General features: G+C 42.7%; 3 protein-coding genes, 1 long non-coding RNA gene and 1 pseudogene across 5 annotated transcripts; 2 read left to right on the top strand and 3 right to left on the bottom strand.

Moving 5' to 3' along the window:
- Window positions 1-7,436: 7,436 nt before the first annotated feature.
- Window positions 7,437-35,049, bottom strand: LOC129861124 (fatty acid desaturase 6-like). The gene is made up of 6 exons (XM_055932276.1): window positions 34,406-35,049; window positions 24,625-24,791; window positions 23,775-23,955; window positions 15,301-15,488; window positions 14,569-14,748; window positions 7,437-9,278 (listed from the first exon to the last, which is right to left on the bottom strand). Exons 1-6 carry the CDS (start codon window positions 34,734-34,736, stop codon window positions 9,129-9,131), a joined length of 1,197 nt encoding a protein of 398 aa, XP_055788251.1. The 5' UTR covers window positions 34,737-35,049; the 3' UTR covers window positions 7,437-9,128.
- A 3,275-nt stretch (window positions 35,050-38,324) lies between these two features.
- LOC129861137 (pre-mRNA splicing regulator USH1G-like) lies at window positions 38,325-73,762 on the bottom strand. The gene is made up of 6 exons (XM_055932301.1): window positions 73,411-73,762; window positions 60,531-60,756; window positions 41,688-41,918; window positions 41,291-41,452; window positions 40,376-41,100; window positions 38,325-38,957 (listed from the first exon to the last, which is right to left on the bottom strand). Exons 1-5 carry the CDS (start codon window positions 73,572-73,574, stop codon window positions 40,378-40,380), a joined length of 1,506 nt encoding a protein of 501 aa, XP_055788276.1. The 5' UTR covers window positions 73,575-73,762; the 3' UTR covers window positions 38,325-38,957; window positions 40,376-40,377.
- Window positions 73,763-82,882: 9,120 nt separating this feature from the next.
- On the top strand, window positions 82,883-84,823 carry LOC129855119 (uncharacterized). The gene is made up of 2 exons (XR_008759426.1): window positions 82,883-83,401; window positions 84,630-84,823. It is a non-coding gene; the product is annotated as an uncharacterized LOC129855119 (long non-coding RNA).
- Window positions 84,824-89,240: 4,417 nt separating this feature from the next.
- Window positions 89,241-93,835, top strand: LOC129859634 (proton channel OTOP3-like; annotated as a pseudogene).
- A 1,670-nt stretch (window positions 93,836-95,505) lies between these two features.
- LOC129861146 (protein HID1-like) lies at window positions 95,506-116,623 on the bottom strand. Of its 2 annotated transcripts, none has more exons than XM_055932318.1 (20): window positions 116,346-116,623; window positions 113,516-113,665; window positions 112,626-112,787; window positions 106,427-106,540; window positions 103,404-103,510; window positions 102,770-102,886; window positions 102,445-102,682; window positions 102,041-102,097; window positions 101,762-101,902; window positions 99,837-99,927; window positions 99,418-99,569; window positions 99,113-99,191; window positions 98,833-98,997; window positions 98,393-98,484; window positions 98,091-98,217; window positions 97,543-97,769; window positions 97,263-97,349; window positions 97,020-97,111; window positions 96,542-96,700; window positions 95,506-95,977 (listed from the first exon to the last, which is right to left on the bottom strand). In XM_055932318.1, exons 1-20 carry the CDS (start codon window positions 116,409-116,411, stop codon window positions 95,914-95,916), a joined length of 2,487 nt encoding a protein of 828 aa, XP_055788293.1. In that variant the 5' UTR covers window positions 116,412-116,623; the 3' UTR covers window positions 95,506-95,913. The 2 variants fall into 2 exon arrangements, with proteins under 2 accessions (XP_055788293.1, XP_055788284.1); XM_055932309.1 differs by having other exon boundaries at window positions 106,427-106,543; window positions 116,346-116,622.
- Window positions 116,624-134,395: the final 17,772 nt, after the last annotated feature.

A 134,395-nucleotide genomic window follows, 5' to 3' on the forward strand; every position in this document is an offset into this window, starting at 1 on the left:
AAAACGTTGTACTTTTTTAAAGACATTAAACATAGGCCAGGCCCTGTTGTTACCTCATATCCCAGCGATAATGCCTTGCATTGTACTTGGGAAGAAAACAATTTGCTCAACTTGCCATTGGCTCAACCATTGGCTCAACTTACCCCAAGGCAAACTCTTTTTTTCTGCAACAAGGATGTACTTTCATGCTAGGTCTAGGACCTCATACTGCAGCCAACTGATGTATAGAGAAATCTTTAAAATAATTTACTTTGGTTTTGATTAAAGCATCATGAAACAATAAATGATTTTGACATTGTCAAAATCCTTTTTTTCTGAGAACAGAAGTGAACATTTCAACCTGTTCTTGGAATAGTACTTTTTTGTTTTACTGTGTTTCCCTGAAATTTTTCCTGGGAGATTTTATTAACGCTCTGAGAATGGAAATTATAGGTTATTTGAAGGTAATTAAATAACATTCTAAGAACAATATCTAAATGTGAACATTTGATAGTTATTATTGAATGTTTTCTTAACACTCTAAGAACAAAATGTAAAGGTTATTTAGAGGTTTTTGAATAACTTCTTGAAAAAGTTTCAAAAAGAATGTTGAAAACACTGCTAGCTTACCTTTATCTTTTGTGAAGGGGTCTTTTTCGAACATTTGCTAAAAACCTGTATGCTACCCAGCCAGCATAGATGTTATCTGCATATGAGAGGTTAACTTTTTGAACGACAAGCACAGATTTAAAAAATATATATATTTCACCAGATACAGCAGGACACATGGAAATTAAAATTCATTTGCTTAGGCATTAATCATGCAAACATTTATTTCTATATTATTATGATACAGCATCAGTGAGATTTAAACCTATGATGCTCTGTTCCCCAGAATGAATCCACTGCACCACCAGGATGGAGCAAAAATGTCATGTTTTTTGTTACGCATACAAAACTGTTCAATTTAATCTATTTAAACAGACCCCATTTTACATGTCGCATCACTACGTCAAGAGAAATGTAGTATCCTTTCTAACAAAGATATCTACATACAGTTGAAGTCGGAAGTTTACATACACCTTAGCCAAATACATTTAAATTCAGTTTTTCACAATTCTTGACATTTAATCCTTGTAATAATTCCCTGTCTTAGGTCAGTTAGGATCACCACTTTATTTTAAGAATGTGAAATATCAGAATAATAGTAGAGAGAATGATTTATCTTTTGATTTTATTTCTTTCATCACATTCTCAGTGGGTCATAAGTTTACATAAACTAAATTAGTATTTGGCAGCATTGCCTTTAAATTGTTTAACTTGGGTCATATGTTTCTGGTAGCCTTCCACAAGCTTCCCACAATAAATTGGGTGAATTTTGGCACATTCCTCCTGACAAACCTGGTGTAACTGAGTCAGGTTTGTAGTTCTGCCCACAAATGTTCTATAGGATTGAGGTCAGGGCTTTGTGATGGCCACTCCAATACCTTGACTTTGTTATCCTTAAGCCATTTTGCCACAATTTTGGAAGTATGATTGGGGTCATTGTTCATTTGGAAGACCCATTTGCGACCAAGCTTTAACTTCCTGACTGATGTCTTGATATGTTGCTTCAATATAGCCACATAATTGTCTTTCCTCATGATGCCATCTATTTTGTGAAGTGCACCAGTCCCTTCTGCAGCAAAGCACCCCCACAACATGATGCTGCCACCCCCGTGCTTCATGGTTGGGATGGTGTTCTTCGGCTTGCAAGCCTCCCCCTTTTTTCTCCAAACATAACGATGGTCATTATGGCCAAACAGTTCTATTTTTGCTTCATCAGACCAGAGGACATTTCTCCAAAAAGTACGATCTTTGTCCCCATGTGCAGTTGCAAACCGTAGTCAGGCTTTTTTTATGGCGGTTTTGGAGCAGTGGCTTTTTCCTTGCTGAGCGGCCTAACAGGTTATGTTAGCATCTTCACAAGGTCCTTCACAAGGTTGTTCTGGGATTGATTTGCACTTTTCGCACCAAAGTACATTCATCACAGAACGCGTCTCCTTCCTGAGCGGTATGACGGCTGTGTGGTCCCATGGTGTTTATACTTGCATTCTATTGTTTGTACAGATAAACGTGGTACCTTCAGGCATTTGGAAATTGCTCCCAAGGATGAACCTGAATTGTGGAGGTCTACATTTATCTTTCTGAGGTATTGGCTGATTTCTTTTGATTTTCCCATGACGTCAAGCCAAGATGCAATGAGTTTGAAGGTAGGCCTTGGAATACATCCACAGGTACACCTCCAATTGACTCAAATGATATCAATTAGCCTATCAGAAGCTTCTAAAGCCATGACATAATTTTCTGGAATTTTCCAAGCTGTTTAAAGGCAAAGTCAACTTAGTGTATGTAAACTTCTGACCCACTGGAATTGTGATACAGTGAATTATAAGTGAAATAATCTGTCTGTAAACAATTGTTGGAAAAATGACTTGTGTCATGCACAAAGTAGATGTCCTAACCGACTTGCCAAAACTATAGTTTGTTAACAAGAAATTTGTGGAGTGATTGAAAAACGAGTTTTAATGACTCCAACCTAAGTGTATGTAAACTTCTGACTTCAACTGTATACTGTATTTCCAGATGTTGTGAATCCCTGGAACTAATCAGAATTCATGTACAGTACATTCAGAAAGTTTTCAGAGATCTTGACTTTTTCCACATTTTGTAACTTTACAGCCTTATTCTAAAATATTAAAGTGTTATTTTCTTCATCAATCTACCCCATACCCCAAAAAAACAAAGCAAAAACATTTATTTTATTTTATTGCCAATGTATAATTTTAAAAAACCTGGAAATATTACATTTACATAAGTATTCAGACCTTTTACTCAGTACTTTGTTGAAGCATCTTTGGCAGCGATTACAGCCTTGTCCTCTTGGGTATGACACTACAAGCTTGACACACCTGTATTTGGGGAGTTTCTCCTATTCTTCTCTGCAGATCTTCTCAAGCTCTGTGAGGTTGGATGGAGAGCATCACTGTACAGCTATTTTCAGGTCTCTCCAGAGATGTTTGGTCGGGTTCAAGTCCGGGCTCTAGCTGGACCACTCAAGGACATTCAGAGACTTAACCCGAAGCCATTCCTGCGTTGTCTTGGTTGTGTGCTTGTCCTGTTGGAAGATGAACCTTCGCCCCAGTCTGAGGTCCTGAGCGCTTTGGAGCAGGTTTTCATCAAGGACCTCTCCGTACTTTGCTCTGTTCATCTTTCCTTCGATCCTGACTAGTCTCCCAGTCCCTGCCGCTGAAAAACATATCCACAGCATTTTTTTTTTTTGTACCTTAATTTAACTAGGCAAGTCAGTTAAGAACAAATTCTTATTTTCAATGACGGCCTAGGAACAGTGGGTTAACTGCCTGTTCAGGGGCAGAACGACAGATTTGTACCTTGTCAGCTCGGGGATTTGAACTTGCAACCTTCCGGTTACTAGTCCAACGCTCTAACCACTAGGCTACCCTGCCGCCTGCATGATGCTGCCACCACCGTGCTTCACCATAGGGATGGTGCCAGGTTTCCTCCAGACGTGACATTTGGCATTCATCCCAAAGTGTTCAATCTTGATTTTATCAGACCAGAGAATCTTGTTTCTCGTGATCAGAGACTTTAGGTGCCTTTTGGCAAACTCCAAGAGGGCTGTCATGTGCCTTTTACTGAGGAGTGGCTTCCGTCTGCCCACTTTACCGTAAAGGCCTGATTGGTGGAGTGCTGCAGAGATGGTTGCCCTTCTGGAAGGTTCTCCCATTTCCACAGAAGAACTCTGGAGCTCTGTCACCTCCTTGACCAAGGCCCTTTTCCCTCAATTAATCAGTTTGGCCAGGCAGCCAGCACTAGGAAGAGTCTTGGTGGTTCCAAACTTCTTCCATTTAAGAATGATGGAGGCTACTGTATTCCTCAGAACCTTCAATGCTGCAGACATTTTTTGGTACCCTTCCCCAAATCTGTGGCTCGACACAATGTCTCAGAGCCCTACGGACAATTCCTTCGACCTCATGGCTCTGACATGCACTGCCAACTGTGGGACCTTATATAGACAGGTGTGTACCTTTCCAAATCATGTCCAATTAATTGAATGTACCACAGGTGGACTCTAATCAAGTTGTAGAAACATCTCAAGGATGAGCAATGGCATCATGATGCACCTGAGCTCAATTTCGAGTCTCATAGCAAAGGGTCTGAATACTTATGTAAATAAGGGATTTCTGTTTTTTACTTTTAATACATTTGCAAACATTTCTAAAAACCTGTTTTACTTTGTCATTATGGGGTATTGTGTGTAGATTATGAGGGATATTCCTATTTCATCCATTTTAGAATAAAAAAAATGGAAAAGGTCAAGGGGTATGAATGCTTCCGAATGCACTGTTAACATGGCAGTTTTGAAAACATAGCTTGTCCATAGAAAGTGGTCCCTTGGAATAATTTACACTGGGTGTGGGGTAAGTTGCGCATAGGGACAGGGTAAGTTGAGCAGACTTGGGGTAAGTGGGGGATGGTGCTGGTAGGTCAAAGTTTAATTCATGGAATGTGGGTGAGGTATATTGTATCTCTTAAAGTTATGCCTACATTCAGATCGCTCTCTTCAAATCATTTACCCTTCCATTTCTTGACTACCTGTCTGGGACAGGGATGATGTTTTGATGTGCCAATTCGTAGCCAAGTTCCCTGCATTCAAGGCTATTAAGCCTATGAAACTGGTCTTGATATAGATTCTTGATATATTTAACAAGCTCAGACTATGACTCCAGCCACCCTAGTTATAGACTGTTCTCTCTGCTACCGCATGGCAAGCGGTACTGGAGCACCAAGTCTAGGTCAAAAAGGATTCTTCACAGCTTCTACCCATAAGCCATAAGACTCCTGAACAGCTAATCAAATGGCTATGGATTATTTGCATTTCCCCGTCCCACCCCCATTTTTACGCTGCTGCTACTCTCTGTTTATTATCCATGTATAGTCACTTTACCTCTACCTGCACATATTACCTCAATTACCTCGACTAACCTGTGCCCCCGCACATTGACTCTGTACCGGTACCCCCTGTATGTAGCCTCGGTACTGTTATTTTATTGTTGCTTCTTAATTATTATTTTTTTAAATTTCATTTATTATTTTTTACTTCAGTTTATTTTAGTAAATACTTTCTTAACACTTGTTTTTCTTGGGCTTGTAAGTAAGCATTTCACTGTAAGGTCTACACCTGTTGTATTCGGCATTTGATGTCATCAGATAAGAACTTGTGTGCCTCTGCTACTCTATCATTTCCTCTCTTTAGCACAGGTACCCCAGCTAGCATGTGTTTCTTAGAGCTTGGTGAGAGCATGGTTGTCCTATGGTTATTTTGCATACAACCTTCCCACAACATTCTGGGAATGGTACAAGATACCCAGCTAGCACATAACATTCTGAGAACCATATGTTTCTTAGGTGGGAATTTCAGTATGTAAGTATAATGTTTTCTACAGGATTTCTCATGGTTCTATATAAAGTCATGTTCTCAGAACATTAAGACAACTTTCCATGAAAACCACAAGAAAACATTACTAATGTTCTAAGAATGTGATTTAAAAACATATACATTCCATTCTCAGTGTCAACAAAACTCTGTCAATCCTCTATCTTGTGTGTTCAGGTATTTTTATTTATTTTATCAGGTAAGTTGACTGAGAACACGTTCTCATTTGTAGCAACGACCTGGGGAATAGTTACAGGGGAGAGGAGGGGGATGAATGAGCCAATTGTAAACTGGGGATTATTAGGTGACCATGATGGTTTGAGGGCCAGATTGGGAATTTAGCCAGGACACCGGGGTTAACACCCCTACTCTTACGATAAGTGCCATGGGATCTTTAATGACCTCAGAGAGTCAGGACACCCGTTTAATGTCCCATCCGAAAGACGGCACCCTATACAGGCCAGTGTCCCTAATCACTGCCCTGGGGTATTGGGATATGTTTTAGACCAGAGGAAAGAGTGCCTCCTACTGGGCCTCCAACACCACTTCCAGCAGCATCTGGTCTCCCATCCAGGGACTGACCAGGACCAACCCTGCTTAGCTTCAGAAGCAAGCCAGCATTGGTATGCAGGGTGGTATGTTGGCCATGCCTACTAATTGGCCACACCTGATCTTAATGAGTGCTTGTTTCCTTTGAAATGGGGTCTGTTTGAAGAGACTGAAAGTAACTGCTTTGTATGATGGCGCAGTGGACTAATTCCATGGATAGAAAACAGAAGATCATACGTAGGATCAAATCTCACCGATGCTGTGCCACAATAAAATAAAGAAATGTATTTGCATGATTAATGTCTAAGCAAATTCATTTCCATGTGTCCTATCTGTGCTTGAATTTTTAACCTACGCTAGCAGTGTTTTTTAAAGTCTTATTGAAACATGTACTAGGAAACGCTATTTAATTTCCTTCAAACAACCTATCATTTTCAGGGAACCATAGTAAAACATTCTCAGAACCTACCTGCAACCTACAAAGGAACGTTCCCAGAACAGGCTACATTTTCACTTCTGATCTCAGAACGTTTAAAAAACATTTTAGTTTTACTGGTCAGGAAACTTATGGCTTCATTATCAGATCAATGGGAAACCAAAAATGTATTCTTCCCACTACTTCCAATGAACCAAATATGCTACATTGACAAAAAAGAAAAAAGAAAAAAGAAAACAAGAAAAAAGAAAAAAGAAAACAAACCTCTTCAGTGTCATTCAGCCATTTTTTTTATCCCTTACTGCTTCTCGAATGTACTTCTACATTTGTATACACGCTGCATGATGATGTCTGCTCTGTAACAAGAAAAATGCATTATTTTTAGTTCATATGCATGACACATTGCAGAAATACTATGCATATTATGCATTAAACTGACAAAATAACATCATTTGTATGGTGGCCATTGGCTCAACTTACCCCATGGCCATTGGCTCAACTTACTCCAAGGCGAACATTTTGACTATATTAGCCCACACAGCTACAAGGATGCACTTTCATACTAGGTTTAGGACCTCATATTGTAGCTTATAGAGACCCCAACGGATATATAAAACAATCTACTTTGGTTTAGATACACGCATAATAAAACCTATAACACAATACATTAATCTGACTTTGTGAAAATCTGTTTTTTGGACTTAATTTGCATACCAGACTGACTCCATGAAATGATGACCTCTTCCTAAATATTTGGTCACATTATTAATTTTGTGTTTCCTAGAAACAACTAACCATTGTGTCAATATACCCCACTATTCCCTACCGGTATTTAGCATTTCTAATCTAAACCCCATGTGGTATTTACTTGCAATAAAAACTGGTCTTTTATGTAGCAACTACAATGTCTCAGCTGGTAGGCTAGATCTTGTTTTGCCATGTAATTTCTTTAAAAGTAAACATGGCACACTTGAATGGACATTATCACATGATTTATTTCATATAGAATCTAATTAGTGCAAACAATACAGTGCATACAATTTATTACATACTGAGACAAGGATATCCCTACCAGCCAAACCCTCCCGAACTCAGACTACGCTATGCCAATTGTGCATCGCCCCACAGACCTCCCAGTTGCGGCCGGCTGCGACAGAGCCTGGGCGCGAACCCAGAGACTCTGGTTGCGCAGCTAGCACTGTGATGCAGTGCCCTAGACCACTGCGCCACCCGGGAGGACTCCATCGGTAGAGTTGAAATTGCGATGGAAACTCATTTGACTTGTGTTTTTTATTTGGTACATGGGAACTTAACCACAAAAGTAATTTTCATGTGCACTATGTAATCACGCACATACTTTTTTATCCGCAACTAGTCTGTTTGACGGAAACACACATCTGGTGGTAAACCTAGTTTATGTTATGTTTTATTGCTATGTTAGATCATGAACTGGCCTGTATTATAGTATGAAGAGCTGGTCCCGTGAAGGTAGAGTTGGTAGAGCATGGCGCTTGCAACGGGTTCAATTCCCACGGGGCACCAGTATGAAACTGTATGCACTCACTACTGTAAGTCGCTCTGTGCGTTGAGACTGGTGCTTTGCGGGTAATATTAATGAAGCTGCCAGTTGAGGACTTGTGAGGCTTCTGTTTCTCAAACTAGACACTCTAATGTACTTGTCCTCTTGCTTAGTTGTGCACCAGGGCCTCCCACACCTCTTTTTATTCTGGTTAGAGACAGTTTGTGCTGTTCTGGGAAGGGAGTAGTACACACATTGTACGAGATCTTCAGTTTCTTGGCAATTCCTCGCATGGAATAGCCTTCATTTCTCAGAACAAGAATAGACTGACGAGTTTCAGAAGGAAGGTCTTTGTTTCTGGCCATTTTGAGCCTGTAATAAAACCCACAAATTGGATTAGCTAACACAACGTGCCATTGGAACACAGGACTGATGGTTCCTGATAATGGGCCTCTGTATGCCTACGTAGATATTCCATAAAAAAAATCTGCCATTTCCAGCTTCAATAGTCATTTACAACATTAACAATGTCTACACTGTATTTCTGATCAATTTGATGTTATTTTAATGGACATAAATGTGCTTTTCTTTCAAAAACAAGAACATTTCTAAGTAACCCCAAACTTTTGAATGGTAGTGTATGTATCCCATAAAGTGCCTTATTATTGTTCCCAACGGGCACAGACATCAATTAGTCTATTCCACTTTGGTTCAACAGAATTTCATTAAAATTACGTGTAAACAACATTGATTCAACCGGTATGTGCCCAGTGGGTTGAATCTAAAACAAAAATCCAGAAAATCACATTGTATGATTTTTAAGTAATAAAATTGCATTTATTTTTGTTTTAGATTCCGTCTCTCACAGTTGAAGTGTACCTATGATAAAAATTACAGACCTCTACATGCTTTGTAAGTAGGAAAACCTGCAAAATCGGCAGTGTATCAAATACTTGTTCTCCCCACTGTATATTTCTATGTTAATGTCAGTTAGTTGGAGTTTGTGCACTTAAAGAATGATCCTCCTAGATACAGTAGGACAGTGGTAGCAGTCTCTTAATTCAGTGACTACACACAGCAGCATGGGTTAGTAGATGGTATATTCCCTGTTTCCTGTCCTCTGCCTCATCCTCCACCTCTCTGCTCCATTACTGCACCCCCACCAGCTCTGTGATGGGTGGGGCGAAAACCATGAGCTCCTGGTACTTGTGAAAGAAGAGCTGCAGACGGGAGAGGTAGCTATCCTCCTGGTATGGGAGCTCCTTCTCCTTCAGATACTGGGACACGATGGGCTTTACCTGAGAGGAGAGGAGGTAGGAAAGGAAAAGGGTTCATATTAATCAACAACATTTATTTTATAAAGCCATTTTCTACATCAACAGTTCTCACAAAGATCCACATAATTTAGAGGTGAAAGTGAATGTAATTTTCTTGAAAGAAGCTTCTGTAACCAGGTTTCCATCCAACCTTTTAATGCAAGTAAAGTATATGCCAGATAAACTTTACGAATGTTGACAAAACAAAATACTTTAGACAAGGTGGGATCTTTTTGTTTCGGTAAAATGAATTGTGCGAGAAATGTCAGTGGAAATGCTTTTATGCTCAAATATTGATGTAATAACCATAATATTGAAGTAAACTTGGAGTCACGCAATGACATGTTGTGTGGTCCTCACACTACAACTCATAGGGAAAGCATACAGTTTATTAGGCTACAGATTAAATAAGTTATGATGAACTTCACAGGGTGGTGAAAGTGCAAAGTGACGTGCTTGATGCTCCATTCCAATAAATATCAAAGGTCTTATTCTGGTGACGTGATCATGGATTTGATTTATTAGGATCCCCATTAGCCGACGCTAATTGCGACAGCTAGTCTTACTGGGGTCCGATACATAACGATAAAGACAATATAGACAAAGAAACTTTACATTTTACTTACATTTACATGTAGTGCGTGTGTGTGTGAGAGAGTGTGTGTGGATCTATCAGTTACACGTACATCCAGTTGAAGTCAGAAGTTTACATACAACTTAGCCAAATACATTTAAACTCAGTTTTTCACAAATCCTGACATTTAATCCAAGTAAAAAATCCCTGTCTTAGGTCAGTTAGGATCACTACTTTATTTTAAGAATGTGAAATGTCAGAATAATAGTAGAGAGAATGATTTATTTCAGATTGTATTTCTTTCATCACATTCCCAGTGGGTCAGAAGTTTACATACACTTAATAGTATTTGATAGCATTGCCTTTAATTTGTTAACTTGGGTCAAACATTTTTATGTTTGACCCAAGTGAAACGATTTAAAGATAATGCTACCAAGTACTAATTGAGTACTTTTGATATCGCGGATGTTCAGTCCTTGGATCCAGAGTGGTTACATTTCTCCAGGCCCCTCCCTCAGCTTTTTACCAAAACAGAGTCATTGTGACCATTTGGTTGTTGTTTCATCTGTGGATTTGCCCTTTAAACAGCCGCATATTATCAAGATATCAAAGTGTCACCAACAAAAAGGTAAACAATAGGCCTATAGCAAATGCAGCGTATGGCATTCATTTTTCATATGTAAATAGCACTTTTCAGTAGTACTCAAATCATGCCATTCCATGAGCGCAGCATTTATTTTTCAACCTAAATCAATGAGCCCAATCAGGCCTCCATGACAACAAAATCATAAACATCAGAGTAGGGCTGGCTAATAAGCCCTTAGGCCATGCTCAGGTAAAACAATTAGGCTAACCTATACTTCCATATGTCCAAGTTCTACTCTTGAAGATCAATGAGTATAATATTTATTGGAATGATTGGAATTCTGATAGACTTTGGTTTTTAATGTAAAGATATCATTTAATCGTATTATTATATCAGTAGAAACCGATTGGTTAGAAGAAGCCTACATAACCAACCCATAAAGTAAAATATAACATCCATATATTACCAGCTTTGTAAACATTTATTTATCCTGCAATAGATGTCATTCAATTGGTAACATAAATTTTTGTCTTCATCTAATGCCTCTTATTAAGGTGAAAGTAATCTAAAAGTCACGGAATAATGTCTGTCCTAGCTCGCTCATTAATAATGTCTTAATCGAAATTACGGATTGCCTCTTATCCGCTCGTCGTCTACTTATGCCATAGTTTGTACATCTCAATTGTCAGTAGAAACCACATTTGTTTAAGCAAGTCAACCATATCATCTGTGTTTTTTTAAGGCAGTAAATGAGGATGAATGAACTGTTTCGCTGCCAGACAAGGCTCTGCTGATAGCCAGGTGTAAGAGTGGTAAGGTGTTGGGACTCTGCTGTTGGGATAGCTTTATGTAGGCCCTAACAGTTTGCGGGCACCGTTTGTCACCGTTAAAGTCCAATTCATGTATTTTTTCGTGTTGTGTTGTGTAGGGGCTTTGCTGGCATGCATCAAAATAAAAATAAATGAGTTTGCCCCACCAAGATTTACATGCCAAAATTGCCACTGTGCAGCACCCCCTGAAAAAGAAATATGTATATTTTTAATAATATATATTTTTTCACAAAAGTAGTGCACTGGGCCTTTAATAGTCCAATATTAGTAGACCTATATAGCCGTCTGCAACGGGGGAAAAAACATTTTCCAGCACCCCCACCCCAAACTACTTAACGCGGCTATGTCGCTGTCAGCTGGCTACTGTAGTAAAGTTCCAATCTAATGAAACATTTGTTACATAAAATAGACTTTTGGCCCATATACTGTGTTATCCTATGAAGTGGACGTTATGTTGCACACACACTCGTCTTTCACTCTCATTTTAGTAGATATATTTTGCCATAATTATCTGATCCCACGATGCAACGAGAATACAGTCAGAGGGAAGATGGACAATGTTGATTGGCAGGTGAAATTATGTCCAATGGGGTTGCAGTGGCAGGCGGGATTAGGTTAGCTCCTTTCCTCCTTGCTTGGCAGAGGTTTCATAGAAGGTACAATTGTGAACCCGCGACCCAAATGTTTCATATAAAATGTATATGCCATATCTCACAATCGATTGGACTTCCGGAATTTATTTAAAACAAAAATATAAATGCAACATGCAAAGTGTTAGTCCCATGTTTCATATGCTGAAATAAAAGATCCCCGACATTTTCCATACGTACAAAATGCTTATTTCTCTAAAAATTTGTTTACATCCCTGTTAGTGAGCATTTCATTTGTCAAGATAATCGATCCATCCACCTGACAGGTGCGGCATATCAAGAAGATGATTAAACAGCATGATCATTACACAGGTGCATCTTGTGCTGGGGACAATAAAAGGCCACTCTAAAATGTGCAGTTTTGTCACACAACACAATGCCACAGATGTCTCAAGTTTTGAGGGAGAGTGCAATTGGCATGCTGACTGCAGGAATGTGGGCAAGTGGTTTGCTGATGTCACTGTTGTGAACAGAGTGCCCCATTGTGGCGGTGGGGTTATGGTATGGCCAGGCATAAGTTACAGACAACAAACACAATTGAATTTTATCTATGGAAACTTAAATGCACAGAAATAACGTGACGAGATCCTGAGGCCCATTGTCATACCATTCATCCGCTGCCACCCCCTCATGTTTAAGCATGAAAATGCACGGCACCATGTCGCAAGGATCTGTACACAAATCCTGGAAGCTGACATGTCTGGTGAGCATGCCCTGCATACTCACCAGACATGTCACCCATTGAGCTTGTTTGGGATGCTCTGGATTGACATGTTTGACAGCGTGTTCCAGTTCCCACCAATATCCAGCAACTTCTTACAGCCATTGAAGAGGAGTGGGACAACATTCCACAGGCCACAACCAACACCCTGATAAACTGTATGTGAAGGAGATGTGTCGCACTGCATGAGGCAAATGCTGGTCACACCAGATACTGACTGTTTTTTTCTGATCCAGGTCCCTACTTTTTTTAAGGTATCTGTGACCAACAGATGCATATCTGTATTCCCAGCCATGTGAAATCCATAGACTAAGGCCTAATTAATTAATTTCAATTGGCTGATTTCCTTATGAACTGTAACTCAGTAAAATCTTAGAAAATCTTTGCATGTTGCATTTATGTTTTTTTGTTCAGTATAGTATTTCCGCTGTGACAGAACGTTTATATTTATGTCATATATTTGTGTTATTCCACAAAGTTCTATCTAGCACTGCAGTGAGTGGGGGATCGTATAACCCTGTGACGTAGCGCTCACTCTCGCTCTACCTCACTCTCCCTGTGAGAGAGGTGCGCACTTTGACAGACAGTCCAACAATGAGTCAGAGAAGTTTAGGAACACAGACACATTTTCAATAGTGTGCATCTGCAGCCCGCAATTCGGGGCGTTCCTGCATGTGGGCCTTCCTTCATCTGCAAGAACGCCCCCCCCTCTCGCATCCCATTGGGTCCTTCATGAACAACCCCCCCCTCAAGCATCCCATTGGTTCCTGCATAAACAGTGCCCGACAGGCAGGGACGAAGGACACTGTCTACCGATGTACGGTTAGCTAGCTACCATTGTCTATCGGCGGCTAGCTACCGCTAGCTATCGGTGGCTGGCATCCACAATATTATACATTAACGTCACCTACTGTACTGGAGCGCCCCTCCCGCCTGTCCTAGCTTCCATACTGACCAATGGAAGTATAAAGTGGGGTTCTACATGCAGGAATGCCCCAAATTGCAGGCCGCAATTGCTCCCTTCTCCACATTTTTGAAATGTTCCATTATTCACCTTTAAGCTCACCCAAATTACAAAATTACAATGTAATAGTTCATAGACTACTTAAGTGTAAGGAAACCAATATGTTATTAGGGTGAACTATCTCTTTAAATGGATCAAAATAACCTAACCAGAATTTTTTTGCATGTCAACTCCTCATTGGTAAACATAAAGAAATTGTATATAATTATATAGATATTATGTATATATTAGTAATGTGCGTATCCAATTATAATTACTTGATCGATTGAAAACAAAATTTGCATTCAATTTTAATGCTAAATGCATCACCTCCAGTAACTGGAATTTGAACAATTACAACACAATTCCAGTTTTAAAATTCTAAAATAAAATTCCATTCCATTCCATGTTTTTATTTTCCCAAAAAATTCAGTCTAAATTCCAATTCAATTTCAATTCCATTCCAAGGATGGTTTCTTCTTCAATTCCAATTCAATAAATATTCAGACAGTCTAAATTCCATTTCCATTCCAAGGATGGTTCTTGTTCAATTCAAATGTACAATTTCAATCAAATGAAGACAGTCTAAATTCCAATTCCAAGGACGGTTCTTGTTCAATTCAAATGTACAATTTTAAATCAAATTAAGACAGTCTAAATTCTAATTAAATTCCAATAAAAAAAAAATGTAGATTGCTGCAATTTCAATTAAATTACAATAAAATGTTCCACTTCCTGCTTGAATTCTAGAATTAAATTTGGAATTAGAAATATAATTGGAATTAACCCCAACCCTGGTTGTCTGTATTGTACCTTAAGACACGTTGTATGTTGAGATACACATTGTCTGCATTGTACCTTGAGATACATGTTGTATTGTATTGAGGTGCACGTTGTCTGCATTGTACCTTGAGACACATGCTGTCGGAGAGGAAGGGGAACAGGTGGTGTTCCACGTGACAGTTGATGAGGGAGTGTCCGAAGATCCAGTCCAGCAGGGGGTTCCGAGGAAGGTTCAGAACCCCGTGGGTCATCTGGTAAATCCTCTTGGGCCGACAGGTCGGGGAGAACATAGGCAGGCCGATGTGCTGTACAGAACAGGAGAGAACGGTTTAATGGAAAGGTGTGTGGGTGTGTGTGTGAGCACCCACTGATTCAATGAACGGAAAGATACCCAGAGAGAAACTGTCGGGCATGATTTTGCTGCCCTGGACACATTTGCAATGTAGTAGAAGATGCAGAGTCTGGCATAATCTGTTTGCGGGAGGTCTACCCAAAGACAGATGTTATTCTATCTCTATGGACCCACCATTCAGTTAAATGCCTCTACAAGGGTCTTAACAGTACAGGGTCAAATTCACATGTGCATTAATACACACTTGTACATATGTGAAATAGGACAAAATACAAGCAGGCACCCACAGTGGGAGTACCGGGGAGGATGGAGACAAGACTGCTGCCATCAATAGTAACACAAATGGAGAAACAACATATTGGAGGAGATGTTTTTTCCTTCATAACTGGTGCTCCCTACTAGTCAACTAATACTAGCCAAAACATCAGTTACCCATTGATTATATACTTTGCTGAGGGTGCGTGTGTGTGCTTGCCTAAATCAATGTGTGCACATGCTTTCTCACTTGGAAGATGTTAACGTGTATGTAGGGCAGGGAGAACATAGCCCTGCAGAGCAGCATACAGAGGAGGGTGCTGTAAAGACACTGGAACCCAGAGACATGGATCAACAGCCAGTACTGAGCATATAACCCCAGGAACACCATCAGGACTGTCCTCAGGGCCTGGCCCATTGAGTGCTCTTTCAGCTGACCTATAACAGAGGGACACAGACAACTCAGTTAGATACAGTCACTGTCGGGGACAGACACAGTCAGTAACAACACACCACAGGAGGTTGGTGGCACCTTAATTGGGGAGGTCGAGCTTGTGGTAAAGACTGGAGCGGTATTGTGGAATGGTATCAAATACATTAAACCCATGGTCTCCAAATGTTTGATGCCATTCCATGTATTTAATTGTTTGTAATCCAATTGAAGACATTTGGGATAGGTAATTCCGAAGTGAAAAAAAATCTACTTGGTACAACATGAAAAAAAGGGTTGCATATACACTGTGTACAAAACATTAAGAACACCTGCTCTTTCCATGCCATAGACTGACCAGGTGAAATATATGATCCCTTATTAATGTCACCTGTTAAATACACTTCAATCAGTGTAGATTTTTGTATTTGTATTTTGTATTTATTATGGATCCCCATTAGCTACTGCCAAAGCAGCAGCTACTCTACCTGGGGTCAAGCAAAATTAAGTTTCTACAATTTTTAAAACATTACAATACATTCACAGATTTCACAACACACTGTGTGCCCTCAGGCCCCTCCTCCACCACATATCTACAGTGTGTGTGTGTGTGTGTGTGTGTGTGTGTGTGTGTGTGTGTGTGTGCGTGCGTGTGTGCGTGCGTGCGTGCGTGCGGGCGTGTGTGTCTGTGCCAATGTTTGTGTTGCTTCACAGTCCCCGCTGTTCCATAAGGTGTTTTTTAAATCTAATTTTACTGCTTGCGTCAGTTACTTGATGTGGAATAGAGCTCCATGTAGTCATGGCTCTATGCAGTACTGTGTGCCTCCCATAGTCTGTTCTGGACTTGGGGACTGCGAAGAGACCTCTTGTGGCATGTCTTGTGGGGTTTGCATGGGTGTCCAAGCTGTGTGCCAGTAGTTCAGACAGACAGCTCGGTGCATTCAACATGTCAATACCTCTCATAAATAAAAGTAGAAGAGGTCTCTTCTAAAATGGCGCCAAAAGAAATGGCAGCAGTTTTACGGGCGCCCAACCAAATGTGGGAGTTTTTTGCCTTATTTGTAACTTATTTTGTACATAATGTTTCATCAACCATATCTTACGGCAAAAAAAGAGCTTCTGGATACAGGACAGCAATCACTCACCTCGGATTAGACTAAGATTTTTTCTTCAACAAGCAGGACATTCTCCGAACACCCGACAAGGCCAACATCCCAGTTATTTGCAAGAGACACGGATACAGAGGACACAGAGCGGGAAGCCTCATCAGGACCCGCAGAAGGTGAATGGGAAAGCTGCTGTTACCGTCAATATTACTCGCCAACGTGCAATCATTGGACAATAAATTAGACAAGGTACGATCACGAATATCCAACCAACGGGACATCAAACTGTAATATCTTATGTTTCACAGAATAGTGGCTGAATGATGACATGGATATTCAGCTAGCGGGATATACCCTACACCGGCAAGATAGAACAGCACACTCCGGTAAGACGAGGGGGGGCGGTCTGTGCATATTTGTAAACAACAGCTGGTGCACGAAATCTAAGGAAGTCTCTAGATTTTGCTTGCCTGAGGTAGAGTATCTTGTGATAAATTGCAGACCACACTACTTGCCTAGAGAGTGTTCAGCTATACTTTTAGTGGCTGTTTATTTACCACCACAGACGGATGCTGGCCCTAAGACCGCAGTTAGTCAGCTGTATAAGGAAATGAAGGGCGAGGGAGAGCTTTGTACGGGTCTCTGTGTGGAGTACAGGTGATCTAGAATGTTTTTCCTTCTGGTTGCACATTTAACATGTTGATGGAAATTAGGTAGAACTGATTTAAGCAAACAGGAAACCACTCAGCCAGAGGCGGCGCTCCTAGTGGCCGGAGACTTTAATACAGGGAAACTTAAATCAGTTCTACCTAATTTCCATCAACATGTTAAATGTGCAACCAGAAGAAAAAAAATTCTAGATCACCTGTACTCCACACAGAGACCCGTACAAAGCTCTCCCTCGCCCTCCATTTAATAAATCCGACCACAATTCTATCCTCCTGATTCCTGCTTACAAACAAACATTAAAGCAGGAAGCACCAGTGACTATAAAAAAAATGGTCAGATGAAGCAGATGCTAAACTACAGGACTGTTTTGCTATCACAGACTGGAACATGTTCCGGGATTCTTCCGATGACACTGAGGAGTACACCACATCAGTCACCGGCTTTATCAATAAGTGCATCGAGGACGTCGTCCCCACATTGACATACCCGAACCAGAAGCCATGGATTAAAGGCAACATTCGCACTGAGCTAAAGGGTAGAGCTGCCGCTTTCAAGGTGCGGGATTCTAACCCGGAAGCTTATAAAATATCCTGCTATGCCCTGCGACGAACCATCAAACAGGCAAAGGGTCAATTCAGGGCTAAGATTGAATCGTACTACACCGGCTCCGACGCTCGTCTTATGTGGCAGGGCTTGCAAACTATCACAGACTACAAAGGGAAGCACAGCCGCGAGCTGCCCAGTGACACGAGCCTACCAGACGAGCTAAATCACTTCTATGCTCACTTCGAGGCAAGCAAAACTGAGGCATTCATGAGAGTATCAGCTGTTCCGGACGACTGTGTGATCACGCTCTCCGTAGCCGAAGTGAGTAAGACCTTTAAACAGGTCAACATTCACAAGGCTGCGGGGCCAGACGGATTACCAGGGCATGTGCTCTGGGCATGTGCTGACTAACTGGCAGGTGTCTTCACTGACATTTTCAACATGTCCCTGATTGAGTCTGTAATACCAACATGTTTCAAGCAGACCACCATAGTCCCTGTGCCCAAGAACACGAAGGCAACCTGTCTAAATGAATACAAACCCGTAGCACTCACATCTGTAGCCATGAAGTGCTTTGAAAGGCTGGTAATGGCTCACATCAACACCATTATTCCAGAAACCCTAGACCCACTCCAATTTGCATACCGCCCAAACAGATCCACAGATGATGCAATCTGCAATTGCACTCCACACTGCCTTTTCCCACCTGGACAAAATAAACACCTATGTGAGAATGCTATTCATTGACTACAGCTCAGCGTTCAACACCATAGTACCCTCAAAGCTCAAATCAAATCAAATTTTATTGGTCACATTCACATGGTTAGCAGATGTTAATGCGAGTGTAGTGAAATGCTTGTGCTTCTTGTTCCGACCATGCAATAATATCTAACAAGTAATCTAACAATTTCACAACAACTACCTTATACACACAAGTGTAAAGGAATGAATAAGAATATGTACATATAAATATATGGATGAGCGATGGCCGGACGGCATAGGCAAGATGCAGTAGATGGTATAGAGTACAGTATATACATATGAGATGAGTAATGTAGGGTATGGAAACATTATATAAAGTGGCATTGTTTAAAGTGACTAGTGATACATTTATTAAATCCAATTTTTTATTATTAAAGTGGTTAGAGATTTGAGTCAGTATGTTGGCAGAAGCCACTCAATGTTAGTGATAGCTGTTAACAGTCTGATGGCCTTGAGATAGAAGCTGTTTTTCAGTCTCTCGGTCCCAGCTTTGATGTACCTGTACTGACCTCGCCTTCTGGATGATATGCTCAGTCCCCTCCTGTACTCCCTGTTCACCCACGACTGCATGGCCAGGCACGACTCCAACACAATCATTAAGTTTGCAGACGACACAACAGTGGTAGGCCTGATCACCGACAACGACGAGTCAGCCTATAGGGAGGAGGTCAGAGACCTGGCCGGGTTGGGCCAGAATAACAACCTATCCCTCAACATAACCAAGACTAAGGAGATGATTGTGCACTTCAGGAAAAGGATGACCGAGCATGCCCCCATTCTCATCAACGGGGCTGTAATGGAGCAGGTTGAGAGCTTCAAGTTCCTTGGTGTCCACATCACCAACAAACTAGAATGGTCCCAACACACCAAGACAGTCATGAAGAGGGAACGACAAAGCCTATTCTCCCTCAGGAAACTAAAAAGATTTGGCATGGATCCTTAGATCCTCAAAAGGTTCTACAGCTGCAACATTGAGAGCATCCTGAATGGTTGCATCACTGCCTGGTGCGGCAATTGCTCGGACTCCGACCATAAGGCACTACAGAGGGTAGTGCGTACAGCCCAGTACATCACTGGGGCTAAGCTGCCTGCCATCCAGGACCTCTACACCAGACGGTGTCAGAGGAAGGCCCTAAAAATTGTCAAAGACCCCACCCCAGTCATAGACTCTTCTCTCTACTACCGCATGGCAAATGGTACCGGAGTGCCAAGTCTAGGACAAAAAGGCTTCTCAACAGTTTTTTACCCCCAAGCCATAAGACTCTTGAACAGGTAATCAAATGGCTCCCCGGACAATTTGCATTGCAATTTGCAAATTTTACCAAGAAAAAAGCATACAATTATTTATTTAATCTCTGAATGTATCACATCGGAGAAAGCAAAACAGCACCCCTTTGTCTCTGAATGTGTAGGCCATCTATCTGATGCAGTCTGGTCATAAAGAGTATGACATTTTTGCCTCATAGGTAATGAATGCAAGGAAAGCCAGCGAGCATTTGGCCTCCCTTGAAATACATTTTTTAAATAAAATAATAGCCAATCTGCATTGAGCTAAACTGAGTGAGCTAGCTAGCTACCAGAGGACTTCCAGGGAAGCTTTCAGGGAAGCTTCAGAGAAATATGTCATCGATAGAAACATCTTGTTGCTTTGTTGTCCTCTGGTAGCTAGCTAGCTAAAATTGGCCCTATCCTAAATTAACCACAGATGGAGGTAGGGATTTGGACTTGTGGTTTTACTTACATTTGAAGTCAGAAGTTTACATACACTTTGGTTGGAGTCAATAAAACTCGTTTTTCAACCACTCCACACATTTCTTGTTAACAAACTATAGTTTTGGCAAGTCGGTTAGGACATCTACTTTGTGCATGACACAAGTCATTTTTCCAACAATTGTTTACAGACAAATTATTTCACTTATAATTCACTGTATCACAATTCCAGTGAGTCAGAAGTTTACATATACTAAGTTGACTGTGCCTTTAAACAGCTTGGAAAATTCCAGAAAATGATGTCATGGCTTTGGAAGCTTCTGGTAGGCTAATTGACATCATTTGAGTCAATTGGAGGTGTACCTGTGGATGTATTTCAAGGCCTACCTTCAAACTCAGTGCCTCTTTGCTTGACGTCATGTGAAAATCAAAAGAAATCAGCCAAGACCTCAGAAAAAAATTATAGACCTCCACAAGTCTGATTCATCCTTGGGAGCAATTTCCAAATGCCTGAAGGTACCAAGTTCATCTGTACAAACAATAGTACGCAAGTATAAACACCATGGGACCATGCAGCCGTCATACCGCTCAGGAAGGAGACGTGTTCTGTTACCTAGAGATAAACGTACTTTGGTGCGAAAAGTGCAAATCAATCCCAGAACAACAGCAAAGGACCTTGTGAAGATGCTGGAGGAAACAGGTACAAAAGTATCTATATCCACAGTAAAAGGAGTCCTATGTCGACATAACCTGTTAGGCCGCTCAGCCAGTAAGAAGCCACTGCTCCAAAACCGCCATAAAAAGCCTGACTACGGTTTGCACATGGGGACAAAGATCATCGTTTTTGGAGAAATGTCCTCTGGTCTGATGAAATAAAAAATAGACCTGTTTGGCCATAATGACCATCGTTATGTTTGGAGGAAAAAGGGGGAGGCTTGCAAGCCGAAGAACACCATCCCAACCATGAAGCACGGGGGTGGCAGCATCATGTTGTGGGGGTGCTTTGCTGCAGGAGGGACTGGTGCACTTTACAAAATAGATGGCATCATGAGGGAGGAAGATTATGTGGATATATTGAAGCAACATCTCAAGACATCAGTCAGGAAGAGCTTGGTCGCAAATGGGTCTTCCAAATGGACAATGACCCCAATCATACTTCCAAAGTTGTGGCAAAATGGCTTAAGGACAACAAAGTCAAGTTATTGGAGTGGCCATCACAAAGCCCTGACCTCAATCCTATAGAAAATTGGTGGGCAAACTGAAAAAGCGTGTTCGAGCAAGGAGGCCTACAAACCTGTGTCACGTTCCTGACCTTATTTCCTTTGTTTAGTCTTGTTTAGTTGGTCAGGATGTGAGCTGGGTGGGCATTCTATGTTATGTGTTTCTATGTTTGGTTTAGGGTTGTCAACTAGCCTGATATGGTTCTCAATCAGGGGCAGGTGTTTTACGTTTCCTCTGATTAGGAACCATATTTAGGTAGGCTGTTCTCACTGTTTGTTTGTGGGTGATTGTTCCTGTTCGTTGCGTTCGATGTCTCTATGTTCACATGTTCAGGCCTGTAGCGTCGTTAGTTTCATTTTCTGTTTATTGTTTTGTTCGTCTTGTTAAGTATTCCAATAAATATGGAAATGTACCACGCTGCAATTTGGTCCTCCTCTCTTCCACCTAACGACGAGCGTTACAACCTGACTCAGGTACACCAGCTCTGTCAGGAGGAATGGGCCAAAATTCACCCAACTTATTGTGGGAAGGTTGTGGAAGGCTACCAGAAACATTTCACCCAAGTTAAACAATGTAAAGGCAATGCTACCAAATACTAATTGAGTGTATGTAAACCTCCGACCCACTGGGAATGTGATGAAAGAAATAAAATCTGAAAGAAATCATTTTCTCTACTATTATTCTGACATTTCACATTCTTAAAATAAAGTGGTGATCCTAACTGACCTAAGACAGGGAATTTTTACAGGGATTAAATGTCAGGAATTGTGAAAAACTGAGTTTAAATGTCTTTGGCTAAGGTGTATGTAAACTTCCGACTTCAACTGTAATTCTCCGTACTGGCCAATGATTATAATGGCGATTCTGATCCAACCATAAAATACATTGTGCCCCTGGACTGAGAGGATGGAAGTTCAATATGTAGCAAGATGTAGAAGGCTAATGTTAATAACTAGCTAACATTTCCCATGAAAGGAAATTAGGCTAGTGACCAAGCATTTTAGCAAGGTAGCCTAGGACAACAAAAAATAAAAGTCATAGTCTGTTTTTTCAACATGAAATAGAGGAGGATGGCATTGGCGTTTCTCTACAAGTAGGGTGAGTCAAAATGTTTTTTCTACTTGCACAAATGCACACACACACAAATCTGAACCATGGACAGCATATTTACTGTAGCTTACGTTGATTTGACTAAATCATTTTGGTATCATTTAGTTGTCGCTGTATCAGAGCATAGGTAATTTGATGATTTTGGAATGTGGAAGTTGAAATGGTGCTGGAATAGTGGAGGCAGATCCTGCTTTCTTTGCAACTTGCAGTAACTCTCCATGGTTGTTTATTAGTCTGAAAATGTTGGAAACATGAACTTTCTTGACCATGCTGTAGGTCATGTAACTGTTTCTTACATGCAATATGCTTTGTGGACTTCACCGAACAGAGGTTGCTCTCCGGTTTTGTGATGAAACAAATGTGTAGTTAAATGTGTTCTGCCACTGTGTCTTCTTATTGTCTGGGCCTTAGGCATATGCTACGGTTGCAATTCATATGAACTAACAGGTTGTAGAGCAAACAACGCAATTATCACAACACATGTTTTTTTCTGCCTTGGCTTCCCCAGTGATTTTACCCACACACCGCTACTGGTTCTGTGTGGTGCATATTTTGGATTTATCAAACAAATTGTATGTGTAGACAGCTTGACAGAAATGGCAGCAGATGGTGAATGTTTAGCTTTTGTTGCACACATATGCAGATAAGGCTGCATACCATTTTGCACAATGATCTTGTAGGTGTGATCGAGGCGTTAGCGATTTCGATGTAGGCCTCGGAACTCCAGTATAAAACGTAACATCACTACTTATGGAAGATTCTGGAGCGGCGCCTGAGACAGCGTTTTCCAACACCATCAACAAAACACCAAATTATGGAATTTCTATGTGGAAGAATAGTGCTGCATCCCTCCAATAAAGTTTCAGACTCTTGTAGAATCTACAGTATGCTAAGGCATATAGGGTATTGTTTGTAGATTTGTCATTATAGGGTATTGTTTGTAGATTGATGAGATAAAAAAAAACAATGTAATCAATTTTAGAACAAGGCTGTAACCTGAAAAGAAATTGGAAAACGTCAAGAGGTCTGAATACTTTCTGAAAGCACTGTATCAACATGTTCATGTTTCAAAACAACAGCAACATAACAGAGACAGAGCATTATATGTCTTAGATAGTGAACAGGTAGACACCTGGAAAAACATACACTCAGACCCTGGCTGTGCCTCACCTAGTGCCACCAGAGGAGTGATAACAGGTACAGCCAGGGGGGCAATGAACAGGTATACACCCCGGGGCAGGTAGGGTATCTTCCAGGTGCTGGAGTCACCCAGGCCGATCACGTTGGTGTGGGCATGGTGCATCTTAATGTGGCCTGTTACACCTGCCCTCGCTGTGAACGACCCACACACCTGTACACAGGCAGACAGGCAGACAGGCAGACAGGCAGACAGACAGACAGACAGACAGACAGACAGACAGACAGACAGACAGACTTGTGATCAAGATGTGTGATGAAACAACACTAGAAAATGTTTATATTTTCATAGGGCACTATGGAAGAGAATGACACAGACATGAGGATCGATATCCAGACAAGCGTGTCATGAACATACATACTTGACACGTGAGTGACTGATAGCTGAATGACTAGCTTGAAAAAACAGGCCAAATTAAGGACAAAGTCCAGCAGTTATGTTATTACATTTTAGTAGACACTCTTATCCAGAGCGATTTACAGGGGCAATTAGAGTTAAGTGCCTAGCTCAAGGGCATATTGACAGATTTTTCACATGGTTGTCAAGGGGAATCAATCCAGCGACCATTTTGTTTCTGGCCCAGCGCTCCTAAACACTAGGCTACCTGCCGTCCTCATCTGTAATATAATGTCTGGTGAGAGGATAAAATGTAGGGTCAATGAACAAAAGTAACCCAAATTCAAGAGACATTAACAATCCAGCTTGATTTAGCCACTGTGGCTGAATTCATTGATGTAACACTTTGGCTAACAGGAAGTTCACTCTCTCTCCGTCCCTCCCTCCCTTAACAATCCCCTCTCTCTCTCTCCCTCTCTCTCGTACCTCTATGAAAAACACAGCCCAGACATCGGCCCAGGTAGGGGACTCGCTCAGCGATCCGTGACTTGCCAGATGGGTCCCCTTGATGGTGATGACAGCATGGGACATGCCCATCAGCACCATGCCCAGGACAAACACCAGGGCCTGGGATGAACCAAGCAGCAGGAATGCTGGAGGAGAGAGGGAGAGCAGAGATAGCGTTAAGGAGAGAGGGAGATGGGGTTGAGGAGACAAGGAGATGAGGATAGGGGGAGATGGGGATGAGGAGAGAGGGGGAGATGGGGTTGAGGAGACAAGGAGATGAGGAGAGAGGGATGAGGGCAAGGCGAGGGAATAGGAGTCAAACAAAGGATAACAAGTTTACACGTTGTTCTAAATATCATAGAATGGGGCCACAGTGTCTCCTGACACATCCTGTCTCAGCCTCCAGTATTTATGCTGCAGTAGTTTATGTGTCGGGGGGCTAGGGTCAGTTTGTTATATCTGGAGTACTTCTCCTGTCTTATCCGGTGTCCTGTGTGAATTTAAGTATGCTCTCTCTAATTCTCTCTTTCTCTCTTTCTTTCTCTCTCTCGGAGGACCTGAGCCCTAGGACCATGCCTCAGGACTACCTGGTGTTGTGTCTTTACGATCATTAAATTGAAGACTTATAGTTTTTATCAAAGATTCTCTGTAATTAGTTATTACGCGATTAACTAAATAATAACGTAACTAATTAACTAGGAAGTTAGGGCACCAGGGAAAGTATTCAGATTACAAAGTTATAATTTCCCAATATAACCTTTCAGATATTTTCATATCTGATCGATAGTCTTCTGATTAATGATTTATTTATTTTACCTCACGTTAGTCTCATTCCAAACGTCGTAAATTGTTGGTTATCTGCACGAACCCAGTCTTCACTATGAGTCATCCATACATCAATTGTCTTAAATCATTTATTTATTACTAACTAAATAATTCACAGAAATGCATAAACAAACAAACAACCTTAAAATGGTTACATGAAATGATAGGAGGATATGCCCTAGTGGGCTAAACCGGCATGGCGGCTTGTTAGACAAAAGGGAATTGGGGGGGTCGACCAAGAAGTCACTACAGAGTTCATAATTATAAGAATTGACATGCTAATCCTTTACACATGAACGCTCACTCATTCGGGAACAATTGCAATCAATATATATATATATTTACGCTCAGTGTGTCGTCTTGATCGCTGGTGAAAAGTTAGTTTCTGTTGGAGAGTTTCGTCCGCTCTCTCCCTCTCTCTGTTGTGGTTATTGTGGATAGTTCAGAGTGACATTCGTTATAGAATGGATGTTTCGGCGGTTGTCGTTCTTCGAGTTCAATGATACCGAATTCCTAGCTGCAGACTAGTAATCAATATCAAAGACTTGTTCTTATTCTGTCGGTATAGTCTAAGAGTTTAACCTGTCTAGGATCAGCGTGGCGCTAGCGGCACCCCCCCCCCCCACTGAAAAACCAGTGCCGCGAAATTCAAAAAAAATATATTTTTAAAATATTTAACTTTCACACATTAAAGTCCAATACAGCTAATGAAAGACACAGATCTTGTGAATCCAGTCAACATTTCCGATTTTTAAAATGTTTTACAGGGAAGACACAATATGTAAAGATGTACATCTATTACCTAAAAACACATTAGCATAATCCACCATCTTTTATTTGTCCACCAACACCAGTAGCCATCACCAATTCGGCTAAACTAAGATATTTATAGCCCCTAACCAACAAAAAAACTCATTAGATGACAGTCTGATAACATATTTATGGTATGGGATAGGTTTTGTTAGAAAAAAGTGCATATTTCAGGTAGACTTCATAGTTTACAATTGCACCCACCATCACAAATGGACTAGAATAATTACAATGAGCAACGTGTTTACCTAACTACTAATCATCAAACATTTCGTAAAAATACACAGCATACACGAATCGAAAGACACAGATCCTGTGAATACAGACAATATTTCAGATTTTCTAAGTGTCTTACAGCGAAAACACAATAAATCGTTATATTAGCTTAGCACATAGCAATTAGCAGCCCAGCATTGATTCTAGCCAAAGTGAGCGATAAAAGTCAACATCGCCAAAAGATATTAATTTTTTCACTAACCTTCTCAGAATTCTTCCGATGACACTCCTGTAACATCACATTACAACATGCATATACAGTTTGATCGAAAATGTTTATATTTAGCCACCAAAATCATGGTTAGACAATGTGAAATGTAACTCAGCTGGTCAGAATTTGTCCTTGCGCCACTTAGACAGTGATCTACTCTTATACATAAATACTCATAAACGTGACTAAAAAATATAGGGTGGACAGGGATTGATAGACAATTTAATTCTTAATACAATTGCGTTATTACATTTTTTAATTTATCCTTACTTTTCAATACAGTTTGCGCCAAGCGAAGCTACGTCAAAAAACATGGCGTCCTAAGCCACTAAAATGTTTCGACAGAAACACGATTTATCATAATAAAAATGTCCTACCTTGAGCTGTTCTTCCATCAGTATCTTGGGCAAAGGATCCTTTCTTGGGAGAAATCGTCTTTTGGTGGAAAGCTGTCCTCTTGCCATGTGGAAATGTCAACTGCGTTCGGGATGAACTGAAAAGCGTGCCCAACTTTTCACATCGTTGCAAAAATAAATGTCCCAAAATCGCACTAAACGGATATAAATTGCTATAAAACGCTTTAAATTAACTACTTCATGATGTTTGTAACTCCTATAACGAGTGAAAAGATGACCGGAGAAATATAACAGGCTAAACTAACGCTTGGAACAGGAGAGGGTCGGTGTCTTCCACGCGCGTTACGCAGCAAGAAAAGACTTGCTAGCTAAAGGTTTTTTTCATTTGTAGGGCCTGTGAACGAGCAATCGACCCCGTTGGAATCGTCATCACGTAAAGGCATCCAGGGGAAGACGTAAGAAGTGTCCGTATAGTCATAGCAACGACAGTGCCCTTTTAACTGACTTCAGAAAAGTGGCCAACATTTCTCAAATCTGACTCCATGTCAGGGAAATTGCTGTAGAATGGGCTCTGTTCCACTTAGAGACAAAATTTCAACTCCTATAGAAACTATAGACTGTTTTCTATCCAATAATAATAATAATATGCATATTGTACGATCAAGGATTTTGTGGGAAGCCGTTTAAAAAATTAGCCACATTAGCATAAATAGTCTAAACAGCGCCCCCATCCCCAACAGGTTAACCACGTGGTATGGTTAAAAGATTCAGCAATGGTACACAACCTTCGTTCCCCTCCTAATGGAGAAAAACATGGTCTAGTGATAATTTCTCAGAGTTGGGTTTTTATTCGTAATTGCAGAAAGGGGCTGTCCCAGGATGTCTGACCCTAACTGGGCTCAGGGGCGGTCCTCGGATTTAGTTCAAATCAAAAGGGAATTGTATTTTTCTTCATTAAACAGTCCAAAATCATATTACACAATTATACAAACAGTATCATACTCACTCATTCATCTTATACAACAATTAGATGTAAACCTCATATCTGAGGCTATTATATAAACAGCGGTATGGTAATGTAGCCACACAGTCTCCCATGAGTTTCCCAAGTTGTGACAAACGGACCAGTTCCTAGCTGGAATCTTCACCAATCTTTTATACTTTTTCCGGAACATGAAATCTGTTCGTACCTCAAGTTCTGTGAGGTGGAAGAAATCCCTTTGTTCTCTATGAAAGTGTACCCTCTGCTATACTGCATGGCCAGGGTCTTCTACTCAGGAATTTACGACCTCTCTTTGACCACAGCAGCCTAGTTGTAGGAGGAAAGGGGGAGGCAGGGAGTGGCAGGGAGAGGGGGATGGGGCTTGCTATACCCAAACAGGCAACGTCATGACACTGGCATGATGACTCCTTGCTGTCCCCAGTCCACCTGGCCGTGCTGCTGCTCCAGTTTCAACTGTTCTGCCTGCGGCTATGGAACCCTGACCTGTTCACCGGACGTGCTACCTGTCCCAGACCTGCTGTTTTCAACTCTCTAGAGACCGCAGGAGCGGTAGAGATACTCTTAATGATCGGCTATGAAAAGCCAACTGACATCTACTCCTGAGGTGCTGACTTGCTGCACCCTCGACAACTACTGTGATTATTATTATTTGACCATGCTGGTCATTTATGAACATTTGAACATCTTGGCCATGTTCTGTTATAATCTCCACCCGGCACAGCCGGAAGAGGACTGGCCACCCCTCATAGCCTGGTTCCTCTCTAGGTTTCTTCCTAGGTTTTGGCCTTGCTAGGGAGTTTTTCCTAGCCACCGTGCTTCTAAACCTGCATTGCTTGCTGTTTGGGGTTTTAGACTGGGTTTCTGTACAGCACTTTGAGATATCAGCTGATGTAAGAAGGGCTATATAAATACATTTGATTTGATTCTAAATGCAAATATTCCACAATATGGAGAGTAGCTTAGATCTGTAGAATACATATGGTAAGCATATATATGTTAGCATTAGCCTGGTCCCAGATCTGTTTGTGCGGTCTAGCCAACTCCTATGGTCATTGTCTTGCCAAACAATAGACAATGTTCCACTCTACTCTACACCTGCCATTTGAAACACATTCTAGAACAGGTTCCTTGAACATTCTGTTCTGCAGTCAAGCATGTGGTTGTTCCTGATCTTTCTCCTGTGGTGGACCTTGCTTGGCCAGATGACTGACATCTGCAACTTTTCAGGGAAGTTAGGAAGCAATACACACAGGTAGTTAGGAAAGCAAAGGCTAGCTTTTTCACAGAGAAATTTGCATCCTGTAGCACAAACTCCCAAAAGTTCTGGGACACTGTAAAGTCCATGGAGAATAAGAACACCTCCTCCCAGCTGCCCACTGACTGAGGCTAGGAAACACTGTCACCACCGATAAATCCATGATAATTGAGCATTTTTCTACGGCTGGCCTTGCTTTCCACCTGGCTACCCCTACCCCGGTCAACAGCCCTGCACCCCCCTCAGAAACTTGCCCAAGCCTCCCCCATTTCTCCTTCACCCAAATCCAGATAGCTGATGTTCTGAAAGAACTGCAAAATCTGGACCCCTACAAATCAGCTGGGCTAGACAATCTGGACCCTCTCTTTCTAAAATTATCCTCTGAAATTGTTGCAACCCCATATTACTACTCTTACTAGCCTGTTCAAACTCTCTTTCGTATCGTCTGAGATCCCCAAAGATTGGAAAGCTGCCCCGGTCATCCTCCTCTTAAAGGGGGAGACACTCTAGACCCAAACTGCTACAGTCCTATATCTATCCTACCCTGCCTTTCTAAGGTCTTCGAAAGCCAAGTTAACAAACAGATCACCGACCATTTCGAATCCCACCGTACCTTCTCCGCTATGCAATCTGGTTTCAGAGCTGGTCATGGGTGCACCTCAGCCCCGCTCAAGGTCCTAAACGATATCATAACCGCCATCGACAAGAGACAATACTGTGAAGCTGTATTCATCGACCTAGTCAAGGCTTTCGACTCTGTCTATCACCACATTCTTATCGGCAGACTCAACAGCCTTGGTTTCTCAAATGACTGCCTCGCCTGGTTCACCAACTACTTCTCAGACAGAGTTCAGTGTGTCAAATCGGAGGGCCTGTTGTCCGGACCTCTGGCATTCTCTATGAGGGTGCCACAGGGTTCAATTCTCGGGCCGACTCTCTTCTCTGTATACATCAATGATGTCGCTCTTGCTGCTAGTGATTCTCTGATCCACCTCTATGCTGACGTCACCATTTTGTATACTTCTGGCCCTTCTTTGGACACTGTGTTAACTAATCTCCAGACGAGCTTCAATGCAATACAACTCTCCTTCTGTGGCCTCCAACTGCTCTTCAATGTGAGTAAAACTAAATGCATGCTCTTCAACCGGTCGCTGCCCACACCTGCCCGTCCGTCCAGTAAACTCTCCTTCCAGACTCACATTAAGCATCTCCAATCCAAAATTAAATCTAGAATCGGCTTCCTATTTCGCAACAAAGCATCCTTCACTCATGCTGAAAAACATACCCTCGTAAAACTGACTATCCTACTGATCCTCGACTTCGGCGATGTCATTTACAAAATAGCCTCCAACACTCTACTCAGCAAATTTGATGTAGTCTATCACAGTGCCATCCGTTTTGTCACCAAAGCCCCATACACCACCCACCACTGCAACCTGTATGCTCTCGTTGGCTGGCCCTCACTTCATATTCGTCGCCAAACCCATTGGCTCCAGGTCATCTATAAATCTTTGCTAGGTAAAGCACCGCCTTATCTCAGCTCACTGGTCACCATAGCAGCACCCACCTGTAGCACTCGCTCCAGCAGGTATATCTCACTGGTCACCCCCAAAGCCAAATTCTCCTTTGGCCACCTTCAGTTCTCTGCTGCCAATGATTGGAATGAACTGCAAAAATCACTGAAGCTGGAGACTCATATCTCCCTCTCTAACTTTAAGCACCAGCTGTCAGAGCAGCTCACAGACCACTGCACCAGTACATAGCCCACCTGTAAATAGCCCATCCAACTACCTCATCCCACATACTGTTATTTTTTTTATTTTTTTTGCTCCTTTGCATCCCAGTATCTTTACTTGCACACTCATCTTCTGCACATCTATCACTCCATTGTTTAATTGTTTATTTCGCCATTATGGCCTATTTATTGCCTTACCTCCCTTATCCTAACTCCTTTGCACACACTGTATATAGACCTTTCTATTGTATTATTGACTGCATGTTTGTTTATTCCATGTGTAACTCTGTGTTGTTGTTTGTGTCGCACTGTTTTGCTTTATCTTGGCCAGGTCGCAGTTGTAAATGAGAACTTGTTCTCAACTAGCCTACCTGGTTAAATAAAGGTGAAAAAAAATAAAAGTAAAAAAAAAGCAGCATACCACCCTGCATACCACTACTGGCTTGCTTCTGAAGCTAAGCAGGGTTGGTCCTGGTCAGGCCCTGGATGGGAGACCAGATGCTGCTGGAAGTGGTGTTGGAGGGCCAGTAGGAGGCACTCTTTCCTCTGGTCTAAAAAATATCCCAATGCCCCAGGGCAGTGATTGGGGACACTGCCCTGTGTAGGGTGCCGTCCTTCGGATGGGACGTTAAACAGGTGTCCTGACTCTCTGAGGTCATTAAAGATCCCATGGCACTTATCGTAAGAGTAGGGGTGTTAACCCCGGTGTCCTGGCTAAATTCCCAATCTGGCCCTCAAACCATCATGGTCACCTAATAATCCCCACTTTACAATTGGCTCATTCATCCCCCTCCTCTCCCCTGTAACTATTCCCCAGGTCGTTGCTGCAAATGAGAATGTGTTCTCAGTCAACTTACCTGGTAAAATAACGGTAAAAAATAAATAAATAATAAATAATGTTTTAGTACAGTGGTTTTCTCACTCCCCTTCCTGTGTTTGTATGTTAACACACGCCGGTCTAGGGAGGGGATGTTTTATGCAGCCAGGTCACCCGTGATATAAATCACTATTTGACGTCCATCCATGTCTGAGGACATAAGGAGAACATGGAAACTGGCCACTAGGGGCAACAGTGAGCACTGTCATCTTCAAGTAGGTTTCGGTTTCGCTAAGGAGTTGTGGACGATCTGCCAATCATTCCAAAGGTTGCAAGTTCAAATCCAGTGATATAAGGTTTCTATCCCAAATCTTTACTTACCTTAACCATTTTGGAGTTAATGTCTAACCTTAAGAATGTGTAGTTAATGCCAGAACCCAACCCTAACATAAAAAATGTGGAGTTAATGCCTAAACTTAACCTTAAACACTTTGAAATTTGACGTTTGGAACAAATTTGAAATTTGACCTTTGAGGAACATGGATGAACATCTAATACTGACGTGAGACTGTGAGAGCTGGTAGGTTTTATGGCTTTGTTCACAGTGTTGGATGACTTCCCTCCCTCCCCGGAACACAGTCAGGAAACAGTCTGTTATCTGGGAGCTCGCCCATGCCAGGCCGCCTCCCTACTGCGGTACCAAGGTGTGGGTTACAGCACTGAAAGGAGATGCTCAGATGAAAGAGGGTAATTTGATCGCTACTTGGGAGGTGTTGGGATGGGAGGGGGTACATGTTGTGAGGGAGGGGTGCAGGTTATCATCACAGTATAGGTTGCTCCTGCAAAGTTGGCATGCCAACATGAGAAAGAACTAGGACCAATATCTAAATAATGGACCTAGAAGACTCCAAAGTGACTTACACTAAAATGATACAACTATGTATTTGCAGGAGCGTCATGCATGCACTCTGGAATACATGACAAATGCATGCAACCTCAATGGGCTTCACCTGGACTATGCCTCTCTTGGAGCGGGGGATCTTTGGTTAGGTGATATTGCCAATCTATTCTGAAAACGGCAAAATCTGTCTGGCGCTAATGTTGCACCTTCCCCACCTCTTATTTCAAAGAGCATCATTGGGAGGCGATGAGTCACAAGGTCAGTAATACACCATGTTGACAGTAATAGACCCCCAGGGCAGTATTGGACTGTCCAGTGTTGACAGAGAATTAGTAGCACAGAGAAGAGTGCTACTAAAATGCTATGTGCCATTGTAAATAGCAGAAACAGAAATGTGGCCCTTTACTGGCTGATCTTTGTGTTTTGAGCTATGTATTTTCCTGGATGAATAAAGGTTCAATAAAAAATCTGAAATAGGTATTGGAGAGCATGTAAAGCAATTTTCTAATCATAAATATAACAGCATTTAGAATCTAAAGACTTTGATTTCCAAAGATAATCAAACAATGAACCTAGATGGGTGTGTTATCAAGCTGTAAAATTAAGCACAGCCTCTGGTGACATACCAGTCACACTGACCTAGAAAGAGGTCACAGACCCAGATAGGACAAGGGAGTATCAGACATCAAGCATGTGTGTGGTGTGTGTGCAGCCTTGTTGAAATCAGTATTTAATTGAGGCCATGTACTGGTCTACTTATACATTAGAACATGTTTATTTCTGCTCTGTCCCTGTCTCAACATCAAGTTCCAGGTTAGTGCTCAAGATCTAATATTGGCACAATGTATTAATAACATAATGTCCTGTGTATTTAGAACAAATCTGCATGTTACACAGTATGTGGTAAAACTATACAAACATATTCTTACCTTTTATAAAGACTTTAGCCTGACTAAATCAGACTGAATCCTGCTCTCATTATTGATCCCATCGTTCAATCTGGTTTAACCAGGCTAATACCCAGTGAGAAAAACTGGTTTAACCAGTGCGTCCTCTGAGCTACAGAGGACCACTATAAAGTGTGAGACAGGTGTATGTATTGTGGTGTGCAGGTAGATGTAGGTAGATGTAGGGAGGATGAACTGAATGTGGTAAACCTACAATATATAAACATGTAATAGCATACCATATGTTGGCCTTGATAAGGACTATAAGGTGTGTGAAACGTGTGTATGAAGTGTGTGAGACGGGTGTATGAAGTGTGTGAGACGGGTGTATGAAGTGTGTGAGACGGGTGTATGAAGTGTGTGAGATGAGTGTATGAAGTGTGTGAGATGAGTGTATGAAGTGTGTGAGATGGGTTTATGAAGTGTGTGAGATGGGTGTATGAAGTGTGTGAGATGAGTGTATGAAGTGTGTGAGATGGGTGTATGAAGTGTGTGAGATGAGTGTATGAAGTGTGTGCGGCGGGTTTATGAAGTGTATGATATGGGTGTATGAAGTGTGTGAGGCGGGTTTATGAAGTGTGTGATATGGGTGTATGAAGTGTGTAAGACGGGTGTATAGATTACCTGGGGGTAGCAGGAGAAAGGCGAGGGCCAGGATAGTGATGTCGATGCCTCTCCGCTCCCACCAGCTACTCTCCTTCACTGTCTTCTGAACCAGACGTGTCAGCTCCATCATCAGCGACTCTTTATCCGTCCCCTCCGTCCCCTCCGTCCCCTTTCCCCCTCCGTTCATCATTTCTCCATTTTTCTTCTCTTTCCCTGTGGACATGTCCTGTTTGGAGTTACCGGTGTTCCTTTGGAACAAGGCCTCTCTACCCTCCCACGGTTTAACATCTTTGTCTCTTCCTCCTCTCATGCTCTGTTCTTCCCTCCACTCCTCTGGTACATTCTGCATATCAGCTCCTTTTGTGCTTCCCTCCTGACCGACAACAAACTAAAGTAAAAGCGACTGCTCGGTGTGTCCAGCGGCTGTACGGACAGACTCATAGGCAGCGTCCAGACTCTGAGAAAATCAGCCTGCACATTGTACCCTGAACACAAAGGGTCCGGACTGATGTTAGCATGGCAGGGTGCAAAGTTTTATTGGCAGTTTTATCCAGTTGCTCAGCTGGAGAAGCAATTCTGCTGATCTGTCTCTCTCTCCTCAACGGAGCCTCTCATGCATACTGCATGTCCCTCCCCTGCTGTCCTTGTTTCGCCTCCCTTCTCCCATCGCTGTTGTAACCTTGGCAGAGGTCCTGGGAAAGGAGGAGTGGGGGAAAGGAGGATTGCGGGGAAAGGGGGGCTAAGGCAGGAGAGGATTAGCAGCCCCGGCTTAGTACTCACTGTGTCAGTTATTTCTTGTTGCTAGGGGAGTGATACACACTAAAGAAAGGGGGTAAGTTCAATAAGAAAGAAAGAAAGAAAGAAAGAAAGAAAGAAAGAAAGAAAGAAAGAAAGAAAGAAAGAAAGAAAGAAAAAAAGAAAGAAAGAAAGAAAGAAAAAGAGTAGACAAGTGTTTTAATGGGCTGTTGGCCAGAGTTTTGGGCGGGCCAGGTGCCATGTTGGCTGCAGTGCTCTTAATGAGGTAGGCAAAATAGGAGGACTGGAAGTATCCTGAGTGGACTGGACTACCACTCCAACTGTTCAGCAGTGTTGCAGGGTAGTGTTCAGTTGGGCCCACCAGCAAAACTTTTTGTAACGGAAAACTAAAATATCAGTTTTCTAATTGGACAGGTATTTCCTCCCCATTTCAAAATGTTTTCACTCTAATAAAACCTGACCCAGGGGACATAGGAGCACTAAGCTATCAGACAGACCTTAATTTGTCTCTCTAATCTACATACACAACCCAGGGGACATTTTTATTTATTTAACTAGGCAAGTCAGTTAAGAACAAATTCTTATTTACAATGACAGCCGACACCAGCCAAACCCAGATGACGCTAGGCCAATTGTGCGCTGCCCTATGGGACTCCCAATCACAGCCAGTTGTGAAACAGCTTGGAATCGAACCAGGGTGTCTGTAGTGACCCCTCAAGCACTGAGATGCAGTGTCTTAGACGACCACTCGGGAGCACTAGGCTATCAGACAGACCTTAATTCGTCCCTCTAGACTACAGTCGTGGCCAAAGGTTTTGAGAATGACACAAATATTAACTTCAGTGACTTTAGATATTTTTGTCAGATGTTACTATGTAATACTGAAGCATAATTACAATGATTTCATAAGTGTCAAAGGCTTTTATTGACAATTTCATGAAGTAGATGCAGAGTCAAATTTTGCAGTGTTGACCCTTCTTTTTCAAGTCCTCTGCAATCCGCCCTGGCATGCTGTCAATTAACTTCTGGGCCACATCCTGACTGATGGCAGTCCATTCTTGCATAATCAATGCTTGGAGTTTGTCAGAATTTGTGGGTTTTTATTTGTCCACCCACCTCTTGAGGATTAACCACAAGTTTTCAATGGGATTAAGGTCTGGGGAGTTTCCTGGCAATGGACCCAAAATATTGATGTTTTGTTCCCCGAGCCACGTAGTTATCACTTTTGCCTAATGGCAAGGTGCTCCATCATGCTGGAAAAGGCATTGTTCGTCACCAAACTGTACCTGGATGGTTGGGAGAAGTTGCTCTCGGAGGATGGGTTGGTACCATTCTTAATTCATGGCTGTGTTCTTAGGCAAAACTGTGAGAGAGCCCACTCCCTTGGCTGAGAAGCAACCCCACACATGAATGGTCTCAGGATGCTTTACTGTTAGCATGACACAGGACTGATGGTAGCGCTCACCTTGTCTTCTCCGGACAAGCTTTTTTCCGGATGCCACAAACAATCGGAAAGGGGATTCATCAGAGAAAATTACTTCACCCCAGTCCTCAGCAGTCCAATCACTGTACCTTTTGCAGAATATCAGTCTGTCCCTGATGTTTTTCCTGGAGAGAAGTGGCTTCTTTACTGCCCTTCTTGACACCAGGCAATCCTCCAAAAGTCTTCCCCTCACTGTGCATGCAGATGAACTCACACCTGCCTGATGCCATTCCTGAGCAAGCTCTGTACTGGTGGTGCCCCGATCCCGCAGCTGAATCAACTTTCGGAGACGGTCCTGGCGCTTGCTGGACTTTCTTGGGTGCCCTGAAGCATTCTTCACAACAATTGAACCACTCTCCTTGAAGTTCTTGATGATCTGATAAATGGTTGATTTAGGTGCAATCTTACTGGCAGCAATATCTTTGCCTGTGAAGCCGTTTTGTGCAAAGCAATGATGACGGCACGTGTTTCCTTGCAGGTAACCATGGTTGACAGATGAAGAACAGTGATTCCAAGCACCACCCTCATTTTGAAGCTTCCAGTCTGTTATTCGAACTCAATCAGCATGACAGAGTGATCTCCAGCCTTGTCCTCGTCAACACTCACAGCTGTGTGAACGAGAGAATCACTGACATGTCAGCTGGTCCTTTTGTGGCAGGGCTGAAATCCAGTGGAAATGTTTTGGGGGATTCAGTTCATTTGCATTGCAAATAGGGACTTTGCAATTAATTGCAATTCATCTGATCACTCTTCATAACATTCTAGAGTATATGCAAATTGCCATCATACAAACTGAGGCAGCAGACTTTGTGAACATTAATATTTGTGTCATTCTCAAAACTTTTAGCCACGACTGTAAATACAGGACCATAGGGACATAGGAGAAATAGGCTATCAGACAGACTTTCATTCATCCCTCTAGACTACACACACTGCCCAGGGGACATAAGGGCACTAGGCTATCAGACAGATCTTAATTCGTCCCTCTAGTCTTCATCAACTCTGTGTTGTTCTATTCCTAACAGGAGCTGTCAGTCATGTTATCACAATGTAACACTAGTGACAGAAACAGCAGGGAAGACCTATCCAGCTGAACCATCGTTGCAGTTGTAGTTGCAATTACCAAGATAACAATCAGTGTCAAAAAAGTAACTTTCATTAATTGTAATAAAGATTTTATTCTTTTATTATGAGAGTACATCCAAACATGACGTATTTTGTTTCCCAAAGTTTGTATTCATACATAATCTTTGAAGTTACATTCAAACACATTCATGCACAGTCATACACACCAGTCCACAGGCATACCTCTTGTGAAACACTATACCCCGGGGCTGGAGGCCCTCAGCAAACCCCAGATAACAGTTACCTTAGCACAGACAGAATGCATTCCAAATAGCACCCTGTTCCCTATATAGTGCATAGGGAACCCTAAGGGCACTGGCCAAAATAAGTGCACTACATAAGGGATAGGGTGCCTTTTGGGATGAATACACAGACAGACTGACTGACGGATAACCTCACAGAACCATGTTCCAGCATCTCCATTAAAAACACAAGCTGTCCTTAAAAACAGAAATGTGGATATGTCCCAAATGGCACCCTATTCCCTACATAGTGCACTACTTTTGACCAGATCCCTATGGACCTTGGTCAAAAGTAGTGCACTATGTAGGGAATAGGGTGCCATTTGGGACATGTACACGTTTCTGTTTTTAAAGACACTGTATTGGGAATAGAGTGCCTTTTAAGACATTGTAGTCTGGGCATGGGCAGCCTAGCCTTTTAGCTAACTGTAGTACCACTATTATACACAGTAAAGTAACAAAACTATACAATAAAGTCTGTAATAAACAATAAATGAAACATTTTCTATAAATAATAAATAACATTACACGTTTGCACAAATATACAGACAAAAACATGATGAAATGTTCACTTGCAAATGGAATACAGCATTACATATGGGCAACATGTGAGTACATCGGTGAGTAGAGAGAATAATTCCTAATCACAAGATTGTGTGCCAGTGATAGAATGTGCGTGGATACAGTCCCATGGCCCTACCAGACCATATGGCCGTGTGACTACAGATGTCCTCTCATGCACGGCACCAGTACACTGGGGACTCTACCAGACCCAGTGTAATCTTCTCTGTGTCCCCAGGCAGGGAGCAACGTCCCTGGGTATAGATACATCAGAGCAAGGCTCTGTGGATCATGACACCATCTCATAACTAGAACTGATCCAGACAGAGCAGGACCACATTCACTGCCAAGTCTAGGCCTCCTGTGTCATCTTGAATGACAGTAAAGGATCTTTGCTCTGTGACTGAAACAAAAGAAAACATGTACAGTATTATATAATCAATGTAGAAATCGTAGTATAAATCATAGAAGAAATCTACTATAATAGCTTATGCCTATTTCAATAGTAAGTAAGCATTTCACGGTAAGGTCTACCTGTTTTATTCGGCGCATGTGACAAATAAAATTTGATTTGAGCTGAAGTCATAAATTATGTAATTTTGCCATGCTGTGGTGTAGTTATACTGCTCTCCACTAGATAGCCCCATTCATCTACATCATCTACATCTACACACATAGGTAGGAAGTCTGCTAGTACTGACTCAGAGTCAAAAATTGATACAAATAAATAAATTTACTCTACTGTCAGTCTGTAGTGTCTGCTAAGTGGCCTATATTATATTATTAGAATGTGTTGTATATATATATAGCGATATATATATATTTCCACACTATGAGGTTGGAATAATACTGTGAAATTGTGAAAATGTCCTTTTAGTGTAAACGTGTCCGCATACTAGGTTTGGTTTGCTACTCACAGAACTCGGCTAGGCGAAGTTAAAATAGCATTTCTTGAAAAACGAGAAAATTGCAGTAATAGTACTATTTGTCCATCTTGACATGCCATAACCAGTATACACTTCCTCAAAATAGTCTGAATTAATCTAAGATAACTCAAGAAATCTGTCATTAATTTTTCCTTTTTTTCAGAGGAGATCTTTTAAATTTTACATCTAACTAAGATGTTTGAGTATACTTCAAGTGACAAAATGTGCAGGAAAACGAGTCGTATCTCATTGAATGACGACAAACACTTAATTGAAGAATCCCTACTGTTGACCAATCCCGATGAAGGGGTGTAGACTTCGGCTACAAAACTTCAGCTTGCCTTGAGAAAATGTTTTGTGTGCACGAACAGCCCTAAAAAACCTTGCTAAAGACCAAAACCAACAAAAACGTCAGAACATGTTGTCATAATATATGCATGCACGGTTTCGGCTGGGAAGCATGCGGACGCCTTAAAAGCTGTTTGAAATGTCAGCCTGTTTTGGTGGGATGTAGTTTAGGCCTGCCTGGTGGCATCGCTAATAGACCAATAAGAAAGAGAGTTCTAAACCTCTCTGCCAATTAGCTAGTTTTCAGACTTCCTCTCCCCACTCCCAGAAAGTCCCAACAAAATTCTTGCTTGAGAAATTGCTCTTGCTAAGAAGCTATTTGTTTTATTTTTGACCATTTTGATTGAAAACAATCACAGGAAGGTACTTAATTTTTAACCAGAAATGATTTTATATTGAGATAGAAAAAAGGCATTAGGCCTTTAAAGAATCTACTGTACAGACCCTCAAAGCTCAGTGTTCTTGATTCCCTCTATTGCTTGAGGCATGTGTAGACTATCAAAGTAAGGTGCTTTGCCTGTCATAGAATTCATGAAGTAATACTGACCTTCAGAGATCAGTGTCCTTGATGCCCTCTGGTTCCTCCAGGGTGTCCAACCGTCTCTTACAGGCCTCTAGTAGCTTCTTCCTGGGTCCCAGGGGGATGTGTATGGAGGTCAGGTCCTGGTCCGAGCAGAGCAGTAGGGCCTCCAGGTCGATTTTCTCCTTCCTGAAGATGGGCATGAACTCCCCCAGGCTCTGGGAGGCCAGGAAGGTCTCCAGTGGTCCGTTTTCAGGCTCCAGCTCCTCGTCCAGGCCCACATCAGCCTCCTCCCAGGGCAGCTCCTGTAGGTGCCTCTCCTGGAGGCTCAGAGCACTGCCGATGCTGTCTATCTCTATTGCATCGTCCAGGCTGGGCTGGCGACGTGGGAGGTGACCACGGAGACGAACGTTAGGGGCCCGGCCTACAGGTTCACTGCCAGCCACAGAACCCTTGTCCGGGGCTCCAATGCCGAAGAGACCGCCAGATACGTAGTTCCGTCGGAACACCATGGTTCCGAGACCTGGCCGGGTGAACAAAGAGTCACGGCCTGAGTCGGCACTGATCTCAGAATAGGCTGCCTCGTGAAGGCCCGGGTCGCTTATGGCACGGGAAATGTGGGAGATGGTGTCCGCATGGTCGTCGTCATAATCATCATGGTCATCGTCATGGTGATCGTGGTTGTTGCCGTGGTGAGGGAACATGTCCCGGATGTTAAGACGCGAGCGGTCCTTAGAGTTGGCATAGGTGCCCTGTTGAAGGAACATCAATGAATCGGAACCCATTTTAATGGAGCGAACCCAGGTTTCCGCACTAATCCTGTGGGAAATGTAATGGGTTCTCCATTTAATGTTTGGGAGCATAGTGTGTTTATTTTTCTAAATTGTATTTTCCGTTAGTCAGAACCTCACCAACTGTTTTGGGTGTTGCGTCTCTTTTTACCTGCTTGAGGAACATGACGTCCTGGCCAAGCTGAAGGCCAGACAGTGAACGTACACTCTTCCTCCCATCCTCGTAGATCTTGAAGGTGCCGTCCACCTGTTTCTTCTTCTCTAGCTTCTTCTGAATCTTGGTCCTACCCTTGGCTGTGGAGTGAAAAGTGGCCTATAGAGAGAGAGGATTGCACAGATCGAAACGTGGACTCAGAAGAAGACATTAACACAGATAATTTACAAAATGTAAAGCAAGACATTTGAATAATGCTGACATTTCCTGAGCTTACTCAGGAACGAAAAACAATATCAAATGATTTACTCAAACTGCCGTTGACTATCAAAATAATAGGAAATGCATTAATGAGAAATTGACAGTGAAGTAGCAGGGAAGAAATGCTTTTGACCTGTGAGTATGGCATATTGGAAGTGAGAGTGTTGAACTGAGGAAGTTTGCGGTTTAGCGTGCTGCTGCTGTTATAACTAGTGAAGCTCATGGCATCTGAGTTATCCGACGCTACACTCTCCTTCAGGAACTTCCTCTCCATCCGCTGGTGGTGTTTCTGCTGCATCTTCACACAGTCCTTTATCCTCCTCTCCGCCATGCGGAATGCTCTGTCTTTCAGCTTGCTCACCAGCTTATAGGAAAGGTAGATTTATTTATTCACAATTTAAAACTTCACAAATACCACCATAGCAGTTTGCATACAGGCAGTGGAATTGACTACAATTTAAAAAACAATTTAAATTAAATATATTTTTTAACAACCTACTGATTCAAAATGTGCATTTAGTAGTCTCAATAAAGATGGAATAGGACTCTTCCTGTATATGTTCCTTCACAGCTAATTCGCCAGTGTTAAAAATAAACAAAAAATTTTTTTTTTTTAAATCAACACTAAAAGTGTTGAAAGTGAAATTGCCTTTCAAGTAAATTGTAAAGTTACCACCCATGACTGTATTTGTTAGTGACAGAGACATGACTGTTGCATTCATCTACCTTCAGTCCTTTGGACTTCACCAAGTGAGTTCCTAAGCTAATATGTTAATGTCATTTAAAAGAATTCTATAACACAATACCATAAATGTTTCATAAGGCCTTATTTTGAGGACCTAGTTTTTCCCTAAAACAGGAGAATGAAACTCATACGGCATCACTTTCTACAAAAACCACACCCTTCACTATCATATTACCCAGCATTCTCTCTTGCAGGTATATTTTTAGAATTGTTTTTTGAATGTCTATGTTTGTGCATGTACATTGATTGATTGGTTAATTAATTGATCGTATGCTACTCAAATATAAATTACCCCAAAAAGATTCTAAACTAATCCAATATGTTATGTGGACTTATTTTACCCGTTACTGAAACAGTTGTTCCAGTTTATATGGTTTAGGTAGTCTCACAACTTTTACAAATAAAACAGAGTGTGTGACAAGAAGAGAATAACATTCTGTTGAAGTCGGAAGTTTACATACACTTTAGCCAAATACGTTTAAACTCAGTTTTTCACAATTCCTGATATTTAATCTGAGTACAAATTCCCTGTTTTAGGTCAAATAGGATCACCCCTTTATTTTAAGAATGTGAAATGTCAGAATAATAGTAGAGAGAATTATTTATTTCTGCATTTATTTCATTCATCACATTCCCAGTGGGTCAGAAGTTTACATACACTCAATTAGTATTTGGTAGCATTGCCTTTAAATTGTTTAACTTGGGTCAAATATTTTGTGTAGCCTTCACAAGCTTCCCACAATAAATTGGGTGAATTCTGGCCCATTCCTCCTGACAAAGCTGGTGTAACTGAGTCAGGTTTGTAGGCCTCCTTGCTCGCACACGCTTTTTCAGTTCTGCCCACAAATTTTCTATAGGATTGAGGACAGGGCTTTGTGATGGCCACTCCATTACCTTGACTTTGTTGTCCTTAAGCCATTTTGCCACAACTTTGGAAGTGTGCTTCGGGTCATTCTCCATTTGGAAGACCAAGCTTTGACTTCCTGACTGATGTCTTGAGATGTTGCTCCAATATATCCACATAATTTCCCTCCCTCATGATGCCATCTATTTTGTGAAGTGCACCAGTCCCTCCTACAGCAAAGCACCCACACAACATGATGCTGCCACCCCCGTGCTTCACGGTTGGGATGATGTTCTTCGGCTTGCAAGCCTCCTCCCTTTTCCTCCAAACATAACAATGGTCATTATGGCAGTTCTATTTTTGTTTCATCAGACCAGAGGACATTTCTCCAAAAAGTATGATCTTTGTCCCCATGTGCAGGTGCAAACCATAGTCTGGCTTTTTTATGGCGGTTTTGGAGCAGTGGCTTCTTCCTTGCTGAACGGCCTTTCAGGTTATGTCGTTATAGGACTCATTTTACTGTGGATATAGATACTTTTGTACCTGTTTCCTCCAGCATCTTCACAAGGTCCCTTGCTGTTGTTCTGGGATTGATTTGCACTTTCTGCACCAACAAGAAATTAACAAGAAATGTGTGGAGTGGTTGAAAAACGAGTTTTAATGACTCCAACCTAAGTGTATGTAAACCTCCGACTTCAACTGTATTATGTGTATATAAGGTAATCAAAGATGGCGTAGCAGTGCACACGTGTTTGTCATTGTCCCGTGTAAATGTAGTTTTTTTCCGTCTGTTTTTTATATATTTCAAATCTCTTTTTCCATTTTTAAATGAAATATACCTTCCGGCAACCCGCCTCACCCAATGTGATACGGATCTGCTATTTTTAGACCTTATAGCTATAACCTCCATCGGAAGCTAGCCATCAGAGGCTAACCAGCGAATTAGCTACTAGCTATTTAGTCATTGTTAGCCACTTCTAGCGGCCTTTACCTTTAGCGCAGACACCAGCCGCATTTAGTCTGGATAATACCCGCCAGTCTGCACATGTCAACCCTGGACCATTACTCCATATCATCGCAGCTAGCTGGCTGCTACCGAATGGCCCAGCCCCAAAGCTAGCCTTGAGCCATTCCCATCTCCCGGCCTGCTCAGTGGACCCTATGATCACTCGGATACAGAGCTGATGCCTCCCGGAATCATCACTATCACGACTGGAAGCCACTACATCAACAGATTCCTGCCGTAAGCTCTGGACCTTTGCATCGGATCATAGCTAGCTAGCTGCTACCGAGTGTCTATAGTGGCTAACACCCTTGTCCCAAAGCAAGCACCAGTTAGCCTCGAGCCAGGCGCATTCCTCGGCTAGCAAACAAAATTACTCCAGCTACAATATCTCTTTTGCCAATTGGCCTGGACCCTTTGTCGACACAGAGTCCCGCCGATCCATCACGACTGGTCTGCCGACCTAATTCCGTCCGTTGTGCCCTCAATCGGCCTTTGCCGGACATCGGTGAAGGCGCTTCTGCTAGCCCCGGCCTGCTATCTTTATGTACGCCGTGTCTCCCGCTTGCTAGCGTAGTAACGACTACCTAACGGCTTCCCTGTTTAATCTATTGCTGTTCACTGCACCCTATGATCACCTGGCTACAGAGCAATCACGGTACTCCATTTTGTTTATTCTGTTTATCTGTCGGCCCCAGCCTCGAACTCAGGCGCTGTGTGTAGTTAACTGACCCTCTCTGCCCATTCATCGCCATTTTACCTGTTGTTGTTGTTGTTGTCTTACCTAATTAGCTGTTGTTGTCTTACCCAGTGTTGTCTTAGCTAGCTCTCCCAATCAACACCTGTGATTGCTTTATGCCTCGCTTTATGTCTCTCTCTAATGTCGATATGCCTTGTATACTGTTGTTTAGGGTAGTTATCAATGTTTTATTTTACTGAGGAGCCCCTAGCCCTCAACATGCCTCAGATACCTCTTTTGTCCCACATCTTTTGTCCCACCTCCCACGCATGCCATGACCTCACCTAGCATAACTAGTGCCTCCAGAGATGCAACCTTTCTCATCATCACTCAATGCCCGGGTTTACCTCCACTCTACCCGCACCCTACCCGTCTGTACATTATGCCCTGAATCTATTCTGCTACGCCCAGAAATCTGCTCCTTTAATTCTCTGTCCCCAACGCACTAAACGACCAGTAGCCTTTAGCCGTACCCTCATCCTACTCCTCCTTTGTTCCTCGGGTGATGTAGAGGTTAACCCAGGCCCTGTGTGTCCCCAGGCGCTCTCATTTGTTGACTTCTGAAACGGTAAAAGCCTTGGTTTCATGCATGTTAACATCAGAAGCCTCCCCCTAAGTTTGTTTTACTCACTGCTTTTGCACACTCCGCCAACCCTGATGTCCTTGTCGTGTCTGAATCCTGGCTTAGGAAGACGACCAAAAATTCTTAGATTTCCATCCCCAACTACATCATTTTCCATCTAAATAGAACTGCCAGAGGGGAAGGAGTTGCAATCTACTGCAGAAGATAGCTTGCAAAGTTCTGTCATACTTTCCAGGTCTATGCCCAAACAGTTCGAGCTTCTAATTAAAAAAATGAATCTCTCCAGAAATAAGTCTCTCAATGTTGCCGCCTGTTATAGACCCCCCTCAGCTCCCAGCTGTGCCCTGGACACCATATGTGAATTGATTGGCCGCCACCTATCTTCAGAGTTCGTTCTGCTAGGTGACCTAAACTGGGATATGCTTAACACCCTGGCCGTCCTACAATCTAAACTAGATGCCCTCAATCTCACACAAATTATCAAGGAACCCACCAGGTACAACCCTAAATCCGTAAACATGGGCACCCTCATAGATATTATCCTGACTAACTTGCCCTCCAAATACACCTCTGCTGTTTTCAATCAGAATCTCAGCGATCACTGCCTCATTACCTGCATCCATTGTGGGTTCGCGGTCAAATGACCACGCCTCATCACTTTCAAATGCTCCCTAAAACACTTCTGCGAACAGGCCTTTCTAATCGATCTGCCCCGGGTATCCTGGAAGGATATTGACCTCATCCTGTCAGTAGAGGATGCCTGGTTGTTCTTTAAAAGTAATTTCCTCACCATCTTAAATAAGCATGCCCCTTTCAAAAAATGTAGAACTAAGAACAGATATAGCTCTTGGTTCACTTCAGACCTGACTGCTCTCGACCAGCACAAAAACATCCTGTGGCGTACTGCACTAGCATCAAATAGTCCCTGCGATATGCAACTTTTCAGGGAAGACAGGAACCAATACACACAGTCAGTTTGAAAAAGCTAGCCTTTGTTTTCCTAACAGAAATTTGCATCCTGCGGCTCTAACTCCAAAAAGTTCTGTGACACTGTAAATTAGATGGAGAATAAGAGCACCTCCTCCCAGCTGCCCACTGCACTGAGGCTAGGAAACACTGTCACCACCGATAAATCCACAATAATCAAGAATTTCAATAAGCATTTCTCTACGGCTGGCCATGCTTTCCTCCAGGCTACCCCAACCCCGGCCAACAGCTCCGCACCCCCCGCAGCTACGTGCCCAAGCCTCCCCAGCTTCTCCTTCACCCAAATCCAGATACCTGATGTTCTGAAAGATCTGCAAAACCTGGACCTGTACAAATCAGCTGGGCTAGACAATCTGGACCCTCTCTTTCTAAAATTATCCGCCGCCATTGTTGCAAACCCATTACTAGTCTGTTCAACCTCTCTTTCGTATCGTCCGAGATTCCTAAAGATTGGAAAGCTGCCGCGGTCATCCCCCTCTTCAAAGGGGGTGACACTAGAGCCAAACTGTTATAGACCTATATCCATCCTGCCCTGCCTTTCTAAAGTCTTCGAAAGCCAAGTTAACAAGCAGATCACTGACCATCTTGAATCCCACCGTACCTTCTCTGCTGTGCAATCCGGTTTCCAAACTGGTCACGGGTGCACCTCAGCCACGCTCAAGGTACTAAACGATATCATAACCGCAGACAATAAAAGACAGTACACTGTGCAGCCGTCTTCATCGACCTGGCCAAGGCTTTCGACTCTGTCAATCACCACATTCTTATCGGCACACTCAACAGCCTTGGTTTCTCAAATGACTGGTTGACCAACTACTTCTCAGATAGAGTTCAGTGTGTGAAATCGGAGGGCCTGTTGTCTGGACCTCTGGCAGTCTCTATGGGGGTGCCAAAGGGTTCAATTCTCGGGCCGACCCTTTTCTCTGTGTACATCAATGATGTCGCTCTTGCTGCTAATGATTCCTTGATCCACCTCTATGCAGACGACACCATTCTGTACACATCTGGCCCTTCTTGTGACACTGTGTTAACAAACCTCCAAACGAGCTTCAATGCCATACAACACTCCGTCCGTGGCCTCCAACTGCTCTTAAACGCTAGTAAAACTAAATGCATGCTCTTCAACCGATCGCTGCCCGCACCTGCCCGCCCGACTAGCATCACTACTCTGGACGATTCTGACTTAGAATATGCGGACAACTACAAATACCTAGGTGTCTGGTTAGACTGTAAATTCTCCTTCCAGACTCATATTAAGCATCTCCAATCCAAAATTAAATCTAGAACCGGCTTCCTATTTCGCAACAAAGCATCCTTCACTCATGCTGCCAAACATACCCTCGTAAAACTGACTATCCTACCGATCCTCGACTTCGGCGATGTCATTTACAAAATAGCCTCCAACACTCTACTCAGCAAACTGGATGCAGTCTATCACAGTGCCATCCATTTTGTCACCAAAGCCCCATATACCACCCACCACTGTGACCTGTATGCTCTCGTCGGCTGGCCCTCGCTTCATATTCGTCGCCAGACCCACTGGCTCCAGGTCATCTATAAGTCTTTGCAAGGTAAAGCTCCGCCTTATCTCAGCTCACTGGTCACCATAACAACACCCACCCGTAGCATGTGCTCCAGCAGATAAATCTCACTGGTCATCCCCAAAGCCAACACCTACTTTGGCCGCCTTTCCTTCCAGTTCTCTGCTGCCAATGACTGAAAGGAATTGCAAAAATCGCTGAAGTTGGAGACTCATATCTCCCTCACTAACTTTAAGCATCAGCTATCTGAGCAGCTCACCGATCGCTGCAGCTGTACACAGTTCATCTGTTAATAACCCATCCAACTACCTACCTCATCCCCATATTGTTTTTATAAACTTTTTTGCACACCAGTATTTCTACTTGCACATCATCATCTGCACATCTATCACTCCAGTGTTAATTTGCTGAATTGTAATTACTTCGCTACTATGGCCTATTTATTGCCTTACCTCCTTTATTGCCTCCTCCATTTGCACACACTGTATATAGATTTTTCTATTGTTATTGACTGTACTTTTGTTTATCCCATGTGTAACACTGTGTTGTTGTTTTTTGTCGCACTTCTTTGCTTTATCTTGGCCAGGTCGCAGTTGTAAATGAGAACTTGTTCTCAACTGACCTACTTGGTTAAATAAAGGAGGAAAAAAAGAATATATATATATATATGTCGTGTCTTTGGCTATGCCAGATTAATTGCTATGACATGCTATTCTATAAAATAATTTCTCCGTAATTAATATTACCTGATTGAACTAATCATGTAAATATAATTAACTAGAGAGGGACACCACAAAATAATATTTATAGAGCTGTTATCTTCCGAATAAACTCTTAAAGATTTAGTAATATTTTACATCCATAGCAGTCACATTAATCGTCATTTTATTCAGTCTCATCTGAAAGTGGTAAATCCTTGGTTATCTGCAAGAATCCTGGCTAACAAGTTGAATCAGCAATACAAAATTGGGTTTAATTATTTATTTACTAAATACTTAACTAATCACACAGAAACACACATACACAATTAAATCCTAACTTGATTACAAAGTGCCGTCATAAAGAAAAACGTCCCTAGCGGGCGGAATAGATATGACAGCTTGTTACACAAAGAAAAGGGGTGGGATTTTAGTGAAAGAGCGGGAGACTGGAACATAGGCGAAGCTGTACCATCGTAAATACCGTATCTTATGCATTCTAAATTACCGCCCATATGGAAAGGAAAATGCAATAAATATTTACTCTGAGCTGCGCTTCAGTAGGTTGGTGGTAGATGGACCGTGTCGCCAACCCGAGTCCTCTGTCCTTTGAAGAATGTCTCTGGTGGTCGCTGGATACATTGGAGTAACGTTGATGTGTAGTAGACGGGATAGTCTGACTGTCCTTCCTAACCTGCGTTTGTAGCAGCTGTTGCCAACTCAACGGCTAGGAGGTATCACTTCTGTAGTGAATACGAGTTCAAAGTTCATACCATTTACAACCAAAGTCCATGCTGATGTTGGCTTAGTTCGGTAGTTATTATCTGAACCATTCTGACATCGGATCGTCATCCTAAATGTACCCGGAACAGGAAGTTATATTTTTGTCAATGGCTTTTATAGTGGAGGGAGAGGGGTGTGTCTGAAAAGTTTATAACCCATGTCTCTTCACAGGGGCGGGCCCCTAGTTGAGCAGAAGCCCAAATTTATGAAAATCCAAATCTCTCATTTGGAAGCTAAAATTACATTTAATCTCTTCACAAATAATTTCATATTCAAACATTTGAATTAAACAACAATTCCATGTGAATCCGATACCTCTGACGTTTAGACGTTTCTTTCCACAGTAGAGTTTATGTCATTCTATCATTGATGAGAATGTGTCAGAGGGCAACCGAACTGACATAATATACCTTAAGTACCAACGCATATGTTCAGTTGGTCGGATTACCAGAATATAGTTAATTTCCCCCCACTTCTGATGTTCCCAGAATCTCTATGTTAACCAAGGGGTTTTCTTATGTCACATCAGTTATAGTAGGGAGAGGGAAAAGGGGGGAAAGAGGTATTTATGACTGTCATAAACCTACCCCTAGGCCAACGTCATGACATATATATATATATATATGGAGTGGAGGATTGCATAAGCCTTCTGGAAGATCTGATGAAGGAGAGGATGGCGGACATGAAAAAAAGGAGAGAAGTGGAATATGTTGTGAGTGAATATGGAATGGAGAATAACACAGAACTTTTGGAAGAGCTACAGAAGGAAATTGAACGTGACGAGAGAGGTTGAATAAAATGCGGTGGCAGGTACAGTGATGACCGCCGAGAAGGAGCTGAGTGTAGAGGGAAGCGGTGTGGTGAGGAAGGTTGGCGTCAAGTGCAAAAAGAGAGTTACGCGCTCCAGTAGCTCAGAGATGGAACCTGACGAGAGTGAGGACCGGCGAGTTTGGACATGATAATGAAGCATCTGGTCCAGTAGGAGTGATTTTTGGGAGAAAGTGGACCCTTGCCTTTTTGGCGGATCCATTTGTGGTTTCAGGGTGGGTGAGAAAGGAGTTGGGTGAAGTTGAATCAGTGAAGCTAGCCTGTGGTGGACTTGTGATATTTGTTTGTGTTTCTTTTGATCAGAGGGAGCAGGCGCTCCATGTCGCACGACTTAGGTCAATATTTGTTTCTTGCTTTGCTCTTAGGAACAGGGCACCATTGAAAATAGTAATTTTTGGGGTAGCGTTAAGTGTGGAGATGGCGCAATTGAAGTTGAAGATTCCTGATATTTGTGGCGCCCGCCGTTTGGTGTGTCGCAGACTTGGTGGTGAAACAGAGGAGTCACTGTCATTCCTTTTGAATCAGAATCTCCACCCTACAAAGTCATGTTAGGATATATCAGTTATCCTGTTAGACATTTGTGCGAAATCTACTGCGTTGTTTCACGTGCAACATTCATGGTCATGTTGCATCAAATCAAATTGTATTAGTCACATGTGCCGAATACAACAGGTGTAGTAGACCTTATAGTGAAATGCTTACTTATAACCCCTTAACCAACAATGCAGTTTTAAGAAAAATAAGTGTGAAGTAAAAAATAGATAAGTTAAAAATAAAAGTAACAAATAATTAAAGAGCAGCAGTAAAATAACAGTAGCAGGGCTATATACAGGGGTTACCGGTACAGAGTCAATGTGCGGGGGCACAGGATAGTTGAGGTAATATGTACAAGTAGGTAGAGTTAAAGTGACTATGCATAGATAATAAACAGAGTAGCAGCAATGTAAAAAGAGAGGGGAATTTGAAATTTCCTCTTGAATTTGCAGACGTGTTGCTTTGCGTTTTGTTGCCAACCTTACTTTACTAGCTGACAACTTTACGTTTGTTTTTTTTTCTTTTTAATTACCGTTGATATTTTTAGTTTTTCCATCACAACTTTTTTCCCTCCTTCAACTTTTTCACTCCGGACGCTTTATCTGGACATGGTCCGTCAGCACTTTCAACAGCCGAAGCTAAGTAGTAACATTAACATGATGTCTTCTAATTGCAGTCGCTGTACTCATAATATACAGGAGAACGATCGCCTTATGGCGAGGATAGCTGTGCTGCAAGCCCAGCTTCAGACGCAATCGTTAGGCAAGGGTAATTTCAGTGTAGGAAAGGATGAAACAGCGTCTGTGCCAACAGTAAGTACAGATAGTAACGTTAGTATAAATCCCCTCGCACAATCCCCGCAGCCGGACAACTTTCTCATGGCTTCTGAAGGGAAATGCTGTAGGAATGCTCAACTGGTGTCGCTCATTCAGCCAACAGAAACTTTCAACCGGTTTTCCCCATTAAGTAGCGACTCGGAGTCTGAGGCCGAGTCTTCTCTTGTCTCTACTCCTCCAGTTACGGGGTCTGAGACGCCGAAGGCTCCCACCATTAGCTCTGACAAATTGAAAACCCTAGTCATTGGCGACTCCATTACCCGCAGTATTAGACTTAAAACAAATCATCCAGCGATCATACACTGTTTACCAGGGGGCAGGGCTACCGAAGTTAAGGCTAATCTGAAGATGGTCCTGGCTAAAGCTAATACTGGCGAGTGTAGAGAGTATAGAGATATTGTTATCCACGTCGGCACCAACGATGTTAGGATGAAACAGTCAGAGGTCACCAAGCGCAACATAGCTTCAGCGTGTAAATCAGCTAGAAAGATGTGTCGGCATCGAGTAATTGTCTCTGGCCCCCTCCCAGTTAGGGGGAGTGACGAGCTCTACAGCAGAGTCTCACAACTCAATCGCTGGTTGAAAACTGTTTTCTGCCCCTCCGAAAAGATAGAATTTGTAGATAATTGGCCTTCTTTCTGGGACTCACCCACAAACAGGACCAAGCCTGACCTGCTGAGGAGTGACGGACTCCATCCTAGCTGGAGGGGTGCTCTCATCTTATCTACCAACATAGACAGGGCTCTAACTGCTCTAGCTCCACAATGAAATAGGGTGCAGGCCAGGCAGCAGGCTGTTAGCCAACCTGCCAGCTTAGTGGAGTCTGCCACTAGCATAGTCAGTGTAGTCAGCTCAGCCATCCCCATTGAGACTGTGTCTGTGCCTCGATCTAGGTTGGGCAAAACTAAACATGGCGGTGTTCGCCTTAGCAATCTCATTAGGATAAAGACCTCCTCCATTCCTGCCATTATTGAAAGAGATCATGATACCTCACATCTCAAAATAGGGTTACTTAATGTTAGATCCCTCACTTCAAAGGCAGTTATAGTCAATGAACTAATCACTGATCATAATCTTGATGTGATTGGCCTGACTGAAACATGGCTTAAGCCTGATGAATTTACTGTGTTAAATGAGGCCTCTCCTCCTGGTGACACTAGTGACCATATCCCCCGTGCATCCCGCAAAGGCGGAGGTGTTGCTAACATTTACGATAGAAAATTTCAATTTACAAAAAAAAAAATGACGTTTTCGTCTTTTGAGCTTCTAGTCATGAAATCTATGCAGCCTACTCAATCACTTTTTATAGCTACTGTTTACAAGCCTCCTGGGCCATATACAGCGGTCCTCTCTGAGTTCCCTGAATTCCTATCGGACCTTGTAGTCATAGCAGATCATATTCTAATTTTTGGTGATTTTAATATTCATATGGAGAAGTCCACAGACCCACTCCAAAAGGCTTTCGGAGCCATCATCGACTCAGTGGGTTTTGTCCAACATGTCTCTGGACCTACTCACTGCCACAGTCATACTCTGGACCTAGTTTTGTCCCATGGAATAAATGTTGTAGATCTTAATGTTTTTCCTCATAATCCTGGACTATCGTACCACCATTTTATTACGTTTGCAATCGCAACAAATAATCTGCTCAGACCCCAACCAAGGAGCATCAAAAGTCGTGCTATAAATTTTCAGACAACACAAAAATTCCTTGATGCCCTTCCAGACTCCTTCTGCCTACCCAAGGACGTCAGAGGACAAAAATCAGTTAACCACTTAACTGAGGAACTCAATTTAACCTTGCGCAATACCCTAGATGCAGTTGCACCCCTAAAAACGAAAAACATTTGTCATAAGAAACTAGCTCCCTGGTATACAGAAAATACCCGAGCTCTGAAGCAAGCTTCCAGAAAATTGGAACGGAAATGGCGCAACACCAAACTGGAAGTCTTCCGACTAGCTTGGAAAGACAGTACCGTGCAGTATCGAAGAGCCCTCACTGCTGCTCGATCATCCTACTTTTCCAACTTAATTGAGGAAAATAAGAACAATACAAAATTTATTTTTGATACTGTTGCAAAGCTAACTAAAAAGCAGCATTCCCCAAGAGAGGACGGCTTTCACTTCAGCAGTAATAAATTCATGAATTTCTTTGAGGAAAAGATCGTGATCATTAGAAAGCAAATTACGGACTCCTCTTTAAATCTGCGTATTCCTCCAGGGCTTAGCTGTCCTGGATCTGCACAGCTCTGCCAGGGCCTAGGATCGGGAGAGACACTTAAGTGTTTTAGTACTATATCTCTTGACACAATGATGAAAATAATCATGGCCTCTAAACCTTCAAGCTGCATACTGGATCCTATACCAACTAAACTACTGAACGAGCTGCTTCATGTGCTTGGCCCTCCTATGCTGAACATAATAAACGGCTCTCTATCCACCGGATGTGTACCAAACTCACTAAAAGTGGCAGTAATAAAGCCTCTCTTGAAAAAGCCAAACCTTGACCCGGAAAATATAAAAAACTATTGGCCTATATCGAATCTTCCATTCCTCTCAAAGATTTTAGAAAAAGCTGTTGCGCAGCAACTCACTGCCTTCCTGAAGACAAATGATGTATACGAAATGCTTCAGTCTGGTTTTAGACCCCATCATAGTACTGAGACTGCACTTGTGAAGGTGGTAAATGAACTTTTAATGGCGTCAGACCGAGGCTCTGCATCTGTCCTCGTGCTACTAGACCTTAGTGCTGCCTTTGACACCATCGATCACCACATTCTTTTGGAGAGACTGGAAACCCAAATTGGCCTACACGGACAAGTTCTGGCCTGGTTTAGATCTTATCTGTCGGAAAGATATCAGTTTGTCTCTGTGAATGGTTTGTCCTCTGACAAATCAACTGTACATTTCGGTGTTCCTCAAGGTTCCGTTTTAGGACCGCTATTGTTTTCACTATATATTTTACCTCTTGGGGATGTTATTCGAAAACATAATGTTAACTTTCTCTGCTATGCGGATGACACACAGCTGTACATTTCAATGAAACATGGTGAAGCCCCAAAATTGCCCTCGCTAGAAGCCTGTGTTTCAGACATAAGGAAGTGGATGGCTGAAAACATTCTACTTTTAAACTCAGACAAAACAGAGATGCTTGTTCTAGGTCCCAAGAAACAAAGAGATCTTCTGTTGAATCTGACAATTAATCTTGATGGTTGTAAAGTCGTCTCAAATAAAACTGTGAAGGACCTCGGCGTTACTCTTGACCCTGATCTCTCTTTTGACGAACATATCAAGACTGTTTCAAGGACAGATTTTTTCCATCTACGTAACATTGCAAAAATCAGACATTTTCTGTCCAAAAATGATGCAGAAAAATTCATCCATGCATTTGTTACTCCTAGGTTAGACTACTGCAATGCTCTACTTTCCGGCTACCCGGATAAAGCACTAAATAAACTTCAGTTAGTGCTAAATACGGCTGCTAGAATCCTGACTAGAACCAAGAAATTTGATCATATTACTCCAGTGCTAGCTTCACCTACACTGGCTTCCTGTTAAGGCAAGGGCTGATTTCAAGGTTTTACTGATAACCTATAAAGCGTTACATGGGCTTGCTCCTACCTATCTTTCCGAGTTGGTCCTGCCGTACATACCTACACGTACGCTACGGTCACAAGAAGCAGGCCTCCTAATTGTCCCTAGAATTTCTAAGCAAACAGCTGGAGGCAGGGCTTTCTCCTATAGATCTCCATTTTTATGGAACGGTCTGCCTACCCATGTGAGAGACGCAGACTCGGTCTCAACCTTTAAGTCTTTACTGAAGACTTATCTCTTCAGTAGGTCATATGATTGAGTGTAGTCTGGCCCAGGAGTGTGAAGGTGAACGGAAAGGCTCTGGAGCAACGAACCGCCCTTGCCGTCTCTGCCTGGCCGGTTCCCCTCTCTCCACTGGGATTCTCTGCCTCTAACCCTATTACAGGGGCTGAGTCACTGGCTTACTGGTGCTCTTTCATGCCGTCCCTAGGAGGGGTGCGTCACTTGAGTGGGTTGAGTTACTGACGTGATCTTCCTGTCTGGGTTGGCGCCCCCCCTTGGTTTGTGCTGTGGTGGAGATCTTTGTGGGCTATACCTATACCTTGTCTCAGGTGTTGTAAGTTGGTGGTTGAAGATATCCCTCTAGTGGTGCGGGGGCTGTGCTTTGGCAAAGTTTGGTGTGGTTATATCCTTCCTGTTTGGCCCTGTCCTGGGGTATCATCGGATGGGGCCACAGTGTCTCCTGACCCCTCCTTTCTCAGCCTCCAGGATTTATGCTGCAGTAGTTTATGTGTCGGGGGGCTAGGGTCAGTTGGTTATATCTGGAGTACTTCTCCTGTCTTATCCAGTGTCCTGTGTGAATTTAAGTATGCTCTCTCTAATTCTCTCCTTCTCTCTTTCTTTCTTTCTCTCTCTCGGAGAACCTGAACCCTAGGACCATACGTCAGGACTACCGGGCATGATGACTGCTTGCTGTCCCCAGTCCACCTGGCCTTGCTGCTGTTCCAGTTTCAACTGTTCTGCCTGCGGTTATGGAACCCCTACCTGTACCAGACCTGCTGTTTTCAACTCTTAATGATCGGCTATGAAAAGCCAACTGACATTTATTCCTGATTATTATTTGACCATGCTTGTCACTTATGAACATTTTGAACATCTTGGCCATGTTCTGTTATAATCTCCACCCGGCACAGCCAGAAGAGGACTGGCCACCCCTCATAGCCTGGTTCCTCTCTAGGTTTCTTCCTAGGTTTTGACCTTTCTAGGGAGTTTTTCCTAGCCCCCGTGCTTCTACACCTGCATTGCTTGCTGTTTGGGGTTTTAGGCTGGGTTTCTGTACAGCACTTCGAGATATTAGCTGATGTACGAAGAGCTATATAAAATAAACTTGATTTGATTTGAGAGGGGGGCAATGCAAATAGTCTGGGTAGCCATTTGATTAGCTGTTCAGGATTCTTATGGCTTGGGGGTAGAAGCAGTGTATAGGAGGGAGAATCCTAGATGTGGGAAGTGTGTTAGAGGACAAGGACAGAGAATTGTGTAGTTTTGGTGGATACAGTTGTGTGTGTTACCTGTAGGGGTGCCCATATTGCTGGGGATCGGAAGTGTCCGGTGCAAGAGACGCAGGTTGAAATGGCCACAGTCAGAGTAGTGCATAAATTAACGTATGCTGAGGTAGTGAAGAAAGTAGAGGATGGGTCAAGAGTGAGGGTTCTGAGAGAATCCCTGTGAGTAGACCGAGGCCTATGAGTGATTTATGCTTCAGTAAGGTTGGGTTCTTAACGTTCATAGCAATGGTTATCAACTGTACAGCAACTGTACAGCAACTGTACATCAACTGTACAGGAAAGTAAATCACAGAAAATATATATGTGGTGGCAGCAGCAGATAAAAGTTTTTGAAATATACCCACATTGGCAGTATTCCAATAGGAATTACACATGACCTTGCAGGCCAAATGTGGCCTGTAAACCATGAGTTTCAGGCCATTGTATTAAACTCAGAAAAAAATATTTACATTTGTTCCTAAAGTAGTACAAACACTTGTCACTGTAGTGGTACCCTGTAAGGTCATCCTGTTTACCTTCCGTTATTAGTGCATACATACTTGTACCCCAGTTCTAACCTCAGGCCTGGAAGTAGGTTTCCCAAAACCCAAAAAGGATTTCAGATTTCCTGCTTCTGTTTCCAGAAAAAGCAACCCCAAAAAATGTGCAACCCTGCCTGTAAATCACATTATGTTGGTTGGCAAAGTGATGTGTAATTTCTATTGGAATAAGACAGAGTTAGGATGTCCAACAGTTGGAATTTTTTATTGACCTTCAACCTTCATTCAGAATGACTAGCAAGGGTAGGGTTATGATGAGACTACCTAAACATTTAAACTCGAGCAAAAAATCTAACTAACATTGGATTAGTTAAAAAAAAAGGTATTATTTATCTTTGTGTAGCATAAGATTAATCAATGTATATGAACAAACATAGATAATGAAAGAAACCATTTAAAAAAACTTTTTTTTTTAATCTACCTGCAATAGAGAATGCTGGGAAATATGATAATGATGGGTGTGGTTTGATTCAAAGTGATGGTGTATGAGTTTCAGGCCCCTCTATTAGGGTAAAACTAGGCCCTCAAAATAAGGCCTTATGAAATGCTGTACGTATGGTATTATGGCGTTCTCTCCACCAGCATCATGAGGTAGTCACCTGGAATGCATTTCAATTAACAAGTATGCCTTGTTAAAGTTCATTTGTGGAATTCCTTTCCTTCTTAATGTGTTTGAGCCAGTCAATTGTGTTGTGACAATGTAGGGGTGGTATACAGAAGATAGCCATATTTGGTAAAAGACCAAGTCCATATTATGCCAAGAACAGCTCAAATAAGCAAAGAGAAACGACAGTCCCTCATTACTTTAAGACATGAAGGTCAGTCAATGGGGAACATGAAAGTTTATTCAAGTGCAGTCACAAAAACCATCAAGCACAATGATGAAACTGGTTCTCATGAGGACCGCCACAGGAAAGGACCCAGAGTAACCTCTGCTGCAGAGGATAAGTTCATTAAAGTTACCAGCCTCAGAAATTACAGCCCAAATAAATGCTTCACAGAGTTCAAGTAACAGACACATCTCAACATCAACTGTTCAGAGGAGACTGCGTGAATCAGGCATTCATGGTCGAATTGCTGCAAAGAAAACACTACCAAAGGACACCAATAAGAAGAGACTTGCTTGGGCCAAGAAACACGAGCAATGGACATTAGACCAGTGGAAATCTGTCCTTTGGTCTGTCCATATTTGAGATTTTTGGTTTTGAGACACAGACTAGGTGAACAGATGATCTCCACATGTGTGGTTCCCACCGTGAAGCATGGAGGAGATGTGATGGTGTGGAGGTGCTTTGCTGGTGACACTGTCAATTATTTATTTAGAATTCAAGGCACACTTAACCAGCATGGTTACCACAGCATTCTACAGCGATATGTCATCCTATCTGGTTTGCGCTTAGTGGGACTATCATTTGTTTTTCAACAGGACAATGACCCAACACACATCCAGGCTGTGTAAGGGCTATTTGACCAAGAAGGAGAGTGATGGAGTGCTGCATTAGATGACCTGGCCTCCACAATCATCCAACCTCAACCCAATTGAGATGGTTTGGGATGAGTTGGACCGCAGAGTGTAGGAAAAGCAGCCAACAAGTGCTCAGCATATGTGGGAACTCCTTCAAGACTGTTGGAAAAGCCTCCCAGGTGAAGCTTGTTGTGAGAATGCCAAGAGTGTGCAAAGCTGTAATCAAGGCAAAGGGTGGCTACTTTGAAGATTCTAAAATGTATATATATTTTGATATGTTTTACACTTTTTTTGGTAACTACATGATTCCATATGTGTTATTTCATAGTTTTGACATCCTCACTATTATTCTATAATGTAGAATATAGTAAAAATAAAGAAAAACCCTTGAATGCATAGGTGTCTAAACTTTTGACTGGTACTGTATATATACTGCCAGAGCCCTGCAAAATGACCTCCAGCAGGCCACAAATGTGCATGTGTCAGCATATGGTCTCACAAGGGGTCTGAGGATCTCATCTCGGTACCTAATGGCAGTCAGGCTACCTCTGGCGAGCACATGGAGGGCTGTGCGGCCCCACAAAGAAATGCCACCCCACACCATGACTGACCCACCGCCAAACCGGTCATGCTGGAGGATGTTGCAGGCAGCAGAACGTTCTCCACGGCGTCTCCAGACTCTGTCACGTCTGTCACATGTGCTCATGTGCTCAGTGTGAACCTGCTTTCATCTGTGAAGAGCACAGAATTTGCCAATCTTGGTGTTCTCTGGCAAATGCCAAAAGTCCTGCACGGTGTTGGGCTGTAAGCACAAACCCCACCTGTGGACGTCGGGCCCTCATACCACCCTCATGGAGTCTGTTTCTGACCGTTTGAGCAGACACATGCACATTTGTGGCCTGCTGGAGGTCATTTTGCAGGGCTCTGGCAGTGCACCTCCTTGCACAAAGGCGGAGGTAGCGGTCCTGCTGCTGGGTTGTTGCCCTCCTACGGCCTCCTCCACGTCTCCTGATGTACTGGCCTGTCTCCTGGTAGCGTCTTCATGCTCTGGACACTACGCTGACAGACACAGCAAACCTTTTTGCCACAGCTCGCATTGATGTGCCATCCTGGATGAACTGCACTACCTGAGCCACTTGTGTGGGTTGTAGACTCCGTCTCATGCTACCACTAGAGTGAGAGCACCGACAGCATTCAAAAGTGACTAAAACATCAGCCAGGAAGCATAGGAACTGAGAAGTGGTCTGTGGTCACCACCTGCAGAATCACTCCTTTTTTGGGGGTGTCTTGCTAATTGCCTATAATTTCCACCTTTTGTCTATTCCATTTACACAACAGCATGTGAAAATTATTGTCAATCAGTGTTGCTTCCTAAGTGGACAGTTTGATTTCACAGAAGTGTGATTGACTTGGAGTTACATTTTGTTGTTTAAGTGTTCCCTTTATTTTCTTGAGCAGTGTATATTTCTTTTAGGATCTCACTTGGTGAAGTCCACAGTACCGAGAATGGATGAATGCAACAACTATGTTTCTGTCACTAACAAATACAGTCATGGGTGGTAATGCTACAACTTACTTGAAAGGCAACGCACTCTGGGAAATATTTGAATAAGGCTTTACACTAAGCAGTGTCTAAATTTAACACTGTTCGGTGTCTATATGGATCCATAGACTCGACACTTTCTGTGTTATTTAGTTATTTTTTACACTGAAAAATTTGCTGGGTTGTCATTGGTCCTGACACCTCACCTTGGGGTTGAGGGCCGACTGCTTGGCGGCGATGGAGTCCAGGTACCGGACACAGTCCATGTGGCTCTTGGTGGCGGCCATGTCGAGGGGTGTGTGGTAGTCATTGTCCAGGCACCACACGTTGGCTCCAAACGACACCAGGAAGGATAGGCAGTTGTGGTGGCCGTTGGCGGCGGCCAGGTGGAGCGGAGTGTTCCCCCAGATATCACACTTGTCCTGGTCACCTCTGGGAGAGGGAGAGAGGGAAAAGGAACAGAGGGATTAAGAGCATATGTTACAGAGTACACGATAAAACATACTTCGGCCTTTTACTCCTACTGCTGCATCAGCCATCAATAACTGTAATAAGGACTCAAATTATTGCATGCCAGTTTATGGAGAACATTTAATTCTACGAATAGGTGTAACCTATTTCCAGGAAACGGGGCCATAATGTATGAATTTATGTGTGATACAGGGTTTGCACAGAGAATTATATTTCACTTCCTGCTTTGCGGGTCAGGGTCCGTCCTCTTCCTGTGATCCCCCCGTTGTGGTGTGATCAACAATTGACTGGGTGCAGGTAAAACATTACAGTGGTGTTACCATGTATTATTCAACACATGGACCGAGAGTCTTTTTTCTCACAGACACCCAGAGAAGCTGTGACTACACAGAGCCACAAGGTCAACACCTGTGCCATGTCCAGATGCCAAACGTTGTCGAATGTGATTCCTTATTGTACATGCCAGCGAGGCATGTTTGTTTTACATAGTATACAGTGACTTCGGAAAGTAATCAGATCCCTTGACTGTTTCCACATTTACAGCCCTACTCTAAAAAAAGAAATATTTCTATTTTATTTCAACTTTATTTAACTAGGCAAGTCAGTTAAGAACACCGGCAACAACGTCGCCTATGGGCATAAACCCACCATTGCTGGACCAGACAGAACTGGCAAAAAGTGCTCTTCACTAACGAGTTGCGGTTTAGTCTCACCAGGGGTGATGATAGGATTCGCGTTTATCGTCGAAGGAATGATCGTTACACCGAGACCTGTACTCTGGAGCGGGATCGATTTGGAGGTGGAGGGTCCATCATGGTCTGGGGCGGTGTGTCACAGCATCATCAGACTGAGCTTGTTGTCATTGCAGGCAATCTCAACGCTGTGCGTTACAGGGAAGACATCCTCCTCCCTCATGTGCTACCCTTCCTGCAGGCTCATCCTGACATGACCTTCCAGCATGACAATGCCACCAGCCATACTGCTCGTTCTGTGCGTGATTTCCTGCAAGACAGGAATGTCAGTGTTCTGCCATGGCCAGCGAAGAGCCCGAATCTCAATCCCATTGAGCACGTCTGGGACCTGTTGGATTGGAGGGTGAAGGCTAGGGCCATTCCCCCCAGAAATGTCCGGGAACTTGCAGGTGCCTTGGTGGAAGAGTGGTGTAACATCTCACAGCAAGAACTGGCAAATCTGGTGCAGTCCATGAGGAGGAGATGCACTGCAGTACTTAATGCAGCTGGTGGCCACACCAGATACTGAAGGATACTTTTGATTTTGAACCCAATTTCTTCTGGGACACATTATTATATTTATGTTAGTCACATGTCTGTGGAACTTGTTCAGTTTGTCTCAGTTGTTGAATCTTGTTATGTTCATACAAATATTTACACCTTTAGTTTGCTGAAAATAAACACAGTTGACAGTGAGAGGACGTTTATTTATTTGCTGAGTTGTGTGTGTATATATATATATATATATATATATATATATAGATACAGTTGAAGTCGGAAGTTTACATACACCTTAGCCAAATACATGCAAAAATAAACTTATTGTAATGCCGCAATATAATAACCTGTTTGTATTTTCCCTATAAGCAATGGCTTGTTTTACTTTTGACATTACCCTAATAAAGTGTAGAAAATGTTGTGAAGGTTTGGTGTGTTGTGGCTATTATACGCTTTAGCTACTGCAGGCCTATGAAGGCAGTGCGCATTGGCGCTCCAACGGCTTCCGACAATTGAACTTGAGGTGAGGATGAATGTTTTAGCCTACCAGAGTTATTCCTTTAATCTAACAATATAACCCTCTTTATATGTTCGAAATTAACAAATGAGCCTAACTCTGTATAGCAATAGTAGCCTATCTGACAAGGATAACATGCCACCGGGATATCTCTCTCTGTCTCTATAGGACTAGGCCTAAACTTCTCGTCCTTATATACACAGTTGAAGTCGGAGGATTTTCACAATTCCTGGCGTTTAATCCGTAAAAATTCCCTGTCTTATGTCAGTTAGGATCACCACTTTATTTTAAGAATGTGAAATGTCAGAATAATAGTAGAGAGAATGATTTGTTTCAGCTTTTATTTATTTATTCACATTCCCAGTGGGTCAGAAGTTAACATAAACTCAATTAGTATTTGGTAGCATTGCCTTTAAATTGTTTAACTTGGGTCAAACGTTTCAGGTAGCCTTCCACAACCTTCCCACAATAAGTTAGGTGAATTTTGGCCCATTCCTCCAGACAAAGCTGCTGTAACTAAGTCAGGTTTGTAGGCCCCCTTGCTCGCATACGCTTTTTCAGTTCTGCCCACCAATTTTCTATAGGATTGAGGTCAGGGCTTTGTGATGGCCACTCCAATACATTGACTTTGTTGTCCTTAAGCCATTTTGCCACAACTTTGGAAGTGTGCTTGGGGTCATTGTCCATTTGGAAGACCCATTTGCGACCAAGCTTTATCTTCCTCACTGATGTCTTGAGATGGTGCTTCAATATATCCACATTATTTTCCTTCCTCATTAAGTCATCTATTTTGTGAAGTGCATCAGTCCCTCCTGCAGCAAAGGGCTTTGTGATGCCACTCCAATACCTTGACTTTGTTGTCCTTAAGCCATTTTGCCACAACTTTGGAAGTGTGCTTGGGGTCATTGTCCATTTGGAAGACCCATTTGCGACCAAGCTTTATCTTCCTCACTGATGTCTTGAGATGGTGCTTCAATATATCCACATCATTTTCCTTCCTCATTAAGTCATCTATTTTGTGAAGTGCATCAGTCCCTCCTGCAGCAAAGCACCCACACAACATGATGCTGCCACCCCCGTGCTTCACGGTTGGGATGGTGTTCTTCGGTTTGCAAGCCTCCCCTTTTTTCCTCCAAAACATAACGATGGTCATTATGGCCAAACAGTTCTATTTTGGTTTCATCAGACCAGAGGACATTTCTCCAAAAAAACGATCTTTGTCCCCATGTGCAATTACAAACCGTAGTCTGGGTTTTTTATGGCGGTTTTGGAGCAGTGGCTTCTTCCTTGCTGAGCGGCCTAACAGGTTATGTTGATATAGGACTCGTTTTACTGTGGATATAGATACTTTGTACCTGTTTCCTCCAGCATCTTCACAGGGTCCTTTGCCGATGTTCTGGGATTGATTTCTACTTTTCGCACCATAGTACGTTCATCTCTAGGAGACAGACCGCGTCTCATTCCTGAGCGGGATGACGGCTGCGTGGTCCCATGGTGTTTATACTTCGCGTACTATTGTTTCTACAGATGAACGTGGTACCTTCATGCATTTGGAAATTGCTCCCAAGGATGAACCAGACTTGTGGAGGTCTATAATTTTTTTCTGAGGTCTTGGCTGATTTCTTTTGATTTTTCCATGATGTCAAGAAAAGAGACACTGAGTTTGAAGGTAGGCCTTGAAATACATCCACAGGTACACCTCCAATTAACTCAAATGATGTCAAATAGCCTATCAGAAGCTTCTAAAGCCATGACATAATTTTATGTAATTTTCCAAGCTGTTTAAAGGCACAGTCAACTTAGTGCATGTAAACTTCTGACCCACTGCAATTGTGATACAGTGAATAATAAGTGAAATAATCTGTCTGCAAACAATTGTTGGAAAAATTACTTGTGTCATGCACAAAGTAGATGCCCTACCCGACATGCCAAAACTATAATTTGTTAACAAGACATTTTGGAGAGGTTGAAAAACTAGTTTTAATGACTCTAACCTAAGTGTATGTAAACTTCTGACTTCAACTGTAAATATAGGACAAAACAAACATCACGACAAGAGAGACAACACTACATAAAGAAAGACCTAAGACAACAATCTAGCAAGGCAGCAACACATGATAACACAGCATGGTACTGTAGCAGCACAACATGACAACACCATGGTAGCAGCACAAAACATGGTACAAACATTATTGGGCACAGACAACAGCACAAAGGGCAAGAAGGTAGAGACAACAATACATCACGCAAAGCAGCCACAACAGTCAATAAGAGTGTCCATGATTGAGTCTTTGAATGAAGAGATTGGTATAAAACTGTCCAGTTTGAGTGTTTGTTGCAGCTCGATCCAGTCGCTAGCTGCAGCGAACTGAAAAGAGGAGCGACCCAGGGATGTGTGTGCTTTGGGGACCTTTAACAGAATGTGACTGGCAGAGCGGATGTTGTATGTGGAGGATGAGGGCTGCAGTAGATATCTCAGATAGGGGGGAGTGAGGGCTAAGAGGGTTTTATAAATAAGCACCTTCTTCCGACGGATATAGAGATGACTAGTTTACAGAGGAGTATAGAGTGCAGTGATGTGTCCTATAAGGAGCATTTGTGGCAAATCTGATGGCCGAATGGTAAAGAACATCTAGCCGCTCGAGAGCACCATTACCTGCCGATCTATAAAGTATGTCTCCGTAATCTAGCATGGTCATCTGAATAAGGTTTAGTTTGGCAGCTGGGGTGAAAGAGGAGCGATTACGATAGAGGAAACCAAGTCTAGATTTAACTTTAGCCTGCAGCTTTGATATGTGCTGAGAGAAGGACATTGTACCGTCTAGCCATACTCCCAAGTACTTGTATGAGGTGACTACCTCAACCTCCAAGCTGTATCACAACTGCCTGTGATTGGGAGTCCTATAGGGCGGTGCACAATTTTCCCAGTGTCGTCCGAGTTTGGCCTGTGTAGGCCGTCATTGCAAATAAGAATTTGTTCTTAATTTACTTGCGCAGTTAAATAAAGTTTAAATAAAATAAAACATTTAAAAGCTCCAAACCATCAGAGGTAGTTCAAGAGGGTTAATAAATTATGTTATGATAAACTGTAAGGTCTCCTCTTCAGGAGACCTCTGTGTGTGCGTGTGTTAAAACCTGTTTTTGAGTGTTGTGACCTTTAGACACTATCAGAAGGCGTCTACATTCAGACTCCTCCTGTCTGGATCCCACCGTGGTTATCTGGTTCTCCGAGAACACAAGGCTGCCACAGACCTGATGAAACCATCCCCCTGTCAGAAGATGCTTACACTCGTTCACATTGTTATGACTCTATACTTGTGATGAAAGGTCAAGTTTCGGTCAATCCCACTTCTGAGCTTTTAATTGCTGATAAAATGGTTACTGCTGTCAGGGGAGGTTAGATTTATTAAAATGTTGTTGCCAGGGAAAGTCACGCAAGGAGGACGGGGAGAGGCTATATGAGTTACAGGATGTCTTAGACATTTTGCAGAACTTGGGGAACTATCACATACTGTTATACTGTACTCTGTACCATCTTCTGCCTACAATTGTATTACTAAAATGAGTATTTTAATACTTAAACAAAGAGTCTGTGTTTTCTTTCCATTACTAATGTATGTTTGATAAGACTTGATCATTTGTTGAAGAAATTGACCAACATAGTAATCACACCTGTGGGAGAGAGGCATTCTTCTCACCAAACTACATTACCTTTGTTTTGGAGGTTCAGAACAAGGTTAAGGGTAGATAAAGCTTGTTGTACACTAAAAGAGCTTTGTTGTAGAGCATTTACCACAAAATCCAGGGAGGGGCCAGCTGTGTATAAGACTGTATCATCTGCATATAAATGGATGAGAGAGCTATGTTGTTGATGTAAATTGAGAAGAACATGGGCCTAGGATTGAGCCTTGGGGTACTCCCTTGGTGATAGGCAGTGGCTGAGAAACTCCAAACTGGCTGTCATGTGCCTTTTACTGAGGACTGGCCACTCTACCATAAAGTCCTGATTGGTGCAGTGCTGCAGAGATGGTTGTCCTTCTGGAAGATTCTCCCATCTCCACAGAGGAACTATAGAGCTCTGTCAGAGTGACCATCAGGTTTTTAGTCACCTCCCTGATCAAGGCCCTTCTCAATAGCTCAGTTTGGCCCTGCGGACAGCTCTAGGAAAAGTCTCGGTGGTTCTTCTTCCATTTAAGAATGATGGAGGCCACTGTATTCTTGGGGACCTTCAGTGCTGCAGACATTTTTTGGCACCCTTCCCCAGATCTGTGCCTTGACACAATCCTGTCTCGGAGCTCTACAGACAATTTCTTCAACCTCGTGGCTCGGTTTTTGCTCTGACATGCACTGTCAATTGTGGGACCTTAAATAGACAGGTGTGTGCCTTTCCAAATCATGTCCAATCAATTGAATTTACCACAGGTGGACTCCAATCAAGTTGTAGAAACATCTCAAGGATGGTCAATGGAAACAGGATGCACCTGAGCTCAATTTCGAGTCTCATAGCAAAGGGTCTGGAACTCATGTAAATAAGTTTTTTTTTTATTTTTAATTTTAATACATTTCCAAAAGTGTCTATAAACATGTTTCACTTTGTCATTATGGGGTATTGTGTGTAGATTGCTGAACAAAATGTTTTTTTGAAATCCATTTTAGAACAAGGCTGTAACGTAACAAAATGTGGAAAAAGGGAAGGGGTCTGAATACTTTCCGAAGGCACTGTATTTCTATCAGAACGTTGCAAAATGTTCCGTCCAGCTCAACACGCTGCTTTTCTCTACCCTAATTTCTACATGTCTGTAAAAACTGATCTTGGATCAGGTCCCCCTCTGTCCATATAATCGTATTCATTATGATCTGAAAGGCCAAACTGTTCCTGAATTACTACTCTGCAAATCTACATACGGGCCCATATCCTAGCATAAGGTAGTCAATACAGCAGGGCTGCCCAACTCTCTTCCTGGAGATCTACTGTCCTGTAGGTTTTCAGCCCAGCACTAATTTAGCAGTTCTGATTCAGCTAGTTAAGCAGCTAATTAATAGAATCAGGTGTGTTAAATTAGGGTTGGACTGAAAACCCACAGGACAGTAGATCTCCAGGAAGAGGGTTGGGCAGTCATGCAATACAGTATCAATTAGTAAAACTATTAGTAAGACAGATCAAATACATTTTGATTTGATCTGTTTTACTAATTGTGAATATTCTGATACCTCCTACTAACACATTTGATCCTTCATGCATTTATAAATTCGATGTGCATCGTCATGTTTTGACTCTCCACCTACAGATTACGTCTCATGGTCGATTGTGCTTGACTATCAACAAGACAACGAAGGGATCTGACCCAACAGTCAGCCAACCCTACCCTATGGCCCAGTTACAGACCAAAACAATGGTGGTTGTTACATATTAAAACACAGCCTCGTCACTTTTTTGTTTTATGTATAATTTTTGAGAAAATAGGCTACAGCTTCTGGTATCCAAATCTGTTTGCTCAATCTCTAATCTCTGTGGAATAGACACGGCTGGAATGCGGTTTTAACCAATCAGCATTCAAGATTAGACCCTCCCATTGTATAACGAAAAATAATAATACACAAATAGAAAAAGCATAATTTGTATGAAATACGTTACACAGTCAGAGCATCTCCATTCAGTGCCTATTAGTCCAAGATTAAACAATATGGATCTGGGAAACCACCCAGACCTACATGTACAGCCCCATTATTTTCTTTTTACCTTCTAGAAAAGAAAAAAAAGAGGCCTGTATAACCTGTCTAGGATCAGCGTGGCGCTAGCGGCACACCCCCCCCCCCCCACTGAAAAACCAGTGCCGCGAAATTCAAAAAAAATATTTTTTTTAAATATTTAACTTTCACACATTAAAGTCCAATACAGCTAATGAAAGACACAGATCTTGTGAATCCAGTCAACATGTCCGATTTTTAAAATGTTTTACAGGGAAGACACAATATGTAAAGATGTACATCTATTACCTAAAAACACATTAGCATAATCCACCATCTTTTATTTGTCCACCAACACCAGTAGCCATCACCAATTCGGCTAAACTAAGATATTTATAGCCCCTAACCAACAAAAAAACTCATTAGATGACAGTCTGATAACATATTTATGGTATGGGATAGGTTTTGTTAGAAAAAAGTGCATATTTCAGGTAGATGGCATAGGTTACAATTGCACCCACCGTCACAAATGGAATAGAAAAACTACTTAGAGCAACGTGTTTACCTACTTACTAATCATCAAACATTTCGTAAAAATACACAGCATACACGAATCGAAAGACACAGATCCTGTGAATACAGACAATATTTCAGATTTTCTAAGTGTCTTACAGCGAAAACACAATAAATCGTTATATTAGCATAGCACATAGCACATAGCAGCCCAGCATTGATTCTAGCCAAAGTGAGCGATAAAAGTCAACATCGCCAAAAGATATTAATTTTTTCACTAACCTTCTCAGAATTCTTCCGATGACACTCCTGTAACATCATATTACACAATACATATAGAGTTTGATCGAAAACGTTTATATTTAGCCACCAAAATCATGGTTAGACAATGTGAAATGTAGACAAGCTGGTCAGAAAATGTCCTTGCGCCACTTAGACAGTGATCTACTCTTATACATAAATACTCATAAACGTGACTAAAAAAATATAGGGTGGACAGGGATTGATAGACAATTTAATTCTTAATACAATTGCGGAATTACATTTTTTAATTTATCCTTACTTTTCAATACAATTTGCGCCAAGCGAAGCTACGTCAAAAAACATGGCGTCCTAAGCCACTAAAATGTTTCGACAGAAACACGATTTATCATAATAAAAATGTCCTACCTTGAGCTGTTCTTCCATCAGTATCTTGGGCAAAGGATCCTTTCTTGGGAGTAAACGTCTTTTGGTGGAAAGCTGTCCTCTTGCCATGTGGAAATGCCAACTGCGTTCGGGATGAACTGAAAAGCGTGCCCAACTATTCACATCGTTTCAAAAATAAATGTCCCAAAATCGCACTAAACGGATATAAATTGCTATAAAACGCTTTAAATTAACTACCTTATGATGTTTTTAACTCCTATAACGAGTGAAAAGATGACCGGAGAAATATAACAGGCTAAACTAACGCTTGGAACAGGAGAGGGTCGGTGTCCTCCACGCGCGTGACGCACCAAGAAAAGACTTGCTAGCTACAGGGTTTTTTGATTTATAGGGCCTGTGAACGCGCAATCGACCCCATTGGAATCGTCATCACGTAAAGGCATCCAGGGGAAGACGTAAGAAGTGTCCGTATAGTCATAGCAATATCAGTGCCCTTTTAACTGACTTCAGAACAGTGGCCAACATTTCTGAAATCTGAATCCATGTCAGGGAAATTGCTGTAGAATGGGCTCTGTTCCACTTAGAGACAAAATTTCAACTCCTATAGAAACTATAGACTGTTTTCTATCCAATAATAATAATAATATGCATATTGTACGATCAAGGATTTTGTGGGAAGCCGTTTCAAAAATTACCCAATTAGCATAAATAGTCTAAACAGCGCCCCCATCCCCAACAGGATAATGCAGAAAAGAGGTAGGACCAGATCAGGATAGTTCAATTACAGCAAACTGCTTTTACCTTCTAGCAGGCCCTCTGACCTCCACCACAGCTCTGGTCCTGTCCATCCTTAGCTCATCCACCTCCAGCCTGGCCCTGTGGTGTAGCATCAGTCCCCTGGGAGTGTTGTTAGAGGACCAGTCTGCCCAATAAGTCCTACCCGTCACCCTGACCTTTCCTCTTCAGCTAATATCTATGCTGTTAATATCTACGCTACACCTCTGCCACTGCAGCTTCTCTCAGGCATCAGCCTCTACTGCTCTCTCCACACTTAATTACCACCATGCCTTATAAACCTGTCACTAAGGTCTTGACATATCCCTCAAGTCTCGACCCTACCATCCCCCTCTCCTCCTCTACTGTCTCTCCTTCGCGTGTCTATTCCTTGAGTCTCGACCCTACCCTCCTCCTCTGCCCTCTCTCCCCACCCTCCTCCTCTGCCCTCTCTCCCTATCCTCCTCCTCCTAATCTCTTCTGCTCTCCTGGGTGCTGTGTCAACCATAGTGGGTTGTCATAGGACAGGGCTCTCTTAAATAGGGATTAAATACTATACCCTTTCCATCCAAACCTGCTTTGTCCAGCACTTAAACCTTCAACAAAAGGGAGGGCTTTTTGCCTATACTGTACACAAAGGAGCTTCAGTAGCTGAAAGAGTAGCTGACTTATCGAACGATAATATAGCCTTACTCCTAAATCCTGAGTCTCTCTTGTTTCCCATTGAAAGTCAGAAAGCACCATTGATAGACCACTGAGGTGTACAGTGACATACAGTATACAGTAGGTCCTAATTAGGTGATGTATGCCTAGTGTTTTTTTGTGGGAAACAAAGAGTATAGCTGTTATCTGGCTGTAGCATCCTGCTACTGTAGCTCACAAATATAGTCCATGGTAGCCTGCTAGCGAACAATAGGGTAAAAGGAGTGGGCCCTCTCAAAAGTCGATCTGATTGAAAACAGCATTTTCATATGTAATTCAACTGGATGTATTACATAGGGAGGAAGGCCCTGTGATACAGAATGTGATACATTAATTCAACTAATAATCAAAGCTACCATCAATGAATGTGGTGCCACTCCACCCCTTCACTACTACTACTTATAGCCACGGGAACTAGGGGTGCTGAGGGTTCTGCAGCACCCCCTTATATATTGAAATTAAATAAATAAATAAAATGTATATTTAAAAAAGTGTTAACGGGTGCAATTAATCTATAACTGATTGGCTTAGTTTAGAAAAATGCATGTTTATCTTTGTGAAGCATAAGATTAATCATCAACCTGCAGTAGAGTATGCTGGGAAATATGATAATAATGAGTGTGGTTTTGATGGGACTGTTTTACTCTCCACAGTGTAAACCAATAACTCTGGTTATTAACACCAACAAATGGGGGTTCTTTTCAGGGATGCACGATATATCTGTGAAGATATCGGAATTGGACGATATTAGCTAAAAATGCCAACATCGACATCGGCCCAATGTCTAGCGTAACGCCAATGTGCAAAACCGATGTCAAAGTTGACGTGCATACCTATATAACGTAGGTACATGACGTAATGATGCCACGTCAAATGTTGCGTTACACGTGCAACACAGCATTCCTAGCTGGCCCACAATGTCTGCTGTGTGGAACGAGCAGTCAACAAGCCGAGCAGAAGAGTAAAAAAGAAAAAGAAAAAAATTCAGCGATACAACTCAATGGCAAGATCCATTAACGCCAAGAACAGTGCGCACCGAGGAAGAAAGGCCACAGACAGACAGAGCTGAAACTTCACTACTTGACATGTATGATGAAATCCTGGTTGAGAATGAAATGACTGAACAAATGAACAATGAAACAGCACAGCAAGTAAGTGAAAGAAATAGGTTTTGATTATGTTTTACTGGTAATGGAGACATATGTAAAGGCCAACAAAATAACTTTTTGGTCAGTGTGGTGTGTCTGTGTGTGTAACCTTTATTTAATTAGGCAAGTCAGTTAAAAACAAATTCTTATTTACAATGACGGCTTACCCCGGCCAAACCCGGACAACATTGGGCCAATTGTGCGCCGCCCTATGGGACTCCCAATCACGGCCGGATGTGATACAGCCTGGATTCGAACCAGGGGCTGTAGTGACGCCGCTTGTGCTGAGATGCAGTGCCTTAGACCGCTGCGTCCATGTGTGTGTGTGTGTGTTAACTATTTAACTGTACTAGAATGCTTAAAAGGCCGCTAATATTGTAAATATCGGTATCGTTTTTTTTTGCAAGGAAAACATTTGTTATCGGTATCGGCCAAAAATGTAATATTTGTGCCTCACTAGTTATTTTACACCACTAAGTGTTAATGCCACTCTTACAGAGTGAATTTAACTCCTGAATCAACACTAGAAATGTTACACTGAAAAATCAACACTGGCAGAAATAAGGTAGAATACGTTCTCAAGTTGAATTGTATGTTCACTCAAGCTAAACTTTTAAGTTGAGTGAACATACAATTACAGTTGAGAATGTATGTTGGTTCAGATATGCCCCAATGTTAAGCAAACTCACAATCTTATTGCAGCTGGTTGCCTTACAATTGTAAATTGAAGCAACATATTTTTTAAAATTGTGTGTGTGTGAACGTGCTTGCGTTTGTGAGTGCATGCATGTATAAGTATTCACGCCACATGGTTGTGAATGGGTATGTGAGAGAATGTTGGGTAGGCCATCCTTCTGCCAGTGACCTTTGCCTTTAATTAGGCTGTTAAAATGGAGGCAAAGAGCTGTCCATCACATCTACAGCACTGTATGATGGTGTGAGGAGGGTGAAACCAGCATACATAAATCCTGAGCTGGCACTAACAGTCATTTGAATGTACATTTTGTTCCTAGACAGTAATCAGGGCTTCAACCAGCTGACTGGAGGTTTAAGTAGTCTTTTGTAGCTCAACTTCAGGATAGTGGTTTTGATTCCCGTGACCACCTATAGGTAAAATGAGCCATATATCAGAGATAAGATCTTATATATACATAATAGTCACTTCTATAGCCTATATATGGCTCTGACTACTGACTTTTTAGATGGAAGGAAGTGAGATATGCACATTGCCATGTGACAGTGACACCTCCACACCTGTTTGTTGATAGTTCAACAGGTAGATCAATTTGCAAAGGGGACAGCTGAGCAAAATGTTAAGTTAGTTGCCTTGGTGCTGAGTTGCGATTGAAGCTATTGTCTGTGCTATAGGCTGCTTAGGAAACTTAACGGCACTTACCCTCTTCCCACAATAAGCCTGAGCGCGTCAAGGTTGCCGTGGTACACAGCCCATAAAGTCGGTGTCATTCCATCTTCATCAGGCGCATTCAGCTCCTTCCGAGTGGCCTCTCTGAGTAGGTCCAGGTAGCCATCCCGGGCCGCCCGGTGGTACTTGTCGTTCATGGTGCCTATGGCTCCGGTCGCCTGGCTCACGGTCGCTTATTTGGCATCAAGGCGAAGAGCGTGCCCTCCGAAGGGGCAGGTTTGTCCTAAAGGCGCGGGATTTCGTTGGGTCTTCGGTTGTTGCTTCCCTCCGGAAGGAGGTAGTGACTACCGGGGACTGTGGAGAGAAAGAAGCCGGAGCGGTTGCCAGGGACACACTAGGCAGTTGTCAAACAGGGAGGGGTTGACGCCTCCTAGACCTGTGCAGATCCTCGAGATCTCACTGTAACCATTTGTTTTTGTTTGAACCTACTTAGCACAATTAATTGTGAATGCATTTATTCATTAAACATATTCAACTCAGTCTGAGTTTGGCCAGTAACCAAAAGGTTGCAGGTTCGAATCATATAGAACAAACTTCACGTCAGATAGGCAACCGAAATTAATAATTAATGTATGTGTGTTATATTAAAGCAATAAACATTTCAGAACAACTATGGCTGAATTATTTTCCCTACACTTTCAAAAACACTAGTCGAATAAGACATGGGAGAGATGACGAATTTTGGCAAATAAATATATTTATAGACTAATACAAATCAGTAGGATTTAGGTACGGGCGACATGGGCATCCGCCCAGGGCGGCATCTTGACAGGGGCGGCACGGGCGCCCCCTGGTGCGGGCGGGGCGGATGAGGGGGGGTTCGCTCAGGGCGCCAGACAAGCTAGAACCACGACATACAGTCGTGGCCAAAGTTTTGAGAATGACACAAATATTAATTTCCACAAAGTTTGCTGCAAGTAAAACGTTTCTGTACCCATTACTGAGAATGTTGTTGTAGTTAAGGATACATTGGTCTTCAAGGTATGTTATATTTGTAACAACATATATTTTGATGTACAGTTGAAGTCAGAAGTTTACATACACTTAGGTTGGAGTCATTAAAACTCGTTTTTCAACCACTCCACAAATTTCTTGTTAACAAACTATAGTTTTGGCAATTCGGTAAGGACATCTACTTTGTGCATGACAAGTAATTTTTCCAACAATTGTTTACAGACAGAATATTTCACTGTATCACAATTCCAGTGGGTCAGAAGTGTACATACACTAAGTTGACTGTGCCTTTAAACAGCTTGGAAAATTCCAGAAAACTATGGCATGCCTTTAGAAGCTTATGTTAGGCAAATTGACATCATTTGAGTCAATTGGAGGTGTACCTATGGATGTATTTCAATGCCTACCTTCAAACTCAGTGCCTCTTTGCTTGGCATTATGGGAAAATTAAAAGAAATCAGCCAAGACCTCAGAAAAAAAAATGTAGACCTCCACAAGTCTGGTTCATCCTTGGGAGCAATTTCCAAACGCCTGAAGGTACCACGTTCATCTGTACAAACAATAGTACGCAAGTATAAACACCATGGGACCAAGCAGTCGTCATACTGCTCAGGAAGGAAAAGCGTTCTGTCTCCTTGAGATGAACGTACTTTGGTGCAAAAAAGTGCAAATCAATCCCAAAACAACAGCAAAGGACCTTGTGAAGATGCTGGAGGAAACAGGTACAAAAGTATCGATATCCACAGTAAAACGAGTCCTATATCGACATAACCTGTTAGGCCGCTCAGCCAGTAAGAAGCCACAGCTCCAAAACCGCCATAAAAAATCCAGACTACAGTTTGCAACTGCACATGGGGACAAAGATCGTACTTTTTGGAGAAATGTCCTCTGGTCTGATGAAACAAAACCAGAACTGTTTGGCCATAAAGACCATCGTTATGTTTGGAGGAAAAAAGGGGGAGGCTTGCAAGCCGAAGAACATCATCCCAACCGTGAAGCACGGGGGTGGCAGCATCATGTTGTGTGGGTGCTTTGCTGCAGGAGGGACTGGTGCACTTCACAAAATAGATGGCATCATGAGGGAGGAAAAATATGTGGATACAGCTCAAGACATCAGTCAGGAAGTTAAAGCTTGGTCGCAAATGCATCTTCCAAATGGACAATGACCCCAAGCATACTTCCAAAGTTGTGTCAAAATGGCTTAAGCACAACAAAGTCAAGTTATTGGAGTGGCCATCACAAAGCCCTGTCCCCAGTCCTATAGAAAATATGTGGCCAGAACTGAAAAAGTGTGTGCGAGCAAGGATCCCTACAAACCTGACTCAGTTACACCAGCTCTGTCAGGTGGAATTGGCCAAAATTCACCCAACTTATTGTGGGAAGCTTGTGGAAGGCTACCCGATACGTTTGACCCAAGTTAAACAATTTAAAGGCAATGCTACCAAATACTAATTGAGTTTACGTAAACTTCTGACCCACTGGGAATGTGATGAAAGAAATAAAAGCTGAAATAAATCATTCTCTCTACTATTATTCTGACATTTCACACTCTTAAAATAAAGTGGTGATCCTAACTGACCTAAGACAGGGGATTTTGACTAGGATTAAATGTCAGGAATTGTGAAAAACTGAGTTTAAATATATTTGGCTAAAGTGTATGTAAACTTCCGACTTCAACTGTATCTTCGTCCATCTCTGAATAGTGCCAAGTATGTTACTGTAATATTCAAAGTAACTTGCCACCAGCTTCCTGCAAGTTACTGTAATATCAGAGCAACAACACAGGACTGTAAGATGGGCCTACTATACTGTAAGAAAGTAAATGCTACTGTAATCATCATATTGGGGCAGCAGGTAGCCTAAGGGTTAGAGAGTTGGGCCAGTAACTGAAAGGTTGCTGGATCGAATCCCCGAGCTGACATGGTACAAATCTGTCGTTCTGCCCCTGAACAAGGCAGTTAACCTACTGTTCCCCATGTAGGCCATAATTATAAATAACAATTTGTTCTTATCTTACTTGCCTAGTTAAATAAAAAATGTATAGTTTTATAACAGTATTTTACTGTAGTTACATAGAATTGGTGAAAGCAGGTTGGAATTTGTATATAACAGAATATGTATGAATATTTGGTGATTTATATCACTTAAGAGTCCTAAACAACAGCTTAGAACTGGCTGCGATTACAGGGCAAAACAGACCAAAAGGACTTGGAAAAATACTCAAACAGTAAAGGTTTAAGACTTGTTGACACTCTTACCTGTTCACTATACACAATATATTGTTAATAGAACCACTACCATATAGCAGTTCAATTGGTACAGCTTTCTCACTTACGATTACAAACTTGAATGTTCATTTCTCTACCATAAGTCGCCTTCAACATCGTTTTAGAGTATTTGTCAGTTAGTCCAACCAGCCTCAGAACCGCCAACCACGTGTAACCATGCCAGCCCAGGACCTCCACATCCGGCTTCTTCACCTGTGGGATCATCTGAGACCAGCCACCCGGACAGCTGATGAAACTGTGGGTTTGCGCAACCAAATAATTTTTGCACAAACTGTCAGAAACAATCTCAGTGAAGCTCATCTGTGTGCTCATTGTCCTCACCAGGGTCTTGATCTGACTGCTGTTCGGCATCATAACCGACTTCAGTGGGAAAATGCTCTCCTTCAACCGCCACTGGCACACTGGAGAAGTGTGCTCTTCACAGATTAATCCAGGTTTCAACTTTACTTGGCAGATGTGTTGCTCTGCATATGGCGCGTGTGGGTGAGCATTTTGCTGATGTCACTGTTGTGAACAGAGTGGCCCATGGTGCGGTGGGGTTATGGAATGGGCAGGTATAAGTTATGGACAATGAACACAATTGCATTTTATCGATGGCAATTTGAATGCATAGATACCGTGACGAGATCCTGAGACCCGTTGTCGTACCATTCATTGGCCGCCATCACCTCATGTTTCTGCATTATAATGCACGGCCCCATGTCACAGTGATCTGTACACAATTCCTGGAAGCTGAAATTGTCCCAGTTCATTCATCCATGGCCTGCATACTCACCAGACATGTCACCCATGAAGCATGCTCTGGATTGACGTGTATGACAACGTGTTCCAGTTCCCGCCAATATCCAGCAATTTCTTACAGCCATTGAAGAGGAGTGGGACAACATTCCACAATCAACAGCCTGATCAACTCTATGCGAAGGAGATGTCGCTTTCTGATCCACGCCCCTACCTTTTTAAAAAGGTATCTGTGACCAACAGATGCATATCTGTATTCCCAGTCATGTGAAATCCATAGATTAGGGCCTAAGGAATTTATTTCAATTGAATGATTCCCTTATATAAACTGTAACTCTGTAAAATCTTTGAAATTGTTGCATGTATATATTTTTAAAGTGTGTATACACTACCGTTCAAAAATTTGGGGTCATTTAGAAATGTCCTTGTTTTTGAAAGAAAAGCAATTTTCTTTTCATTAAAATAACAAAAAATTGATCAAAAATACACTGTAGACATTGTTCATGTTGCAATTTTTTTTATTTAACCAGGTAGACTAGTTGAGAACAAGTTCTCATTTAAACTGCGACCTGGCCAAGAATAAAGCAAAGCAGTTCGACACATACAACAGCACAGTTACACATGGAATAGACAAAACATACAGTCAATACAGTTGAAGAAAATCTATATACAGTGTGTGCAAATGAGGTAAGAAAAGGGAGGTAAGGCAATAAATAGGCCATGGTGGCAAAGTAATTACAATATACCAAATAGACACTGGAATGATTGATGTGCAGAAGATCAATATGTAAGTAGAGCTACGGGGGTGCAAAGGAGCAAGATAAATAAATACAGTATTTTTTCTTTTACCTTTATTTAACTAGGCAGTTAAGAACAAATACTTATTTTCAATGACGGCCTAGGAACAGTGGGTTAACTGCCTTGTTCACGGGCAGAATGACAGCTCTGTACCTTGTCAGCTCGGGGATTCAAACTTGCAACCTTTCGGTTACTGGCCCAACGCTCTAACCACTAGGCTACCCTGCCGCCCCACAAAGTAAGGGGATGAGGTAGTTGGATGGGCTATTTGCAGATGGGCTATATACAGGTGCAGTGATCTGTGAGCTGCTCTGACAGCTGGTGCTTAAAGCTAGTGAGGGAGATATGAGTCTCCAGCTCCAGCTTCAGTGCAGTTCGTTCCAGTCACTTGCAGCAGAGAACTGGAAGGAAAGGCAGCCAAAGGAAGAATTAGCTTTGGGGGTGACCAGTGAGATATGCCTGCTGGAGCGCATGCTATGTGTGGGTGCTGCTATGGTGACCAGTGAGCTGAGATAAGGCGGGGCTTTACCTTGCAGAGACTTTTGCGGACCTGGAGCCTGTGGGTTTGCCGATGAGTATGAAGATATGGCCAGCCAACGAGAGTGTACAGGTCGCAGTGGTGGGTAGTATATGGGGCTTTGGTGACAAAACTAAATGCATGCTATTCATCCGGTCGTTGCCGGCACCTGCCCGCCCGTCCAGCATCACTACTCTGGATGGTTCTGACTTAGAATATGTGGACAACTACAAATACACTGTGATAGACTGCATCCAATTTGTTGAGTAGAGTGTTGGAGGCTATTTTGAAAATGACATCACCGAAGTCGAGGATCGGTAGGATGGTCAGTTTTACGAGGGTATGTTTGGCAGCATGAGTGAAGGATGCTTTGTTGCGAAATAGGAAGCCAATTCTAGATTTAATTTGGGATTGGAGATGCTTAATGTGAGCCTGGAAGGAGAGTTTACAGTCTAACCAGACACCTAGGATACAGAGAAGAGAGTCGGCCCGAGAATTGAACCCTGTGGCACCCCCATAGAGACTGCCAGAGGTCCAGACAACAGGCCCTCCGATTTGACACACTGAACTCCATCAGAGAAGTAGTTGGTGAACCAACCGAGGCAGTCATTTGAGAAACCAAGGCTGTTTAGTCTGCCGATAAGAATGTGGTGATTGACAGAGTCGAAAGCTTTGGCCAGGTCGATGAATACGGCTGCACAGTAATGTCTCTTATCGATGGCGGTTATGATATCGTTTAGGACCTTGAGCGTGGCTGAGGTGCACCCATGGCCAGCTCTGAAACCAGATTGCATAGCGGAGAAGGTACGGTGGGATTCGAAATGGTCGGTGATCTGTTTGTCAACTTGGCTTTCGAAGACCTTAGAAAGGCAGGGTAGGATAGATATAGGTCTGTAGCAGTTTGGGTCTAGAAGAGGGGGATGATCGCGGCAGCTTTCCAATCTTTGGGAATCTCAGACGATATGAAAGAGCGTTTGAACAGGCTAGTAATAGGGGTTGCAACAATTTCGGCAGATAATTTTAGAAAGAGAGGGTCCAGATTGTCTAGCCCGGCTGATTTGTAGGGGTACAGATTTTTCAGAATATCAGCTATCTGGATTTGGATGAAGGAGAAATGGTGGAGACTTGGGCAAGTTGTTGTGGGGGGTGCCGGGCAGTTGACCGGGGTAGGGGTAGCCAGGTGGAAAGCATGGCCAGCCGTACATTTCTATTTTAGCTGGAAACGGCAGACTTTTTATGAAATATCTACATATGCACACAGAGGCCCAAACTGTTGTTTCTGATTAAAAAGGAAATAAAACTGTCTTTCTTTAGACTAGCTGAGTATCTGGAGCATCCAACCCACAAATGCTGATGCCCCAGATACTCAACTAGTCTAAAGAAGGCCAGTATTATTACTTCTTTAAAATCAGAACAACAGTTTTCAGCTGTGCTAACATAATTGCAAAAGGATTTTCTAATGATCAATTAGCCTTTTAAAATGATCAACTTGGATTAGCTAACTCAACGTGCCATTGGAAAAGGAGTGACGGTTGCTGATAAATTGGGCCTCTGTAGATATTCTATTAAAAAACCTGCCGTTTCCAGCTACAATAGTCATTTACAACATTAACAATGTCTACTCTCTATTTCTTATCAATTTTATGTTACTTTAATGGACAAAAGATTTGCTTTTCTTTCAAAAACAACGACATTTGTAAGTGACCACAATCTTTTGAACAGTAGTTTATGTCTTTATTTCTCAGTTAAGGTTGCTCATGATCACCTTGTGAGCTGCCTGATCTCACAAGCTAAAATGGATGGTTTGCTACAAGCTGTAATCAGCCTGGTAATTACGAGGCTTCTCATCACATGGATGGATCACCTAACCACCTCAGATCATTTAATGGGGTGCACAGAATCATCTGCTTCTGTTTGCCACAGAACGTCTTGTTGTTGTGCAGTAGGCCTGATTTCGAACCCAGTCAGTTATATAGGAGGTGTGATCTGTGAGTAGTAGGTCAAAGGTGGGTGAAAGGTAACCGAGGTGGTTTGATGAACCTTGCTGGAGACTTGGAGACTTGAAGACTTGTGTTAGCTTCCTGAACTAATCTCTATGTGCATTATCTAAGTGGGCTAACACAGTCTTGTGACATGCAGTCGTGTGGTGTGGAGTGCCCGCTCCCTCTGGGTTCTTCACTGAGACTGGGTTATAAGGGAGCTATATTTATGGTGTGTATGGTTTCTTTAGGGTTTATTGGAATACAGATCCAATCACAAGTCATGCATGACTTATAGGCTACTTATTATTATTTGAATAGGAAATTGGGAGAAATGGTCTCCTGTCGCTATATTATAGGCGCGACAATAGTAAGCAATGCATGTTAACGTTAGTTTTTCCCCCCTCGCCATTTCTCGTCAACAGATGGCGCCGCGATCAGCTCACTAGTTTTTCTTGATGGAAGAATGGATAGAAATGTAGCATTATCCCCATGCATTATCCCCATAGAGGAGATCTCAGGAGACATAAGAAATTCCACTAAATTGTCAAGTGACACTCGAATCACAGAAAAAATTACATATCATTAGTGCCTTCTGTTTGAATATTCGAGAAAGGTGGTGTTGATATAATTTTTTTTTTAATTCTCTATATTTTCCAGCAAAGAATTAGGGAAAGCTAACTAATTACATGGGAGCGAACAGGCTAGTAATTTGTTTTTGTTGAAGGAGAAACACAAAAAGATGGACAATTACTATTACAGATCATACAGTCTCATTCAAAGTGAGCAAAAAGCAGCTCTTGATTGGATATCTATTTGATCTATGCTCGGGGCTGTGACGTCATTCTCCTGTCTTGACTACTTGGCACTGTTAGCAACCAGCAGATAGCAGCACAAGTTACTAGCTAGCTAGCTTCATAATGTTATTATTCTGACAACATTGACACTAAATATATATTTTGTAAAATTCTCAGCCATATTCACAATTGAATTTAAGCCAGGATGCTTTAATTGTATATGTCAAATCAAATTGTATTGGTCACATACACATGGTTAGCAGATGTTATAGCGAGTGAAGCGAAATTCTTGTTGTAATGCTTGTAGTATGTTTGCTTAGGTTGTAGCTAGCTAACTTAGCTAGCAGGCTCCTTAGTTAAATGTCCCATCCCAGAGACCAATAGTGAACAAAAATATAAATGCAACAAAGTTTTGGTCCCATTTTCATGAGCTGAAATAGCTCCTTTGCATCTATGTTAGCCTGATGAAACATTGTCATAAATTAAATCACCTGGGAGCATGAGCAGCAGTGCGCAGCATTGTCCTTTTTATTTTTCCTGAACTAAAAGATCCCAGAAATATTTCTCTCAAATTTTGTTAACAAATTTGTCTACATCCCTGTTAGTGAGCATTTCTCTTTTGCCAAGTTAATCCATCCACCTGACAGGTGTGGCATAGCAAGAAGCGGATTAAACAGCATGGGGGCAAGTGCACTTTATGCTGGGGGCAATAAAAGGCCACTCTAAAATGTGCAGTTTTGTCACACAATACAATGACACAGATATCTCAAGTTGATGGAGCGTGCAATTGGCATGCTCACTGCAGGAATGTCCACCAGAGCTGTTGCCAGATAAGTTCATGTTAATTTCTCTGCCATAAGCCGCCTCCAACATAATTTTAGAGAATTTGGCAGTACGTCCAACTGGCCTCACAACCGCAGATCACGTGTAACCTCGCCAGCTCAAGAACTCCATATCCTGCTTTTTCACCTGTGGGATCTTCTGAGACCAGCCACCTGGACAGCTGATGGAACTGAGGAGTATTTCTGTCTCTAATAAAGCAATTTTGTGGGGAAAAACTCATTCTGATTGGCTCGGCCCTCCCAGGCCCACACATGGCCTCTGCCCATTCATGTGAAATCCATAGATTAGGGCCTAATGAATTTATTTAAATTGACTGATTTCCTTATATGAACTGTAACTCAGTAAAATCATTAATTGTTGCATGTTGCGTTTATTTTTGTTCAGAAGAGTATATCCAAAGACAGTACAGTATGAAGATGGGCAGAAAACGCTTCTCCAATAGAAATCCCTGATCACACTGGTAAGCAATGTCATGGTGACATTGGCTAGGTAAGCTCATGTGCAGAAAAACGTCATCAGGTCTAATGGTCGTCTCGCACTGATCTGCGTATGTGCAGGTGGTCAAATCAAATGCACTCCTTTGATATAAAGTTGTTTGACAAATTAAAACGTGTCAGTTTCACAAGGTTGGAGTAGTAACATATTCAACTACTTAACGTTAAGACATTGGCTCGAATCTAGGTGGTGCCTTGAGTGAGAGAATGAACTACTAAGGAAGAATTTCACTTCTCACTGACTTCTAAAATCTGGTCTGCTTCGCAAGCGTCCCTGCAAGTCTAGCCAAGTGGCGCCTCTGGGTTTAGAAACTCTGTGGTGTAGCCATAACATTACCTTTCCAACCAGTGATGGCCAAAGAGGAGAAATGCCTCTGCTGTCTGGACTGGGCACAGGGACTGCTAGTAGAGATTGAGAGTGCATGCCTCCTTGCCCCAGCTTTGGCTTCCACACTGACAGAGGGATAATGTTACTTACCTCCTTCTTCCACATGTCGAACTAGAATTGGAGGAAGCAGCCCAGACCAGAGGGTCCCAGAGCACAGATGTCCTACAGGTAATTAGCTGTTTCCTTAATTACTGTTCAAGCTCCTTTGCATCTAAGTTAGCAATGCTAACTCGCCAAGGTAGCTAATTAGACTGGTTCTAGCTAGCTAACTTTAGTTGACTTGCATTACCTAGTTACATTGTGAAAAAATGTATTATACAATTTAGTTAGCTACCAAACAAAGTTTACCATACTGATGTAGGACCTACTCAAATACCAGCCTGAAAAGCTCATGGCTTTGTATAGATTAGAGGCATGTTCATTCAATGTTGTGTGGATGTAGCCTACACGTACAAAAGTGAGTGAGTTTACATCGCCTTGGTCCGTACAATTGACCTTATTTTAGCGCACAAAGCGTAATTCTTCCAGATCAACTGTAATGTCAATACCATTTTAAAGCGCAATTTCTCCCCTTTCCAACAAAATTCATGCAATGAGCTCCGTCGGGTTTTTAAAAAAAATGGCGGGTGGGGAAGCGAAACTAATGCTTGGTAGTGAGGAGAGATGTCGTGTGGGAAAACGGCTTTTTTTCACTCGATCTGTCCAACTAATCACCTTACCGCCTCTAAAATGGAAATAAAACACTATAAAGAGTTTATATATTAAAGGTTTGTCGAATTTGAATCGGGTTTTTAGGGCGGTGCTAAAGTGATCAGAAGTAAACAGCGGCTTTGAGTCATGATCGCTTGCAGTGATGATGCAAAAAATGACTAGGTATCTCCCCTTACCCCCTTCACTGTCCCTTTCTTGTTTTTAAACGATGAGAGAAGTGCTACACCTGGTGGAGAGAGATTGTAAGACAGAAATAGTTGCTTTATGCGTGCTGTACGTTACGGCATGACACGTCACGATGTAACAGAGGGTCAGTTCTCAACTTTTCTCCAATACTATAGATCCATTACCATGTCGATCAACGCTTGAATAGAAACGTAGTTCACACCCCAGATTTTGAAGTCAACACCGTCGCTACAATCCCATTAGTTTTCTTTGCAGCCTCGTTTGAATGTCGCGGTTGCGCATATTTGTACAGAATGGGGTGAGTTTACGTTAGCTGGAAGGAGTGTCATTTTGTCACCTATATAATCTTACCCATTTATCTTAGAAATTCATTTTGGTCTACATATTACAGCTATCAATGGAAATTGTATTGGGAGAGATGGTACCTGTTATCAGATGCTTAACATGAATGTCTCACTAAGGTGCTTGACATTTGTTTTGTTCTTTGTATACAATTCAGCCTGAAGGAGTTGGCCATGCGACCTGAGCAGCTGGGACCAGAGAACCCATTGGTGCTGCTGGCGTGTGTCTGATGGGCCCTACGTGGGGTTACTGGAGGATGAGGAGTCACCTTTAATATTAAATGTTTCAATAATCAAAAATATAACATCTTTCTGTACATCCTTGTCATTAAATGCATGTTCTATTCAGATACATGGTTGTCTCCAACTTTGCTTTGAACTGCAGCTAGCCACTATTAGAGGGCAGCATGACCGCAGGGTAATCTGTACCCTACTGTGATGACCAGGTTTACCTACAGAGAGAAAATAGAAGTGTGGTAATAAATTCAACATTAGTCTTACCAGATGGTCTCTCAAAATACATTCTCTTCTCCACCCTCATCTGTGACAGGGCAATATGTAACCTAATCTATTTTTTTATAACAAAGGTTTATTTTCTTTGTTAATACACTGCTCAAAAAAATAAAGGGAACACTTAAACAACACAATGTAACTCCAAGTCAATCACACTTCTGTGAAATCAAACTGTCCACTTAGAAAGCAACACTGATTGACAATAAATTTCACATGCTGTTGTGCAAATGGAATAGACAAAAGGTGGAAATTATAGGCAATTAGCAAGACACCCCCAAAAAAGGAGTGATTGGGCAGGTGGTGATCACAGACCACTTCTCAGTTCCTATGCTTCCTGGCTGATGTTTTGGTCACTTTTGAATGCTGGCGGTGCTCTCACTCTAGTGGTAGCATGAGACGGAGTCTACAACCCACACAAGTGGCTCAGGTAGTGCAGTTCATCCAGGATGGCACATCAATGCGAGCTGAAGCAAAAAGGTTTGCTGTGTCTGTCAGCGTAGTGTCCAGAGCATGGAGGCGCTACCAGGAGACAGGCCAGTACATCAAGAGACGTAGAGGAGGCTGTAGGAGGGCAACAACCCAGCAGCAGGACCGCTACCTCCGCCTTTGTGCAAGGAGGTGCACTGCCAGCGCCCTGCAAAATGACCTCCAGCAGGCCACAAATGTGCATGTGTCTGCTCAAACGGTCAGAAACAGACTCCATGAGGGTGGTATGAGGGCCCGACGTCCACAGGTGGGGGTTGTGCTTACAGCCCAACACCGTGCAGGACATTTGGCATTTGCCAGAGAACACCAAGATTGGCAAATTCGCCACTGGCGCCCTGTGCTCTTCACAGATGAAAGCAGGTTCTCACTGAGCACATGAGCACGTGACAGACGTGACAGAGTCTGGAGACGCCGTGGAGAATGTTCTGCTGCCTGCAACATCCTCCAGCATGACCGGTTTGGCGATGGGTCAGTCATGGTGTGGGGTGGCATTTCTTTGTGGGGCCGCACAGCCCTCCATGTGCTCACCAGAGGTAGCCTGACTGCCAATAGGTACCGAGATGAGATCCTCAGACCCCTTGTGAGACCATATGCTGACACATGCACATTTGTGGCATGCTGGAGGTCATTTTGCAGGGAGCTGGTAGTGCTCCTCCTTGCACAAAGGCGGAGGTAGCGGTCCTGCTGCTGGGTTGTTGCCCTCCTACAGCCTCCTCCACGTCTCTTGATGTACTGGCCTGTCTCCTGGTAGCGCCTCCATGCTCTGGACACTACGCTGACAGACACAGCAAACCTTTTTGCCACAGCTCGCATTGATGTGCCATCCTGGATGAACTGCACTACCTGAGCCACTTGTGTGGGTTGTAGACTCCGTCTCATGCTACCACTAGAGTGAGAGCACCGCCAGCATTCAAAAGTGACCAAAACATCAGCCAGGAAGCATAGGAACTGAGAAGTGGTCTGTGATCACCACCTGCAGAATCACTCCTTTTTTGGGGGTGTCTTGCTAATTGCCTATAATTTCCACCTTTTGTCTATTCCATTTGCACAACAGCATGTGAAATTTATTGCCAATCAGTGTTGCTTCCTAAGTGGACAGTTTGATTTCACAGAAGTGTGATTGACTTGGAGTTACATTGTGTTGTTTAAGTGTTCCCTTTATTTTTTTGAGCAGTGTAGTATAGAGAAGTGGTTCTTACTCCTGGTCCTGGAGACCCAAAGGGGTGCACATTTGTTTTTACCTTACCACAACACAACTGATTCAAATCAAAGCTTGATGAGTTGATCATATTAATCAGCTGTGCAGTGCCAAGGCAAAAACAAATGCACACCTCTTTTGGTCCTGAGGACCAGGATTGAGAACCACTGGTAATGAGTATGTGTATCAATTATGTTCAGTATCAATTCAGAATGGTTAAAAAATGATCAAGAAGAGGACCCATGAAATGGGAGATTGTTGAAAAACATTAAAGTAAATATACACCCATTGAATTGCAATAGGAACAAGGGATATCTGAGATGTCTTATCTGAGATATCTCTAAGTAGAGCCTATACCAGCACATCTCCATCAGTATCAGCCATCAAATCATGGTACTTGAGGACTGGAGTTGGGGAACACTGGTGTAGAGTTCTGAAACATAGGCATAACACGCAGGATATCCCAAGATCAACAGAATTATAAGACCTACAGCAGTACATCCCAACCCTCTCCTCGGGGACCACCAAACCAGTGGAGGCTGGTTGTGGAGGCATTGGAGGCGACGTGGGTCCGGATGCCAGAACGTCCCCCGAGCCTGAGAGAGTAGGTCGGGTATCAGCGGCAGCTGGCATGGGGTCCCAGAGCGGAGGGACAACAGGAGGCTAAACCATGGTCGTCGCGGCCAATAAGGGGCATCAGTGCACACTAGCTCCCTGCGATGGACTCTGTTCAGTATCACTCCCTCCAACAGGAAGGAGTGAGAGTGCCATATCAACAGAGTCCTCACACATGCATTTGTCACCGATAGCTGACGATGTCTGTGTCATCTATGGTGTAGATGGTGAGAGTTGAACCATTGCTGGAGTGGCCTGGGGTTTTAAAAAATGCCAGTAACATCAATCGAGAAGCCGATGTGAGAAGGCTGAGTAACTTCTGCCACTCTAATATGAACACAGCTCGTCCAAGCCGGAAACGGTCTAGTTAGACCTGTATCTTCTCTAATCTCACCTGAGGGAGACGTGCTCTCATAAGAGTTGAGTCAATCAACATCCCCAGGAAGACCACCGTCTGTGAGGGAGTCAGGTTGCTCTTCTCCTGTTTAGGGTGAGGCCCAGGTCATGAATGTGCTTCATGATTATCCTTGTGTCTTCTGTAGGTTGCTCTCTTGATTGAGTACACACCAGTCAGTCGCCTAGGTAGTTTAGCACTAGAATGCCCTGGGACATGATAGGCGCTAGGACTGCGCCCATGCACTTTGTGAATGTACGCAGCGCCAGTGAGTGGCCGAATGGGAGGACTTTGAATTTGTGAGCCACTCCTTCAAATACAAACTGGAGGTACTTCCAGTGATCTCGATGAAAAGGAACGTGGAAGTATGCATCCTTCAGGTCGAGCGTGATGAACCTTCTTAGCCGTGTGATGCTGCTTGTGAGGGTGGTCACGATGCCTGTCCTTCTGCTGTCAGGTTATGTAAAATGCCAGTTCCCATTTCCTTGCGTCTTGGTGGTGGTAGGGGGGGAAAGACGTTGCTGGAGCACCCTCGAGACATCCTGCCCTGTCTTCCTGCTCCTCTGAGGGGCGGCAGTAGGCCGTGCAGTTGCCAAGAACTCCTACTCTGTCTTTGTGCAGTTTTGTAGTCTGCTGTATGATGTCTACCCCTGGCCCAAAGGTGGAACCTGGTGTGAAGGGGAGCTCCAAGAATGTTTTCTGAAATGCAGTTTAGACTGTGCCAGCCAAAGATGGTGATGGAAAGTCACCACTGAAGCCAAAGCCTTGCCATTGGCACGTGCCATGTCCGTCTGGAGCATAGTGAGCAGCCTTGACACTTCTGTGGCCTCCTTAAGAAGCTTGTCACCAACCCCTGGGAGGCGAAGGATCAGCAGGGTGAGGTAGCATCGTAGCTGCATTTACGAGTTGCGTCATGATGGAGAGGGTCCCAGAAGTGCTTTGCAGCCGTTCATCGCTTACTCTTTCAGGTCCTGGTTTGAGGCGAGGCACCTTGCCAACGATCTTCTTGTCAGGGAGGATCATGGCAGCCACCATGTCATCCATCACCGGATGGTGGTCTAGACCCAAGGTCTCTGCATCCATTCGGAGTGTCTACGGCCTGGTCTGGTTGTTGCAATGGAAGGACTTTCCCATCTTGCTACAATATTTGCAGAGAGCCAAAGCAAACTTGGGGCACATGGGGATAAGGATTGCTCAGATTGTGTTTTCTTCCAGCTTGATATCAAGGGTGGTAGCCAATCTTGCTAAAAGCTCCCGTGTTGCTTCCATCAACGCCGGGGTTCCTCCGTAGTGGTGCTCCCAGCTACAGATGGCACTTTGGACTGGATCGATCCCTGATGTGCTCGGAACACTGAATCACTGTCACCCAACTCCAACGTCTCCAGTGTGGAGAGCGAGGGAGGCTTCACCGTCATCCCCCCCCTCAACACCTCAGCCGTACTGAGTTTGGGGGGGGCCAAAGGGGTGGTGCCGTGACAGCGCATCACCCCAGAGGGGGGAATACAGTTATCAGACGGGGAGGATTGTACTGTGGACCTCCTCCCCTCCAGGCATGCTAAGCGCATGCGTTCTCCAAAGGTGGTGCAGGCCAAAGACCAATTGATTTCGGCAAGACAGATCTTCCAAAGGTGGAGGAGTGGAAATCTTTACCAAGGATCATCTTTAGTACTCAGCTGTCTGTCCCCAAACAATTAGATTTTCTGGTTTTAAGCATAAACTTTCAAATAGCTCTTTGTTGACTGTTGTTGTGTTATTGTCCTCCATCAGCACCGGCCTGTACCCTACCTGCCCTAAGCTCTCTGCTGGACCCTTACACTAAGTCTGAATTTGTCCTGCTAGGTGACCTAAACTGGGACATGCTTAAACCACCTGACCAAGTCCTAAAGCAATGGGACTCCCTAAATCTTTTTCAGATTATTACCAATCCCACAAGGTATGACTCCAAACACCCAGAAAAGGCTACTCTCCTCGATGTTATCCTCACAAATAATCCTGATAGGTACCAGTCTGGTGTTTTCTGTAATGACCTTAGTGATCATTGTTTAACAGCCTGTATTCGCAATGGCTACTCAGTGAAACGTCATAGACGCTTGCTAAAAAACTTAAATGTGCAAGCCTTCCTTCATGACCTGGCCTCTGTAAATTGGTATTGAATCAGCTTGATACCCTCTGTCGAAGAAACTTGGACCTTCTTTTTTGATATCTTCAGTGATATTGTTCACTATCACGTCCCCATACAGAAAATGAGAATTAAAAACAGGTTCAGCCCCTGGTTCGACCGTGATCTTGCAGTTACTCCACCTCAAGAATCGCATTTGGCGAAAGGCTCGGCACACGCATACTCAGGCTGACTGGCTCTCGTTCAGGCAAGTGCACTCAGTGCACTCAGGCTATCCGGAAGGCCAAAGTTAGTTACGTTAAGGAGCAGTTCTCTCTCTGTGGGTCTAACCCCAAGAAGTTCTGAAAAATGCACTCCATACTCTTCTGTAAACTGGTCATCTCTGTATACCAGTCGCAAGACCAACTGGTTGTTGCTTATTTATAAAACCCTCTTAGCCCTCACTCCCCCTTATCCGAGACATCTACTGCAGCCCTCATCCTCCACATACAACACCCGTTCTGCCAGTCACATTCTGTTAAAGGTCCCCAAAGCACACACATCCCTGGGTTGCACATTTTTTCAGTTCGCTGCAGCTAGCGGCAGAATGGGTGTTGTATGTGGAGGATGAGGGCTGCAGTAGATATCTCACATAAGGGGGAGTGAGGCCTAAGAGATAAATGTAGCCTATAACTTAGAAATGTCTCAAGAGCATAGCACACCTGTCTTACCCTATCATTACCCACAATATAAGGTTGCAATACTCCATTGTTTATAAGAGGAACATAAACCATGTATAACTTCAAAATATGTTCAAAAGCTGTCAACTACCTTGTCCATTTCCCATCTGAATAGGTCTATGAATTAGGCTAGGTCTCATGTAGGGTTAAGGAATGATTTCGTGCACACCAATCACACCTTGTTCTGGACTAGAAAGAATTTTGTCTGGAGATTTTCCGTTGATCTCGCTTTTTATTCCAGGACTAGGCTTAACCAGTGTCTGGGAAAACCTCTCCATAATGTTTAAATTAAATTGGTATGGGATGATGTCTTACATGAAAAAACACATTTACAGTACATGTTTATATTTTTGTTCAGTGTACTTGGTAAAATGTTGGTCTCATGTTTCATGAGCTGAAATAAAAGATCCCAGAAATGTTCCATACGCACAAAAAGCTTATTTCGCAAAAAGGTTGTGCACAAATGTGTTTCTATACCTACTAGTGAGCATTTCTCCTTTGCCAAGACAATCCATCCACCTGCCAGGTGTGGCATATCAAGAAGCTGATTAAACAGCATTATCATTATACAGGTGCACCTTCTGCTGGGGACAATAAAAGGCCACTCTAAAATGTACAGTTTTGTCACACAACACAATACCACAGATGTCTCAACTTTTGAGGGAGCAAGGCAATTGCCATGCTGACTGCAGGAATGTCCACCAAAGCTGATGCCAGAGAATTTAACATTGTTTTAGAGAATTTGGAAGTACATCCAGCCGGCCTTAGAACCGCAGACCACTTCTATGGCGCTGTGTCGGCGAGCGGTTTGCTGATGTCAACATTGTGAACAGAGTGCCCCATGATGGTGGTGGGATTATGCTATGGGCAGGCATAAAATACAGACAACGAACACAATTGCATTTTATCTATGGCAATTAGAATGCACAGAGATAACGTGACGAGATCCCGAGCCCCATTGTCGTGCCATTCATCCGCCTCCATCACCTCATGTTTCAGCATGATAATGCTCGGTCCTATTGAAGAGAATTGTGACAACATTCCACTGGCCACAATCAACAGCCTGATCAAGTCTATGCAAAGGAGATGTGTGTTGCACTGCATGAGATAAATGGTGGTCACAGCAAATACTGACTGGTTTTCTTATCCAACCCCTACTTGCATCTGTGACTAACAGATGCATGTTTGTATTCCCAGTCATATGACATCCATATATGAGGGCCTAATGAAAATAATTAAATTGACCGATTTCCTTATATAAACTGAACTGAAAAGTCTTTAAAATTGGTGCATCTTTTATATTTTTATTCAGTATACATTAATGGTGTATACCTCCTCTAAGAATATGTATTAGGGAATTAGGCTGTTTGAGAGAAGGTTTGAATTCTTATCAACCCATCCAATGTGAGTGTGGGCTCACTCCAAAGACTGCATTTACAAGCACAAGATCATCACCAGGTGCATGCCTCTCAATTTCAATCGACTTAAGAAACACATTTATCATCGTATTATAGGTCTTCAGAATGTGCATTGTCTATAGGGACCTACAAAGCAAACAAGGAAAAACAATGTGATTGTTTGTGTGTGTTGGTGTTGTTCTGCTAGGTCTAGGCTGATGGTCACTCTCAGTGGGGATCTGTCCGACAGCTCGGACAGTTCTGACTCAGGTATATAGTGTATTCTTACACAACTAAAACACTCATTCAGTGTTGGACCAGTTGTTATAAAAATCCACCAAAAGCACTCGCACATCTGAGTTATCTCAATGCAGGTGCATGGGAATTAAGCAATAACTTCAAAAAAGAGAAACCTGCACACTGCTCTTGCTCCCACCACTTATTATATTAAAGCTTATGTGTCGGCCTCTTGGCCTTCATCATGGTTTCTATTTTCTTTGATGTACTGTATTATCACAAGGAAAGTAGTTCCACTGGGCTGGGCCTGAGTCAGATGATTTGGGGGGTGCTATACCTGAATTACTAACTACTATACATACTTACATTGTATGATATTACTGTGCAGTGCATACCATGATCAAAATGTAAAGGTAAACATTTATTTATAATAATTGATTGGACTTATATAGCGCTTTCCTAGACACCCAAATCGCTTTACATAGTTAAGGGTAAGCTCACCTCATCCATCACCAATAAACATGTCTGAATTCAGCAGGGCTGAGCAATGCAATGGTATGCCAGTACAATGCAGACACAGTGTGCCTGATTTTCCAGAAGGGTTATGAAGTCTTGTATCCCTTCAACATGGAGTACTACTTGAGGGCAGGCTATATGCTTTATGTGATGTTGTAGAACGTGGGCAGGCAGATGAGCCCTGGGTCAGTACCCCACCATGCCCGAAAGATCAACCTACATATCGTCCACCAGGGTGGAGTCCTATTCAGGCTGTTGTTCTTGTAGCAAATCAAATCAAATGAAACGTTATTTGTCACATGCGCCAAATACAACAAGTGCAGACCCTACCGTGAAATGCTTACTACAAGCCCTTAACCAACAGTGCAGTTCAAGAAAGAGTTAAGAAAATATTTATGAAATAAACTAAAGTAAAAAATTATAAAAAGTAACACAATAAAATAACAATAACGAGGCTATATACAGGGAGTACCCGGTACAGAGTCAATGTGTAGGGGTACAGGTTAGTCAAAGTAATTTGTACATGTATGTAGGGGTGAAGTGACTATGCATAGATAATACACAGTGAGTAGCATCAGTGTACATAACAAATGGGGGGGTGTCAATGTAAATAGTCTGGTGGCCATTTGACTAATTGTTCAGCAGTCTTATGGCTTGGGGGTAGAAGCTGTTAAGGAGCCTTTTGGTCCTAGACTTGGTGCTCCGTTACCACTTGCCGTACGGTAGCAGAGAAAGCAGGCTGTCTTCATCCTGTACCAGGTCTGGGTGAACCAGCTCCAGCACCGGCACTGTGTTTCTGATGTTCTGCGGCTACCATCTAGCTGTGATGCCAATCATGTCCCTCTGCTCCCTGGCTGGCATGTTGGTCCATAAGCTGGATAGGAGGTAAAAGGAGGGGGGACATAATCCCACATGTAGCCTGGATGTGTCCTTCTTGGTTGGTACAGCCCTGGGTCAGCTGGCCCTGTCCAATTTCTCTCTGGTGGCTGCTCTGGCGGTGGGGCCTAGCGGGCCCCTGGGAAGCCTGGACCTTTCCTACTCCCTTCTCAGCCTGTTGGAGCTCCTGCTGCAGAACATCTTCATCTCCGAGGGCCTCCACCGATACCCCAGCCTGGCCCTCAGCGTTTGGAGCCCAGACCCAGTTTGAGAACTGCCTGGGGAAGCAGTTCTCATGGCTTCTCAGCCTGGTTTGTCCTGGTCAACCTGGGACAGACTCTTGGAGTCTTCTACAGGATGCACTCTGTGGAAGCCCTAAATGGAGATACCCATCACAGCATGATGGATAGGGCTGTCTACAGTGCCATTTTCCCCTCTCCAAGATGCTCTCTGTGGAAGCCCTAATAGAGCTACTCATCACTGCCTGAGCTCCTATCCTCTTCACCCCTTCCCATGTTCTCTTCTCTGCCTGGTTTGTCCTGGTCAACCTGGGACAGACTCTTGGAGTCTTCTACAGGATGCACTCTGTGGAAGCCCTAATGGAGCTACCCATCACAGCATGATGGATAGGGCTGACTACAGTGCCATTTTCCCCCTCGCCTCTCTCGTTCTCTTCTACTGGAACAAACTGACTTACATTTACTCTGGGACATAAGGCCACAATGAGTTCCCTCCACCTTTTCTTGTCCTTGGTGAAAAGTTGTGCAGACTGACTACTAGGGACTAGCTAAATATCAAATAACTGTAAAGATGAGATGTAAACATTTCCTTTATGGAAAAACTTTTTAAAACTTAGATTTTAAGACTGTCAATGTTTAAAATACTTGACCCACTATGTTTTGACATTAATTACACGTGTACATTGATTCATAATTTATATGATTTGTTTCATATGATATCCTGTAGAAGTTACTTTATGAAAATATTGACATTATGAAATCAGACAGAATGCAATTTACCTGCAGTTCAAAAGCCAATACATTCCATAAAGATATCCCTCCCTGTCTCCATCTGTCAGTTCACCAAGGTCCTGGTCAGTGCACCTACGGTGAATTTCAAACCAGCCACTCGCCCCTACCAACTCATTTGGAAGGCCCTCCATTATCATGTATTTCTGATGAACAGAGTGGGACTTCTAGAGTGTCGAGGGGATCGAAGAAACCCATCAACTTCAGGACACTTGTGACTTGAATGACGCAATTCATGTTCCACGTTTCAATAATAAAATAATCATTAAATTCAAATGAGAAAAATCTGTCATTTTACAAGATATAAACCTTGGTAACAAACATTTCATGTGGGAGGTATTTCATGTTACATGTGTAAAGCCTCAACATTAGACAGTAACAAATACAGGTGGCTCATAACAAGCCCCATCGCATTGATTTTGTGTGAAATTATGCAAACTCAAAAATAACGCAGTGAGTTATGGGATACCACATCACTCTGAAGCGGACAGCATAGCTGACTCGGTTGAAGTGGCTATCGGGGGATCTAATTAGCCATCCATTATTTTCACACCCTCAGTTTTTGGGACAAGTGTGCATATGACGAATGTGGCGTGTGAACACGGAATTGGAGGGGCGATTTGGGATTCAGCACTAGTCTTCCTTTTTAATTCAGACGTGACAGGTTTCTTAAGGCTGCATCCTTTAGTGAGGCTCACGCTAGTCTAAATCTATTTCACACCAAAATAAAAATAAATTTTTACAGCGATAATAGGTGAAAAATGAAGCTCCCTGACAAAGGAGATACTGAAAATAAGTGCAGTACATAATCTAAAACATACAAAAACTTAAATGGCAGATTACCTAACGTATACATACGGTACTGTATACATGGTTTTTGTTTTGCAAAAAAAGATACATCAAGGTTGGAGAAGTGAAAGAAAATACACACCAGTAGAGGGTTGATATGGCAGATCTTTTGGCAGTTGTAGTAGCAGACAGCTTGTAGTAAAAGTGGTTTAATACATGATGATTTACGGGTTGGCAAGAAACAAAATGCAGAAAACAAACTGTCAATTCTTGTTTTCTAGAGCAGGTATGTCCTCTTCCTCATCCAGACTTCTGTTCAGGTTTGGAGATAGCAGTTGGTAGGAGACGGTTATGAGTTGGTGGTTCTGATAGGGAACCAGCCAGACAACCCAGTTCCAGAGAGACGCAGCGTACTTCCCAAATAGCACCCTATCCCCTTATATAGTGCACTACTTTTGACAAGGGTCCATAGGGCTCCAGTCAAAAGCTATGCACTATATAGCGGACAGGGTGCCATTTCAGACGCAGTCGTAGAGACCTCTTCACCTCCTCCAGTTAGATCCTCTGGATCTCAAACAGTCTGACGTCGGTGTCGTACCAGATTGGAGGATCCACGTTGCTACGGTAACAACAAAAGCCCAGGGGAAAGGAGAGAGATGAATCATGTCATTGTTAATAAAGATCAGATTCAATTTGAGAGAATCACTCACAATCACCTGTGAGTCATGGAATAAGTGACTCGGCAAGTAGATGTGACAAACACACTGACTGACCACCAGCTGGTATACTTTATTCCTAGACCTGGGAGCTGGTAAAGATAGCTGGATCAAATAGTTAGCGAGATGACCAAAATTGCTTGAAATAACTTCATAATTTTGAGAAATATACATTATCATTATAACTGACTTGACAACAACCAATATACAATTGTTGATTTCTTTATCAACCAGAAAATCAAGTTATGTGGCTATTAATCAGAGTTAGCTGGCCAATTTAATATTTCTGCTTTCGGGAATACCCTGCACTGCTCTTTTGTAATTACTCCAAAGTAGATCTTAACTTAATCTATAGTGTCTTGTCTTATTCATTCTGTACATGGATTGGGACTTTTACTACATGTATTTACTGTCATCACCATCAAATGTTTTAATCTTTCCCTTTTCATTTGGCCCATGTTGCTTACCGTAGGTAAATGACACCCCACATGTATGTGCGGAACCACATGGCAGTGCCCGCGTTAGCCTGGTACTTCCTGATGAGGATGGGGTGTGGCACAGGCAGCAGGCCCACCAGGGTGCCATGCTGCAGGAACTTCAGGATCTCTGACTCATCTGTCAGGCCCCTGGAGGAGATCGACATATACTTTAGTTTTACAGGGACAGTGCACATTAATCAACAATACTGTAAAAGTGCCAGTTTTAGCCAGATGGCAAATTTTAACTGTAGTCCCTGGGCAGGTTAGATTAAATGTATTGGTATATCTCATCCATGCTAATCCAGTTCTGGGGAATGATATTGATCACTCTGTGTTCTGGTCACTTATGGGTTCCACAATCAACATCACATGATCCTACAGATGCTCTGTCATACTCTCTTGAATTGAAAAGTAACCACCTCCCCCATTTTACATTGTTGGAAAGATTAGGATCCTTCTCCCTTACTTGTCTATGCAGATCTTCTCCACCTGAGGAACCAGGACTTGTAGCAGCCTCATGATCGTCTGGAGAGGAAGCTTACTCTTCCAGGAGAGGACCTGACAGAGAACAGTACAGAGAAAGGAGAGCAGGTCACCATCTATCGGGAGGGAGAGAAGGAAAGATCTTACCAATGATGTACATAACACAACACCCCAGCTGTGAATGTACTGTATGTTTAGGGTTGGATGGAAAGGGGAGGGCTCTTACCCAGTCTGGAGTAGGGTTCCAGTATGTAGCTGATGCTGACACTCTGGACAAACAACCCCTGGCTGGGTCTGACTCTGGTTGAAAGGCCTGACAGGAATAGGAATAACCATTGTGGTAGTCACTAGGCTCAACAGCATTTTCTTTACAAAATCATGTCACTGAGAAGTTGCATTCTGTATATATTTTGTCCTGATACATGTTCGTAATTCACTAAATCATTCCCCCATGGATTGCTTTCCAGTGAGCTTAGTTCATGAGTCTCCCCAATCAGAGCTCTTACCTCGTTGTCCCTCTCTGAGTTGGACTCTGTGTCGCTGGCTCCTGATATACCACTGGTGTTGGTGTCAGCGGACTGTGGAGAGAGTTTGTGCTGGTCACCAGCCGGTTGAGGCTGCAGAGTGTGTGTATGCTGGTCAGCGGTCATCTGTGGAGAGTGTGTGTTGTGCTGGAGACAGACCATGGTGCCATCCTCAGAGACCTGAGCCTTCTCTGTCAGCTTGTCAATAGCTACAGTGACAGCAGACTCTTAGAGAATTGTTCAATGGTTTCTAACAATGAAACAAAACTGATGTCAAATGAGGGATTTCCATGATATTTGGTGAAAATTACTAAACCAAATCAACTGCTGTTTTGTTTTTTTTATAAAAAGGGCGGAGAGAATTCCAATATCTGTGATGAACTGAGTTGTAGAGTGATAGGTTATAAGTTAGTGAAGCTTAGTGGACAACCGGCAAAGCCAAGTTAATAGAAAACATTAACATACCATACGGAAATGTGCTTTGCAAAATACATGCATGAATGGAGAGCTCCAAAGAGGAGAGGGGGTACCTGGTATGGCCACGAGGCTGGTTTTGAGGGTCCCTGGCTCGGCGGGTCGGGACCCATCCATGGAGATGGTCTCCTGGGAGTTGGTACGGGAGATACGAGCCAATGTTGTCTTCTTCATCTCTAGGGCCTTGTTATGTGGATGGAGAAGAAAATGATCAATTAAAGCTTCAATGATTCAACTGCAACTGTGTCAAGTGAGTGCTGGCCCCTTTTTCATTTTAAGATCCACTGTTCGCTGTAACATGGACAAAGTTGTATGGTATAGACTTTTACATTAGAGAGCACATTCTCTCTCTCTTTACCTTGTGGATAGTGACCGGGTCAGAGGTCAGATTGGCCAGCTGATGGAAGATGTTGCGCTTGCGGATGAGGGTATACACCAGGTTACAGTTACCTGGAAGGGGGAGGAACAAACAGTAGGCAGGTTAATAATGTTAAAAAAAGTGCTCTTAAATAGTATCAGTCTGGCAGTTTATGTTCTGGTCATTTAACGTCAACCATGTTGAAACAATCCCAATGTCCACCAAGAGATGGTGTAGTTCACGTACTGCCCAGTCAGTGCTTGCTGACTGGGAGCGAGCCAACCTAGCCTCTTGAACCCAGGTTTGCTCTACTACTTTGTGACGACTGACAACGTGAGACTATAGAGCCTGGGTCCCAGATCACTTTGTCACTCATTCCCATGTTTGGCATGACAGCACAATCAAATATGGGATCCGAGCTAACTACAGCCAGGCCTTACCATCAAACTGATACTGTATGATGTTGTTGAAGACCTCGAGCAGAAAGAAGACCAGATGATGGTTCTGGGAGGCAGAGAACAGGAACCAGTTGGTGGAGAAGGCTTCCAGGAGGTGGAGCAGCTTGTTGGCTGCTACCATGGACAGACTCTTCAAGTAGGGAGACACTGTGGAGTATTGGTGTCAAGAAACTGTAATACCCAGATGCTGCCAACAGGTGGTGACCATTTCCCTGACAGTCAGACACTCACCCACATATTTAAATAGAATAGGAGCGCTCACCATTCACTATGATGGTAAGCAGGCAGTCAAAGAGAGGCTTCAGGTGCTGGTGTCCACCTGTGATGATTTTGTGGAAAATCTATACAATCAAAAATGAATTAACATAAGGCAACTGTGCACAGTTACCTTAATAGTGTACTATGTATAGTCTCCACACACTTGAATCAGTGGTAGTTTCAGTTTATGTGCCAGGCTTTTCGGTCAACAAAGACCTTCATCAGAGCATGATAAAATATATAATTCCCTCACCCCACACCCATCCAGGGAAGCACTGAGACATCTCCCATCCAGACAGCACTACTCACCATGATGAGCAGATCAGCATGTGTTCCAGTGAACACAGGGATGTCCATGGGGACTCGTACCGAGTAGGTTTTATTCAGACGCACACCAAAGTTTCTCTCTCCGCTCAGCAGCAGCAGGATAAACACACCAATGTGTATCAGGCCCACACAAGCTGCACACACACACACACAGTACATGTTACACAAACTATAAACTAAGACAGAGTGCATGTACACCTAGTACCCAACAATCCCAAAACATTCAGAGACTGCATTCGGAACATGCACACAAATCAAATTGTATTGGTCACATACACATATTTATCAGATGTTATTACGGGTGTAGCGAAATGCTTGTAACTGCAAAGTTGCTTAGGAGCAAGAAGCAGAGCTGCCATATCTCTCAGCGCCACCCACTCAGACAGTTCTGTGTGACTCACACTGGTCAGCTCGTGCATCATTCAGATAGAACAGGATAGGTACCAGGACATCCAAAACATCACTGCTCTTTAACACGAAGAACAGAAACTTCTGAAACAAAAAATTAAAATATATATATATTTTTTAATTTGGATCCCTTTTAGCCCACAAAGGGGCTAAGAGATTGAGCTTCAATATTATATGAATAGTCGGTGTGCAAACAGTTAGGAACAACAGTACTGTACTTAAAAATGTCACAGACAGAAACCCAGAGGTTAGACACAAACACTTTAGACAAGACTTGTCAAAGTTAAAACTAAATTATTATCAGAATCTTTAAAACCTTGCCCCCTAGAGAATCTGCAAACTTAAGTGATGAAACATGAAACATTTATTTAGAGAAACACTTTAAAGGCACCTCATCTCCTCAGTGCATACCCGATGAGAGACCAGAGGAGGATGTAAACATGTAATCAGCGTGCGACGCAATGAGGCATGTACCAGGTAGCACAAACCGACAGATGGCACAGTGTTGAGGGAAGAACGGTAGAGAAACGGGATGCAGAAAGTGTTGAGAGGTGAATGGATGTGAGAGGCAGTGTGCAACACAGAGCTCCAGAGACCGTGGCACCTAACAAACACAGATGTGCCACTTTACCCCACTCTCTAGACACCCCTCAGTGTTATTAATGAACCGAAATGAGAGAGGCAAAATTATTATTATTCAATGAGCTGTAAATATACGACCATTAATGTTGGGAACAGCTGTGAGGCTAGAAGGGGAAACAGCTGTGAGGCTAGAAGGGGAAACAGCTGTGAGGCTAGAAGGGGAAACAGCTGTGAGGCTAGAAGGGGAAACAGCTGTGAGGCTAGAAGGGGAAACAGCTGTGAGGCTAGAAGGGGAAACAGCTGTGAGGCTAGAAGGGGAAACAGCTGTGAGGCTAGAAGGGGAAACAGCTGTGAGGCTAGAAGGGGAAACAGCTGTGAGGCTAGAAGGGGAAACAGCTGTGAGGCTAGAAGGGGAAACAGCTGTGAGGCTAGAAGGGGAAACAGCTGTGAGGCTAGAAGGGGAAACAGCTGTGAGGCTAGAAGGGGAAACAGCTGTGAGGCTAGAAGGGGAAACAGCTGTGTAGAGTGAGGCTAGAAGGGGAAACAGCTGTGTAGAGTGAGGCTAGAAGGGGAAACAGCTGTGTAGAGTGAGGCTAGAAGGGGAAACAGCTGTGTAGAGTGAGGCTAGAAGGAGAAACAGCTGTGTAGAGTGAGGCTAGAAGGAGAAACAGCTGTGTAGAGTGAGGCTAGAAGGGGAAACAGCTGTGTAGAGTAAGGCTAGAAGAGGGAACAGCTGTGTAGAGTGATGCTAGAAGAGGGAACAGCTGTGTAGAGTGAGGCTAGAAGGAGAAACAGCTGTGTAGAGTGAGGCTAGAAGGAGAAACAGCTGTGTAGAGTGAGGCTAGAAGGGGAAACAGCTGTGTAGAGTAAGGCTAGAAGAGGGAACAGCTGTGTAGAGTGATGCTAGAAGAGGGAACAGCTGTGTAGAGTGAGGCTAGAAGGAGAAACAGCTGTGTAGAGTGAGGCTAGAAGGGGAAACAGCTGTGTAGAGTGAGGCTAGAAGGAGAAACAGCTGTGTAGAGTGATGCTAGAAGGAGAAACAGCTGTGTAGAGTGAAGCTAGAAGGGGAAACAGCTGTGAGGTTAGAAGAGGGAACAGCTGTGAAGAGTGAGGCTAGAACAGAAACTAAGAACCATATGACCTGAGATGGTCTTAGTGCAGAAGAACTCTGTGTGCTCCGAAACCTTGTTGAAGTCCCAAACAGATCTGGGACCAGGCTAGAAGTGATGGGGTGAGACTACAAGTCCATCTAGGATAGTATTAAGGCTACTACAGCACTGTTGTATCCTTCAATATAGGAATGAGGGGATGCCGGTGCTAGGGCTCCAGTCCGAACCTTGTTGAAGTCACAGAGCTTCCAGAAGAGCACCAGGAGTTCCTGGTGGAACTGGATCTTCTTGGTAGAGTTGGGCAGGTAGGTTTGGATCAGAGGGTTGGTCATCAGTCTGGCCAGGCCCTTCAGGATGAAGCTGAAGTCCTGGGGAAAGACAGGAAGGACAAACAACAATCTATCAATTTACGGTGACTTGAAGGGTTAAAAAAAGGACCTCTGATTGACCCATTGAGTCATATGGCTCTGGATTGACTGTTTGAACAGTGTACATTAGTCTCCTACCTCCTCCCTATGGATCCTGGACAGGTAGTTTACAAACAGGTTGTCTGGTCCCACAAGCTGAGAACACAAGGTAGAGAAAAGTTATCAGATGATACAACAACTAACAATTCCACGTGGCCAGAGGCAAGCTGGAGCTACCACCATGTTGCTTATTCCTATCCAGTTCTCCACAAGTAGCTGAGATGTAAAGCAGAGGTGTCAAACTCATTCCATAGAGGGCCTAGTCGCTACTGGTTTTAGTTTTTTCCTTTCAATTAAGACCTAGAAAACTAGGTGAGGGGAGTTTTACTAATTAGTGACCTTAATTCATCAATCGTGTACAAGGGAGGAGTGAACCCACAGACACTCAGCCCTCCATGGAATGAGTTTGATGTCTGTTGGGGAAGGTATTCAGGGTCTCTTACCTCCTTGTCTTCCATCGCAGAGGCGGAGAGGGAGTCTAAGTGGACCAGGATGTGTTGGGCTGTGGCTGCAGCTGCCCCGGCTTCGTGCTCCAGAGTCACTATGAGGATCTGGACAGCATGCTCCACCAGCACCTCTCGGTAGTCAGAGAACATCAGGTAGTTGTAGGGGATACCGTACCCCACTGGGTCATAGGCACACACCACGTTTAGGAGAGATGTGAAGAGAGGCAGGGCATGTCTGGGAGGGGGAGGAAGAAGTTAGGATGAGTGTAACACACACGCTTCAAACCAAATCAGTCATAAAGTGTGTGTGTGTGTGTGTTACCTGTTATCTGTAGAGCTGAAGAAGGTAACCCAGCGGTTGAGGATGTTGTTCTCAGCAGAGGGGGGCAGGTACATGGCGTCAGAGAAACAGGTCAGAAGCAGCTTCAGCAGCTCCGTCCTGACCAGGACAGTGGAGAGAAAGATGGAAACATCTTGTAAATCCCAAATCAACCCCTTGCCCCTACCCTCTAGGCCAGAGGTAGGCACCTAGATTCAACCACGGGGCAGAATTTTTTTTATCCCAGAAAAACAGTCAGGTTTCAGAAAATAATTATAATAATTTGTACGTTGCAAATTTACCACAAGTAAGCCCAAAAAGAGATTGAAATGATAGTTCAAATACATACTGTACCTTGGGAACAGAATTTCAGAATCAATTTTTTATTTATTATTATTCCTGGTCATTTTACATTATTTTTGACCAACTGAAACCCAACTGCTCTAGTCACTTGTGTAGATCTGAGAGGGTTGGATATGTGTAAGCAATGTAGTGGGAGTTCCATCTTGCCCCCCGATAAGCCAAGTGGAATTGTCGCCGTACTAATTATATCTATCCAATCCTCTCATATCTACAAAAGTAGATCTAGGAATTCAGAGATGCCCTCTCTCCATCCTCCCTGGTACTGTGATCTCACCTGTTGAGGTCGTGGATGTAGTCGAGAGGGGGTGACTGAGCGAACCCCACCCCTGCCTCCCAGATGTACTCACAACTGTCTATCGACTGCATGTCCTCCTCTGTGTCCTTGGAAACAAGAGAACACTGATGTGACCTTCAAACCTAATCAAGCAGGGGGGGTTTCATAGTTTTTTTTCATGAAATCCTACAAAATTCGAATAAATGTTGTTACACAAATGTAGAACAATGATTGTTTGGTTTACTATAAAACATGGTTCACTGCACAATGTGTAATGTAAATAATTAATGAATGTCAAATGGGATATCGGTTATTGCCACCCTACAGTGCAGAGATCACAAAGGACATGGTGGACCGTGCTTTATTCATATCAACAGAGGGACGGGGGTGCTGCGAATGAGATAAATCATGAACTGAATGCATCAGGGCTTGTCGGTAATGAACGGGTGACTGGCAAGATGGAGTATGGCACTACAGTAGCAGTCAACTGAGGCAAATAACCTGATCGACAGGGGGATACATAGTCATGTGCACAAGGCAGAATGTGCGTGTGTGTGTGTGGGGGCGTACTCGGTCGGGGCATTAGCATTAGAATACACAAGGAGCAATTTCAAAATTTGGTTGTGCATCAGCAGTTTCTCTCTTGTTATGTCAGTCACTGACTGTCACTCAATTAGCCAATGTCAGTTTGAAAACTGGTAAGTCACTCTAGCGGCCAGTTATCTAAACTTTTTAAAATCTTTTACCTTTATTTAACTAGGCAAGTCAGTTAAGAACAAATTCTTATTTTCAAAGACGGCCTAGGAACAGTGGGTTAACTGCCTTGTTCAGGGTCAGAACGACAGATCTTGTCAGCTCGGGGATTCGATCTTGCAACCTTTCCGTTACTGGTCCAACGCTCTAACCACTAGGCTACCTGTCGATTACTTGTAGTAATCGTGGTCAAATAATCGACCTGGGGCTACAACTGATTTTTTTAATCCACTCTCATTCAGATATCATAATAAAAACTGCAAATATTTCTCTCCACCCAATGGCAAAATGTGTAGAATTGCAGCAAACTTGATTTAAAACTGCAATATTTTCTCAATGCCCCACAACAAAATGTATTGCAGGAAATAAACTCTAAAACTTCTCTCCACTGCCAAGAGGGGGGCCGCTGAAATGTATTGCTCGCAAGGTGGGGGGGGTTTGGGGCCCAACAAAATGTTGCTTATGGCCCCCCCAAAAGGATAGGGCTGGCTCTGACTGCATGTGTGGGTACAGATGTGGGTACGCAGACCTGCCGCTCATGATGAGTTCCAATTTTTGATGGCTCCCACCCCCATCAAAGTTGCCCATCCCTGCTTTATATAGATTACTATTCCTGACCAGGGCCTATAGGGCTTTGGTCAAAAGTTGTGCACTATATAGGGAATGGGGTGTCATTTGGGACACAGCCTTTGTTCACACTTCTGTCCACCTTGTGATTTTACAAGTGGCCTGAGCTGAGCACTCATCTGACTTTGCCCACCTATTGTCCAACACCTCTGCAGAGAGAGATTTTAACTGCCTAGAAGGAGTGTCAGCAGCAGCCCCATTTTTTATCTTCATAGATTACTATATTAAGTTCAGTTGTGTAGGAACTCTGTCATGATATTATTCACTCGAATCAATAGTTGACTCCAACCTTGGTAGTGATAGACGTTGCATGTGTGTCTGTGCATGTTCCTCAAGCAAGCAAATTAGCCTTTCCAAATAGTTAGCAGTCATTCAGCCTTAGCTGCCTGGATCCTTGAATCGATAAGGATACACAGAATACACACAGCCCCTGGCTATTCTCCATCTCCACTCTGCTCCACACAACTCTGCTGTCCATTTTTTTTTAACACCATCAAGTGCTCCACTGAGTGTGACATTTCCGTGTGCATGCACATGTGATGTTGAGTAGCTGTGAGTGAGTGGTCAACTGGAGGATAGGGAGGGTGGAGGGTGACCATTTTATTTTCACGGCCCTGTCAAACACCATTGGGCCCCGTGGGGCCGGCAACAACAGCATAGAGGTGTTTGCACAGTGGATAAGGAGTGTCCACCACCCTCCTCCTCCTCAGCCCAGTTGACAAACATGGCCCAGGGTCACACCTCACACTGAGGACTTGAGTCACTGATTAACCCTGGAGCCTAGTCTGCACAGGGGAGCTAATGGAGATAACAGGTGCATTACACACAACATGGAAGCACAACAGGGGTCTAATGGGACATTCTGTTCACTTAGGGACCAATCTTAATTTGAGTTTAATGCGAACGTCTGCATAATCTCGTTTGTGTGAGCAGATCTTCAGTTACAATTTTCCCCTGTAAAATTAAATACAAACTTTAAATTAAACAGTTGGACGGACCCTATAGCCTTCTTAGACTCAACAACTCTGAAGCAATTATCAGCAGACAAAAAAAGAAATCACTAAAAACAGATCACCCAAGAAGAAATATTCATGCAGAGAAAAGCACTAGGAATGGATGGCATTCCCATAGAATTCTATTCAACATTTTGGGACAAAGTAGCGCCTCTAATTACACAAATGACAGCACACGTCACACAATTCAGTACTTCCTAGTTCCATGTATCAAATCGTTATTTCAGTTATATTAAAACCAGGAAAATCTGGAGTCTCTTACTGATTATAGACCCAAGTTTAAGTTTATTGAATTGTGTCAATAAAATAATAACAAAGCTTATAAGCAATAGAATGGCAAAAATCTTACCAGATGTGATACATATCAAACAGTATTTATTCAAATTTGACAATGACAAACAAATGTTTCAGTTTAATACAATACTCAAAAAACAAGCTATAGGTTTATCAATAATGGGTGTTGATATGGAAAAGATTCATAAAAAAGCTATAATATACACAAATAATACTGTACATTATCTGTGACAGAGCCTGGGCTCGAACCCAGAATCTCACAGCGATGCAGTGCCTTAGACCATTGCGCCACTCGGGAGGCCCCCTCTCATAGCATTTCTGTACGAGGTTACTCACCGGGCCGGCTCTCTTGTGGCTCTGGACGGTGAAGTCTGGACAGAAGAGCAGGTCAGATACAGCCAGGAGGAGAGACTCAGCCAGGGGCCTCGCTCCATCATCATTACCTTCATCCTGCTAGGAGACAGACATCATCATCATCATCATTCTCATCCTAGGACACAATCCTCCTCCTCGCCTTCATCCTGCTAGGAGACAGACAATCCTCCTGCTAGGACAAAATAATAATAATCATCCTGCTGGGAGACAGACATGTAACCTAGGATACAATCCTCCTCCTTATCACCTTCATCTTGCTAGGAAACAGACAAAGAGTTCGGCCACAGGAAAGAACACGTATTTTCGATACTAATAGTGTATGTATACAGTACCAGTCAAAAGTTTGGACACGCCTACTCATTCCAGGGTTTTTTCTTAATTTTTTTTACTATTTTCTACATTGTAGATTATGAGTGAAGACATCACAACTATGAAATAACACACATGGAATCATGTAGTAACAAAAAAGTGTTAAACAAATCAAAATGTATTTCATTTGAGATTCTTCAAAGAAGCCACCCTTTGCACACTCTTGGCATTCTCTCAACAAGCTTCATGAGGTAGTCACCTGGAATGCATTTCAATTAGCACATGCCTTGTTAAAAGTTAATTTGTGGAATTTCTTTCCTTCTTAATGCGTTTGAGCCAATCAGTTGTGTTGTGACAAGGTAGGGGTGGTATACAGAAGATAGCCCTATTTGGTAAAAGACCAAGTCCATATTATGGCAAGAACAGCTGAAATAAGCAAAGAGAAATGACATTCCATCATTACTTTAAGACATGAAGGGCAGACAATTCGAAACATTTCAAGAACTTTGAAAGTTTCTTCAAGTGCAGTCACAAAATCAATCAAGCGCTATGATGAAACTGGCTCTCATGAGAACCGCCACAGGGAAGGATGACCCAAACTTACCTCTGCTGCAGAAGATACGTTCATTAGTTACCAGCCTCAATATGTATCCCAAATAAATGCTTCACAGAGTTCAAGTAAGACACATCAACATCTACTGTTCAGAGGAGACTGCGTAAATCAGGCCTTCATGGTCGAACTGCTGCAAAGAAACCACGACTAAAGGTCACCAATAATAAGAAGAGACTTGCTTAGGCCAAGAAACATGAGAAATGGACATTAGACCGGTGAAAATCTGTCCTTTGGTCAGATGATTCCAAATTTGAGATTTTGCAACCGTCATGGCTTTGTGAGACGCAGAGTAGGTGAATGGATGATCTCAGCATGTGTAGTTCCCACTGTGAAGCATAGAGGAGAAGCTGTGATGGTGTGGGGGTGCTTTGCTGGTGACACTGTCAGTGATTTATTTAGAATTGAAGGCACACTTTACCAGCATGGCTACTACAGCATTCTGCAGCGATACCCCATCCCATCTGGTTTGCGCTTAGTGGGACTATCATTTGTTTTTCAACAGGACAATGACTCATCACACCTCCAGGCTGTGTAAGGGCTATTTGACCAAGAAGGAGAGTGATGGAGGGCTGCATCAGATGACATGGCCTCCACAATCACCCGACCTCAACCCAATTGAGATGGTTTGAGATGAGTTGAACCGCAGAGTGAAGGAAAAGCAATCAAGTGCTCAGCATATGTGGGAACTCCTTCAAGACTGTTGGAAAAGCATTCCAGGTGAAGCTGGTTGAGAGACTGCCAAGAGTGTGCAAAGCTGTCAAGGCAAAGAGGGTTACTTTGAAAAATCTCAAATATAAAAATATATTTTGATTTGTTTAACACTTTTGGTTACTACATGATTCCCTGTGTTGTTTCTAAGTTTTACTTTCTTTACTATTATTTTACAATGTAGAAAATAGTAAAAACAAAGAAAAACGTTTGAATGCGTAGGTGTCCAAACTTTTGACTGGTACTGTATCTTACATTGTAGTATAAAATGGGTTAAGTAGAACTGCATTAAGGATTATCAATAACGAGTGTGACAAAAACATATCAAACTCAATTGTGTTGAGACCATAGTACCCTTTCCAAATACTTAGCAGGTCTTCAGGCCACTTTCGCCTTAACCTCCTGACTGTGTGTGACTGCCTGGGTCCTTGAAGCTATCGGGAAAAACATAGTACCCCAACCAGTTCAGTCTGTAGTAGAGAATGCCTCCTCACCGATTGCTACAACCGTTCCGCATTCACACCGACTCCCATAATAGTTTGGCATTCACCCATCCAGCCTCTCACTTTAATTAAAGGCTATCCAATACCTCCCCAATTCAACCACTGGCCAGGAGGGAGGGATGGGGGAGGGAGACACAATAGGAACAGTGTTCAGGCAGGCTGAGATGCTCTACAGGCCAGGTTACAGGAGACCCAGCTGGTCCAACAATTAGCAGACATGGAGGGAGAAGGAAAGCCCCACCTTAAAAAAGTAATAAATCCATGTAATATAGCCTACACCTTCACAATAAATCCATTATTTATTTTAAACAGGTCTAAAGGAGCATGATATGAAGAAAATATAGTCTATTTCAGAAGAACAGAATAGCACACTGATTTGTCGTTATGTTAGGTCCTGATCTGGCTATGCCAAATGGCTGTGGGCTGCACTAGTTCATTTAGCAGACAAGATTTGCTTAGAAATCTGTGGCATTATTTTATAGTATGAAGAATACAATTAAACAAAGCTGAATAAAATAGAAATTATATTTTCTCCAAACAATGAGGGCGCAACACACTATTATGTGTTGAGCGGTTAACAAGGAAATAGGTATTCCTATATGCTTAATTTAGAGTTATTAATAGAACTTTAGTTGTTCTACAAACATTGTTTTGATTTTTAATACATTGTAATGCGCATATGATGCGACTAATGATGATTTAAAAAAAGTTTCTTCTGTTCAAATATTTTTTATTGAACACACACAAGAATGTTGTATAGGTATAAAAGACAGGTATACAATTCTTATCTAAACATAAAAGAGCAGACAGAAACAACAAGATCCAGAGTTCTGGGTACAAAACAAATAATACAAAACAAGACATACAGAACAAGGACAGGTAGAAAGAAAGAGGGTAGATGTCACCCCCCCCCCACTTATTCCCCCCCTTTATCCCTCCCGACTGCTCGGGTGGCGGGGCCAGCACATGCTGCCCAAAGGTAGATTAAAATATTACAATTGAGAGTGCGATAAAAAGTACAAATTTGGTCCAAGTAAGAGAGGAAAGGCTGCCAGATTTGATCAAATGTTGATAATTTATTGTTCAGAATATATCTAATTCTTTCTAAGTGTACAGTGTTTGCCAATTCGCTGAGCCATAATTTGGTAGAGGGCGCTTTTCCCTCCTTTTCTAAAACAAGATTCGTTTTTTTTTGCCAAAATGAGACTAAGAGATGAGTTGTTTTTGGGGTTTGGTTAATCCGTTTAGGGAATCAGACACTCCCAGGATTATCAGAAGCGGGTCTGGGTCAATTGAAGTCTCCAGAACTTCAGAGAGGATCCTAAAAATTCCACACCAATAACCATACAAGCTAGAGCATAGGGCAACGCAGTGGAGTAGTGTACCCTGCGCAGCCTGACATTTATCACACATAGGGGATGTATCAGGAAATATCCTATGCAGTTTGGTTTTGCAATAGTGTAATACCTTGAATTGTTTGAGACAATGTCTGGAGTTAATGGAGCAGGTGTGGATATACTCCAAGCTATCTTCCCAGTCTGCCACCGAATCGAAATGTCAGTCCCTAGTTCTTCCTCCCATTTTGCATTAATGGCATCTGTAGAAGGTGTGCTAACAGATTGAAAAGCATCATATAGACGAGATATCAGTTTGTCTGAGATGGGGGATGTTTTTATGCATCCGTCAAACATGGAAGGTTTAACTTTAAAAAGTTTATTGAAAAGGCATGAGCTCTGCTTTGTTTTTTGCACAGGCTGTACACACTACATCAGCTACTCATTTACAATTTGACAAGCACTAGATAATGCCTAAAATTTCAAGGAGGCATCCCCTTTGTTTGGCCGTAATGCACCCTAAAATAAATCCATGCCTTTTGTGGCCTGTGGCCTTTGTGCCCTTCTCCCGGAGTGTTGAGCGTGCCGAATCACCTCACTCACATGGCTCTCCATCATGTGATTGAGTCTCTCACAGGCTACAAGTGAAGAGTGGGGGTGTCTTGCTTTATTTCCCTCCTTTATTGGGGGTGTCTTGCTAATTGCCTATAATTTCCACCTTTTGTCTATTCCATTTGCACAACAGCATGTGAAATTTATTGTCAATCAGTGTTGCTTCCTAAGTGGACAGTTTGATTTCACAGAAGTGTGATTGACTTGGAGTTACATTGTGTTGTGTAAGTGTTCCCTTTATTTTTTTGAGCAGTGTATATGTGTGACATTTGTTTTGATTTAGAACGGACCATTATCATACACCTGTATCGAAACAGGGGCAGCGGGAAAAAAATACATGTAATCTATGCACTTAAATAGCGAATGGAGAATTATTTTCCCCATGGTTTATTTTCATGCCAGCCAGGTAGGCTATAATCCTGTTGTAAATATAACCAATGTGCTAAATATTAGGAAAGTTGAGAAATAAATATAGTAGGCCTAGCCTATAGAAAGCTGATGGGGGCCTCTTTTTAATAGAGGCCATCACTCTGTTTTCTCCTGCAATTGCATAGCCTATAGAAATGTAGCGCGACATGAGCTCATGGGCTCTCGTGAAGTGTTTGATTCGATTTTTGATACATTTGCATTGACGGCAGAGTGATTATAGGGACAATAGAGTGCTGAGTACCAGCAAGTTAGCAAGCAGCATCAGAGCATTTTTCTACGGTGTGTCCAAATGAACACAACCCAGCTTGGGCTCATCCTACAATGCTGGCTGGTCAGAGCTTTGAAAACTTGAATACATGCAGTTCCCACCAGACAGCACAGCAGCGGCTGCAGTAGTGGGGGACAGTCAGTATGAGAGTGGGGCGCTCACTCACAAATTCAAAAAGAAAATATGTTCCATAGAAAACTGAAAAGGGAGCTGAAAAATTAAACCAGAGTCTTGGGAAGAATTTTCTTCCTCTGTCTGTCTATTCTCCGAGCCCACAGTGCATGTTTCGTGCTAAATCACCAGCATCCATTTCACCATAAGACAAACCTATTCTATCCAATGATTTGTAACAAGTAGGGGAGAGTGCGGTAAGTTGAGTCAAAGGGTTAGTTGAGCCTTCCCTTGTTTCTAGGAAACCATACACGTGGCTCTCAACCTTTCCCTCTCCCAAGTCCGTAGGGGAGTTGCAGTGATGGGACAAGACTGTAATACCAATTGGATATCACGAAATGGGGAGAAGGGGTAAAAATAAGTCTGTTTATGCATAATATGTCATGCATATGAACTCAAGATTTGTATTGTTACAGAGCAGACATCATGCCTCTTGTAGTCCAACATAAAACAAGCAGGGGTCTAGCACCCCTTGAAGTTCTTGTGATCTTTCAGTTACTCCACATCAAGAACACCATTTGGCGAAAGGCTCGGCACACGCATGCCCAGGCTGACTGGCTGGCGTTCAGGCAAATGAGAAATAAGTGCACTCAGGCTATCTAGAAGACCAAAGTTACAGTAGGTACTTTAAGGAGTTACTGTGGGTTACTGTGGGTCAAACCCCAAGAAGTTCTGGAAAACAATGAAAGACCTGGAGAATAAACCCTCCTCCTCACAGCTGCCCATGTCCCTTAATGCTGATGATGTGGTTGTTACTGACAAGGAGCGTATGGCTGAGCCACTTCATTAATTTGACTCAGCCATGCCTCCTTGCCCATCCAACACTTCCTCATCTCCCAGCCCTTCTAATGCAACTACCCCCGATGCTCCTTCCTCTTTCTCCCCTGCCCCGCCACACAGCTTCTCCCTGCAAGTGGTCACTGAGTCTGAGGTGCTAAAGACAAGTGGAGAGCGACAAGTGGAGAGCGAGACTGGCATCGTTGGCAGCATGCGATAGAGAATGCATCCCTCTTAATTTCCAAATAATAAGGGAACACAGAAGTGAGTCTCACCTAATTAAAATGACCCTGACCACTGATAAACTGATACGCAAATTGCATATATAATGAAATCACAACTTCAAAGGGTTACATGTCCAATGGGCTAGGATAGCAACGAACACAGCATTTTCTATATTGGATGGTGCCGTTGATGAGTAGTACAGTATTCTCACCCGAGCTCCAGGCACGGTAGACCAGAAGAACCCTCTCCAGTCTGCGTCCTCAAAGATGTATGGTAGGATACGTGTGAGCAGACGGGTGCAGTTCAGGACTATCTGTCTCTCCTTCTCTGAGGGACAACCAGATTCAGCCGCCTGGACTAGCTTCTCCACCGCCTGGAATGAACACATGAACATGTACAGTTAGTCAAATACAACACACCCTCTCACACACTGCTTCATTTCTTGCTTATGCAAGCGTTTCCATTTGAGGGCTTATACAGTAGACTCGTGAGGCTCAACACAGGCATACAATTCCATTTACAATAGTTAATCTGCTGCAACAAACACTAGCATTCCATTAACACCACCTGTATCCAAGGTACCCAATAGAATCTGCTTAAATACAAAAAAGGATGAAAACACACCATTTAAAAACAACGAGACATATTGGAAGCAAACCCAGGTGGAACACCTGCCCGATACTGCAGTACAGCAGCACTTAACACACTCAGAACACACCTGTTACTAGGGCCGAGACAATGCAAGTATCGTGGCAAGGAAACAAAACACGAGGCGGATTGAACTTATTTAGGAAAACAGCCCTAATGTTGGGAACAAAAATCATTATGTTGTCATCCAGAGTCCCATTTAATTATCTTCCAAGCTATAGCACACAATATTTTACATACAGCAGGTTTTTAAAGGACCAAAGAGTGGTCTGCTTCGTGTTCTGATTTTTGCCATGGAAATGTTTCTGCGATACTGATATCATCCCAGCCCTACCTGTTACTGTACACCGTCTTGCATTCCTATTACACCAACTGTATCCAAGGTAGAAAAAATAAAGGTTAAACACACATACACACACAGAGGATGTACTGTATCCTAGTACCCTACATTACCTTGTAGCAGAGGGTTGCTAGATTGGAGGGAGATTCCTCCCTGACAGCTCGTATCTCCGCTGCCGGCACCAGAGCAAACACATCCTGGACGGTCGTGGCAGTATCCGCCCAAAACTGGTCCCAGAAGGCATCGTCTGTAGTCTCCACAGGCTGGGGGAGATGAGGCAACAAACGGGGATCAGATATATTCCCCATCCCAAAACCCTGTCTGATGAAGGCTCTGTAGCCAAAACATTCGTCAAATAAATCCACAGCAAGAAAAATAAATGAGAGTGCAACTTTTTCTTTAATCTGTTCTGTAGACATTTCCATTGAAAATAAAGGAGAGCCGGACACTCTAGCTCAGATGCAAAAAACTTAATTACCAACGTTGACAGCCAAGCTGTCTTCATCAGGGTGTAATCACAAACACTGCGGGATGATTTGTTTTTATAGTGTCAAAAGACACACAGGTGTCTGTAATCATGGCCAAGTGTGGCCTAATATCATTGGTTAATTCTCAAATATTAAAATGGCATACAAACAGCATACAAAAAAACAAATGGATAGCTTACGATCATAGATTCATTTTAGACTACACAAGCTTACAAACAATTACAATGGCAAAGTCAAAATAATCACAAGAATGGCTTCAGATCAAAGTCTATGTTGAGACTGAAGGGAGCAAGGGTGTTTAAATTAAAGATCCAGGCAGCCTCTCGTTTTAACAATAAATTATCAAGGTTACCCCCTCTCCTAGGGAGGGTGACATGTTTGATGCTAATATATCGCAGAGACGAAATTGAGTGGTTTGCTTCCAAAAAGTGGGTAAGTCGAGTTTTTGCACCTAATGGTACTACGATGCTCTGAGATACGTACTTTTAATTCTGTAGACATTTCCCACCATGTGAGCATGGTAAAAATAGCCTCCTCAGTCTGCACACTGCAGTCTATGCTCCCATGTGGTGGTAATGGTGACAGCGTTGCGACCACAAATTCAGGTCTTCATATCATTTATATTCCCCATGATGGCCAGTAGCTAGCAATGCACTGTGGCAGTCTGACGCTCTGACCAGAACAGTGAGTCAGATGAAACGATCTCCATTCTGCACACCATCGCAGATAGAACCAGATGTCACTCCACTCTCAGACACACAGAGCCAGGCCCCATCTAAACCCAGTCCCAAATGTCACTCCACTCTCAGACACACAGAGCCAGGCCCCATCTAAACCCAGTCCCAGATGTCACTCCACTCTCAGACACACAGAGCCAGGCCCCATCTAAACCCAGTCCCAGATGTCACTCCACTCTCAGACACACAGAGCCAGGCCCCATCTAAACCCAGTCCCAGATGTCACTCCACTCTCAGACACACAGAGCCAGGCCCCATCTAAACCCAGTCCCAGATGTCACTCCACTCTCAGACACACAGAGCCAGGCCCCATCTAAACCCAGTCCCAGATGTCACTCCACTCTCAGACACACAGAGCCAGGCCCCATCTAAACCCAGTCCCAGATGTCACTCCACTCTCAGACACACAGAGCCAGGCCACATCTAAACCCAGTCCCAGATGTCACTCCACTCTACATCATGTGAGTGTGCTCTCATTGAGGAGCACAGACGGTTGTGATGCTGACGTTTCCCTTCTCTACTAACTTGTACATTATTAATTCAGAAACCTGCTTGGCCTTCAGGAGCAGAGCAGATAAATATAGACATAATAAACTTAGTCATGGACTAAAAATCACTTTTGATGGAGATTCTTCATTGAGCATTGCTTTTTAGTCCGGGACTAAGATCTGTGCCCAGGAATCCATCAAATGTTTTATTTTACCTTTATTTAACTAGGCAAGTCAGTTAAGAACAAATTCTTATTTACAATGACAGCCTAGGAACAGTGAGTTAACTGCCTTGTTCAGGGGCAGAACAACAGATTTTTACCTTGTCAGCTCGGGGATTTGATCTTGCAACCTTTCGGTTACTAGTCCAACGCTCTAACCACTGGGCTACCTGCCGCCCCAATGAAGAACACATATGATGAAATTAACTTTTGTTTTGTTGTACAGACAATATATTCAGCTACTCGTTTTGCCTTGATGACAGGGTAAATGTCACCCAAACAGTGCACTTTAGACTAATGCTTATTTAACTAACTTGAATGTCTTTCACCCCACCTTAAATCAGCCACATTGTCTGAGTGTTATGATTCATTCAACAACCATGTCATCAGAAATGTAGCTGGAAATGGTTTCGAGGCTACCTTTATTCTATTTTTTTTTTAATCAAGGAAGAGTAATGCAGGAAAATGATCGATTCAAATACAGCCCCGAATGTACAGTATTCATATTCGCATCTCATCATAGCTCTGTGAATAGGATACACCTTAGAATGACTGTCTGCACCTGATATGAGGCTCTTGGTCGTGTTTATTATAACTACAGAAGTATGACTACAATGTTACATTTGATTACAACATAGCTACATTGTTGCCGATATTATGAGTCCACTATTTGATTACACAAATTCGCAGTATTTATAACAGTACCATACAATTAATCTAATTGTCAGTTTATAGCCAATAACAAAATATAAATATCCTAGTCCTACATTTTAATTAAAAGTTTACATTTAACCAGTAAACTCTGCTTTTGGACTGATGGTAACCATTACTGTATTTCTCTACCCCCCAATCATCTATGTCACTCATCCATGTGTGTCAAAGACAACTTGTTGGCAGACTACCATCTGGCCCACTTGAATTGCTATTTTTATCTTGAAAAACAGAACTGTTCATAAATATTTAAATGCTGCATTGGCCTATACAAAAGAGCGTTATTATGTTAACAAACCTGTGTTTTGGTTGTTAGTCGTATCACAGCTTTCCTAAAGTTGAGTTTGGAGTCAGCGTTACCCATGTTGTACTAGGCAGCCACCCGTTCGCTTCGTCTGAAGCGCCTGTATACTGATCCGTCCGTCGGTCGCTCGTGCGTCGTCTTCCTCGTGGATAGTCTCCCTCATCCGTCACATCCTCCTCCAGTTGCCCTGAGCCTTCGCGACGCACAGTCTGGAGAAATTGAACTAAGCAGAATCCAGGCATGGCGACTTCCGGGATAAAAATGTACATATTTGTTTTAGTTCACATCTTTAATGTGAATTGACTGATGTAATTCCTTGACAATTTACCTAAACACCTGATGAATCAGCTCAACTACAGCCAGCAACCTGTAACAGCATGTAGGCCTACAAATTATAAATTATAAATAATTAATTACATGTGGTTTACCTTTCCTCTATAACACTGCACAATGTAGACTAATTATTAGAATACATTTTGATAGACTGATACTTTAAATACAAACTTATTTAATACGATGCAGTCAGTAGCTTATGTGGTTGCTGGTTAGCTGGGTTTTATGCTGGTTAGCTGTGTTTTATTCCTTCTCATAATGTCTTTGCTTATTAGTAGTACAACAGTGACTCTCAGTGGCATCCACGGGTACAATTGTAACATGCATGAGGTGCCCATTTATTCAGAGAGCTATCAACCCTGGCCTATGGCTGCGGGAAATTATTTTGTGGCGAGGGTGCTGTCGATGGGTGGAGGGTTTGATTTTCCCTATCAAAGAAGATCAGGTACATCAAGCTCAATTAAGCTCTTTGCTACCGAAAATGCAACAAAAATAAATCAAGTATATCTTCATCACATGTACTCAGAGCTTATCACTATCTTGTTTTTCATTTTTTACTGTTTCTTGTGCCTTCTGCCATCACTGTGACACCTCTGTCCCCTCACTGTCTATAGGAACCCATATTCTGCCTATGCGCATATGATTATGGTGGCAAATACTGTGAGCTAGGTAAGGAACTCTCTCAATCCAGGGGCGCAACTTTCACCGGGGACGGGACAGAGGGACGGAGGGGGGACAATTTTTGTCCCCCCCAGTTTTATCATTGGAATGTGATACAAAACATGTCCACTGTGTGCTTTAGGACCATGCGGATGCCTCCGAGCGGTCGGGTAGGCTGTTTGGAGTGTTTATCTGACTGGATTTAGGACTGCGTGGACACCACAGAGTGAACTGACCGGCTGTGTGAAAGCAAAGCTTCTGGAAGACTGGCTGGACCAGCACAGGAGAGCTGAGCATAGTTCAGTCAGTGTGTACATGTTGCGCTATTTCACCGAGTTGTAAAAGGAAGCAGAACAGAAATTGGCTACTCTTTAGTTGACTGATGTAGCTGGCAAGGTAACTGCTGTTGAACTTAACAGAAAAAAATGAAACTACTGTTTATTTACAGTGCTGAGCTAGTTTTGTAACTGACATGTAACATTAGCTTCATACCCTCTCAACTGAGGTGAATGAATAAGCTACACTAGTGAGTAGCTACCACAGCCAGGTCAGCTCTAGCCTCTAGTTACCTGTCAGATAGTGATATGAGGTGGCTATTATTACTATCTGACAGCAGTTGTCTGTATGGAAATGTTTGTAGCCTTTGTTATGTCCCGTTTCAGAAGTAGATTCTCACTTGGCCATTACATTGTATTACTGGGCTATATCAGGCAAAATGCTAGATGTAGTTTGAAGAGAGCAGAGTTGGAGAGACTTGCACTTTCTCTTGAGCTATTTTCAATGTCTACCTTTTAGGAGTGGGAACATTTTCAGACTGAGAAATATGGGTCATCAATATTTAGGCCGATTGGAGAACTGTGGGGGGATCTTGGAGGATTCGGGTTCACGTATTTTGGCCTGGTGGGAGATCTGTCAACGTGCCCTTAAGCAGGGCATTGACCCTTGATGCTTCTGTGTGTCGCTCTGAACGGGAGACTGTTGGATGACTGGTATGGTGTAGCTGTTGAGCAACTTCACTGCAAGTGTATTGTATGTTTCGGATATTCAATAAAAATATAAATAAATTCTAGGCAATGTAGTAAACTATAGCCTAATCATAGGCCTATTTAGGAATTACTTTTCCTTCGAAAGATAACTGCCCGTGCTTCTTCGCCCATGTATAAATAGGCTATAGCCTACTCTATTTCATTGAGACCACACATGCACCTGATCTCGCAGGTATGGCTACTGAAATGGAACTGGAAGGAGCAAAAATTATGACAGCCACACAAGTTATAGCCTACCTTTTAGTAGGACAATTTGCAGGCATAGACAAATAAATGGGTAATTCATACTTAATGAAAATGAAAAGGCACAACGCTCGCTCACTGTAGTAGCCTAACCTATGTTTGCGTTGGGCCTTTTCCTTTATTGCACTTCGACTTGCGTTGGTTGAGCGCCCTCCACTGCTTTTCATTATCAATATTTATTTACAGACACTGTAGTTAACTAGTCTAATCATATTTAAGTTAACTTGAATATTCAAGTTAACTGCCACGTGATTCTCCGCCCATGTAGGCAGCCTACTCTATTTCAATGAGACCACACATAGGCACACTTGAACTCTCACGCCCAACTAGGAGAGGTCGGCTACTGAAGTTGAAGCAGCGAATTCTGAGTGTGAATAATGTGAAAAATATGTGTTTTTAATACAATAGGCAGGCTAACGCATACAAAGCAGAAAGAGTACCATTTCAAAAGAATCTGTGGGACAACAAACATATTTTCATCCCAAAGTCATCTGTCTGACCACTCGCTCCCGCCTGCAGCATGAAAAATGCAGACCGCACCGCAATGACCTCTGTCAGGATCGTAGGTCCCGCAGGCATCCCACTATGCTCATCATGTTTTAGCAAGATCAGATGGTGACAGGGGTCCCAGCAGGGCCAGACAACCAGGGAAGACCAGTCTATGGAGCTCAGGTGAATTTTGCAGTGTATTCAGTGAATGATACAAAGTTTCATCTTGAATTGATGAGTAGACCAACAATAGCTACAGGACCGCAGTTTAAGCTTAAAGCTACAGTCTGGGATCTGGGAATAACGGTCATTTCAGTTATTGAACCATTGATTATATTCTTGCATAATCAAATCAAATGTATTTATATAGCCCCTCTTACATCAGCTGATATATCAAAGTGCTGTACAGAAACCCAGCCTAAAACCCAAACAGCAAGCAATGCAGGTGTAGAAGCACCTGAAGCACCTATATAATGTATAAATGTACACCAAGGTAATTCTTTGTCATGCCTCAATTTAGGAGGATTCGATGGTGACAGGGGTCTGTCTCAACAGGGTCAGGCAGCCAGGGAAGACCAGTCTGTGACAGAGGTGAGGTGAATTTTTGCAGATACAACACTTTATTCTTTCTGTCCAGCAAACACTGGACAAGCCAGATGCTATTTTAAGGCAGTCTGACAAACCTCCAAAGATGATTTCCAAACTGTATCAAGGGTTGATAGAGGCTTTTCCCAATGTATGAGAAAGACCTGGGAGACGTTATTGCTAATGATGAATGGATACAGATGTTAAAATGCCCAGTCATGTTCACATAATCTCAGACATAAAAGACCATCCATAGAACGTACCTTATGCCAGCGAAACTGAATATCATCCACTCAGAAATTGTATTATTCTGCTGGAGGTGTAAAGCACAAAAGGGGACATATTTGCACATGTTGTGGTCTTGTGAAGGATGGCTGAATTCTGACAAAGAGTATGTACTTTTATCTCAGCATGTCTACAGGTTCTCCCTTCTCCCTGTTTTTGTTTGCTTGAAAATGTTGATACTGGAGACTTATCAGAAGAAACTGTAACCTAGCATTTATGGTGGCAAATAAATGCATTGCCATTCATTGCAAGGTTGGTTATCCTCCCACAATGTTTGGAAGAAATGTCAAGTTATGCACAGTATCACTAGATTTGTTTTAAGATTAAGGGTATACTGTGCAACTTTCATAAGGTCTGGCTGGATGCCTTATATGGAATACTGTATGACAAAAGGAGTCTGTATTGAAAACATGCCTACTACGTCAGGAAAGACACCTGTTTAGGCAATCGCTTGCTGCTGGGCTGCTCAGTCCTGGCCGTGTGGGTCTGGTATACTGTTGTCACTCTGGCCTTGGTCTAACACACCTGAAAACAATTAATGTTTCACTAAGATCCTAAAGCTGAGTCGAATGTGTTGGGTTGGGGTGTTACAGGGCCATGGACCCCTAGGGGCAGGATGTGGTGACCCAGCTATAATTGTGTGTAAGTAAAAATAACTCTACAGTACAATTAGGCCTATGATATTTGTATTTATTAGGGATCCCCATTCCTGGGGTCCAAACATATTAAAGCACTTACATTACATATACAACATATTAAACAGTACATCATTACACCACTAGCTATCTCCAGTAAAACATTTTTAATATATGCATATGTCTGTACCTTTGTGTCTCTTCACTGACCACGTTATGAATTATATGGAGTGTGTACTGTTTGTGTTAATGGGTACAGTGTGTATTTTCATTAAACCTTTGTTTTCCAAACCTTTCTATGCAGTGCATTCAGAAAATATTCAGACCTTGACTTTTTCCACATTTTGTTACGTTAGAGCCTTATTCTAAAATGGATGAAAAAAAATATATACTCATCTACACACAATACCCTATAAAGACACAGCGAAAATAGTTTAGAATTTTTTGCAAATATATTACAAGTCAAAAACATGAATACCTTATTTACATAAGTCTTCAGACCCTTTGCTATGAGACTCGAAATTGAGCTCAGGTGCATTAAGTAGATATTTTGACCCCTAATCTTGTCCACGGTGGTCTGCAAAACCACAACCTTCTCACCCACAGTCCTGTGTGCTATAAGAATTCCTGTGAGAATGCTTACAGGATAAAGATCAGTTTCTAAAACTGCAGATCTAGGGCTTTGGTCTGTCCAAGTAGTGAGGGTAAATGGTAGAAATGTTCACTGCTATCCACCTTATGTTTTAATTATTATGTTGGGTATAGGGGAGGGTCCCTTTTTTTTTTTTCAAGCTTTCAGGGGAGGGTTTAGGTCAAATATATTTTCCTGAAGGGAGGGCTCTCCATTTTCCTTTCAGAGAGGTCCGATTTTGTAACCCTTATTATAAATAACCTTCACTTTCTAAACTAAAACTCAAAGAACTACCTAACAAGCATTAGTCTCTCGGTCTGATATGCGCTTTTGAACACCTTAGTAAGCTCCACTCTTTGTGCTGGTGCCGTGGTAGCCTTGACCACAGCATTTGTTCACCTATATCCCTTTTTCATTCCTGAAGCCCAAGAAATAAAAACACTTAGCTTCCTAGAACATATGGAAATTAAAAAAGGTTCATATGAATGACTTGTGGTTTACTGTCAAAATTATTTATTAAATTAAAGAAAATAGACATTGATGACAGGCGCATGGGCCCCCAAGCTTGCAGGGGCTGCGGGGGTTTCCGGTTCGCCAGTTCTCAGGCCCTGGTGTAACCTCAAATCCCAGCGATAAAGCATTGCATTATGCCTGGGAAGAAACGCTTCAATTGTGGCCTAGATGGGGTGAACCCAAATGAAGGCATTTTTCATTATTTGAAATTGACTAATCACACAAAATATGAGGTGTCTTCAAAATACTATGCATAAAACTGACTAAATATAATTATTGTATGGGGTATATTGATTAGCCAAATGGCACACTTTACCCAAAGCAACCATTTTAACTATATTAGCCCATGCAGCTATGAGGATGCACTTTCATGCTATGAGGATTTGGTTTCAAGCATCATGAAACCTATAACACAATAAATTAATTTGACTTTGTGATAATCTGTTTTTTTGGACCTAACTACCTTCACAGACTGCACGAAGTGATGACCTCTTCCTAAATATTTGGTCACATGATTCATTGTTTGCTAGAAACAAGGGGTGGCTCAACTAACCCTTTGGCACAACTTCTCACTGTCCTCTACAGTATGAACACTGCTTTCCTTGTAATGCTGAGAGATTGAAAGAGACACAGAGGAGAACGAACTCAAAAGCACAGCCCCCTTCATTATCGACGCATCGTGGCGATAACATTCCCAGACTCTGGAGTCAGCCAGAGTCTGTCGCTTCAGCCAGGCAATAAAACATTCCTAGCCTGATTCCAAATCGGTTTGTGCTGTCTTGCCAACTCCTCTGGTCATTGGCATGACCCTGGACCCACCAGGCTATTAAATTCTAATCTCACTGTGGTATTGATTTTTTTGTTTGTATGCTGTGTGAAGGTCAAGAGTAAAACTTTAGTGCATATGTGTTACGAATCTCTTTGACCCGACAGTCTGGGGGGGGGGTGGTAATGGGACCCGTAACACAACGCACGCAAATTATAACAGTGACAAAGTAACGGTGAGAACGAAATAACACAGACAACTTAATTACCGTCAAACACTCAGGGTTTCTTTCTAAACACACGGTAAAGGGGGGCAGGGAAAGGGGCTGAGCTGGACCCAAGGAAAGAAATAAGTATCCACAAATATCCCTAAGTTAGACTAGCCTACTTCACCAACAGCCAACTAACCAAAAATACTGTGGGTGGTCCACCCAGTTCTAACTAGTGTTTTTAACAAAATTTACCTACGGGCAGTGTATGCCCATGGGCGAACTGTCTGGTTACCCCCTTTTCCCACTATCAAAGAAACACTCAAACACCATAACAAAACCAATACTCACAGGTGGGGACAAAGTGACATGTAGTTGCAAACCACAAAATGGATCTACAGACATATGGCATTGACAGAGAGATTGAGCTCTAGAGTACACAACTGACAGGTTTTTTAAACCAAGGGAAAGGGAATGTGATTGGGTAGGAGAAAAGGAACAGGTGTCTTCTGATTAGCGACTGATTGATGACTGATTGGGGAATGATGATTGTCACCTGTGAGTAGGGGAGAAGGAGAGAACAGAAATACACACAGGATACACACAGAATACTTGTATCCGTAACAATGTGTCATGGGATTTGAGACTCTAATCATAATAATGTGGATCGGAGTGGTTAATTTATGCTTCCCATACAACCCTTCTGAAGCTAAAGGCTATAGATGGTCAGTGTGCAGAGGAGAGTAGCTCTGTGAGGACTGTCTGTCTACCCCAGGCACGCCAGCCCATTGACACGAGATCCTGCTGTGAGATAGCTGTGAAGGATCGTCTACAACAGACAGAACCAAGGCAAGGTATTCATAAAGTATCTCACAGAGGAGTGCTGATCTAGGGGCTATATGCCTTATTGTCCATTATCTTACAGAGAACAGAAATGTGTCTTTATACTCACAACCCAACCAAGACACACACACCCCAATGGGCTAGAAGCAATGGGTCAGCCACAGTGCAGCACCCTTGGAGCAATTGAAGGTGGTTAAGTGCCATGCACAAGGGCACACAATGGCACAAGATGGCACAAGATTTCCCATCTGAGTTGGGTTTTGAACTGACAACCAGCCATTCTTCAGTTGCTGCCCCTGCTTCTCTAACCTCTTAGCTACCTGCCACCCCAGAATACAGTGGGGAGAACAAGTATTTGATACACTGACGATTTTGAAGGTTTTCCTACTTACAAAGCATGTAGAGGTCTGTCATTTTTTATCATATGTACACTTCAACTGTGAGACGGAATCTAAAACAAAATACAGAAAATCATATTGGGGCTTATGTCCTGAACCCTGATGTCCTTACACAGCTCTCTGGTCTTGGCCATTGTGGAGAGGTTGGAGTCTGTTTGATTGAGTGTGTGGACAGGTGTCTTTTATACAGGTAACGAGTTCAAACAGGTGCAGTTAATACAGGTAATGAGTGGAGAACAGGAGGGCTTCTTAAAGAAAAACTAACAGGTCTGTGAGAGCTGGAATTCTTACTGGTTGGTAGGTGATCAAATACTTATGTCATGCAACAAAATGCAAATTAATTACTTAAAAATCATACAATGTGATTTTCGGGATTTTTGTAAGTAGGAAAACCTGCAAAATCGGCAGTGTATCAAATACTTGTTCTCCCCACTGTAGGTGTTGATCTAGGATCAGGTCCTTCCTGTCCATTTATTATAATCTAAAAGGCTACTGAGTCTGAGACACTTTTTAAATACAACCCAGACCTCTTAATTAAATGTATCAAACAATCACTTGATATGATCCATTCCCATCCAATGATAAGTTCACTAGTTTTCATGCCAATGCAATATTTATATTTTTCCTTACCTGTTGAGTGCTTTGTTAAACAGCATGTGTCCTCTCTTCATTAAGGTTTATGGTACAATTCACAGTACCTGATGGAGGCAAAGGTGAACGTTTTGTCCCATGAGTACTACGGAAACATGAGCACAGAAAACATGTTATGTGCTGGAAAACCGGACTGGAGTCAAGATGCGTGAGTGCAAGGTATGATACGCAGGAGTGACTTGAGATGACAATTTTTATTCAGCACATAATAACTATTTGGAAAATAATGCCATTCAAAGTTATTGAAAACAGAGAGACATGTACGGCTCTCTATCCACCGGATGTGTACCAAACTCACTAAAAGTGGCAGTAATAAAGCCTCTCTTGAAAAAGCCAAACCTTGACCCAGAAAATATAAAAAACTATCGGCCTATATAGAATCTTCCATTCCTCTCAATTTTTTCACGTTCAAGAGTTTTGGAGAGAAAAGAAAGAAGGGATACTGGTCTGTAGTTGTTGACATCGGAGGGATCGATTGTAGGTTTTTTCAGAAGGGGTGCAACTCTCGCTCTCTTGAAGACGGAAGGGACGTAGCCAGCGGTCAAGGATGAGTTGATGAGCGAGGTGAGGTAAGGGAGAAGGTCTCCGGAAATGGTCTGGAGAAGAGAGGAGGGGATAGGGTCAAGCGGGCAGGTTGTTGGGCGGCCGGCCGTCACAAGACGCGAGATTTCATCTGGAGAGAGAGGGGAGAAAGAGGTCAGAGCACAGGGTAGGGCAGTGTGAGCAGAACCAGCGGTGTCGTTTGACTTAGCAAACGAGGATCGGATGTCGTCGACCTTCTTTTCAAAATGGTTGACAAAGTCATCTGCAGAGAGGGAGGAGGGGGGGGGGGAGGAGGATTCAGGAGGGAGGAGAAGGTGGCAAAGAGCTTCCTAGGGTTAGAGGCAGATGCTTGGAGTTTAGAGTGGTAGAAAGTGGCTTTAGCAGCAGAGACAGAAGAGGAAAATGTAGAGAGGAGGGAGTGAAAGGATGCCAGGTCCGCAGGGAGGCGAGTTTTCCTCCATTTCTGCTCGGCTGCCCGGAGCCCTGTTCTGTGAGCTCGCAATGAGTCGTCGAGCCACGGAGCGGGAGGGGAGGACCGAGCCGGCCTGGAGGATAGGGGACATAGAGAGTCAAAGGATGCAGAAAGGGAGGAGAGGAGGGTTGAGGAGGCAGAATCAGGAGATAGGTTGGAGAAGGTTTGAGCAGAGGGAAGAGATGATAGGATGGAAGAGGAGAGAGTAGCGGGGGAGAGAGAGCGAAGGTTGGGACGGCGCGATACCATCCGATTAGGGGCAGTGTGGGAAGTGTTGGATGAGAGCGAGAGGGAAAAGGATACAAGGTAGTGGTCAGAGACTTGGAGGAGGGTTGCAATGAGGTTAGTGGAAGAACAGCATCTAGTAAAGATGAGGTCACGTGTATTGCCTGCCTTGTGAGTAGGGGGGGAAGGTGAGAGGGTGAGGTCAAAATAGGAGAGGAGTGGAAAGAAGGAGGCAGAGAGGACTGAGTCAAAGGTAGACGTGGGGAGGTTAAAGTCACCCAGAACTGTGAGAGGTGAGCCGTCCTCAGGAAAGGAGCTTATCAAGGCATCAAGCTCATTGATGAACTCTCCGAGGGAACCTGGAGGGCGATAAATGATAAGGATGTTAAGCTTGAAAGGGCTGGTAACTGTGACAGCATGGAATTCAAAGGAGGCGATAGACAGATGGGTAAGGGGAGAACGAGAGAATGACCACTTGGGAGAGATGAGGATCCCGGTGCCACCACCCCGCTGACCAGAAGCTCTCGGGGTGTGCGAGAACACGTGGGCAGACGAAGAGAGAGCAGTAGGAGTAGCAGTGTTATCTGTGGTGATCCATGTTTCCGTCAGTGCCAAGAAGTCGAGGGACTGGAGGGAAGCATAGGCTGAGATGAACTCTGCCTTGTTGGCCGCAGATCGGCAGTTCCAGAGGCTGCCAGAGACCTGGAACTCCACGTGGGTCGTGCGCGCTGGGACCACCAGGTTAGGGTGGCCGCGGCCACGCGGTGTGAAGCGTTTGTATGGTCTGTGCAGAGAGGAGAGAACAGGGATAGACAGACACATAGTTGACCGGCTACAGAAGAGGCTACGCTAATGCAAAGGAGATTGGAATGACAAGTGGACTACACGTCTCGAATGTTCAGAAAGTTAAGCTTACGTTGCAAAAATCTTATTGACTAAAATGATTAAAATGATACAGTACTGCTGAGGTAGGCTAGCTAGCAGTGGCTGCGTTGTTGACTTTGTTTGAAAGTGTAGCTGGCTAGGTGACCTCGGTAACTGGCTAGATAATTAGTCTAAACTACGCAATTGTCTTAGATACAAGGACAGCAAAGACAACTATGTAGCTAGCTAACACTAGCTAGCTAACACTACACTAATCAAATCATACCGTTGTAATGTAATAGTTTCTACAGTGCTGCTATTCGGTAGAAGTTGGCTAGCTAGCAGTGTTAGCAGTGTTGACTAGCAGTGTTGACTAGGTAGGAAAACGGCAGCGCGGCGGACGAAAATAGCTGGCTAGCTAACCGAAATTACTCTAGACTCCACAGTTATCTTAGATACAAAGACAGCAAAGACAACTATGTAGCTAGCTAACACTACACTAATCAAGTCGTTCCGTTGTTCCGTTGAATGTAATAGTTTCTAAAGTGCTGCTATTCGGTGGCTAGCTGGCTAGCTAGCAGTGTTGATTACGTTACGTTACGTTAAAAGGACGAAAATAGCTGGCTAGCTAACCTAGATAATTGCTCTAAACTCCACAAATTATCTTAGATACAGAGACGGCTATGTAGCTAGCTAAGATCAAACAAATCAAACCGTTGTACTGTAATGAAATGAAATGAAATGCGATACTACCTGTGGAGCGAAGCGGAATGCGACCGGGTTGTTGAAAGCGGAAAGCTGACCAAAGCTGGCTATTGTTTTCACTATATATTTTACCTTTTGGGAATGTCATTCGAAAACATAATGTTAACTTTCTCTGCTATGCGGATGACACACAGCTGTACATTTCAATGAAACATGGTGAAGCCCCAAAATTGCCCGCGCTAGAAGCCTGTGTTTCAGACATAAGTAAGTGGATGGCTGAAAACGTTCTACTTTTAAACTCGGACAAAACAGAGATGCTTGTTCTAGGTCCCAAGAAACAAAGAGATCTTCTGTTGAATCTGACAATTAATCTTGATGGTTGTAAAGTCGTCTCAAATAAAAATGTGAAGGACCTCGGCGTTACTCTGGACCCTGATCTCTCTTTTGACAAACATATCAAGACTGTTTCAAGGACAGCTTTTTTCCATCTACGTAACATTGCAAAAATCAGACATTTTCTGTCCAAAAATGATGCAGAGAAATTAATCCATGCTTTTGTTACTTCTAGATTAGACTACTGCAATGCTCTACTTTCCGGCTACCCGGATAAAGCACTAAATAAACTTCAGTTAGTGCTAAATACGGCTGCTAGAATCCTGACTAGAACCAAGAAATTTGATCATATTACTCCAGTGCTAGCTTCCCTACACTGGCTTCCTGTTAAGGCAAGGGCTGGTTCCCCTCTCTCCACTGGGATTCTCTGCCTCTAACCCTATTACAGGGGCTGAGTCACTGGCTTACTAGTGCTCTTTCATGCCGTCCCTAGGAGGGGTGCGTCACTTGAGTGGGTTGAGTCACTGGCGTGATCTTCCTGTCTGGGTTTGGCGCCCCCCCCCTTGGGTTGTGCCGTGGCGGAAATCTTTGTGGGCTATACTCTGCCTTGTCTCAGGATGGTAAGTTGGTGATTGAAGATATCCCTCTAGTGGTGTGGGGGCTGTGCTTTGGCAAAGTGGGTGGGGTTATATCCTTCCTGTTTGGCCCTGTCCGGGGGTATCATCGGATGGGGCCACAGTGTCTCCTGACCCCTCCTGTCTCAGCCTCCAGTATTTATGCTGCAGTAGTTTATGTGTCGGGGGGCTAGGGTCAGTTTGTTAAATCTGGAGTACTTCTCCTGTCTTATCCGGTGTCCTGTGTGAATTTAAGTATGCTCTCTCTAATTCTCTCTTTCTCTCTTTCTTTCTCTCTCTCGGAGGACCTGAGCCCTAGGACCATGCCTCAGGATGACCTGGCATGATGACTCCTTGCTGCACCCAGTCCACCTGGCCGTGTTGCTGCTCCAGTTTCAACTGTTTCTGCCTGCGGCTATGGAACCCTGACCTGTTCACCGGACGTGATACCTGTCTCAGACCTGCTGTTTTCAACTCTCTAGAGACCGCAGGAGCGGTGGAGATACTCTTAATGATCGGCTATGAAAAGCCAACTGATATTTACTCCTGAGGTGCTGACTTGCTGCACCTTTGACAACTACTGTGATTATTATTATTTGACCATGCTGGTAATTTATGAACATTTGAACATCTTGGCCATGTTCTGTTATAATCTCCACCCGGCACAGCCAGAAGAGGACTGGCCACCCCTCATAGCCTGGTTCCTCTCTAGGTTTCTTCCTAGGTTTTGGCCTTTCTAGGGAGTTTTTCCTAGCCACTGTGCTTCTACACCTGCATTGCTTGCTGTTAGGGGTTTTAGGCTGGGTTTCTGTACAGCACTTTGAGATTTCAGCTGATGTACGAAGGGCTATATAAATAAATTTGATTTGATGTAAAGATGATATCAGGACAGTCTTTGAGAAATATTCTGTATATTACTATAGTATTCTTCTTTTCTCCACATGATGTGTGAAGTGGACAATTGGATGTTCCTCTTTGGAATCGTCAGTTGGGGCGAGAGGTGTTCTAGAGCATTACGACTAGACGTGTACACAACAGTGACCAAGTACAACAAGAGGATAGAAGAGAATAGTCCTATCCTCCCTTGCGTCAGGGTCCATGTACCCACAGAAATTACCGCCTTAGACTCATTGTAATATGCTGTATATCATGTTATATAATTGTACATATAGGACTATAAGTATTTTAAGTCCTGACGTTTAAACATAAAATCTTATTTTTATTCTATGTCTTTTCAAACAGGGCAACAATAAAGCATTTTTATATTTAATCCAAGGTTTTTAATCCAAGGTTTTTCCAAAATGGTCCAACTTCCAACCTTGAAAATCTACTGTAGCAAATCTGTGAAGATCTCATTCCAGTGACTCACCAGTGACAGCTTGTTTTATGGTTATCCCCCTATACAACATGCAACCCTCACCAACCACACCACCAAGGAGCCTCGACCTAGTCATGCCTCTGGAATCTCTCTTGATCAGGGCTCAACCTTAAACCACAAGGCTTCAGATCTTTTACCCGATGGTCATGTAAACGTAATTAAGGTTAGACTTGCCTTTCAAATTAGTAATCTGGATGAAAGGAATAATTCATACCTCCAATTAGGCTTAATGGCTTGTTGGCAACGGATGATTAATGTGGGTTTGTAAGAGTCAGTCAGTCGATAGTCTCGTCCACCAGTCGGCTCTCTTTCTGTTGAACCCATACTTATATGTGGTAGCAATTATTCTGTGGACGAGGTTAGTCAGGTAATGGCAAAACATGTAGCCTATGTTTTTGAAATCCCTCAGTGTTATTAGTGCCTGATGAGAGTCTTGAATTTTTCAACAACTCATTCATTCCATTCTGTCCATAAAATGAGACAGTGTTGAATTGCAGCTGTTGAAAGATACATTCCTTCTCTATTGGCAAGAAATATTATCTGTGACTGAATCTTCATCTTACTTTGTCACCCTTGTTCACACCATTAATTACAAGCCCCATAAACACATTAACAATACAATAGTTGTTTTAGGTTATGAACCTAACATATAACTTTATTACAAATGTGTGATATCTGTCCACATAACTCACTCACTGTATATATACATGTACACTCCCCTGCTTATGTATTTGGACAGTGAATATAAAATGTTTAATTTGGTTCTATACTCCAGAATTTTGGATTTGAGTTCAAATGTTTAATGTGAGGAGACAGTACAGAATGTCAAATATCTATTTTACATTATTACAAATGTACTTATAGTGTATTAAAGTACTCAAAAGTTTAGTATTTTGTCCCATATTCCTTGCACATAGCATGTTTTGTTGATGCCTCTGTAACTTTCTCAATCATCACCATTCATGATTCATTCATGATTTTTCTTAATCATGGCATTATCAGGTCTCCACCGATCTAGGTAAATCCGCTTTTAGTTTTATAGCACCTCATTGCTGGAACCAACTACAAAATGCATTTCAGTTGGATGTTCTGGTGCAGCACGGGCAATTACAAATATTGGTAGGGGACCTTCTTATTGAAGAATGTAATTGTTTTTCTTGAATAATTGTGTTGTGGTGTATTTTAATTGTTTTCTATTGTATTTTATTTTGACATAGTATATATATGCAGGTCTCCCTTGTGAAAAAGACCCTGGTCTCAATGGTGACTACCGGCTTAAATAAAATACAAATATTTTTTAGATGTGTTCAGAAACATCTTATCTACTCACTTAGAAAGAAAATTAATCCAGTCATCGTTTACCATTCAGTTCCTATTGGGCAAACATAACCCAAAACACAAGCAAAACAAACTTTAAATGCATCCAATTAGTTGGTAGATTCACAAGCATGATGTAGTCATTGTGTGCTAGGAGTATGGGATCAAATGTGTGTGTGCATGTGCCGTGTACAAATGTAGGATCTTAATTTGATCACTCGTTTGTTGCTGCAAATTTTCTACACAGCAGAAAATGCAAACTTGTAGTGTATTCAAGGTTTAAAAAGGCTTCTAAGGTTAGAAGCCTTGATTTGCCCTGACGAAAAATGTACAATCCACATAATAATTAACATTTCCTGTTGCTGCAGGATTATTTTCCTGAGGTAGAAAACGGTCTCAAATTAACATCCTACATCTGTATGTGTGTGTGTGTGCGAGTGTCTTGCGTGTGTGCATGCGTGCGTGCGTGCATGTGTCAGTGTGTGTGATTTAGGGGACTTGACACGCATCGAACGGATTAGTGGAAGCCCCCCTCACATGAAGCCACTAGGAGCGCCAGTGCAGCTGGCCCTGACCCACTGTTATTTTTGTTTTGACAGCTAGCTATGAGACTATGTCAGAGAGGGTTGGGAAAGAAGGGGTATAGTAGAACGTATCAGCCACGGCAAGAATTAGACTTAGAGCTGGGGTACCCACGGTTACGGTAACCTACGGTACCTCGTCCGGTTCCGTATTTCACCAGAGAACTTGAGATGGGATGAGTAACAAACATGAACCAAATCCAATTTTAAAGACATGCAGTGATATCCTGTTGGTATCCTGTTGATATCCTACAGCGATATCATATCATATCATGCCACCTCTGTACAGTGCCAAGTATACAAAGGTGATTTCAGTTTAGTTAAAATAGGTTGGATAGTTGAGGTCAAACGACACATTGGTTTCCTTTATGAAGCTCGTAAGATTTACATTTCATATAAAACAGCATTTGAAAGTCCTGTAGTCATTTTCCAGTATAACAATGTAGTACAGTTTGTAATTGGGCATGATAATAAGTGAGTATCTAATTTCCTCAATTATTTGAACCTGTTGTATTTACTACATTTCACCACAAGAGGGTGTCAGGTGTTAACTCTCTATAGCATCGCAGGGCCTTTGTACAGAGTATGATGCATAACTGAACCGAGGGTTCAAAATAGGCTTTTCTCTCAAAGCATCTAAAGAATACTTTCAGCAATATCAGAACAATTCCTACTACATAAAATGATAGCATGGCATCATAGGAGGACATTATGGATTTGTTTACTTCACAATAGTTATAAAAATAACAATGGAATGTGCGAACACTTAACACATAACCTCTACGGGATCGGTGTTGGATCCTTATTAAGTCTGCCACCATTACACTTTTGAGGAAGAAATAAGTACAAACTACCAACAATTCTATATCAGTTTTGTGTGGAGAGAGTATCATTAAATTATTCTATGAGACGTAGAGCGTAAGAAGGCAACCAGGGGCTGTGTCTCAAATTGCACCCTATTCCTTACAATCCCACAGTGCCCTGGTCATAGGGAAAAGGGTGCCATTTGGGACGCATCCCAGACCACCCATCTTGACCGGCAGCCAGCCCCACGTGCATTCCAAACTGTACACAGGGGAGGGCCCTGGGAGCAACCCGAGACTTCAGAGAACTACAGCCTGTTGCCTTCCCTTTGATTTCTATATCTAGAACAGACTCTTCTGTTTGGTTATCCTCTGAAGGCATGGATTTTTAGAGAGAGGAAAGGGCCTTCTTGTGTACTGTCATTGAGGCCTATTCTATGGCATTATTCTATAGCATCTCCTTGGGCCTTTAGGGTTATCACGTTATTATGGATCGATCTAAGTGAGAGTGGTATCATGGAAAGATACTGCAAAAATTGTGAACTGCAGTTGCTTGCAACTCAAATAAATAGTATAAGACTAAACAACACAACTATATCATCAGCTTTTCAGGCATTCTAAAATAAGGGAAATAGGCCTAGGCTACAGAGCCTAAATGTGCTTTTCATTATTTACAAACACCACTCTGCTTCCTTAAAAAAATACTAATTTGGGTCATTGAAACTAGGAATAGGTGATTATGAGGTAAGAGCATCTGAAATGGACTGCATTGGACTGCATGTGGCGGTAACCCTGGAGTGAGTAGTGATTATGTGGTGTTAGTGTGGTGTGCTACTAGGGATGCAGTGCACTCTTTAACCCCATGTATTTACACTACATGGAACTAACTGCATGCTGAGTGTGTACTTCAAAGACGTGTCAGGCATCCAAGCCTAAATGAGAGATTAAAAAACCTTGAGGACGATTATATTAAACCTTGTATATTTCAGGATCTTATATTTAATTATCTTTGGTATAGGCCAGGGTTAGGTTTTTGGAACTCAGTTTGGGTCTCAGCTTACTGTTGAGAGTTAGAATAGTAGAATACACAAGGTGCATTTTCAAATGTTTGTTGTCCATTAGCAGTTTTTCTCTTATGTCAGTCACTCAATTAGCCTATGTAAATGTATATGTTAGTATAACGGCTAGCTATCTAAACCTGTAGCAATCATGGTAAAATTACCACCCGGAGGGCCCCCGTAATATGATATCTCACTCAGATATCATATTAAATACGGCAAACATTTGTCTCCACCCATGACAAAATGTGTAGAATTACAGAAAATTTGCTGTAAAACTGCTCATCTTTCTCTCTGCCCTTGCAAAATGAGTAGAATTGTATGAAATTAGTTATAGAATTGCAACATTTTCTCTACGCCCCATGGGAAGATGTGTAGAATCGCAGGAAAATTAACTCAAAAATATTTTTTCTCTCCACTGTCAAGAGGGGGGCTGCTAAAATGTTTTGCTCATAAGGTGTGTGAGCCAGGGGGTTTGGAAAGTGTCTGATGGATAGCTGTGAATCTAAGCTTTCCATTGTTATATGGTTAAAGGGTATAAGTGAGCAACAACTTGTTGTATACTAACATTATTTGTCACAGTGTAAAATCCCTATGGGAAAAATGTATGGAACGGAGGGATGAACGAAAGAGTGATAACACAGAGAAAGCTACCATTGCTGCACTGCTACCACACCCCAAGTGAGCCCGAAGGCCCAAAAATCTGAGTTACCCATCCTTGGAATAGGCACCATACTTTAAAGCACTCCTTAAATACTTTTTAGGGGTATCTTTACTTTGTACTTTTACTTCACTTTATATTCCTAAAGAAAATAATGTACTTTTTATTCCATACATTTTCCCTGACACCCAAAATAACTAGTTA

This window comes from Salvelinus fontinalis, chromosome 1, assembly GCF_029448725.1.
Source record: "Salvelinus fontinalis isolate EN_2023a chromosome 1, ASM2944872v1, whole genome shotgun sequence".
Classification (NCBI taxonomy): Eukaryota; Metazoa; Chordata; class Actinopteri; order Salmoniformes; family Salmonidae; genus Salvelinus; species Salvelinus fontinalis.

Excerpts from the sequence above, each read along its gene's own strand:
- LOC129861124 (XM_055932276.1), bottom strand. The coding sequence starts at position 34,736 with ATGCAGAATGTACCAGAGGAGTGGAGGGAAGAACAGAGCATGAGAGGA. Across the intron at positions 15,489-23,774 it reads CACTCCTCTGGTGGCACTAG|GTCAGCTGAAAGAGCACTCA; the intron begins GTGAGGCACAGC and ends CCTCTGTTATAG. Across the intron at positions 14,749-15,300 it reads TACACGTTAACATCTTCCAA|CACATCGGCCTGCCTATGTT; the intron begins GTGAGAAAGCAT and ends TGTTCTGTACAG.
- LOC129861137 (XM_055932301.1), bottom strand. The coding sequence starts at position 73,574 with ATGAACGACAAGTACCACCGGGCGGCCCGGGATGGCTACCTGGACCTA. Across the intron at positions 60,757-73,410 it reads AGGCTTATTGTGGGAAGAGG|AGGTGACCAGGACAAGTGTG; the intron begins GTAAGTGCCGTT and ends TCCCTCTCCCAG. Across the intron at positions 41,101-41,290 it reads ACGTCATGTTCCTCAAGCAG|GGCACCTATGCCAACTCTAA; the intron begins GTAAAAAGAGAC and ends TTCCTTCAACAG.
- LOC129861146 (XM_055932309.1), bottom strand. The coding sequence starts at position 116,411 with ATGGGTAACGCTGACTCCAAACTCAACTTTAGGAAAGCTGTGATACGA. Across the intron at positions 99,192-99,417 it reads ATGCTGATCTGCTCATCATG|ATTTTCCACAAAATCATCAC; the intron begins GTGAGTAGTGCT and ends TTGATTGTATAG. Across the intron at positions 96,701-97,019 it reads GAGAAGATCTGCATAGACAA|GGGCCTGACAGATGAGTCAG; the intron begins GTAAGGGAGAAG and ends GATCTCCTCCAG.